Genomic DNA, 112,461 nt, shown 5'->3' on the forward strand with positions numbered 1-112,461 from the left:
CAATGGTTTAGAGTGCAACGCGCTAACCACTGTGCCGCCGCTCATCCCAAAGCTGTTAAACCCACTCAAACAATACATCGCCACAGCAAATGGCAGGCTTGGGCAAAAAGATCCTGCTGCTATTAAACTGTCTATCAGCGAAAAATATAACAAAGAAAATAAATTAAACGTAATTCTATGTGCAGACGGCACTAAAATGTAAAAGGCAGCGGTGGAAATGTATTGAATAACCAAAGTTATTTGAAAGGACAAGAATTAAACAATTAGTTTTTAAAAAATTCAAGGTGTTGTAATAAAGCACACAGATGAAACTGAGAAAGGTATAAAAAGGAAAGCTTGAAACACATGGACCGTGGTCTGCGGTTCTTCAACGTAGACGCAGCGAAACGACACAAACTCTCTCTCTCTCTCCTGAAAGCCCTCTCGCCGTGGCTGGTAGACGACATTGGGGGCAATATAGCTCTTGAACATACTGATGCCATCGTACACAATGAACAATATGAAACACAACAAAGGAACCGAAACACACAAAAACTGGATGCATAATCAGAGGGTCGAATGTCTCGATTGATCATGCTGCCAAGGGCCGGTGGTGATTGAGCTATCTGTCAATACGTGCCTCTGGCAATTGGAGACTCAGAGGCTGACAGCTTCTCACCCAGGGAAGACGGGAAATGTATTGAGACTGATTAACACCGCTTAAAGAAACATTTTCTCGGGTTTATGAGTTTCCGATTATTTTTTTGTTTGAGTGAGGTCTGCATAGAATTACTCCACGAGTTTTGCCATTCTGCCCCTATCAAGGTCAGTGGATCCATCTTGCTTAGGGCTGCATTTGTGATTCGTTCGTCGACTTCCGTTCTGCCGTTTCCATGGCCCCCACTGCTTGTTATGAAATCGCCTATGACTTTTGTTGGACTGTTGAAGTGGATTGTCCATAGCTACTGCCAGGTAACGATACATATGCCAACTGTAAAAAAAAAACTCATCAGAAAACATTTAGCATCCGACTCCTCCGTGTAAAGTGTAGTCCCCAGCTCTTAGTTGCCACTATCTGACATGTTCCATGAAGGACCATTGCCCTAAACATAAAATACATTTATTTTACTCGAACGCGGTTGGGTTTTTTTTTCTGGTTGTGCACCACTGCCAACGCAGCATCACCAAATGTTTAAAAAAAATTGTGCTGTTCTCCGATGGTTTTTGTCAATTTTTTTATCCGGAGTTTTACAGTTCTGTACATTATTTTTCATATGTCGAGAATGCTTTTTAAATCACTGCGGTGGCATACGGATCATAAACAAGACACTAAGAAAATGAAACACAAGCTAAACAAAAATGCAGCCGCATGGAGAGACGCATGCTTGGCATTACGTTGCCGAGTCGGCGAAGCCGGCATTGACTGTCCTGATCAATGACCGATTTGGTCCATTGACAGACCTCTATTTTTTTAGGGTGGAATTTAAACACCATATTGACTTAAAGGGGGAGCAGGGTCAACGTGATGAAAGAGGCGAAAGAGAATAGGTTGGAGTGCTTTCTAAAAATTTGATTTTGATCATGGAAAGCAACATACTTATGTGCCTACAGAGGAAAGATTTCAATCGGCGCAAACTATGACGTATGGATGAGAAACATGGGCTCTGGCAAATGATTGTTACGCTCGTTTACCCAGGAAAGCCTTAGTTTCAAGGCTATTTTCACGAGGGTCTTTCCAAGTATTTGCATTGTGTAACCTCAATGCAGTACTTTTCAGATAATTCGGCATTGGGATGTTTTGGCCAATGCCAGTTGCATTGTTTTTTTTTTAAGCTCCGGAAGGAAACAAAAAAAATCCGGAAGCCCTCCATGCAGAACAAGGGGAGAACATACAACTCCACACAGAAAGAACAATGGGAGAACACAACTCCACACAGAGAAAGAACAAGAGAACATACAACCCCACACAGAGAAAGAACAAGAGAACATACAACTCCACACAGAGAAAGAACAAGAGAACATACAACTCCACACAGAAAGAACAATGGGAGAACACAACTCCACACAGAGAAAGAACAAGAGAACATACAACTCCACACAGAAAGAACAATGGGAGAACACAACTCCGCACAGAGAAAGAACAAGAGAACATACAACTCCACACAGAGAAAGAACAAGAGAACATACAACTCCACACAGAAAGAACAAGGGGAGAACATACAACTCCACACAGAAAGAATAGAACACACAACTCCACACAGAAAGAACAATAGAACACAACTCCACACAGAGAGAACAAGAGAACATACAACTCCACGCAGAAAGAACAATGGGAGAACATACAACTCTACACAGAAAGAACAAGACAGCATACAACTCCACACAGAGAGAACAAGAGAACACACAACTCTACACAGAACAAGAGAACATACAACTCCACACAGAACAAGAGAACATACAACTCCACACAGAGAGAACAAGAGAACATACAACTCCACACAGAGAGAACGAGAACATACAACTCCACACAGAACGAGAACATACAACTCCACACAGAGAGAACAAGAGAACATACAACTCCACACAGAGAGAACAAGAGAACATACAACTCCACACAGAGAGAACAAGAGACCATACAACTCCACACAGAGAGAACAATACACAACTCCACACAGAGAGAACAAGAGAATACACAACTCCACACAGAGAGAACAAGGGAAGAACATACAACTCCACACGAAAGAATGGGAGAACACAACTCCACACAGAGAGAACAAGAGAGCATACAACTCCACACAGAGAGAACAAGAGAACACACAACTCTACACAGAACAAGAGAACATACAACTCCACACAGAGAGAACAAGAGAACATACAACTCTACACAGAGAACAAGAGACCATACAACTCCACACAGAGAGAACAAGAGAACATACAACTCCACACAGAGAGAACAAGAGAACATACAACTCTACACAGAGAACAAGAGACCATACAACTCCACACAGAGAGAACAAGAGAACATAACTCCACACAGAGAGAACAAGGGGAGAACATACAACTCCACACCGAGAGAACAAGAGAATACACAACTCTACACAGAGAACAAGAGACCATACAACTCCACACAGAGAGAACAAGAGAATACACAACTCCACACAGAGAGAACAAGAGAACATACAACTCTACACAGAGAGAACAAGAGAACATACAACTCCACACAGAGAGAACAAGAGAACAAGCTCTACACAGAAAGGCGTCCGGGTTGGGAATGGAATCCACGAGCTTCTTTTTGAGGCACACGTGTTAGCACTGTACCACCATGTCACCCACATATGGGGGAACAAGGAAAAACTGAAAACACGCAACCGAGCATTGATGTGCATGTTGGGAATTAAACTCGGGACAGATTGAAGCACACTCAGTTCAAAGACAGATAAATCATGTTCTGTGTTGGTAACAAGGTTCTTGGACAAGACACACATTGCTATAAGAGATGACATCCGGTGCTTGAAACCAACGACAGTGGCAGGCGATGGAGACATTCCCGATAGGGTGCCCACTGTGAAGACGAAGCAATCAGATCCGCTCATTTGTTGAAATTCTTTCACACCGTACATAGCCAACCATGCTAATCGGAGGTGTGGGGATGGATAACGAACGGAATTCTTTCACACCGTACATAGCCAACCGTGCTAATCGGAGGTGTGGGGATGGATAACGAACTAAACAACGAAATTCTTTCACACCGTACATAGCCAAGTGCTAATCGGAGGTGTGGGGAAGGATAACGACATCGCAAGAGCACGAACTATGGCATTGACATTGGAAGGCCCATCCAGCAGTGGATATATCCTATCCGTTAATTATTAACTCACAATAAGAGACTTACAAATGATCCTCTCGTGGGTATGATTTGTTTGACTATAATCGAAATGTATTTTTTTCTGTACTTTCTGTCCTGGGAATGCTTCCAGACTGCACTCGCACACATTCTACTCCATGGCATCCCACAGCAACGACTCATAACATTCTTGTTCAGATGAAAATAAACACAGAAATGTATAAAAAAACAGGCATTCCATCATCTCAGGCCTATACCTGTAAGATGGAATTTAAACATCGTGAAGTGTGGATGGATTGCAAGGCACGGAAGGCGATAGAGATCAGAAGCATCTTCTCAAATGTTAAGTTTCACCTGAAACCTCGATGTACGACTTGCCAATACTCGCTATACTCATGTAACATATCGTTTTGCTATGTATAGAGGAATGCCATGGATCCCACTTTCGACAATTTTGCAGATCAAGTGCAAAGCTAAACCTTGAGTAAAAATGTCGTTTCTTTTTTTAATTCTCTGGCAAGGGCAGGTCCACGAATCTATCTCCATTACATCCAAACGCACTCCTATTCACCTCAACACCTTGACTCATAGTTGGTGTGGGTCTCCCATTAGCTTCTTCACCTCGGCCGTGCGTTCAGGTAACAACCCACACCCATGGCTTAATTCCAGCCGGGTCCATCCAGGTTAACACGAAGAAAGTATTTCCACCTAATTTAGGCCTAGTCCAACCCCTTAGGCCTTCTCCAGACTTGCCAGCGAACTGTAAAACATTCAGTGAGAAATTAAGCCCTCCCCTCACCAGATCCAGTTTTACATTTAAAGATGCCATTTACATTGTACTGGCGCACCCCTGGGGTATTATATGTTCATCTACATCAACAATTTTATGTTACCATAAAAGATTTTTAAAAAAACACAATGTAACCATTCAAATTGGTTGACGTTTTATACCTGTTAAAAGTAATTTTTTCACCACTAACAGGAAATACAGAGAACACCGGGGCAGCGGCTGTTTTTATTTCTCATGGTAGACGAAGGAGAAGTCATAGAAGGCGGTGTCATCGTCGTCGCCACCGCCGTTGGCCACAGCGGCGCTGCCCACGCTGCGGTGGTTGACGTGCTTCACGAACTTGAGGGTGTCACGGTCCCGGTACACCAGCGCCAGGCAGTTGTTCTCCGGGAACACAGCCAGGAGCTGCTCACACAAGACACACGCACGCGCGGTGAACACATGCCACGCCAACACTCATACGGTAACACTGTACCCCAGCACACACACACGCTACCCACACTAACCACGCACTATCCCAACACGCACACAATAACACACTCCACCCTAACACACGCACGCTCAGTGACACACACTACCAAAACGCACACCACCCCAACACGCATATACACAATACCACACTATATCCCAGGACACACACAACCCAAGTAACAGAGTACCTCAACACACATTATCCCAACATGCACTACCCCAACAAACACGTACTTACAATAACACTAGCCCAAAACACATATATGCTCACAGTAACACAAAGTAGCTAACACACTTCACCAACGCAAGTGTGCTCCCAGTAACACACACTAACCCAACACGCACACAAAGGAAACATTGATCCTTCATACCTGTGGAGTGCGGACAATTTTGTTATTTTATCTTTTTTCTGCTGAATTCATTTTAATGTTAGCTTTTCCATGTATGTTCACGTTTCATTTGCTCTGTACATTGTGCTCGTGTATTTTTGTATTCACATTCTACATGTGTAACTTAGTATCACGCCTGAAGGCAGTGTTTGGAAATAAGCAGCCCAAGCAGTGAACATTACTTCACTATTAACAGTGAAACACTGGTCAGGTTTTCATGAAGCCCGGGTAACCTGCGTTCATTCTGACACCAAAACATTCCGCGTGCAACTCACTTCCTCGTCCTCGTCTTTCGCTACGTACGACGTGAAACCTCCCCAGTCCGAATCCCAGTCTGTGAACACAGCAACACACTTTTTTGTACAGTCACCACTCAACAAGCAAAGAAACGCGCACACGCACACGCCTACGAAAAACCAACACGGTAAAGCACAAGCGACTGAGGCGCACGACCTGCAGTTGCCGCGAAGTCGATTTTCACAGCTCTACTTCACAATTGTATTTCATTGTTTTTCAAGATCACTTGACAGTTGTTCCTCAAATGCACTTCACTGCAGTTCACTCGACATGGTTGGACAGAGGCTGCAGCAGGGAGATTTCAGGAACTCGCCCATTGTTTCAAGTGCCACGGTTAGTTAATCGAAGCCGCGACCCTCTGGATGGCAAGTCCAGCGTGATAACCATCACACCACGGCAGCGTCCCCACGGACCCTTATATATAATGTACGATGTGCCGCTGCGCAGCGTCGTCATGTCACGGCAACACACTCGCGATTAGCCACGTTCAGCGTCGTGGGTCAAGCGTCGTACCGCTACAGCCGCAGTAGAGCAGCAGGTCAAGGGCGTAGCGAGCGTGCCGGGCGTCGCGGTCGTGGATGAGAGTGTAGGAGCCGTGGCGCCAGCGTCTCAGCTCCCCGTAGCACCGGGGCACTGCGTCATTGCCCCCTGCAGAGCAGAAGGAGAAGGGTAACTTCACCGCACCTAAGCCTCTGCAATCCAGTGTTTTGAAGGCACGATTATAAAACCCGCGACTTTTAAGGATTTACTGTATGTGCGCAAGTTTTCTCCAGGTACTCCCAGTTTCTCCCTGTTTATTCCCACATTATTATTAAATTCAATCGCTACATCCAAACAGACAAGGCAACATGCACAGCCTGTAAGAAATGGCACGGGGGTAGGAGAGTTCACACACTTGTGACTACATCGACCTGTGATGATAACATCTACCCAACAAGGAAGCTATCTAGACGACAGAGTAGGTAAGATTGTGTATATGCAATCCACCACCTGACTGAACATTTATAGATTTAACAAATTCCTCCGCCGATGACCAGGAGTTAGCCAAATGGAATGTGAGCGATTCTCTAAGGTCAGGGCCAAATTGCGTGCAACATTTGATCGTGGTGGAATGTCCAAAACAACTGACTCTTTGTAAAGACATTCACAGAACCAGGTTTGAGCGACTTAAGTTGCCAGGTTACGAGTTAAACTTTATGTTCAAGCAAGTACTGTTTATTTAATAATTAAATCAGATTTATTGGTAAAAATCGCCAGATCGATAAACATAGCTTATCTCCGCCATATTTTGTGAAATAAATGCATGAAGAACAGAGAGAAGACGATGTCAGTCTGGCTGTTAAAGAGAAACAACGCCACATTGCTAAATTCTAGGCGATTCAACGTGTCTCTTTGATGCGTTTTCGACTTGTACCACCCTCTGCGATGTTTGATGTCCGACATTTCGCCCCCACATTCCGGGAGTTTGTTATGATCCAGAAATCGTGTCAAACAAAACACGAGAGACAACGTGAAAACAGATCTAGTACAGCGATACAGAGCAACCGCAAAAAAAACCTGAAGCAGCAGCGATTCAACTTGTACAGTAGAAGTCCTCTTAATGACAGAAATTGGTTCCATGAAACCGGTTGTTAAGCGAGTATAGGAAATACACGTTAAAGGCTTAATTCGTTCCGATAGCATCGAAAGTTACCATTTTTCACCAAAAAAACGTACTTTATAATATTTAAACAATGGATATGAAGACATAAAGATACCAACAACATTATAAACACAATATTAAAAGAAACATGGTTAATGAATGCATTCATTCATTCATATTTACTGTACCTACAACAGCCCGTTGTTAACAGGGGAATGGTAAGTAAGCGAACACATTGGGATGTATGGAGGCCCGTCGCTAAGCGATTCATCCTTAACAGTGGTGGTCGTTGAGAGGGCTTCTACCGTATCAAACACCACACTTTGGATTCCAGTAAGTTACTTCTCCTGCTCGTCCAACGGAAACCCCGAATGCATGGCAACCGCAGTTACGCCAGCGAGATGCTCGCGACGTCTCTTCACCTTTGTCCGCTGAACACAACGAGGGCCTCACAGCGGGCCCCACCGAGGACCCCACTGAGGGCCCTGCCGAGGGCTCCACCCCGGCACCTCCCTCCCGTGACGCCGTCGCTCCACTGGAGGCCGGGGACCCGCCCGCCGTCCTCTCTGCATCACCACCGTCATCTCCAGCGACACCGAGCTCATCTTCGCTCCCTCCCTCGCTCTCGTCGCCGTCTCCCTTGGCAGAGCTCTTCTTCACCCTCTTCGAGCCCCCCTCTCTTTGCCTGTTTTGGTGCTCATTGTTGCCTGGCGAGGGACAAAGGAGCGATGATGACTGCAGGCAAGGGCATTAGAGGGGAATTTCAGCGAGAGAGTACGTAGAGTTGTACGACCATACCCTGGATGCACTGTAACATGGCAAAGAAACTTGATAGACCACTGGAATTGATGTTTTTCGGAATCACTTGAAGTGTCTCAGTTAGTTGCGCAGTTAATTCCTAGAATTGTTCTGCTTGGCCTGAATTCTGGGGGGGGGGGGGTGGGGCGGAGGGCAACTCGAGTACATAATCAAGTTCTGTAGTTCATGGGAATTGGATAATTAAAATACAATGCAGTGACTACACTACGACACCACCCTGCGTTTAAACTCTCCAGTCCCTCCGTCTCGGTCTCCCCCCCCGAGGCCACACCACGCCTCATCATCCTTCATTTCACCTTCTCCCCCCGACTCGCCATCCTCCTGGAACTCCGAGTCATCGCTCTCGGAGCCAGAGGCCCCCAACGCCAGGAAGTGCAGTTTAAGCCCCGTGAAGTTCGCGAGCAGCATGAAGAGCACCTCGGAGCGCAGCAGCTTCAGACACTCGCACACCGGCGACGGCAGCAAGCGTTCGGCCGCTGCGTCGTAGCTCCTGCGTCACATAGCCCCCACAAACGAATAACAAACGAGTCAACTCCCTGGGGCTTTAGGGCGATGGTTCAAAGTATCCCCCGAATTAAATTTGGTTGCGATAGCGGTGAAGGGAACAAGTTCACTTTGGTGGTTTTATGAAATGGCCCCACTGGCTTGTAGAGCGTTGGGCGTGCGGACTGCGCGGACCTGTAGTGCGGTGGCCCTCGCCTCTCCCACTCGATCGTAGACTCTCTCACCGCATCACACAAAGCCTGGAACTTCTCTTCCTAAGCAACAGGGAAACACCAAGAACTTTTAACCCCCGTTGCTGTCCTCCCCAAAAAATTTTTTGCTGTTAACGCTAATACCTAATTTAAAAAACGATTTTCACACACTGTCTCGCAATTTACACAACTAGAGCCTTTCAAATTATCATGAATTATTTTTCAGAAGAGCGTTGTAAAGCCACAGGTCAGAAGTCTAAAATATTTGGAAATCCTTCCTGTACGCATGATAGGTGCAACCGTTCACTCGCTTTAAGTTTTAATGAATTGTCTTGCTATTCAGTGTCGACATTTGATTTTGAGACTATTAAGTTTTGCATGGAGATGACTTCAGCAGCTTCTGGTGGGCGGAGCGCTCACATCAATCCGTTTTATATAAGAACACGGACATGAACTCCGACTCAAGCGATGCAATGCATGCATTGTGAACCAGAAAAATGGCTATTATTCGACACATCATGACTCACCACTGCGCCGCCACGTCATCCCCTTCAACGTACCCTTCAATTTCACTTCGACAGTAAAGAACGTTTAAGCGTAATGAATCGTGTTCGACTGTTGAAACGAGGTCAACTGGCTCCGAACCCCACACTGTCATCTAAGCACACCAGTTTGCATCACTCAGCACTTGGGGAGTTGGCGCGTTTGACCCCTCGAGCTGCCGTGCGTGGACGCGCCGTGAACCGACTCTGGGGCGGTTACCCGCAGGAAGCCCTTGAGCTGGATCTCGGACTCGCGCTGGAACTGGTCCTGGATGGAGATCTGCGTCTCCTTGGTTAGGTACAGCGGGTTCACCCACTCCAGCAGCACCTCCTCCTGTAACAAGCACCGGCCCACCACCAAAGCACTGGCCGTCAGCACATATCCACCTTCAGTGATCCAGCAGAAGAACGAGCATGTTTGTTACATCAGTAACAATAAAATGTGGTTAATAAAAAGTGTAAATGCGACCGCATCTTTAATTGCCGTACATAGCAGGGGGAATACACACTTGAGCGAGAGATGATCACCAGGATGAGGGGAGGACAACAGGCCTGACCATGTCATTTCTGTCCCTCATGGTCTTGAAATGCCCCCACATCCATTCTTGCACATGACCCAAGCTCAACGCTCCATCGAAATGTTGTTCTGAGGCCAGTACCACCCTGATTATTGCTATGGGTGTCTTGACCCTAAAATACCAGCCATCTTCTGCACAATGAAACTTAAGATCCTGTTATGTCATTCGAAAAGGAGAAGGCCATGTATGAGTGTCATGGTCCAAATTTGCCAAGTTTGAAAATTTCGTCCAATATATTTTATTGGGCGAAACCCACATTGCAGCACTGCCCCCTTCTCCTGGCAGACTATACCCATCTGTGAAAAATAGCACCCATGTGTGATAGTTGTTGCGCTATAACATTGCAAAAATGCCGCAAATACCAAATGTGTGAAATTTATTTATTTAAACATCAGGGTATTTTCTTTATAATAACTTCACTTTCTTTATTAATGAGCAACCCGCACGTCCTTTGGACGTGTAGTGTCCGTCTGTCCCTCTCTCTGGCCGTGAAAGCCAGCCAGCCAGCAAAACTTGTTTCTAACCAAGAATAATCATTCCACCGCCGCCGTCATGTGCAGCGGCAAGCCGCCCTTACGTCGCAAGGGTGGTGCGGCGTGAGAGCGAGCGGAATGTGCAGCGAGCGCTTGAGGCGAGGCAAGCCTGGGCCGTGGAACCACCCGCCCACTGACAGACGGCGCTTGCTCTGTGAGAGCACCTCAGACACCTGCAGGCGGCAGCGAGGGAAAAGGGAGAGTGCGGCACGGTGACTTTGATAGGAGGGTGGCGGTGGGCGCAGTGGGAAACGCAGGCTGGCATGTCGAGTACGGTCAAACAGCACCCCCCCCCACCCACAATCCGCATGGCGTGGGCAGATTCTCATCCAGCAGCGGATTGACAAATGTGGCTGTACATGCTCGCGTACAAGCGGTTCACATGTGTATACAACTTTAGATCAGTCTTCATTTTGAACGAAATTAGTTACATTTAGTCAACAACAATCTTTTGCCAATACAAAAAACATGCCTTTATCTTATTAAGACTTATTTAGCAATGCAGTTCCTAAAAAAGTTCAACTCAATTGTCAAACTAATTAGAAGTTCAGCACCACTGGGTATGAGTGGGAGTGTTTGTGGTTATGGTTGCAAAGGCCCGCCATCCCAACCTCACCTGGTGGTAAGACATGGGCGACACTTCAAAGAAAACCAGCGTGTTCCAAGCTGGTACCAGTGACTTGACCACACTGAGCGGATTAATGTTTTCTGTCGCACAAGACAGTCAAGGCAGCAGCACTCAGTCATGACGTCCGAGTACCAGTTGCTTGTTTACCATTTAGGAAGGATCCAGGACCCTATATATCCCCTAGCACAGTCACAGGTAGAGGCCGACCGAAACTGAATTTCTGGTTTCGGCCAAAACCGAAAGTTAAAAATTTACTTTCGGCCGAAATCGAAAGTAAACCGAAAGTTAACTTTTTGGCTTCGGCAGAAACAGAAACTATGCCGAAAGAGGCCAATTGCCAACTTTCGGCGCCGAAACCGAAACCGACTTTCGGTCGGCCTCTAGACGCGTCACAGACTCTCGCACACCCAAGCCCCCTCCTGCTGTGTGGAACCCATGTGGAGGAGGAGGAGGTGGGGTGGGATGGGGTGGTGGGAGGGTTGAGTCGGATCATTGGAGGGGTGGGTGGGTTGGTGTGTGTGTGTGTGACTGGTGGGCGGATGAGCAAGTGAGTGAGTGTGCGCGTGCGTGTATGCACACTGTTGGCATCAGCACGCTACTATAATCTGCTCAGTGTGCTGTGCGTGCGCGCGTCTGTGTGCTGTGCGTGCGCCCGGAGTCGCATACGCGTGCGTGTAGTTTTGAGGCCGACTGAAACTGAATTTCTGGTTTCGGCCGAAAACGAAACCAGGCCGAAAGTAAAAAATTTACTTTCGGCCGAAACCGAAACGATGCCGAAAGAGGCCATTTGACAACTTTCGGCACCGATACCGAAACCGAATTTCGGTCGGCCTCGAGTCACAGGTTCATCAGTTTCAGATTTACAGCCACGAATTGATTTTCTTATAATTTATCATCAGGCGATACTTGATCCACACAGTAGGGGGCAGCATTTTACCAAACACCCACAGTCACCGAGAGCAGTGTTTGTTGCTTGACAGTCAAACCCAAAATGTTTAATCACTGCTCAAAATGATTCACATTAGGTGCAGAACCAAATAAAATGTAACCGGTTTTATAATGCATGGTAGAGGGCTGACTGGACTGAGAGCATCATCTGACAACAACGCAAAACACTCTTTAGTGGAATTTACCAACATCCTAACACAGAATTCCCCTGAAAAAAGCCGTGAGACTCGGCAAGACTTTCCTGGGTAAATAATGGCATTGCTATTGCGTTAGAAAAATTAATAAATCGTTTCCCTCAAAAAATATTTGCGAAATCTTACACAGGTTAATACAATGTTACATCAGCCATCGCTGAGAATTTGTGAAGCATTCATTACATTTACTGTATATATTTTTTTGGCGGGGGCCCCAATGGGCCATGTGGCACAGGGGCACTTGGGACGGGCCTCACCATCTACACCGAAGAGCTGCAGGGCACCACCGTCCTCCTCGCTCCAGTCCGGCACCAGGTAGAGGATGTAGGCAACACGTCGGCCCTCCAGCTCGTCGTCGTGACACAGCAGCACGTCTACGGAACGCGGCCACACGGCGGTAGCGGACGTTACAACATGCCAGAAAATCGTGCACTTCCCACAAAAGACTTTATACCATCAGGATTTTATTATTTGTATGGATGGGGTGCTTAAATGCCACAGCAACTCAAAGCACCTTACATCACATCTCATTTCAACCATTAAACTTCACTGCTGCAGCCTAGCCAAGTGGGAGACTATGTTCCTATGTAGAATCCTAATGATGCCATTTTCAGGAATACATGTTCGCATTGCGATGTTTGGCCATTACTAGTTACGTTTTATGCTTTTTTTATTGATGAGAGGAAACCAGAGAAGTTAGAAGAAGCCCATCCAGAATAGGTGGAGATCTCCACACAGAAAGGCGTCCGAGTCGGGAATCAAACCAAGACCTTTCTTGCTGCTAAGCACAAGTGTGCAATATCTACAAAGACTGTGTTCTTCTTCTGCGTGCTCTCTCTCAGTCTCTTGTTGTCCTTCCCCCGCACCTCCAATTAGTACTGTTGGCTACGTACGTGCAAAAGAAGTTCAACATACATACACACTGTCTCGCCGCTCACCTGTGTAGTCATACTTGGCACAAAACATGTCCACAGTGTCCTCAAGCTCCACAGCGAGAACTTCCGACAGCCATGCGCGGAAATCCTGGTAGAGCACCGTCCTGGGGTTGCCGCACCACCAGCAGGAGCAACATTACAAACCCAAAGCACCCGGTCAATCAGCTGATCGCCGTGTTACCACTAAAAAGTTTCCCAAGGTATTTAATCGCTGAGCGAGAATGGTAACTGCGCAGTGATTTTGTTGTCCGCTGGCATTTTCAATGCTTAAGGGGCTACATTGTCGGTAGCAGAGGGCAGTGCACGTGTACTTCTAAGCTACCCGCCTTCACCCACCTGCACTATCTTAAAGTATGATCTAACTAGCTTAAATACCCGGCTTCGCCCGGGACTTGGGGATTCACCACGCCCGGCCGTCTTTGTCTCCCCAATGGCGATGTTCACACACCACACCAGTTACGCGTTTGAGGCTAAGTCGACCTAGGGGAGGTCCAGGACCAGTTCAAATAATCGTCACCGGTGGTGGCCATGAGTGGGAATCGAACTCGGGTGGCCGGGTTCATAGCGCAGCGCGTGAATCACGATGCAGTCGCTGCCCCCTCCACACACACAGGATAGAGACAAAGATCCCCCGTGTAGCCTGTGAGACTGTAGGGGGCAAGTGCTGTTAGCGAGCACCTATGAAGGCCGGCACGGCACACGAGGGGGTGGGTGGCCAGCACCACGCCCGGCCGCCTTTGTCCCCCCAGTGGCGATGTTCACACAGCAGAGCAGTTACTCGTTTAATGCTTAGTCGACCTAGGGGAGGCCCAGGACCGGTAAAAATAATCGTCACCGGTGGTGGCCGTGAGCGGGAATCGAACTCGGGTCGCCGGGTTCGTAGCGTGGCGCGCTAACCACTACACTACAATGCGTTACGCTTCCACATGTGCAGGTCACGTGACAGATTTGACGTCACAGCTCACTTACCATGCAAAAAAAAGCAAAAGTGTATTTTTATCATTTTTGCATAGTGTACAGTCTGGAAAGTACCCACATGGCAAATTTCAAGTTTGTTGCATGTCGGGAAGTACGCTAAACATTTTGAACAGACACACATAATCACAACTTTGCATTTTATATATATGGAGATAACCCCATGACCCACGTAGCATGAGAACACTTTCCTCCAGCAGTGGATTGATGCCTCAAGATCTACTGCATGCGAGGCACAGAATAAATTATAACTGATGATGACTGTTTGACAAAGGAATGTATTACTGCTCGAAGTGTATAATTTGAGTTGTGCATATATTTAAGGGATTGCCGTGATTTGCTGAGCTGTTAATTATGGATCCAACACTATTCCCCTGAATGAGTAATGCAAAGACACAAACCTTAGTGCAGAGATGCATGGCTCTTGCCTCTCCTTCAAGTCATCCGACTGTGTGAAAGAAACACACAGCAAGGTCATCGTCATCAATGCTAGAGATATAAAGATTAATTATCAGCTATGATCAATTAGCTGCTGGATGAAGGGCTCCCCATACCGTCACACCTTTCACTTTTTTGCTCGCCTTTAACGAATGTTTATAGATGTTCAAGAGGTGAGCGAGTTTGCCGTGGGAAAAGCAGCGTTCAGCAAGAGAAGAATGCAGCAAACAAGATGAATGGGCAGAGAGTTCACGAAGAAACTCGTGAAGAACCTACAAAGAACTGTAATGTTGCGTGCGGAATTTTTTTGTTATATATATAAATACAAATATTTAAAAATCTTCACATGTGAGCAATCACATCATATTGGAAAATATCAGATGGAGAGAAAGCAAAATGTGGAAGTTCCGGAGCAGGTTCAGAAGGAGAGAAGAGAAATTAGAACAATCCAGAAAAGACAAACGATGTGGATTGGGCACATTGTCAAAAGTAATAGACCGATGAGGTTCTGGAAAGAAAGAGGCCAAGAGGCAGATACATATGCTGCTGTATGACTTGAAGGAAGCGGGCATGGCACACAGATATTAAGTAAGCTCCAAGATTAGACAGGATGGAGGGGATTTCAAGCAAAAGATGTGCTATCGGGGCACGGAACAAAGCATAGTAAAACCTTGGATTGCGAGGAGCATAATTCGTTCCGGAAACGTGTTTGTAATCCAAAGCACTCGTATATCAGTTGTGATCACGTGACACTCGGCAGACAAAGCGTATATACGTACTACTCGTATTGCAAGACCGCGCTCATTTATCAAATTAATATTTATTCAAAAATTTTGCTCGTCTTGCAAAACACTCGCAGACCATGTTACTCGCAATCCAAGGTTTTACTGTACAAGTAGCCAAATCCCTTGAGCCGACAACATTGCGGTGATTGAGGACCACCTGCTGGAACTTGTAGAGGTCGTTGGACTTATGATGGAAGTCGAGGGCGAGAAGCTCTCGCTGGAGTCGCCCCAGGAAGCCGCCCTCGTCTTGCAAGAAGTTGGGGATCACGGTGTGCGGGAACGGGCCGGGGCACACCTCCAGCCCCATCTCTGGGGTAACACACACACACACAAAGATCCCCACACCCGTACAGGCTGGCTGTTGGAGCAAGTTGCTGTTCGCATACCGTGTCAACACATACGGTTTACCCGTATTCTTGTACAGTTTCAGTACGGGCAAAAAAAAAACATATTTTTGTATCTATTTGTTTGTGTGTATCCCTCGTGATAGGACTTTGTTGGATGAACGTTGGGATTTATAAGTGCACAGGATGACCAATAAGGTGGTCGGAATTGGTCTGAAATAAGGTAGGCACTGATAAGGGGTTGACTGGAGCAGCATCTAATGAAGGCCGGCCTGGGGTCGCCTTTGTCTCCCTCGTGGCGATGTTTACACATCATCAACGCTGAGTACACACGGCACCAGGTACTCGTTTGAGGCCGAGTCGACCTAGGGGAGGCCCAGGACCGGTTTAGATAATCGTCAGATAACAAAACAGGTGCACACGTTGTCTCAAGCTCAATCAACACCAGAATTGTGGACGACTATAACATTCAACCCTGCTGTCTTCTCTATTTATGTTAAAACTGATTTCGCACCGTACGTAGAAACACCGTGATAATGATATATAATCGGACATGCGGATGAAAGAACAAACTGGAACACAACAAGCAGTTATTTAATGAAGGAACAAGCGGCTTGGTACTGGACATCTGTAAAACAAAAAAACGCTTTATAGCTCATCGGATTCCTCCAGTACAGGTTCCCCTTGAGCCGGCAACTTCTCTCGTGCTGAACGAGGCCCCCACAGCGTCCTCAATCCTCCACCTGAGCGACTCTTTAGAACTTGGAATGCACTGGACGTGTTTAAACTACGGTACTCGTGAAACCAAAATGCCTTCTTCACCACAGGCCACCCTCAGCGATGTGTTATTGGGGTGGTGGGTGGTGCAGGGGGGGGACGGGAGGTGTGAGGAGAATAACCACGTCCAGTTTGCCCTGTGTATCGTGGCACCCCCAACAGATGGGGGGAGTACGATGGGAGCACCGAGCTCCCCCTCTCTCGCTCGCTCACCTTCGGCAAGAGGCGCCCCATCTCTCCACGCCGCGCTCGCCCGGCTCCGCACCGCGGAGCTCAGTATCCTCTCGCTCAGCGAGGCCATCTCGCTTCTCGCCTCCTCCCTCTCATCGTCTCCCGCCTCCTTCTCCTTCCTCCTCTTGGCGTTGTCATTGTTGTTCGCGGCGGCGGTGGTGGTGGTCGCCTCTGGCTCTCGTAAGTCGCCGCCCGCCGGCCGCTTGGCACTCATCGCCGAGTTCTCGCGCCGCGCCGCACGTGCGTGGCGGGTGATGACCACCACGGAGGGGCAAGAGGAAGGCGACGTTCCTCGTGGAGGCGCCGCGCCGCCATCTTGCTCAGGGAAGGCGCCCCGTGTGTGGACACTGAACCCCCTCGCCATCTTGCTCAGGGAAGGCGCCCCGTGTGTGTATGTGTGGACACTGAACCCCCTCGCCATTTTGCTCAGGGAAGTCGCCACGTGTGTTTGTGTGGACACGGAACCCCCTCGCCATCTTGCTCAGGGAAGGCGCCCCGTGTTGACTGGCTGCAATCTCTACCTCGGCCTCGTAAGCTCGCTCTAACTCGAATGAATGGTCGACTTAATGGGTTTGCTGAGCGTGCCGATCCGTGACAATCGACTTGTTCCCCCCCCCATCACCGTTATCGGCGACGCACCGCGCGGCTCTCGGCTTGTCAGTGATAACGTCGCCGCTTCAGAGGTAGACGGAGCAGGAGGTTCTATCACGCCGAGGCTAAGACGGCAGCGGCTGCCGGGGTGGTTCCAGTTCGCGCCCCCCACTTAACGACGACCGAATGGCTTCACGAGTGTGCCGCGCCGCCCCCCGCGGTCGCGACGGACATTGTCGAGTGTTTGAGAGCGGCCGTAGCAGGCGGGGGTTGGGGTGGGAGGACGACGACGAAGACGACGACGACTCCATGCAATTGCCATGAAGTTGAAGTGAGAACATCGCCCGGGCGCGCGTCTCCCATGGCGGTCAAACTGCGGGGGGTGCGGCTCTCTTACTAAGGCGAGGGCCGCCGCCTTATCGTGCACAACAAACACAATCTAATTTAAACCAAATGTTTGTTTTTGTAACAGGGAGGGAGCGCCTTTGCCTCGGCGTCCCGACGCGGCGAAGCACATCCTGGCGTCGTTCGCTGCCGATGGCCGCAGCCGCGCGGCTCCCCGCGTCTGACGGCGACGGGGCCGGCCGGCACCCCCGAGGCACAACGAAGGCCCTCCGCCTTGGAGGCGTCGCCTCCACCCCTTGGGTAACCGCTTATGTTGTTGTTATGATTATTAATCCATGTAGTCGCCCCGTGACACGCTCCCCTTGCCTTGATGCCATCATCTTTGGTTCTTTCGGTAAAGTCACGTAGAATGAGAAGCGCTGTCCTACCAGACAGTCTCGTCCCTTCACCTGATGAAGGCCGCTTGTGTTGTGGCCGAAATGTCGTGAGAATATTATTGTGTTATTTTATTTTATTCTCATTCTACGTGACTTTACCGAAAGAACCAAAGAAGATGAATCATTGCAGTCACGAAAGCTTTAAATCGAAATTTGATGCCATCATTGCGGCAGTAGCCGTTGATTGTGTGCAGTATTTGGGTTATATATATTTTTTTAAATCGAATTAATTCCGTTATCCGCCATTCACTCGTGGTTCGATGGGTTGGTATGTCCGTGCATGATTCGTAACCTCCGTTAATTCTGTGATATATAATTATATTACGGCATTTTTTATCATATCCCGTTGCTGAATCGGGTTCATTCATACTACCAGTCATTCACTATATCATCCATCAGTTCGCACGAGTAATTCATTCCTTCATCCATTCCTTTAACCGATCTTCAAATTAGTCCTCCAATCCTATATTAATTCTTCCTCCAGTGTGTGTTATCTTGCGTATATCATTAATATGTTCAGGAGCTCAATATCGAGCCCTCCCAGCTACGAGAGGGCTTCATGAGAGAGAGTTTGTGTAGTTTTGCGATTCCTGCATTGAAGGAGCGCAGACTACAGTTGCTTACGATATGGTCTATAGTTTGGGTTGTATGGCCACAATCCCACTGTAGTTTTTCGTCAATTTACCGTTAAGGAAGAAGATGTGAGCATCAGGCCTGTTGATGTTCTGATGTGGTTCATAGTTACACCACCAGTATTTTCAAGGAATGTCAAAGCCAGGAGGTGCGATGTTTGGGTCTCGAATGAGAGGTGTTTATCACTGGAGGTCCACGTTGTCCCACTACAGTATTTGGATCTGCGTGAGATTCTAGGCAGATGCCAGAAGGGGGGATCCGGTCCATTGGGGTTATTTAACCATACTTAACATTGGTCAATACTAGTCGGTGAAGACGGGAAAAAACGTTGCAGGGCAACAGTACAGTGAAACAACTGGTTTTGCTGGACTGACCTCTGCATGCCCACAGCATAGCCTAGCAGCAGTCACTTACACCAGTTATGTAAGCATGATGCAGGCCCAAACATGCTTGGCTTCTGAGATCTGGCGAGATCGGGTGCATCCTGGGTAATTTAATCAAAGGTCTGCTTTTTCTGATGTTGTTGAAATCTGTTCCTGTGTTTGTGCTGAAACCTGCCGTCTTTAACGCATGTTGGAATCAAAGGAGGCCCAGAAATAAGGAGCGGCGCCGTCCGCCAAGAAACTCTCCCCCATCCTCCCTCGCGCTGCAGCCGCTCGGATGGCCTCAAGAGAGGACGGCATCGTGCCGTCCGCCAAGCGAAAAGCGCCGGCGGCGATTGACAGCGGTGTCTCCAAGAAGCCCCGAACTAGTCGCACCTCTCAGGCTGAATTGACCGTGGTGCAACGCACGGACAATGACATGCTCGTGATCGAGACGAGCTGGAGCGGATCGGTGCTAAGCGGCAGGAGGAGGGTGAGCGCCGGTGCCAAGAAGGGTGCGAAGCGTAAGAACAGCGGCGGCAAAGGGAAGAAGTTGAAGACGCTTGCCAAGAGAAAGCACGTCAAGAGCACGGCCTCCAAAAGAGCAGAGACGAGCGATAATTCGAGCAAGTTTGTGTTGGAGGTCGACAAGGCCGGAGGCTCGGGTTCCAAAAGAGAACCTATGGGGGTAAGTGATATGTTTGTGAGCAGGCAAAATTCCACTGAGGCATTGAGACTGGTCTCGTTCACAAGTGCACGGATGAGTCATGGGAACACCGTCTACTCGTAAGCATCTAAAAATGACTTAAATAATAACTTTCCCAGTTGTGTTTATCACACGCTTCAAGATGTATTGCATGGGCAGTGTGGTATCAGGCCTGGCGCCAGGGGAGTGCTGGGGTTGGCCCTGCTCGACCTATTGACCCTATGCCCTTTAACAGTATAGATCACTGTTACAATGGCCCCCCACACAGCAGCTCCACTGCACCCCCTCCCCATCCAAGAGGGGCTGGAGCTGAGCCTGTGTGGTATAAATAGTAAATGATGATAACACAAATTATGGTCACGTTTTCTTTGCACAACTCTGAGGTCACTAACCTGCATGGTCTTACAATGTCTGGGGAAAAGGCAACCTTAACATCGCTATGCTTGGCTGGGAAAACTTTTCCTTACTGTCACCTTAGTAGGACTTTCAAAATACCTTTGACAGGTTGCACATTAACTCGCCTCAGTGTTATCCAATAATAGGAAGAATAATCAGCGGGTCACCTTTACCGCACTCATGCACAAATGAGATGCTTGCACCTGCTGTCCTGCTCTCACTGACATGCTGATGTCGGGTCACAGTTCCGAAATATTCGCGTGACTCGAGAGCAGTTGAGGATAAATAACATTGTGTTCCACTTCAAAGTGTGGTTGTGAAATTAAGTCGGTGGACCCTTATCTGGCCCAGGGGCTGCAGGTTTCTCATCCCTGTTCTTTAACCTCGTGTCTCCTCTTGTGCCCCCCCATGCCTGTTGACCGGGACGGTGCTCGCGGAGAAGGAAGACGTCGGCTGGGGGACGCGTCTACCCGAGGCGGTGCTCGTCATGATTTTCCAGTGCGTCGTGGACGAGGATGGTCCCGTCCCGTTCCTCTGCAGGTTAGAGGCGCGTCGTGCGAGCGCACTCGGGACACGCCAGAGAAATCGGCGGTCTCGCCACACCCTTGTGCGCGCTTGTGTGCAATGGCGTAGCTTTCTTGTGTGCAGGCGGTGCAGCTGCACTGGGGCCCAAAGGCCGGAGGGGCCAAACCACCGGACTATGAGGACCGAGAGGGGCGGTGTGGACAGCGTGCCCCATTTCATTCTTTACTCGAGGGCCCGTGCCAAACAAGTTACGCCACTGCTTGTATCTATTCCAATACCATGATACATGGGACCCACGTAAGACGTTCCATGGTCTTAATTTGTCTTTGAGTTAGTTTAATAATACATTTCCACCAAGGTTATCTGATTTACCCCCAGATCTAATGAAATTGTACACATTTTTGTTGATTTAGTCAACGCTAATTTTGAATGGAGAAATCACAAATGTGTGAATGAGCGCAGCTGCAGACAACCACGACGACGATGATGACGATGGACAGTGATGACCGGCTGCAGGGCGGCGCGCGTTTGCTGGCTGTGGCGTGGCGCCGCGGCGAGCCCTGTGCTATGGCGCCGGGTGCAGATCTCGCGCTGCTGTGTGGAGCCGCAGCTGATGGGTCGCTCCTCCTCCAAGAGCCAGATTAAAAGCACCCTCTCCTGGCTCGTCTCAAATAGGTGATGTCCCATTCTACTCCTTTTTCCACGGGCTCGTCTGAGCCCCCGCCGTGGCTGTGTCGAAGCTAGGCCGGCGTGGCTCAGGAAGGTACCGGGTTGTTTTTGCCAATGGAAAAATGGTAATCGCGTACACCCAATAGTTGTCAGCGGTGGTTGTACTGATGGTGGAATGGCTTTGTGTCTCCCCAGGCTGCCTCTGATGCAGGAGTTTCATCTGAGTGGCTGGAATGACCAGGAGATGGTGGACTACGCCGTACGGGTAAAGGGCATCACTTAATGGAAATAAATATAACCTACAGTCTTTTGTCAATCTACTGGTCAATGGTAGAACAAACATTTCTGCTGCACTGTTTACACGCGATTGCTCTCAATTTTTTAAAATATGTAATGTGTTAGCGTGAACCATTGCCCCTAAGCGAAAAGGAAGTGACGTAATAAAACGTACGTTTAAATAATAGCATAGAATATTTATTCATTGGTATTTGCACTTTTAAATATGTTTATGTTCATCATTTTTAAAGTTAAGTTGAATAACACATAACGATACAATGTGTTAATATATATACGTGAAGTGTATATGTTTATATTTAAACAATATATGTTTATAACCCCAAACCCTATTTTCATTATGAGCTTTGAGTATTAATATTCCTGGATTTAATATTTGCGGCATTCTCCATTAACATATACCCCGTGAATATTAATGGATTACTGTACATGGTAAAGGATCAATCCTTGAACCACAGTCACAGAGATGCTATGTGGCTCAGGGCTCAAAGAGTTGGAATACTGTTTTGGTATCATTGAGATCCTCGGTTGAAGGCTGGGCAACCATCTATGATTAAATTATTTTATCTCTTTGATGTGTGTGCCGCTTTTCGCATGTTATTCGGCATCATGTACTGTGAAAGCCTATGTAGCAGTATTCAGTAATATTCTCAAGTATAGAGAGTTGGTGAACTGGGTCACCCATCGGCTGCATGAAATAACCGTGAACTGTTGGGGAATTTTTGTTCCCCACTTAATTCAGTACACGTCAACTCTCATGGAAAATCATAATTGAGTGACTACCATGCAGCGAATATCTCCATAGCATGGTGTATGATATGACAGACAACTGACGTGGGTAAAAAACAAATGAAGACCTCAGAAGTAGGTCAGCGATGTCGGTTTCCAGTGGCTGTTCTCTAGCAAGGGTGATGACGCACACCGTGTTCTGCAAGAGCGCCAAATGTAGATTTGACCCCGCAACGTGAAAGACGATGGCACAAGTGGAATTCGATTGCAAAACCAAAACATTAAATAATAAATACAACACAAATCGCTCCGCCTCCAACCTTGCCCCTGGTTTTTAACGCACAGGTTGTGAGCTCGGAGTGCCACCAGCTGTCGTGCGTGCGCCTCAATCGCTGCGCCAAGCCGGGCAACGAGACGCTGCTGCTGCTCGGCCAATCCTGTGCCGGACTGCACAGCCTGGACCTCAAGGACACCAGCGTAAGGAGCCGTCCGCTTTGCCCTGACCCACGCGCGACTCTCTGCCTCTCTCCTTTCCGTAAACAACTCCTCCCCGTGGGCAGGCAGCGTGCACACCCCCACATCAACCTCTCATCTGCCCTTGCTGTTGCTGCCAGCGGATGAAATCTCGGTGACAGGTGTGGAGTCTGTCTCAGCGCACGTGCAATAGTTTTTCTTTCGCAGCGCGTGACTTAAGTCTGCACGGCTTTTAAATAAATGACCGTTGTACAGACTGCTCTCTTGCTGTGTGAAATTGAACGCACTGTATAGGCTTTTACATGCATTCAAAGAGAAAGATGACAACGAAAATAAGTCCAGTTTTCATTGTGAGCTGTGTTTTGTGCTTCAACTGACTTGCCATGGGCTACAGTTGCTTCGACTTTAATACACGCGAATGTCATAGTGTGAACATGTGTTATCATGCACTCTTTTGAGTACGGTCCATCACAAACACGCATTGATCACGCAGTAAACTTTTTGGAACAACTCTGTTTTAAGTCTATTCTAAAGTCTTGGCTCACGTTTTTTGGTGGACCCTGGAGGATGTGACACTTGCGTCGTCGATTAAATATTGAAACACATGGCCACGCTGCAAACGCAGGACCAGTGAACTCACCCAGTGGAACACTTAAGTGGCGGGAGTGGTGAGGATGTTGTGTATAGTGGTGGTGGGTGAACACCGGTGTCCTGTAGGCTCCACACCGGTCACAGACGGTGCCAGCGTCTCACGTCCTGTTGTCTCGTGCCCCGTCGTGCAGGTGGAGATATCTTCTGCCGTCGCGTTTCTGGAGGCTGCTGGCGATCGCCTACAGAGGCTGTGGCTCACAGCATCGAACAACCTGAACGGCATCCTCACAGCAATTTCCGTACGTCACCGAGAGGGCTGCGGGGCCACAGGGCCACAGGGCCAAGGAGCCGTGAGAAAGGGGAGGGCGGGGAGGAGGTGGCCTGAAATGAGTGGTGTAAAGCAGTGCCCCATTCCTCACGCACACACTTTGGAGTAAACAAGTACGGCTTAGAATATGAGCTGTAATTAGTACACAGACCTGGTGTGAGCTCCGGTTTCTTCGATTTGAATACTTGCAGCTCACGGGATAAGCTTGTTTTGGGATGACTACTGAAGCATGTGACACTGGGGTCCGTAAAACACGGCCCAACTGTACGTGTTCAACCAGCACCCCCCCCCCAATCTACTGCTGGATGAGGGCCACCGCTCATCATGCGATTTGTGGGGATCATTTGACTGTACTGCACCATGCTGGTCAGTGTGGGTTGGTGAAGGTGGGGAACAAAGATGTGCGACCTTAGTACAGTACAACTATATGTTGCTGTACTGATAAAATAACCCACGAAACAGCCGACGACACCTATTTTTTTGCTTGGTGGACATGCATCCGAGCACTCTGCTCAACCTCCCATATCTGACGAGAGCATGCTACCCCAAGTCATAGTAATGCTGTTGTGTTACCGAGTGTCCTTGCGAGTTGTGGAGCAGTGAGTGAGGTGAGGTGTGGTTTACGATTGGCAGAGCAACTGCCCGGCACTGCGTGTGCTGGAGGTGGACACGCGGATGCCTATGAGCCCCGAGATGTCGGCCCACAAGCTGCCCACGCTCAGCTTCCCCTTCACGCGACTCCAGAATGGCTGCCCGCACCTGCAGGTGCCGCACTTGCAACCACGTCCCATGTCATTACCACATGCCGCACCGGGCCTTCACAGGTCACAATGTTACATGCGCCTCAATGGGCCTGTATTTAGCCACTCCAGGTTACATAAAGGATAGATCATGCTTTGATCTTGTTGGTTGTTCTTCACCACGCTGGTCAATGTCCGTTAGTGCAGGGGTCTATGAGTAAATATTCTGTATAAACGTTTGGTAAATAGTTCCACCAAATTTCACCCAATACTAGATTTGAAGCTTTCGTGACTGCAAGGATCCATACTCTTTGGTTCTATTCGGTAAAGTCATGTAGGTGACTTTATTTTTTACCTACGTGACTTTACCGAATAGAACCAAAGAGTATTCACCCAATAGCTGGTTTCCCACTTCTTTGCCGATTTTACCGTTATTCCATCTCGTCCGGCACCCTCTTCTGTTAACACTGTGCCTCTGCCCTCTCCCCGGCGTAGGTTCTGCGGCTGATGAACATGTGCATAACGCCATCGGGCCGCGTGCAACTGGACCAGGACACGGGCGGCTTCCCTGAGCTGCAGGAGCTCAGCCTGGCCACCATGGACCGCTCCTCTATGGCGGACACCACCCTGTGGCAGCTGCTGCACCGCTCACCCCGGCTGCGGCTGCTGGACCTGCGCGGCTGCCCCTCCATCACGCCCAAGTGCCTGCTGCAGCTGCCCTGCTACGGTGACGATAACAAACGCGGTGACCATGTGCCTTGTGGGAGGGGGGGCGCTGGTATAAAAAGACACAACACATGTTCTTGTAAAATCGAGCGCCAAGGCAGGGTTCACAGACAGTGAGACGGAGGTGTTTTCGGAGACAACATGATTAAAACTGACAGTGATCTTACAGTTACAACTCTGTTGAGCAGGACACGTGATTCGGATGGACAGCTCCAGGTTTCTCAAAGCGGTCTGCTACAGCCAGATAAAGAATGACGCGCATACAAGAAGCAGGCCACTCCACCATAACCCACCACCTTTGTTGTCACCAGCAAAACCATCACAAAGTAGTGTAACCATCAAGTGTATAATAATAAGAAACACCATTGTTCGATCAAGAACTCGGGAGGCGTGGTGCAACTGTTCTGGGACCCAGGTACCGGGGCCACGAACAGGTGAGGGGGAAATTGCCCGATTTAATTCCCTGCACCAACGCCGGTGCCACGCCAACCACGCTGTGCCACTGAACCCCGCACTGTCGATCGTGCGGTGGCCCGCAGACCTCGAGGAGTTGTACCTGGGCCTGTACCTCGGCACGGCATGCGAGGCGCGGCTCAAACGCGACGTGCAGCTCGTGCTCGCTCGCTGGGCCCACAGCCTCTCGGCGCTCGACGTCAACTCCCAGCCCTGCCGAGAGGCCGAGCTGGAGGAGGGCCTCCTCAGCCTGGCGGCGCCGCGCGCGGCCAGTCGCCTCGAGGCGCTCAACCTCGCGGGCACCGTGGCCACCGTCGCCGGGGTCAGGTAGGGGCCTGCGCTGTGCTCTTCGCAACACAACACAAGGGGGGCGGGGATGGCCCCCCGACCGATCCACTGCTGGATGAAGATCTCGCCAAACCGTTACCATCTCACTGTGTTCCTACGTTAGCCAAATCGAACCATTGCTATTCGACAGGGTCCTTCAACTCGTGGCCCCGTAGGCCAAACGTGGCCAGCAAAGCCTCTTGGAGAGACCCGCCAAGCTATATGGCTAGTCGAGGCCATGAGATCCAATGTAAAATGAAAGGGATGTAAACAAGGGACGGAGATGAGACAGCTGTCGACAAGAGGTATAGATTAGTGATGACGTGCACACCCATTATGACGTGGTGTGCCACACCAGTATTCTACACGTCTCACCAGAAAATATTATTGCAAGAGCCCTGGTGTAGGACTTGAATATTGCCACACCAGATCCACACTGCTGTTCTTGCCACATCTATACCGCCGGTAAACACTGTCCCCATCCCTGTTTCTCTGCCAGTGCCGTGCTCCGGCACTGTCCTCGGCTGTCATCTGTGAACCTCACGTCATGCCGGAATCTACCGCGGGGGCTCAAGAGGCTGCACCGCACCCCGGCCGAGCTGCAGGAGCTGCGGGAGAGGCTCTTGCCAGGCCCCGCAGAGTGACGCAGTGCTGTGAGCTCCACGCCGAGGGCTCCCCCATTCATTATCCGCCCATCACCCATCCAACGTCTCATCAGACTTTCCCTTGCTGCCTGCCCACACGCATATGCACTCAGGATGAGGTTTCGATAACATTTTGGATTGTTAGGGGCAATTTTGGATCATGTGTTATGGAATTTTCGGATCATGCAGTTTTTTTAATAGTTAACGCGTCTTTGTCCTAACAGGTGTCACACGATGCCACGTGGTTTGGTTCTGGATCGAGTGGGCCGGTTCAAAGCCACGCTCAACTTGAGGTAGCTTTGAGCATGGTTCGAGCTGTGCTCAGGATTCCCACGAGTTGAGACTCAGCCAAGCCATGGCCGAGCCACCCGTGTCTTTGGAATACAGAAACTATCGCTTGCCTCGATGCAGTTCGATTACACTTCATCTGTGGTGCTCATGAGAACTAAAATGAGGTTTTGTACCTTTGTAAAACTTTTTTTTTTCAGTAAATTCCACCATTCACCGGTGTTATTATTTACATTTAGCAATATCCCGCAGGACTACAGAACATATGTAGAGAAGGCTCTTTGGAATACAGAAACTATCGCTTGCCTCGATGCAGTTCGATTACACTTCATCTGTGGTGCTCATGAGAACTAAAATGAGGTTTTGTACCTTTGTAAAACTTTTTTTTTTCAGTAAATTCCACCATTCACCGGTGTTATTATTTACATTTAGCAATATCCCGCAGGACTACAGAACATATGTAGAGAAGGCTCTTTGGAGGCGGGCCTCATGTGCCTACCTCCGGCACCTGATTTAATGCACCCACAATGCCGCACTCTTTTTAGCGGAGCACAAAAGTCCAGGATAGAGGGAGGGACAATGGCTCCCCCACCAAGCCCCAGTATTGGAGCCTGGTCCTTGGTAGAGGGCCAACACCTCGCTCCAGGTCACTACTTCTCCTGGCTGCCTCGTACCCTGGCACGCTGCTGATTTACTGTGCTGCCGAGCTCTGGATGCTGCCACTTGGCGTCCAAGGTTCCCATTGTCAGGTGTGGATATTTTATAGATCTGCTGTGGGATAGTGTTAATTAACTCCACGACAAGAGGAAAGGGATAAATACACTGGCACTTGTTCTACCTTCGCTGTAATTCGACTTTCTTAGTTAATGGTGGCACTAGCCTATGCTGCTTCCGATCATACAGTGCAGAGACGGAAGTGAGGGGTTGTGGGTAGAGTGTGGATTAAGTCAGGTGGTGAGGGTAGGACACATGAAGCCTGCATCCAAAGAGCCTTCCCTGCAAACGGATATTGCTAAATGTACAGAATAAGAAGACCGGTGTACGGCGGAATTGTAATGGGATCGCAGTCCGGGCACTGGGGAGTTTGGTGTCCTACCGCGTTTAGAGGTGGCGGAGGAGGCGGTGGTCTCCCAGGTACCTCGCTTTGTGTATCTACGTGGTGCCCACTGGTGCTATAGGAGCCACGTTACCCGTGGGGGTGTTCTCTCATCAAGGTTTGAGCCTTGTGGAAGGGGCCCAGCTTTGAAAGGACCAGGATCCATCCTCCATGGTGCTATGACCCCCATCGTCAGAAGACCTGCCTATTTTTCTGCGCACGTATATTTAACAACACGAAGGCGTGCTCCTCACAAACAGCAGAGAAGGCACGACTCCCATCGTGGCTTGAATGCTTTGTCATGTGACCACCACATTGTAAAACGCACTCGGCCCTTGCGGTTTGTGAGCAGCAACACTTTTGGATTTTAATTCTCCGGCAAACTGCTCCCTGGATTCACCTTTTGCAGGAAATCAGTGTCGCGTGTTGCTTCCTGTCTGAGGCCACAAACACGAAGACGAGTGTAAAAGTGTAAAGTTCGTCCTCGCAGATATTTCCTGTCGATGGATTTGTGTTTCCCCGTGACCTCTTTGTTGGCAGAGTGACTATGTTGGTCCCAAGGTGACCCCCGTGGAGCAGTTGTGAAGTGCTGTCCAGTAGTGACGGCACCCCGGTGGCAAGGTGTAAACTACCTCGCCTGGTATACAGGTCGCGGATTCGATCCCGACCATGACGCCAGTATATTTGGAGTTTGCATGTCTCCCCGTGGTCGAATGAATTTTTCTCCGGGTCCTCTGGTTTTCCCCTCCACATTTAGACTCAACATGCATTTAGAGTATTTGGCTGCTATAGTTTTCCACACGATAAACCACTTTGTCTATCATTTGTGGGAAGGTCGCTTCTGAAAAAGAGCTACATAGCTCAGTGGGCCTTGCCTGGTAAAATAAAAATAGTTTAGTTTTTTTACAATGTCAGGCTGTTCCCTAAACCTCATTAAGGCTCCATCGTCTTCGCTTTTATGCTTTTACATGTAAGAATTGGGTCCTGTGGGATTATGGTGCTCAATATTGTGTGTAATGGATACATTTGAATTTTTTAAATGGTTACTGTTTTGATCGATGGGCTAGAACATAAATTTGTACGAAGCCAACTAAAAAAATTTGTGTAATGTGTGTCATGTTTGATGTAAAACAAAAAAACTTTGATACATGTTTGCTGTTACTTTTCATCGCAATAAAATATTCAACGATGTTATTGACCCCCGCTCCCTTTCGTGCGCTCGGAAGCAAGTTACCGATACACTGTTGCCAGCTGCAATCCCCGCAGATGTGCAGATATTCATCGTCCACTGGTAGGTTAACCTTGGAGCACGCCAACACCGGATCGTCTGTCCACAGACACCCCGCGCTCCCACTGGCCCCTCGTCCCGTGGCCAATGTGAAGTTGCCGTGTAAACACTCGACAGCTGCAGACAGCGGCAGCGCTCTCGATCACGCGCCCCGCTATAAATACTTGCCGCTAACTTTAGCCGCATCTGTGCAGACGGCCACCTGACCATCGCGCGAGTGCGTTAAGACCGGCTTGCATCTGCGAGGGCAACAGAGTCTCCAGTATGACCGCCCAGGGTGCGGGCGCGATGAAGTCGCTGCGGTTCGCGAGCGCTCGGGTGCTGCTGCGACACGAAACGGACGCTCGTCTCGTACTGCCGCAGGTGTCGCACGATCTCTACCCTCTCCTCTTCAAGGTGTCCTTCCTGGAGGAGCAACCGGAAGCATTGCGCCTCATCGTGCGCCACTGGCCGCTGCCGATACTGAGCGTGGGCCAGCTGCTGGGCCGCACGCCCGACTGGGAACAGGACCTGCGCCGGCGCACGTGCCGCCTGTGCCTGCAGGCGCTGCTGGCCGGCCTCTGCGACCACGTGCGGGACGACCGGAGCGGCCCCGCGGCGACTCCGGTGCGCTACGGGAGACCGTTGCGCCTCGTCGACCTCACGGGGCTGCGCGACTCGGAGACGCAGGAGTGCGAGTGCGGCGCCGGCATGGGCCGCTGGGCTCGCACGGAGGCCCTGGCGCGGGCGTGCGTGGAGGCTCGACAGGAGGAGCTGGAGGCGGGCGCCGTGGCTCGGCGCGTCGACGTGCTGGCCAGCGCGTTCGTGACGCAGCGCAACTACGGCGTCGTGATGGACGCCCTGCGAGCGCGCGGCACGGGGCCGCTGGCGCTCCGGTGCATGGAGCTCCGAGCCGACAGCCTGCCGTGCGACAAGATTTTCGATCTGCTTGGCGCGGTCGACCTGCCCGTGCTGCGTCGTCTGGACTTGGTCCACAACGTGCGGATGAGCCCGGGCCAGCTCGAGGATCTGCTCATGGACTTCCCGATGCCGGCCCTGCGCGCCATCACCTTCCCGACGCGCGTCGTCGACGTGAACCTCCACGAGGCGGACGACCCTCACCTTGACGCGCTGGCGCTCGGCCTGGCTGGCCTGCCGCTCCTGCAGGAGCTCAACCTGCCCTTCTCCATTCTCACGGGACACCTGCGCCAGCTGCTCAGGTAGGGGCTCGCCCCAGCGTGAGCTCGGGATTCGGGGTTGTACGTATGTACGTGCGTTGGACTTCTCTCGCACCGTGCGTAGCCAACCGTGCTAATCGGAGGTGCGGGTGAAGGACTACAAACACAAAAAGCAGTTGGAAAGGAATTCATTTTTCAATCTAGGTGATTTAACAAGTGCAGAGCTCACCGTGCAATGCTTGTGGGATTCATTCACGAGATTTAAAAACGTACATTTTAATTTTGTTAGTGTACAAATACAGACGTGTATCATGAGGGCCCCCTCATACTGCTTGGGTGCTGGGAGTTATTTGACCTTACTTCACCGTGGTGAAGGCGGGGGAGCAGAGATGTGGAGCGTATTGAAGTACAGTACAAGTAGTTATTCGGTTAACAGTGACATGAGTTTACGGTTTTTCAGTTAACGTTTCGCCTCCCATAGGACCCCCATGGTTTCGACGATCGTTAAAATGTTAACGGTATCTACATCATGAGGCCTCCTTTGCCAGTACCAAAATATACTAATAGGGTTTTTCCACTTTTTTTTCTGGCAACAAAACTGACACCTTTTGCAAGGAATCATGTTTACATTAACCACAATACTTGCAGATGACGCCTTTAGGCGTCATCTGGTCGACCACCATATGAGACTAAGCTCTAAGAAAAGCTGTCTCTGGTGTGGACCAATCAATTTCAAGGACAATGCATAAATTACCAGAGTGTTGTTTTATTTTGCATTTGACTGTGGTTAATGTAAACATGTTTCCTTGCAAAAGGTGTCAGTTTTGTTGCCAGAAAAAAGGGGAAAAACCCTATTAGTATGTTAACGGTATGTTTACGTTATGCACGCGGGTGCCAATTTCGGCCAATCTGAGCGCTCGTAAATTGTCCGAGCATGCCCTCAGCCAATCAGCGACGCCCATTTATGGGCATTTTGACTTCGTCTAACTTTGTTTACATTACGCTTTCTGTTTTGGCAGTGAAAACAGCTCTCTTCCAGACGCAATGATTGTTACCCACAACATAGCCCACGATCAAGATACAAAACAAATGTGACATTGCATCTCAATCACAAACCACTGCACCGACACCACCGCGCTATTAAAGCGCAGCTCAACTAAACGCAAACGATCATTGGGCTGTTTCTATTTTAAATTGACGAGCTGCATCATCATGTGCGAACCCCAGGGTTATTCGAAGCGCGTTATTCGAAGTGCAATAGCTCATTCTGGGTGATATGGTGTAATTTTTCAGTCACATTGCATGCGTGTTATTTAGCTGTGCAATGTTGCGTCGCGTCACGTCCCGTCATCGCAACCTCCAATTAGCGCGGTTGACCGTACGGTGCGAAAGAAGTTCAACGTATGTACGTACATCGTGCATCATCAACCGTGTCTTGTCGCCGCGTCTCACTTTCACGTCTCGTTGTCTCGGCCGCGTGGCACCAGCGCAGCGCCCTGCAGGCCCCGCTGCGCGTGCTCGACCTGTCGGGGTGCGAGCTCAACCACGTCGACCTGGCGTATCTGGCCAACAGCGAGCACGCCGTGGCTCTCGAGGACCTCGACCTGAGCGGCCACAGCCTCCCGGCCCTCTACCCGGCCACCTTCTTCAAGCTGCTGCACCGCGCGGCGCTCACGCTGCGCTCGCTGCGCCTCGAGGAGTGCGACGTGCGCGACCGGCACGTCGCTCTCGTCCTCGTCGCGCTCGGCCCCTGCCAGCGCCTGCAGCGCCTCGCCCTCATGGGCAACCCCATCTCGCGCCTGGGCCTCAGGCGGCTGTTCGCGTGGCTCGCCGGCTACCCGACGCTCCGCGTCATCGAGTACCCGGTGCCCACCGACTGCTTCCCGGCGGGCACCGAGTTCCCGCCGTCGGACGAGGCCCTCGAGGCGCACGACCAGCAGAAGCTGCGCGAGGTGCAGGGGGAGCTGGAGGCCATCCTGGTCGAGGCCAAGCGCGGGGACATCGCCACGTCGGCGCCGCTCTACGGCAGCTTCGACTCGGACGTCCGCGAGACGGGCGCGGAGGTGGGCGCCTTCATGATCAGCGCCTTCCAGAGCTCCCTGCAGGGCTTCCTTGACTCGCTCAAGAGATAGGGTGGGGGCGCGGCGATGGGAGATGCGGATCGGGGGCCCACGGAGCTGGCGGGCCGAGTTTGGAGGGTGCCCATGAGCCTGGATAGTTGCTCGGACGTGCGGCCATCACGCACCACCGACAGGGAGCTGCAGGCTGCTGCGGAGGCTACGTCGTGGGCAGCTAGAGGGGGCGGTGCAGCAGAATCCGTCGTTGTACTGCACTTCTGTGTGCCTGCATCTCTGCTCCCCGCCTTGGCCAACCCGCGCTGACCAGCGTATGGTCAAGTGATGCCCATGAGCCGTACGGTGCGGGGAAGCCCTCATCCAGCAGTGGATTGGCAGAAAGGCTTTGCATGCGGAGTCCATGCAAACGGCGGCAACAGCAGAAGCAGCAGCAGCAGCCGTGGGTTTTCTGCCTGCAGCTGTGCTTGTGCGGAAATGAGATGTAATGCAAATGAAATCTGCGAGTGCTGTAAATGTTCACTTGACTTGTCGTGGTGTTGATGGTGAAGGTGTTCATTTTAAAAAAAAAACTGTATATTTGATGGATTAGGATTCTGATGGATGGGTATTAGTGCTGATCTACCCGTGATATACTTGGGTTAGAGTTAAGGGTTTTTGTTGACCAAGGTTACAAGAATACACATTTATAATATAAGTTTTTGGAGATGATTACACATGTGGTTGGTTACCAACGAGAATCTTGATGCAAGGAGATTGATGATGATGATTTCTACCAGGTGCACTTTATATTTGTTAATACTTTTGTAGGATGTAAATAGGTTTCAACGTAATGTTTTTGCATTGTAGTCACTGCGATTTGGTTGCTGCCCGTGGCATCATGGTTTGCAACACTGGACTTGCGATCCAGGGTGCACCGGTTAGACTCCCATCTCCCGGCACAGAAGCTATAACAATGGTGCAAGTATCTTAAATCCCCCCCGTCTCGATCCATCCGACAGTATAAATGGACGCACCACAGAGAAACGATCGGTAGGTCGTGTGTGGTACGGTAAAGTGTGGGTACTCCCAACTCTTACAAAACGCCTGGCCAGGATGGAAGAGTAGGCCAAATACCCTCTGGAGGGGCACTCTATTGCTCCTTCTAGTGGAGGCCTTGCCACCAGCGCTGGCACGAAAATGAAATTGCAGGGGTGCATCTTTACCTTTTTACTTATCGGCGTTGGGATTGCCCTGTAGATGTGAAACTCGGACAACCCAGGTGTGCGTTCCTCACACGAGGCCAATGGTGAAGGGCCATGCCTCGCCACGCACGCTACGATGGCTACAATGCGACCCTGTGACCCAGGTTGCTTCACATCACTTTCGTTTTATTTCATTAACACCTGCGATCGGCAATTGTGCCGACGCTGATATACGAACACCGAGTGAAAATTAGAAAACCAACACGGCAAGGTGAAGCTAATTCGCTGTGCCGTAAGAGACGGAGATGGGTATCGCTGTAAAATAAACATTTACAGATGGCAAATGTCTCGATTGCGAGGTCTTACATCGGTTCACTCGCCTTGGTGGCACTTATTCAGATCAAAGAGTTTTGCAAGAGAGTCTCAAAACGACTGGGACTGGTCTACGGGGTAATAGATTTCGTTTGTTCAGTGTTTGGCAAGATGGTTTTCCCAGTAGGAGGACAAAGTTCCGATGTTTTCAAGGTTCTTGTCCTTCCCCGCTCAAGAGGATCACTGGGGGCATGACTGAACTCCTTTGTAAACAACACAATAATAATTTCAACTTTATAATACGCCCCACAGTATTCAGTCAGTAAAGTAGACGTGTAATAACTCAGAGGCACGAAGAACCACAGCAAGAAGGGAGTGACGTGATGGACCAGTTCCAATAATTTCCCAAGCTTTCAGTCCTCTGTATATGAAGGAGTGTATTGGCCAATTAATGAGCATTAACAGGTGTCTTCTCTAATCTTCCTCCAAAATGAAGCCAAGCTCTAGTTGATGGAATTTACTAAATATCCCAATGTACCAGGGCCCTCTTGATAATAAGTCCTGAGGCTCGGTGAGATGTCCTGGGTAAACAGTTGGCATTATCATATTCGCGACTAAATCACATGCTCATTTAGGATGAAACCATTTATTTTTGCAAACCATAAAACATTACAGAATGTAAACTTAACAAAAAGAATATAAGCGTTGCCTAAATACCATGCCCCTTTAATTTTACACTTTCATCCCAAAAGTATTTGCTCGTAGCTTCTTACACCTCGACCGTAATAGCGAGTTCAGTCCCCGGTTCGGCCCAAAAGTCCCCATAACACAAAGCGAGCCCCGAGCGCCCCTGGGCCTCGCTGCACACGGCCCAGCCCAGTCCACTATGGCACCTCGGTTAGCAGCTCCCCAAACAACGGGACGCGTTTTTTTTTTTTTTGGCAATGAGAGGTTCACAACGGCCAGCAGCCGCCACTCGCAACATGAACCACCCTCAACCCCTCCCCGTGCCGGTGAAACGGAGCCACGCGGCAGCACTTGCTTCGGCTCGTGACACTTGGGCACACGGCCACACGCGGAGGGCGCTGACGCGTTTCGGTGCTTTGGTTTGGACGTTGGCTGATCAACACCTCCAGTTTGTTTTTGCAAACTCTTAGATCCTCTGTGAACCGTCTGTGATCTCTAGATCCTCTACCTTATACACCTTCACCACGAGCACACACGAGCCCCGCCATCACGGGGCCTTCACTGTGCACGTGGTGTTCCACTGGCTATTTGCAGAGCCAAGACGAACCCAAATCTGTGATATGCCAGCATCGCGAAGACCTCCGAATCTAACTTGGGGGGGGGGGGTCACGGCAAGGCCATGGGCAGAGCTTACTACACGTTTGTTGTATGTGATGTCAGTCGGTACACTGTGAGGAAACGGCGTCGCCACGGCATTTGCGTGCAACTCTCGACTCGCTCGTCGTGTGCGACGTCAGCGGCTCGGCTCTGCAGTGGAAAAAAAAAAACCAGGGCTTTCTGTGGCGTGCTGGGTTGGCTCGGCACAGCTCGGATGTACCGATTGGAAAGGGATATGAGTGAAAGTGACCGGTTAGCTCGGTCCGTCAAATTTAATAAAATCAATTTAAACAACGAGGGGTCCGCGTCCATGCCACCATAAAATAACGATCCTCGGCACGGATTCTCGAGGCCAGAAAAACAACCCTCCCGAGGATTTCACGGCAACTTCAAACGAAAAAATCACAACACATTAAAAGATAAAACTAAAAAATGTTAACTCCTTAAAATTGCGGCAGGCAAGACTCGGTTCCAATCAGAATCCACTTCTTAATATAAGTGCAAGAACGGCATTCAAGGCGGTTCCACGCCATGCAGGACCACCAGGTGGCTCTACTGGCTGGTTCACACCGAGTAGCAGCGCAAACAGCACCAACCAACACGGGGGCTTACCGCGGGCCACAGTCACTCCTCCTACATCGCTGGCACAGACTGGCCCACCATCACACCTCCATCACGGCTCCCTCCAGGCTCACGAGCCTTCCCTTACGACTGTAAACTGTTAAACCCGACCGCTCAGCTGCTCACGCAAATGCGCGGAACTTGCCCGACCCCGTGATGGTGATTTCTGTTTGTATGTTGACACATGGCCCTGTAGAAGCATAGGGAAGCAGGGATGCCTCGACAGCCATGCGATCTCATCCACCCTCTCGGGCATCATCCAGTAACTCCCATGCACGCGCAGGCACTCTCGCTCCGTCCGTTTTAGGGCCACAGACGATTTCGCGAGACCGCCGCTTCTCAACGTGACCGCGCCCCGAGCGTACTGCCCACTCGCCATCCGTGCACCCAAACGCCGCCGCAGCAGCCCTCCACCCCCGCGAAAGTGGAATGTAAATTGCACTCGCGCGGGATTGCATTAAGGTTATTGGGGCTGGCGGGAAGAGACGTATAAGTGTGTACGCATAAAATGAAATATCCCACAACGATACCAAACTCTGCAAGAAAGGAGCGGCTTTAAAGAGACGCCGTAGCCACGGGGGAGGGGGGGGTCCCTCGTCCCTTTCCGCCAAACCGCCCACCGCCAGCACCACCAGACGCGGGGGGAGCGCTTAATCCGCCGTAATCCCGGACACGGGTTTTGGCGCGTCGCCTCGGAGTGACCCCAAACACGAGCTGCCCCGGTGGAAGTCCTCGCGGCTCGAACAGCTGTCGCCGGGGGCTGCGAGCCTTGGAGCCGCGCGACGCGGTTCCCACTCTCGACACCAACCTTGAGGTCTGAGAAATGTTGCGACCGCAGGCGTGACCGTACGTGTGTGCACGCGCGCCTCGTCGCCGTCAAAAAATATTGGCTTTGTCCGTCTCATCCTAAGCTATGACGACGGGAAGAAACTACGGCGTTCAATCTTCTGAGCCGAGCGTCCACGACGACGGACTGCCAGCGGTTAGTTGCAGCCGAAAACAACAACAAAAAAGTTCCAATTTCCGTGTCCGTATCAAACTGCATCGACTCGGGTGTCAGTCCTTAAGAAAGGGAAACTCGCGTGCAAACGCAGGCAGCCGACGTCGCCACCATCCAGGAAACGGCTCCACGGGGGGGGGGGGGGGGACGGCGCTCGGGGTAGAAAACGATCCGACGTCGCCCGCAGCCTCCTTTGGCGCCCAGAATTTTCATTTACTGGCCACATCGAAAACTCTCCCGGCAATGAGCACGACGCTAATTGGATTCGAGCACGATTTTGCAGTACTCCCCACCACAGTTTACAAATAAACTCGAGGCACTTCCCCGCCACAACAGCCAAGAGCGCTACTGCCACCGTGATTAATTTTTTTAGCTGTAGATTGAAACCGATTCATGGACTCGAGGTTATAAGAGACACTTTTATCGTGACGGGTCTTTTTTTACATTCGTGCCGTTCCATTCCCCCTGTACCGTTCCCCATTCTGCTGTAACATGCACCCATGCCTACTTTATCGAGGGCAATATTAGCACGTAAAATAAAGACCGATTGATTTGAGCATTTACTCGCGCTCCTTTAAACATGGTGGCCGCTCCCGATCCCGCTTCAAAATACCCCACGAGCCACGCAAGCAGCGCGAACCCCACCGCCGAAGATGCCTCACCCATCACCTCCCGTCCAGCGGCACACGTGGTGCACGGAGGCGAGACCTTTTTTTGTTCCTAGCTATTTCCATCCCACGCGATCTGCCGAGAAATCGATCACGGCGGCGTACTCAGATAGGCCAGCCAAAGTTCATCTGCGAGAGCGTTTCCCAGGACGACGGGGAAGGTGCAGCCGTCGATAGCGAGACGTACGCAGGTCGGTCGGTCAGACTGGGGCCACAGGCCTCGGCCTAGGCCAGCTCAGGGGGCGCACCGCGGCTCGGGATTCCTCCTCGGTTTGTGCCGCACGGCGACGCGGGATCCGACGCAGCCCCGAGGATGCTCTAGGGCTCCTGGCGGGCGGAGACGCGGATCTTCATCGAGATGGGGATGTGGTCGGAGAGGCCGGCGAGCTGCGTGATGAAGGTGAATTCCTCCACCTCCTGCATGGAGCACCAGGCAGCGTGGTCAGAAGCAGCGAGCACCTCGGTAACGGTGTCCCCCATACCACCCCCACCCACCCACCCATAGCCTTGCTGCCCCTATGCCTAAGGTTGAAGATGTCAGCCAGACACAGGCAACCCCACGCCTTCCGCTGCACATGAATAACTCTCTGTGTCGTTAAACCTCTGTCCAGCGGCAGGTCCTCAGCTCAAACTCCCTCCCTTCCCGTCCTATTTGAGCTTTCTTCTTCCTCACTCCACTGAACAGTCTCCCCACCCTCCTTCCTCCAACTCGCCAAGCAGAATCGTTCTCTCTCACCAACCCCCCCCCCCCCCTCCATTTAAGAATCACTGACGGGCCCGGCTCTCACCAGCGTGCTGAGCGGGGTGGTGTGCTCCTGGCAGTGGAGCAGGTAGTCGATGCGGCGCCCGTTGGCCGGCACCGACTCCGGAGGATCTTTCGAGTTGAACGGCAGCAGAACGATGTACTCCCGCCGGCACTCCTCGCTCTCCAGCACCCTGGGCACGGATGCACAGGATTGTGGGTAGGCACGGCACAAATAACTCTGGGTACAGTGCGCACTGCATTGTGGGTCGTGGCGGATATTTGAGCCCGCTTCACCGTGCCGGTCGGTGCCAGTCGGTGAAGGCGGGCAGCGTAGACACAGCAGGTAAAGTATAAGAGATTGTACTGCCCACCATATCACACCGCAGCCTAACAACCTGGCATGCACGGTGGTCACCCATCCGAGCAAATGCTATCCAGGCTCAACCTGGCATAGACCGGGCACATTCCTGGGTCCTTGGTGACTTGGTCATCAGCGCACAGCACACGACGATACTCTGCAGGGTACGGGCACACGAAACTCTCTGCCCCGACACGTGCACTCACTTCTGCAGGCTCTCGGGGTGCGACACCTTCTCCTTGTGAAGCTTTAGCCAGTGCAGCAGCGTTCCTGCGGCAGATGCACGAACGCACAATCACACGGAGACACAAGGAAGCGTAAGACTCTCGGGAAGAATGATAGCCTCACGCACCAAAGCTCGGGCAAGTCTCTGGCTCTCCGAGCCCGGCCCTGGTGCTCCTCGCGCCTCCCTCTCGGAGATCGGAAGCTCGGCCGTAAGGGGGAGTGCGCCACTTTGTCAAGAAGCAGCGAGAGGGAGCGACGGTAGCGCGTCGCGGAGACGTGGAGGTGTGGGGGATGGGCACGGCCACCTCCTCCGCACCAAACGCACGTCATCGTTTAAAGCAGCCCCGCCGACACTCTCACAGGCTCCAAGTGTGTAGGCGGTGTAACTGCACAGGGGCCCACGGGCTGGAGGGGCACGGGCACCAGGCTATGGATAAAAGGGGGGAAATTGTAAAGAGGGCCCTATTTTGAGTTTTTTGCGCCAGGGCTGATGCCAACCACGTGGCACCACTTGCTCTAAGTGGTGCCCTTTATTTATTTTTTTGTTTTATTCCAATCCAGCTGTTTATACCGAGGCCGGGAAACAAAATAATGCCACGACACGCCGGGGCCTGTTTTCCACACGTACATCACCTGGCTTGCCACGTGCATCCACGCGGATTGGTAAAGATTTCCTCCACACGGAGTTAATTACATCCGTCACACATTAACGAGGCCGATCCGGCAGAACGCGGCCATCTTCCATTACAAGGGCAATCGGCGCATTGGGGGATTCGCAAGCGGAAAAACTCAAACCGTTCGTGAAACAAAGTCGACATTTCAAGCGATGGTCGTACTTTGTCACACATAAATAGAGAGGTCAGGGAGATCGAATAGATAAGAGTCGGATAATGTGCTGTATACTGTTTTGGCAAGATGACTGTCACCTATATTACATATTTATCCTTTCAAAGCAGCGTTTTTGGTGAAAGCGCTGAGATATTTGTGCAATCCAGAGGCCGTTCTATTTCGCCCGCCTCGACAGTCGACGGCCATGTTTACACACCCCCCCCCCCCCCCCCCCCCGAGGCGGCCACTGCAGCTTCATCTCTCGTGATTCCTGGACAAAAGCGGGCGAGGGACCGCGGGTGGTGCCAATGGATATGGGGCCGAAGCCGGCCGAGACGTCGCGGGGCTGAAAGGCCTCCAAATCACAAAATTGCACATCCCTGGGGAAGCCTCAAACGGAGCGCTTTGGCTGAATGCATTCCCGTTTTGAATACCCCTGGGAGAAAGAACCCCTTTACAATCCCAATAATGCAGCGGCGGCAGCAGCAGCAGCGGCGGCGGCAGCGGGGAGGGCGTCTGCCTAGGGCACATTGGCGGGGCGGCGGCGGCTCTCGTTGCCGGGAGAGGAACAAATGCCTCCCCCTTGCGCCCATCGCGCGATTACTCAACACGATCCGGAGCTAGCGCGGGAACCTCCCCGCGCGTCCGTAATAACAACTGCAGTTGCGACCGAGCACGTTTGGGAACCCGCTCCCATTCGGAACCCGCGAGCCTGTCACGAAGGTGCTCTGCCGTTGCCTTGTGTACTGGCAAGGCAACGGCAGAGCGGAGGGTGCAGTCTGCCAGTAAAGGGTGCTGCGTGGTTTTACCCCATTAATTGACTCTGCAGGGGGGGGGGGCACATTTTGTTCATGTGGCAAAATCATACCGCGACGTCGGCACACTGGCCCACTTTTTGTTTTGACGTGAACGGGATGTTTTAACGTCAACCGGCAGATATTTATCGTCGATACACTCGGTAGTTATCGATGCACCCGTGTGGACGAGGGGCGGCCGCCGGGCCTCGAACCACGAACGTTCCGCAAGCGAGCAAGTGAGCCCGTGACTCGCTCGGCAAGAGGAATCGTCGGCGGACCGCGCGGCGTCTTTAATGAATCCGTTTCTCCCGCGCGTGAGTGGCCTTTTCCCTAACTGCGCGTTGCGGGTCTCTCCCGCTTCAACCGCGGTCTCAATCGCGGGGGAGGGCATTTCCTTCGTCGGCTCTCCATCAGGGAAATGAAGACGGGCGACGCTAACGGACGCCGACGGTGGCCCACGCCGCGGGTCACAGGCACTGTGCCGCGTTCATCTTGCAAAATGGGCGAGTGGTGCCATTACCGGCCCCGGGTCTCGGGAGAGGCAGACCAATTACCGCGCCAACTCACCCGCCTCCCTAACGGGAGAGCGGGCGTCACACGTCACCCACAACATGTGCAGCAGCACCACCACCACCACCACCGCACACTGACATGACACACACACACCGGCACCATCACACATACATATAAACACACCGTCACGACACGTGCACAGGCAAAGATAAAGATCCCCCGTATAGCCTGAACAGACTGTTGGGGCAAGTGCTGTTAGCGAGTAGCACCTATGAAGGCCGGCACGGCACACGAGGGGGTGGGTGGCCAGCACCACGCCCGGCCGCCTTTGTCTCCCTAGTGGGGATGTTTACATGCCACACCAGGTACACATTTGAGGCTGAGTCAACCTAAGGGAGGACCAGGACTGGTTCAGATAATCGTCAATGTGGGACTCAAACTCGGGTCGTCGGGGTTGTAGCGCAGCACGCTAACCACTGCGCTACTGCTCCCCAGGCACACACCACACACACACAGAACACACACACACATCAGACACACACACCACACACACACAGAACACACACACACATCAGACACACACACACCACACACACAGAACACACACACACCAGACACACAGAGCACACCAGACACCAGACACATACCAGACGCACAACACACACCAGACGCACAACACAAACCAGACGCACAACACACACACACCAGACACACAACACACACACACCAGACACACACAACACACACACACCAGACACACACCACACACACACACCAGACACACACCACACACACACACCAGACACACACCACACACACAACACACACACACACCAGACACACACCACACACACAACACACACACCAGACACACACACCAGACACACCACACACACAACACACACACACCAGACACACACCACACACACACACCAGACGCACACCAGACACCAGACACACACCAGACGCACAACACACACACCAGACGCACACACACACACCAGACGCACACACACACACACACCAGACACACACACCAGACGCACACACACCAGACACACACACACACCAGACACACACACACACACCAGACACACACACACACCAGACACACACACACACACCAGACACACAACACACACACCACACACACCAGACACACACACCAGACACACACACACACCAGACACACACACCAGACACACACACACACCAGACACACACACACACCAGACACACACACACACACCAGACACACACCAGACACACAACACACACACCACACACACCAGACACACACCACACACCAGACACACACACACACACCAGACACACACACACACACCAGACACACACACACAAGACACACACAACACACACACCAGACACACACACCAGACGCACAACACACACCAGACACACACCAGACACACACACACACCAGACACACACAGACACACACACACAGACACACACACCAGACACACACACACCAGACACACACAACACACACACCAGACACACACAACACACACACACCAGACACACACAACACACACACACCAGACACACACAACACACACACACCAGACACACACCACACACACCACACACACACACACACCACACACACCAGACACACACCACACACACACCAGACACACACCACACACACAACACACACACCAGACGCACAGAACATACCAGACACACAGACACACACCAGACGCACAACACACACCAGACGCACAACACACACACACACACCAGACACACACACACACCAGACACACACACACCAGACACACAACACACACCACACATACACACCAGACACACACACACACACCAGACACACACAACACACACACCAGACACACACAACACACACACCAGACACACACAACACACACACCAGACACACACAACACACACACCAGACACACACCACACCAGACACACACAACACACACACACCAGACACACACCACACACACACCAGACACACACCACACACACACCAGACACACACAACACACACACCAGACACACACAACATACACACACCAGACACACAACACACACACACAGCAGACACACACCACACACACACAGCAGACACACACCACACACACACCAGACGCACACCAGACACACACCACACACAACATACACACACCAGACACACAACACACACACACACACCAGACATACACCACACACACACCAGACGCACACCAGACACACACACCAGACGCACAGAACACACCAGACGCACAACACACACACACACCAGATGCACAGAACACACCAGACGCACAACACACACACCAGACACACAACACACACCAGACACACACACACACCAGACACACACACACCAGACACACACACACACCAGACACACACAACACACACCAGACACACACACCACACACACACCGGACACACACCAGACACACACACCAGACACACACACCGGACACACACACCGGACACACACAACACACACCAGACACACACAACACACACACATCACACCAGACACACACAACACACACACATCACACCAGACACACACAACACACAACAGACACACACCAGACACAACACACACACACCACACACACACACACCGCCACTGCACCCCAAGCTCATCCTCTGTTGATCATTGTCCGGCAGCGATTTGCGCTCGCGCATCCTGCCCACACCCACCAACCTCGACTCCCGCATCGAGCGCAACCTTCATGCGAAAATCAACGCAGCACCTTGCCCCAAAACCAAAATCATTCCCGCGCACACGTACACGCGCGCTCGCGCACACACAGACTGCCTGCTCAATAATCATGCTAGATTGCATTTGATAAGGGGATTAGCTCCGTCGCAATTTTCACCGAGACCAAATATTAGACGTTCATTTTCCCCGCGTGGGTCCGCGCATCTCGAGCGCTCCCAAAGAGCGACTGTTCGAGCCACCGCGTCCGCGGCGCCAGTTCCGACGTTCGCCACCACCAGGTCACCATCAGACCACCACCAGGTCACCATCAGACCACCACCAGGCCATCACCAGGCCATCACCAGGCCACCACCAGGCCATCACCAGGCCACCACCAGGCCACCATCAGGCCACCACCAGGCCACCATCAGGCCACCACCAGGCCATCACCAGGCCACCACCAGGCCACCACCAGGCCAACACCAGGCCATCACCAGGCCATCACCAGGCCATCACCAGGCCACCACCAGGCCATCACCAGACCACCACCAGACCACCACCAGGCCATCACCAGACCACCACCAGACCACCACCAAGCCATCACCAGGCCACCACCAGGCCACCACCAGACCACCACCAGGTCATCACCAGGCCACCACCAGGCCACCACCAGACCGTCACCAGACCGTCACCAGGCCACCACCAGGCCACCACCAGGCCACCACCAGGCCATCACCAGGCCACCACCAGGCCACCACCAGGCCATCACCAGACCACCATCAGGCCATCACCAGGCCATCACCAGGCCACCACCAGGCGTTTCTAATGACCGCCGTGACGCCAGCACGAACCCCAGGGGCGCCGGTGCTCTGGGTCGCGCCGCCGAGCGTCCGCTCTCCTTCATCGGGAGACTGGCGCCAGCGCGCACGCACAAAACAAAGACAAAGATCCCCCGTGTAGCCTTAACAGACTGTAGGGGCAAATGCTGTTAGCGAGTAGCACCTATGAAGGTCGGCACAGCACACGAGGGGGTGGGTGGGTGGCCAGCACCACGCCCGGCCGCCTTTGTCTCCCCAGTGGTGATGTTGACACACCGCACCAGGTACTCACGTGAGGCAGAGTCAACCTAGGGGAGGACGAGGACCGGTTCAGATAATCGTCACCGGTGTTGAACATGAGCAGGCTCCGCACCCGGGTCGCCAGGTTTCATAGCGGCAGCGTAGCGCTAACCGCTAACCGCTACCGCTGCCCGCACGCGTGCGTGCGCCAGGACCGGCTGAGCGCACTCCGCCGCTCGATCGCCGCTGCAGTCGTCTGCGCGCAGACGCTGAGAACAGCCTTCGGGTTAAATACGCGCTCAATCAATCTCGCCCTTCCGTGGCGGCTCCGGCAGAAGCGCGGGAGCCTCACGAGGACCAAACAACAGCTCGGCATCTCGTCAACCGACAGGGGCTTAACGGCGGCTCGCAGCGCCGGCGAAAGTTACAAAACGCCGTCGGCGGAGTTTTACCGCCGTTACCATTCGCCGCGCGCGCGCGCGTGCCGGACAAAAACGGGGATGTTTTTTTTTTGTGCTCGGAAACTAATCAGGGGCCGATTTCTTTGTGTTGTTTCTCCGCGTCCCTCGGGGAAGGAGGAACAGAGGCGCCCGCAACCGCCGCCCCCAAGTCGGCAGCGGCAGGGGTTCGAGCAAATGAGTGCTTTTCAAATGAAAAGAAGTGCAAATTAATTTTATAGCAAAAATTTAAAAAAGCCATGCGCAACAAAACTAATCAGAAAAACAACAACAACAACAACAACCACCACCCACGCTCACCGGCAACGTGGGCGGAGCGGCGACGCAGCTGCGCCAAGAACCCAGCCACCCCAGTTCAATTCCCGGCTAACATCACTGGTGAGTGCGAGGTCGATCTGAGCCAGCTCGGTCTCCCCCCCCCCCCACCCCCATCCTTTACCAAGCTGCACTGACCAGTGTGGAGAAGTATGGCGCAACAACCCCCACGACCACGACCGGCACACAAACATCAGGAGGTCATAGGTCGCACATAGATCACCATCAACCCTATGGATCCCTGGTTCCTTCTGGTCAGAATGACCCCTGACTCTTCTCTCTCTGCAAGCCACCTCCACCGATCTCCACCCCCCCCCCCCACCCCCGTGCTCTCCCCCTCCAACCGCTTTGCTCTCCCCGGACGACAAGTGCGGCCTCATCATTCTCCGTTCCCTCTTCACCTCTGGTTGCCACACGGCACCCCGCCCGCCAAGAGAGCGGCACGCACGGCTCGCGCTGCGGGTGCCCGCGGGTGCCCGCGGCCGGTTTGCGTTTTCATCTAAAGATTCGCGTGCACCTTCGCCGCTCGTTAATAAGGCCCCCCACCCCCCACCCTCTTCTCCCCGTAACCTCCGGCTTACCCCGCTACTTCTCTTCTCTCCCCCTCCCCTCTTCCTCCATACAAGCCTGAGACCCCCCACCCACCCCCCACAATATTGAACATCTCCCCACCCCTTTGTTTCCGCATCCCCTCCCCCCACGTTACATCTAAAAAACGATTGCTCTACGGACTCGACTATTGTTTTCTTACGTGAATGAGCCAATAGATTCTCTCCCCCCCCCCCCCCCCGGGGGTTGACTGTTCCCCCGCTTAAACAGACCGAACGCGTTGGGCGCATAGCCCTGGCGGGGATTGGCGTACGGTGGGTTTGTTTGGTCACCCGGCGCTTTGCCACGGGCCTCCGTTCTTGTGTTCAACAAAAACCGCTCAGTTCACGGCGCCGATAGCGGACACCGTGCTGCACTTGACGTCCCCTTTAAATGACGGCGCCGCGACCGCTGCCTGCGTCCCCGCTGGGGGCCGCCCCAATTACAAACCCCACGTAGCTGTACCACGGCGCGCCCGCTGCGTGACGCGTACATCCGACTCGCACGCCACATGACCAGGGATGCTGCTGCTGCTGCTGCTGCGGTGTACTGGTTAGTGGCACGCCAGGCTTGCGAGCCAGAGGTCGCCGGTTCAATTCCATCTCCACGGCGCGACAGCTGCAACGATTGGGCCAAGTTTTTCCCGAATTCCACCCGGCCACTGTCCACTTCAGCGGTATCAATTGGTGCAGCACATTGAGTCGGTCAGCAGGTCACGTGTGGTGGGGTAAAATGTGGGTAAAAGCCACCACGTCTCCCAAAACGTCCATCCAGCGTGGAAGGGTAGACCAAAAGTACCCTCCAGAGGGACGCCCCGGAGCTCTCTCTAGCGGCGGCTCCTTCCGCCAGCGTTGGCGGAAGGAGCGGGCGACTGCGGGGGCTGCGCCTTCGCCGGTCGTTAAAGCCGCCAAACGATCGCGCACGCCGGAGCCGAATTCACGGCGCGGCGAGACGCGGCCGCCGGCGAACTGCTCGCGCCGAGGCCCAGAGAGAAGCCCGGGAGGCGGGCGGCTGTGGAAATCCTGAGCAGACCATTAGCAAACGCCCCCCCCCCCCAACCCCACCCCCCCCACGTGGTGAACCGTTGCGAGCCTCGGTGAAACTCCGCGGAGACGCTTACGAGACAATCGCTCAGCTTCCCCCCCGAAGCTGCACTAGAATTATATCACGGTATCGCAGAACGCTATGGGTTCATTGCTCGAGTAATTTATCGTTTGAATGGTGAACTTAAAACGTAAGGTCACGTTGAAGGTAAACAATAAAATAATAAAATATATATAAAACAATAATAAATAAATACACCGTTTACAAATAAATAAGTAAATGCGAACCGCCACTTCTTTCAAATGTTTCTTGCCGTTGGTTTTTCACACCTGATGACGACCGCTTGTGTTATGGTCGAAACGTCGTGATAATTTTTTATTGTTTCATATATATTTTATTATTTTATTGTTTACCTTCAACGTGACTTTACCGAAAGCGCTAAGAATATGAATTACTGCAGTCACGAAAGCTTTAAATCAAAATTTAAAACGTAAGGTTTCTTGGCCAACGCTCGCACAAACCGTGTAAACACACAAAGCGCCGCTTTGTTCCACCACCAAACATTGCTCACGCAATAACGGGCAATCCCGCGATCACGTGACGTCAGTTCGGGGGCGAAAACAAGGAGACGGATAATCATTTCATGAAAACGGGAATGACCATCCCACAGGTATGGTGGCAGTTAACAAGAGCTATGTGAGTATTGCGACAATAAAAAGCCGTCGAGTTATTTTATCCTATAACGAGCGCGGGTCTTTTTTCTAACACAACCTCACGTTCGTGTCCATTGGCCTGCGTGCCATTCCGAGCAAATGCCTCTTTATCCCAGCGGGCATTTATTTGAACGATAAAACTAGGCCTCAGTCTCATCAACAGGGGCGGTTGGCTGTTAACCAAAATGACGCTGGGCTGGTAAGCGAAAGCCCTCCATGAACACTCTGGCGTGCGTTCATCGCAGTAACGCAAACCAAATAGGATTTGTTTAATATATACGAGTTATCTTGGGGAGAGTGTTGGCACAGTGGTTAGAGCACTGCGTTGTAGCATCAGCCCCGACCACTGGAGGAGCCAGTTGGGGGGGGGGGGGGGTGAGGTGGCACATGCCCCCCCCAATGATCAGATCAAAATCCCTAATTTCGATCGGATCATTGGGGTTTATTAGTAATTAATCGGCATTTTGTGACCCCCACTGCCACTGTGTAGCATATTATTACGTGCCAGGGACTTTGTGAGATGATAGGGCAATAGTCCGAGTCCATAATTGGCAATAAGTAACGGCAAAGCAGTTATAAGTGACTCACAGAGTTGTGCGCAGTTGCGTATACAGCACACGACTTCCCTGAAGGCAAACACCTTCAGCGAGCGCGATGCCGATCACACACGGTTCGAATTAAGACTTGCTTACTAACAACTCCTATAATGTTTCATTGCTGGAGGGGTTGCCCCCCCTACCTGAAAATCCTGGCTCCGCCATTGCCCCCGACTATCCTCAGTGGCGAGTGATAACCTAACCTGCCCTGAGGACTGCCTTTCACCAAATGACCAGCGTGGTGAAGCATGATGTCGGGTGGCATTTATCCAGCAGCGTATTGACAAAAGACACTCAATCATCATTCATAATGTTGCCATCGTTAACGACAGCGGCACGCGTCAGTGTTATGTTTAATTATTGAGATTCGCACTCACGCAAAACAAAGATCCCCCGTAGAGCCTTTAACAGACTGTTGGGGCAAGTGCATCTATGAAGGCCAGAATGGCACGCGAGGGAGCGGGTGGCCAGCACCACGCCCAACCGCCTTTGTCTCTCCAGTGCCAATGTTCGCACATCGCACCAGGTACCTCGTTTCAGGTCGAGTTGACCTAGGGGAGGCCAAGAATCGGTTCAGATAATCGTGACCGGTGTTGGCCGTGATGACGCCGGGTTCGCAGCACGGCGCGCTAACCGCTGCACCACCGCTCTCCCCGCGCACGTACGGTGCAAAGCGACACAGAATCGGAGCGGCAGGCGGCCGTCACGTGGTGTTTGGCAGCCGCTACGCACGCACCGGCGACTGTAGGTCATCTCGGCGCCGCTCGGCGCCGCTCGGCACCGCTGTCGAAACGTACAGAGGAGGCCACACAACGCGAGCTCATTCCGCACGACTCCCTGCAGCGTGGAAACACGGAGGTCGTAACGCACGAGTTGGGGGACGGGCGGGCGGGCGGGCGGGCGGGGCACATCGATGGCCACGCACGACCCTCGTTACGGTTTCCCCGTGCCGCGGCAGCGCCCGCGGAGACCGCCGCCGTCGCGCGAGTGGCACGTGGCAGCGAAAACCCCCCGCGGGAGGGAGCAGGGAAGGGGTAAATTAATGCCGAGTCGCCTCGACGGTCCCCAAAGCACAATTACGGCGAGTCATCACGTGAGCTGGAACGATGCGCCGAGTCGTCAAAATCGCTTCACCGAGCGGAATCACGACGGAGCCATTGAGTCGCTCGACAGAGCTGAAATTACGATGGCCCGTTTAGTTGTCCCACCGGGCGCAATGATGCCGAGCCGTCAAGTAAACCCGCCGCGTCTCGCGATCTTGCACCGTCGTCTCCGTCCGCGGCGGCGGATCTCACGCCGAGACGTCGAAGTCGGCCGACGAGCAGCGGATACGCGGGCGGCACCCGAACCCCGGAGCCGATCGAGCAGGACCGGAGGGGAGACGCGCGGATTCGCCTGGCTCCGTGCGCAGTAACACGGGCCGTGCGTTTGTGATGGCACGCGGGACGCGGGCAGACCGCATTGGCCGACCGCCGCCGGGCTTAAACGCCGGGCTTAAACGCCGGGCTTCATCAATTGGCAGCCCACGGGACAGGTGTGGCTCACGAAGGGCCCTTGGAGTGGCTCGTCGAGAGATACGAGCCGCCGGGATATAACGAGAGAGAGAGAGATTCGTGAAATGAGAGAGAGAGAGAGAGACATGCACGAGGGACGGAGACGAGAGAGCTGCAGACGAGAGACACGGATCGGTGGTCGCGTGCGGAGATGGAAACGACGCCAAGCGGCATCAAAACATTCACACGCGTAAAGCATACGACGTCACGTGGCACGACATTGTATTGTGCGGCCTACGGGTGAAAATATCGTTGAATGATCCGACTTCAGAGGACGCCGCCGTGTTTTGTTTGCAATGCGAGACACGCACGTTTGGGTTTTACCCCCGGCGAGTAGGATTTCGCGGTTGGGCTGTATGGCTCTCCGATGTTTTTGGTTTCTACCGTGTGCTGTTTGGCACGATGCCGGATGTTTCACTCCACGTGCTGGCACGAAACGTCGGACAACGTGCCCCCATATAGCCTCAACAGAACGTTGGGGCACGTGCTGTGAGCCAGCGCCCCTGAAGACCGGCACGGCAAGATGTTTACACACCGTACCAAGTGCTTATTTGAGACTGAGTCGACCTAGGGGAGGTCCAGGTCAGGTTCAGACAATCATCACCGGTGTTGGCCATGAGCGGGTATCGAACTCGGATCGCCGGGTTCAGAGTGCAGAGCGCCCACCTCTACACCACCACTCCGCATTATGGTGCAACACCGCGCGGCATTATGGTGCAACACCACGCGGCACAACCCGCCCACGCATCGGAGCACCACGCTTGGGTCCTCATGTCCTTACGGTGGTTTGGTGTTGAGTTGTAATAGAGGTGTTTTGGGTTAGATCGCGTAAACATATAAAGGTGTCGTTAAAACCCGCCACCACCCGACATAGCCAACTAGTAAGGGTTGTCACGTAAACAGAACGTGCCAATTCGTCACTAGTACAGCACGCCGGTGTGTTGGAGAACCAAGCCAGTAATTACAACTAGCTTCGTCAGGCGACCCAGGTTTGTGTCGAGTTGTGTTGAGCTCCCCCCCTTTGGGGAGCGCGGCACGCACCGACCGTCCACGGCTTGTCCCGCCCGGGAGCCAGGCGGCACGGGTCCGTGTAGTGCGAGAAGAGACGGTGCTGCTGTTCCTTGCGGTCATCTGGAGCCACATGCACACACACACACGCATTACACATACAACAACAACCGCCATTCGCCACTAAATGGCGGTGACGTCACCACGACGCTTGTGCCAGGCCATGTGCACATTGAGGCCACGTGAAGTGTCGAACGCCCGCTGGCAGGAGGTCACGGGGCAGACCCAGGTGCCACGGGTCGACTGACTGAGATGACTGGCTGGTGCACCACCTGTGCCCCCGACTGTGCCAACCTGCTGTGCTTTAGCCACCCGGCACTCCACTCGTTGTTGTGAGCGTCGCTCCTCCGCCCTCCGTTGTTGTTGGAGGGCGACTGCCTCCAACTGCCCAGTAGCGTCCTTCACGAGCCTCCTCCACAGAGGCCGGTCTTGACACGGCTGGTACCAGTCATCGGCAAGTCCACTCACCTCCACGTCCTCCTGTACCACATCACTCCATCTCTTCTCTAGCCCGTGCCGCGCCCATTTAGCCCCCTCGATCCGGCCAAACAAAAGCTGTTTCGGCATGCGGTGGCTGGGCATGCGGCTACATGACCCAGCCAACGCAGCCTTGCCTGCCAGAGGAGCTCACAGATGGGACCTTGCCCAGATCTTTCAAAGATTTGTGAGCACCTCACACAATCCAGCCTGGTTAAACCCAGGATGGATCGTAGGCAGGCTAGCCTAAATGTTTCTAACCGGCGAAGATGTTCCATTAAGGGGGTCCACGTTTCGCAAGCATAGAGAAGGGAGGGAATGACCGTGGCCGAGAAGACCTGAAGCTTAGTGTGGAGCGACAGACCAGGTAGTTTCCACACAGTGTTACGCAACCGATGAATTGATTCGGAGTGAGACCTCTGCTGTTAAACTGGAGCCGGTCATAAGCACACTGCCCAGGTATAGGAAACTTTCCACTCTCTCCACAACTGCCCCATCACCGATTTGAAGTTGTGGGGGTGGAGTGTCCGATGGTACAAAATATTCAGGCAGGTGCTTAGTTTTGGTGGGGCTGACGGTATGGCCCCATCTCTTAGTGGCACGCTCCAGTCTCAGCAGCAGCGTCTCCAACTCCTCCTCTGAATAAGCAGCTGTTACCAAATCATCGGCATACATAACGTGGTTGAGCAATAAGGAGCCATCCCTTGACCGCACCCGGGCATCGATCAGCCTCCCATCATATCTGTACCAAATGGAGATTCCCCCGGTACAGATATTGAAGGCTTCACGAACTACGTGGTCAAAATAGATGTTAAATTATGTGGGAGCCCGAGGACATCCCTGTCACACCCCAAAGTGTACAGGGAATGGCTCTGACTCCCGGCCACATAGTTTTACCCGAGCCCGCTCACCATCATAAAGGTCCTTAATGATCGTGAGCAGGGGGTAAGGGACTCCAAAAGCATGAAGAACAACCCAGAGCCCAGGCCTATTGATGGTATCATAGGCCTTGACCAGGTCAATAAAGCAGAGATGTAGGTCTTGTTGGAATTACCTGCACCTCTGCTGTAGCAGACGGACAGAAAATATGGCATCTGTGCAGGACCGCCCTTTCCTGAAACCGCATTGGGCCTCCGTAAGCCTCTCCTCAGCGTGCCTGGCAAGGCGATGTTGAATAATCCTTGCCAGGACCTTTCCCGGCACACTGAGGAGTGAGATGCCCCTGTAGTTGTTACAGTCTGTGCGGTCCCTCTTCTTAAAGAGGGGGACCACCAGGGCATCCTTCCAATCCTGCAGAACCCGTCCAGTGGTCCAGACTGTTGTTATGATGTCATATAGGGCAGTCTGTGCACAGACGCCACCCTCCCTCAGCATTTCGCTTGGGAGATCATCTCTGCCCGGTGTCTTTCCTGTTCTCAGACACCGGATCGCCTTCAGTACTTCCTCAACGGATGACACCTCAGCCAGCCACTCACAGGGGGTGACTTCTTCCAATATTTGAGGCACCGTAGCCTCAGCAGGGTCATCCCCACTTTGTGCCACGATGTTTTCCTGGCTGAGTGGTTTCCCCTCCCCCAGGACCTCACAGAAATGCTCAGCAAATCTGCAAACCTGTTCCTGGGGGTCGGAGATTGGAACACTGTTTTTTCCCCTCATGATGGTAATAGGTGTGGCGCTGCAGGTTACTTTTTTGATGGAGTTAAATAGAGATTTGTGATCGCGGGCCACTGAGGCAGACTCCATCTCCTCAGCAACCTGCGACCACCACCCATCCTTGCAGCGCCTCACGGCTCTCCGAACCTCCGAGCGAAGGCTGCAGTAAGCCTCCTCATTCTCTAACGTGGGATTTTGTAGCCGATGACAGTGGGCTTGTCGCTTTTTCTCAACTATCCTGAACACCTCCTGTCAGCCAGGGTCTCTGGGGAGGTCTGGACCGCGTACCAGAAGCAGCCATTGCAGCTGCATGAGTCACAGTCCTAAACCTCGCCCATTTACCCTCAACATCAGGAGGAGTGGGGGACGATGCCAACCCCAGCCGCAAGCGATGATGAAATTCTCGCTTGCAACTTTCATCAGCTAACTGAGACCAGGCCACTTTAGGTTGGAATGGGGTTCTGGGTGTACACCCACCACCGGAGTGGAAAAATGGCAGGCGCATCTTACAGATGACTAGTCGATGGTCAGAGGGCAGATCAGCTCCACGGTAGGTCCTGGTGTCAAGGACATGGGCTCGCATCCGCTGGTCCATCACTATGTAGTCCAGCAGATGTTCTTGCTTGGACCCAGCATTCATCCATGATGTTGTGTGGATGCGCCGATGCCGGAACAGCGTGTTGGTAATTACAAGCCCATGGGCTGCACAAAAATCTAGCTGCCTCCTACCATTGTTATTGAACTGATCTGGCCCATGCCCTCCAAACACTCAAGACCAGGTGCCAGCATCATGACCAACTCGGGCATTGAAGTCACCCAACAAGATGACTCTATCCCGAGGGGCCACTTTAGCCAGCACCTGTGACAGAAGGTCATAGAAGGCATCTGACTCATCGGCTTTGCCTGCATCCCTCCACGGATGTTCGTCTTCGGTGGGGGCATAAGTAACCACGACCACCACTCCTTGCCTCCGGTTGATGGGAAGGCGAGCCCAAAGTAGCCTGGGACTTACAGCTTCCCACACCTCACCGCCACGCTCCCACGCACCCTTCATTATTTTGTTCAAAAGAAGAGCCACACCCTGTTGTTTGGCAGTCTGCTGCCCCAAGTAGAGGACTGTCCACCCATAATGGTGAAGGAGTCAGAACCGGTCCACCGGACCTCCTGAATGCCACAGAGATCCAGGCGGTACCGGTCCAGCTCCCGACAGAGGAGTGGCAGCCTCTCCTCCGCAGTGAGCGTTCGAACATTCCACGTGGCCACACGAAGTGGCTTTTCGTTGTTTCTGGAGGAGCCCCGAGGGTAGAGATTCAATTTCCTGGCTCCGCACATTGAAGTTTGGCCAGGAGACGTCATAGACGCCTGAAGGTGGAGGGGTTACCAGCCCCTCGCACCCGTCCAGAGCCCCCGTTTAGCCACTGTGGTGGTCACAGACGACATGAGGGGAGAGGCCAATCGGAATTGCCCCCCCCACAGCACTGTTCACCACAGAGTTGCCCGTCCGGCACCGCGAGGAGGTAGGGGGTTGTTTTGCCAGACTACACATACACACGAGCATTACACACACACACATTACACACACATACACGAGCATTACACACACACACCCGCATTACAAAGACTTGACACCGAGATGTGCACGATGAGACGAGGCGCTTGGGGCTGCCTCCAGCGGGCTCCTCCACCCCCTCCACCTCCCCCCCAACGGCATCACCAAGCCACCGACCTTCGGAGGAGTTGTCGAAGTTGAAGTCCCCGCACAGGATGTCGAAGACGACCAGGTCCTGCGGGCGCGCTGGGTCCGACGTCGCCTCCACAAACTCCTCCTTCCACTCCAGCAGCCGGTCCAGCTGCTCGCAGCGGATGTCGGCATCCTCTGCGCACGCGGCCCACGCTCGTGAGAAACCCACGCACGCCCACGCACGCCCACGCACGCCCACGCGTGCCCACCTATGCCCACGCACGCCCACGCACGCCCACGCGTGCCCACCCATGCCCACACCCACGCACGCCCACGCGTGCCCACCCATGCCCACACCCACGCACGCCCACGCGTGCCCACCCATACCCACGCACGCCCACGCCCACCCACGCCCATGCGTGCCCACCCATGCCCACGCCCACCCACGCCCACGCGTGCCCACCCATGCCCACGCACGCCCACGCGTGCCCACCCACGCCCACGCACGCCCACGCGTGCCCACCCATGCCCACACCCACGCCCACGCGTGCCCACCCATGCCCACACCCACGCACGCCCACGTGTGCCCACCCATACCCACGCACGCCCACGCCCACCCACGCCCATGCGTGCCCACCCATGCCCATGCCCACCCACGCCCACGCGTGCCCACCCATGCCCACGCCCACCCACGCCCACGCGTGCCCACCCATGCCCACGCCCACCCACGCGTGCTTACCCATGCCCACGCCCACGCACGCCCACGCGTGCCCACCCATGCTCACGCCCACGCGTGCCCACCCATGCCCACGCCCACCCACGCCCACGCGTGCCCACCCACGCCCGCCCCCGAACACTTGACAGGACTCTCCAGAAAACGAGTCTTCAGACTCAAGCAAGGCATTGCTGAGTAAACAAGTGCAGGAGAAATAATACAACTATAATATAATACAAACGACCCTCGCGATTTCGGCTAGGTTACCTTCCAGGGCTTGCAGATGCGTAGAGGCGATGTATCCCACAATCCTCTGGTCCTGTGCAGTGCTTCCCACGTGCACCTGAGGGTGACACCACAAGAAGCACGCGCTTGGTTATGTGTTTTGTACATTTTTTGGGGACATTATACAAGGCCTCACCCATTACGCAATGGGAATGTGGAATTTCCACCGCTGGCTCGGAATTTAAACAAGAGATGACCGCCAAAAGCCTCAACGCTCGTGTTGAGCCCAATGAGCTGTTATCTCCTTTATCAGAGGCAACCTCGCCACGCATGATAGCTCACAGAAGTGGCTTATGTCATCACAAGTGATCGAAACGCATGTTCCATAAATATGGATGGCAAACACCAGAGGACCCAGGGGACAAAACCGACAGGACCACAGAGAGAGAACATTCGAATTTCAAACGTACGTGCATCAGGGGTCGGGATCGAAACCAACGACCTCCCGCATAGCAGGTGACAGATATGATAATCTCACCACCACGGTGCCCATTTCTTCAGATCTTGGAAACTAAGCAGGTACAGGTGTTCCAGGCTGTTGCTGTTGCTGGGCTACACTTCGAGCAGAGGGTCCGGCCAAGTTTTCGCAGTCGATGTGGTTGATGTTGCGACGTGTGATCCTAATTGAGTACTTTGCAGAAAAGAAAGCGATGTTTTGGCCAATACCAGTTCTAAATGCATTGTATGGGTTTCATTAGTTACAGGAGGAGACCAGAGAACCCGGAGAAAATCCATGCAGAACAGAGGGAGAACATACAAACTCCCCTCGCAGACAGCCACTCGAGTTGGGAATCAAACCCCGGCCCTTCTTCCTGCGAGACACAAGTGTCACCACTTTGCCACGGGACCGCAGGGATATCTCAGAGATGGAAATGAGCAAACCTAAGTACGGTGCAGTCAAAACCTAGAATTTCAGGGGGGGGGGGGGGAGCCACCCAACCAACCCAACATTGCTTGCGTGGCTCTGCCCGGAATGGACTCCCCCCCCAGGTTCACCCCTCCCCCCCCCCGGGGCAGTGTGGGGCCTCCCTCGTGTGCCAGCAGCGTGCTGTTTAATCATAAATTCATGAGCAGTGACCCAGGAGCCTGGCTGGAGGCACTCAATCCCATCAGCGCTGCACGGGCAACGCAGCAAAGTAATAAACCAACATGACTAGGATTGATCACAAGGCTGGGGGTGAAAAAATGACGTGGCCCCAAACACACCATAGTAATTAAACAGCAGTGAGAGTCCATAATGGAGGTGGGTTTTTGTTTGGCCTTTTGGGATAAAATGTCCAGTGATGTCAGAATGGATGGGGAGTTAAGCCGCCAACCATCTCGGTTTGGCCAGGGCAGTCTCAATGGTTTCAAAAAGTGTGACCCAATCTCAAACCCCTCAATCCCCCCACACCCCTGCCACCACACCTCTCCAAATTGGGATTTTATCCCCGGTTTGAAATGTTCTGGCTACCTGAGTAGTGGGCGGGGCTAACGGAGCAGTGGGCAGGGCTAATAAAATAGTGGGCGGGGCTACCAGAGCAGTGGGTGTACCTGGCAGATTTGGACGGTGACTATCCACAGTAGGCAGAGCCAACAACAAGAGTGATGAGCGAATCCCCTTGTTGTGTGGGGCGGGCCAAGCGAGTTCGAGTGGGCGTGGCTATGAAAAAGTGGGCAGAGCCAACGGGAACGGGCTCCCGCTTAGCACGCGTCCACGTCGAGCCCACCAGAAATGCCGGTAACTTTAATGAGATGGCAGTGGCGAGGGGGCATCGATCAACGCGTGGTGAGCCACGTGGACACTACCGCGGCGGCAAACTCTCCCGCCACAATTTGCGAGCGACGGCGAATCCGATGCCAGGCCCGCAAACCCCCCACCACCGATGCTCGCCGCCACCCCTCCTCCCTCACCTTGGCGAAGAGGACGCCCTTGGCGGCAAGGATGTCCTCCTTCCGCCCGTTGGGATAGCAGTGGTAGGTGGCGTCCAGGATGGGGAAGCGGCTGGCGAGGAAGAGGCCGCTGTTGAAAAACTTGAACTGGCAGCCGTGGAAGGCGTAGACGCCCACGTCCGACAGGATGTAGGGGAAGCAGGGGTGCAGCTGCCCGCACAGGTTGGCCGCCGCCCGCTTGTCGAACACCTCCTGCAGGCACAGGAAGTCGAGGTCCGCGGGGAAGAACGGCGCCACCTCGCTGTAGATGTCCTCGCCGGTCTTGCTCGCCCGCTTGCGCGAGGCCTTCGCCATCCTCTCCGACAGGAGGTTGGCACAGGCGGCGGAGCGGTCGTTGTTCGCCTGCGCTTCCCTGCGCCCGTCCCCCGGCGGCGCCGCCTCCGTCCCGTTGGTCATCGCGTCGCGGTCCCCGTCCCCAAACTCGATTTTGACGCTGCAGGAATCCTCCTTGCTCTTCTCCCCACCGCCGCCACCGGTCCTGTCGTCTTCGGGCGTCTCCCTGTCGATGTACTGGATGTCTTCCCGGCTGCCCTGCTGCGGTCCGCCGCGCTTCTGCCCGCCCTGCTGCGCCGACGTGTGCGACTGCAGGGACGTCGTGCGTCTCAGCGCCCCGTACATGGAGCCGCCGCCGCCGCCGCCGCCGCCGTGCTGCTCCGAATCCAGGAGGCTCGTGTTGCTCTCCGACGTGTCGGTGGGCGAGTCCACCAGGATGCGGATGGGCGGGCGGCCCACCCCGTTGCGGATGCGAAGCCCCATCTCGCGGGACCGCCGCTGGGTGTGCGACAGGTTGCTGAAGCGCGCAAGCGAGTCGGGCAGCAGGCACACGTTGGCCGACGCGAACGAGAAGCTGCGTCCGCCCTGCCGCAGCAGGTCGGTCAGCGGCGGCCGCTGCCTGCTGGCCTGCCGATCCTTGCCGCCGTGGAAGGAGGAGTACGCGTACGGCCGCCGTGCCGACTGCAGGGGCAGCCACACGAGGAAGCCAAGCAGCGCGAAGGGCAGAGAGAGCAGGAACGCGAGGACGACCGCGGGCACCAGCACGCACAGGTAGAGCGGGCGCAGGTAGCAGGCGTCCTGGGCGCGCTCCTCGCGCTCTTTGCTGGTGGAGACGCAGACGGCGATGAGCCGGTCGGCGAGCCAGTATGTGGGGAACACGAGGGCCCAGGCGGCCGCGTGCAGGCCGCGGCAGCACGCGTTGGGGAACGGCGAGCGGTGCAGCACCATGGTGGCGTCGCCGGTTCCGGCGGCCCTCCTCCTCCGCCCACTAGACACCGCGGGGGTGGGAGGGCCATGCGGCGAGTGTGGCACTACCAGGCATCATGATGCCAAGCAGAGCTCGCCTGTACACGCACGCACGCACACGCACACCACACGCCTATAACAGAATAATAGCACAGGCTGGAAAACCGTACGTGCCACGCAACACACATGTAAGAAGCACACATCTATGGCAGTATTTTCGCTAGGTATGGGACTAGGTGTTTTAGCATCCTACCGCCTGTATTAACATCCTAAAACCTGTATTAACATTTTAACACCTGTATTATTGGCAGAAAGGGTCAAGAATTTATTTTTTATCATGAAGCACAGAGCCTCCGCCTGCATTCTGCAAAAAACCATCGGTATTTCCTGCAGAGGTGCATTGTGGTCCTCTTGTCACCGTTAAAACAAACTTGAGCAGATGTGACCGGCGTCAGATGCGTGGCCACGGCAGACGCGGCTCGCAAAGTCCGCCCCTGCACCCCCGGCGCAAAACAGAAGCGGCGGATCCCCCCCCCCCACCCGACCTCCCCAGCGTGGGGGGTGGGGGTGTCCAATTAACGGGTGACGTGGCTTGTGACAGTCTGTCGTGGCTGGGGACATCGGGAGGCTGCGGCGACTCACGGGCGTCTGTTGCCCACGTGAGGGTTTCTGCAGTTGTGCTGCCGCGTGCCGCTCTCTATCCCCCGCCCCCCCGCCGCCGCCCCCGCGTGTTTTTGACTGTCTTTTTGCCGCTTCGTGTCGTTTTGGCACGATGTTTCCGACGCTTCGCCCCGCGATGCTGGAGGCTTCTTCAGGAAGGGAATGTTGGGCACCTTGCCGAACAGCGCGCGGTGCATCCGAAGGGCACGCTACTGGGGAGCGAACGTCTAGCCCAAACATTTACGGACTCGGAACGCAAATTTAGAAAATAACATTCGTGCAAAACTGAGCACAATTTGTTCAAAATTAGGAAACATTCCCAGGGCCATCCACATTTCTCAAAGTCTTTGAATGTAATGAGTGTGCTCGGGGGGGGGGGGGGGGGGAAAGTCGTGAATAAGTAAAAGAAAAAGCAATTACGCTGAAAGAGCGCAGCTTTGCCAAACACACTTTAATTGCGTGAGTGCCGGCCGTCAGGCAACCCGGGGAAAATAAATTGCTCTTACGATGAGATTAACGGCACGGCCAGCACGAGCGCCACCTCCCCGGCCCGAACGTGAAGGCAGGAGGCCGCCGGCTGAGGCAACGCCCAAGCCCGGTCCGTACGCGGACCGGAACGGTCCGAGCGGCCGTGAAGTTGGTGCATCGTCGTCCTCTGGGCGGACTTTGGCGGCCGCGCCTGGGCGGTTTGTCGGCGAGCTGCGTGCACGGCGAGCGGGCGCGAGGCTGCCTGCTGATCGCGCGACGCTCGCGACTCAATCGTCCCGCGACTGCTGTGGCTGCAGAGAGGGCCGTCATTCCCCGTCGTCGTCAGTCGCTAGAAGAGGGTTGTTTGACCGTACTTCATCAAGTCGCTCAGTGCGGGCGGTCACCTGGTTCAAATTAAACTTGACGAACGAACGATTTTTCACCACCGGCGATGCAATTGCGATGTTGGTATCACACCACCAAGCACTACGCTGCCACTCGTCACACCTCCAAAGCCAGCACTAATGCCACATCGTACAACGCAATAACCGCATCTTGGGGCACTGCTATCTGCTGTGCCGCATTCTCAGCGTGGGTTTGACGGAGAGGTACCCGGCATTTCACCCCCACTGCATCCCCCCCCTCCCCCCCAGCAGTTACCACACACGTTGAGACAAAATCTCTCATTTACTATTGTCCAGGTCCGTCACAGACTAAAGTAGGTGGCATGCAACTTGGAGGCACGGCCATAGCAAGACTGGGTACGCTGGACGTGGTGTGCCGCCGTGTTGTGGCGATGTTTTCCGGCTGAAATTAAACCCCCCAATGCCGCTGGTCACAATCGACAAACGGAACGATCGCGGTGGCGGCTCTTCCAGTAAAACATTACAGAACCGCACGCGCACGCACGCACCCAACAAGCATGTCAAATTCATTAAATAAGGCAGCTCCATAGCACGGAGAGATACGCACGCTTGGAATTACATCGACGGACAGAAAAAGGAACGTGTGGATCAGAGAGCATACGGACGTTTAAGACATCGCACAGACTGGCAACAAAAAGTAAGTGAGCATGGGCAGGATGCGTTGCTCGAAGGCATGAGAGCCGGCGGTCGAGACTAACAACCGGGGCGGTAGGCAAAAGAGGGAGCGTGCCCACGAGGCTCGTCCACCACGGAGATGGAGCCACGAAATCAGTTCGCGCGCGGGCGCTAGGCGGTCTGCGAGAGATGAGGAATGCTTTGGGAGGCCGTCGTCCAGCGGCAGTGGACAGATCGCGGCTGATGGCGACCGAGTTGGGGGCAGCCCGTAGCGGTTCAGGCCATGGGCTCAGCTGCGCGGGCCTGCAGGGAGCGCCGTGGGCCCCCCGTGCTGGCCGGGGTCGCCCCGCGTGCGGAACGGCCGGCCCCATTATCTACGGGCCACGCGCGGCCCACTACCTCACGTCGTATGGCCCGTGGCCACGAGTGGCACCAAAACGATAATCATCCATCGCTCTAGCACTAATCAGGTACTAGAATGGGGGGGGGGGGGCGTATGTTGACGAGGCGACAGCAGTGCGAGACTAATTTTACAGTGCTCGGTCACTCCTGCCATTGCAAGGGCTTCATCGTATGGCGCGGCTTTACACACAAAAGACGCTGCGATTGGGCCGTTAGCAGATTAAACGCCGCACGATTGAGTGTGCGCAAGTCCCCATGGGGAAGATCATCTAAAGAGCATTCATCACTGCCGCGTCAGGGCTCTCTTCAATCCCGCCGGTGAAAAAGCGGCAGACAATCGATGAACCCTCCCCTCCTCCTCCCCTCCTACAATTTTGTAGATAATTCACTTCCACGCCCATCCATAAAGCCCAGCCCTCAGTAAACACACACATTTCTGTCACGCACGCTTGGAGTTACATTGAGAAACGAAAGAGGAACACGTGGATTTGTATAATGCACGTTATATGATAATAATAATAATAATATTTTCAGCTTGCAACGTGCCGCCGTAACGCAGCGTTCGCTCGCTCTAGAAGAGAGAGAACGACTCGGAGGCTGGACCACAGACAAGCGACAAGGCAGGCGCCCAGCGAGTCAGCACTCCCAACAATTGCCCAAGCTCTGCGGTCCTTTATATGTGTAGAGGTGTGATCAGCATCATTAACGAGTGCTTACATGTGGGAGGAAGCCGATAGACCCGGTGAAAACTCATGCGTGCAAGGGAGAAACGCTGTATTCCGTGCAGCCGGAATAGGCGGAGCCCGCTTTTTTGCTGTACCAACTCCTCGACGGCCACGGGAAGGGAGTTTCGCAACATTTGTACGAACCACCAACCCTCGCCGTTCCCAAAATGCACCAGCGCAGCTCACTCGTACAAAGTTGCTGTACTGCACTGAACGGGCTACACTGCGTCAATGGAGGACCTCTCATCAGGCAAAACACCGGTGTTTGGTTTAACGGGCCGCACCCTTGCCGATGAGAATCAGAAAGATGAAACCACACTGGCTCGGGGAAATGCATCATCATTTGAAAATTATCTAATGGAACCAAATGTTACTTTTTGTTTTTAAACGGACGAATAGACAAATTGCTGGCGCGATGCGACGACGTTCAATCAATTGGCTTGTGAGAGCGATCAATTGGGCTGCCAGTTAGCGCCGGGGGTTCGCATGGCTACGCGAGATCGCGCGATGACTCAGGATCACGTGGCTAAGTGGGATCACGCGACGACTCGGGATCACGCGATGACTCAGGATCGCGCGACTGCACGGGATCGCGCGACTGCACGGAATCGCGCCACGACTCGGGATGGCGTGACTGTGCGCGATCGAGCACGCGCACTTTCCCCATGCCATTACCGGGCCTCTCCGCCAGCAAATGCCACACTCACATCCGTGCAGAGAGCCAACAGAAGCTTTTAACAACACCGAAAATCATTAATGACCGGCATTGAAAAATAATATTCCGCTTGCGTGATTTGAAACTAGCAATAATTTGGCACAAAAGCAACGCACCTAACGCGTGGTCCCCGCATCACCATGATGCAGTGATTTGGTCGCGGTTACGGTTCAACTCAAAGAATCGATCGTTTTTTGGGGGGGGGCAAATTTTTAGCATCTCATTTATGTTTTGTTTGTGCATTTCTGTCCGTTCCGTCAGCCTGAAATGTGATGCTGGAATATAACGCATATAATATTTGCATGAACATCAAATAGCCGATTCTTACACGGAGGATCCGATGTATATCTTGTGAGCAGAAGAATCGATAATATGGTCACGAGTCGCTGACTAATTACACCAATAGAAAATGGTACTTTCAGGGAAAGAACCATCAAAACGCTTCATCTAGGATAATTCATATAAACTCTCCGACGTGTTTTCCGATCGTACCACGCGTTGTTCAGCGCGACGTCCAACGTTTCGCTCCCAATTCCGGGAGATTTTGCAGGGGCCGCGACGTCAGACACCGCGGCCGAACGGCACAAACAAATCGGAGAGCTGTGCAAGCAAAACGGCCGCGACAAACCTACTTGGCGGCAACTCAAATCACCCGCCACGAGTACCATGGAATAACATTCAGCGAAAAAAAAACACACACACACAGAGGATCGCATTAAGATTAAGTAGTTACGAGGCGATTACGCAATACAAACACAGCAATAATGGAGTGCTTCTAGATTTGAAGTTTTCGCGACTGCAAGAATCCATACTCGTACATAAAAAAATATAATAAAAAAAATGAAAAAACAACTCTATTAAATCACGACGTTTCGGAAGCAACACAAGCTTCCGTCATCAGAAGAAAAAAAATTGCTGTGATTTAATTTAGTTGTTTTTTCATTTTATTTTTTTACACCTACGTGACTTTACCGAATAAAACCGAAGAGTAATGGAGTGCTCTTGCCAATTATTTAAAGCAATTGAACTGCTGACAAAAGCCCAAGGCGGCGTTAACTAGTTTGGAGAATTAAGTGCAGAGAGCGCTTCTTCAGAAGACCCATAATTCTGATGGACTAAAACGACTGTTATTTCATGTTGGCAGGCAGAACCTGTTTCACTTTCCTTACGAATGGGGAAATATTACCCTTAAAATAACCGTTTTTTTTTGCTTATAACATATTGGGTGCGGAAATCTCTCATTTAAAATTGGGTGGCGTATCTTGCAGGGCTTCGTATTGGGGTGGGGTGGGGGTGTCTGTCGAGGTGCGGCGGCCAGGGACATACCTCCGCACCCGACACAACGCATCCAGCACAGTGCCGGACTAAGCTCGTGCGGGGCCTGGAGCATATGTTATAAAGTGGCCCTAAATAAAGAAATAAACACACAAATATTAAAACACGTACATTTTTTACTTGCACAGTAAAGTCATTGTATTTTTTCATTTGCTATACAGCCAGATAATATGACAAATCGCTAACCTTAAACACCCAGTCGTTCATAAAAGTTTAAGGCAGTACAGTACTATAGTAATAGAGCAAGTGCAGAATCGCTGAAACGGAATTTATAGCTTGAAAGCATCTAGCGCGGGCCCTTGAAAGTACGGGGCCCGTAGCTACTACACACGTAGCTACTACACATGCAGCTACTTTTGCTACGAGGATCATCCGGCACTGATCCAGTATCTCTCACTCTCTGAGGCCGCTGCTGCCTCCTCCGACCATGTTCCAGAAACGGAGCTCCCCGCTCACAATTCCCCGTGGGCCACCGGCCGATGTTCCTCGGCGAAGGCCACCCCGGCGGCTCGTGTTCCACGCGAGCGAGCGCTTGGTACGGAATATTTTGCAGACAAAACAGTTTGGTTTGAGTTAACAATGACTCACGAGCGGACGAAACGTCATCCAGCGTGTTCCTGACCGCGACAACCATCGCCGCTTGCTGCTCGACGCCGCACCTCACACGGTTGTAAAAACACGTCCGCAAAGCGGAGACGAAATTCAGAAGCGCAGCTGCACGTAGGCAGTAGCTAAGACTAAACTAAAAAAAAACTAATATTTTTTTTTATTTTACTAGATAAGGCCCACTGAGCTATATAGCTATTCTTCAGAAGTGTCCTGGCCACAAATGATATTATCAACAAAGTAGCGTATTGTGTGTAAATTTGCAGCAGCCAAATAATCTAAACACATGTTGATTCTAAATGCGGAGGGAAAAACCAGAGGACCCGGAAAAAAAATCCACATAACCACAGGGAGAGAGAGAGAGACGCAAACTCCAAATATACAGCATGCGTGATGGTCATGATGGAACCCACGACCTCCTGCATACCAGGCGAGGTCGTTACCATATTGCCACTGTGTGTTGCAGGGCAACTCTTTTTCAGAACCGACTACAATGTAACCAATACAAATCGATATGCGCACACTAAGATAATTTAATGTCATTATCAGGGAATGCAGTGTACGGTAATTGGCTATATATATATCTGATTGGCTGAATTGATATTGGGAGAGTGGCAGCTGAAGGGTTGCGGGCTGGGTGGGGGGGTCTACGTGGCCAGACTCAATCCATCTCCTTGTGTATGGCCAATGGCCAATTCAAAGCAACGATTAGAGATTTGCGTTGTCAGTGTCTGCGGCCATTCAGTCGCAAACGCCCGAAGCGAACGATGCAACTCCTGCTGCTGCCAGTGTCGGGCTAAGCCCGCAGTCGCTCAGTCTGAAAAGCAACTACCAGTCAGAAGAGCAGCTTATTTAAAGACTGAGAGATTAATTTCAGACAAAGATTTCACGAAAGACTGCACAGGTTGTCGTCAACTAGACAGAGAATGACAAACACAAACAAGCAATGCTAAGCGAACAACACTGCAAATGCCACTTAAGATATTGGACTTCGTGAATTCCACAGACGAAGATGCGACTAAGGATAGGGCCCGAAGTAAATTACCGTTGCCCAACTCACATTGGTTTGGACGAGGTGAGCAGTGGGGACTGCAAAGCATTCATCAGCCGCGGGCGGGTGGGCGGGCAGGCGGGAGGCAGCGATGGCCGCGTGCGTCACAACCCGTCGCCACGGCACGCCGCCCAATCCCTCGGACAACATCTTAGCACCGGCACTCGACTCCCGCAGGAACGCAGCGCCCGCCGGCCGGGGGCCCTCCGCCGGCAAGGACCAGCTCGAAAATCACAACTCCTGATTATCCATAACTCTGGGCACACACGGCTCATTTCGCCTCACAATGGGCCCTCTGCATCACCGTGGCACCTCCCGTAATGCCGTTTTGCGGCAACGTGCCGTTAATTTACTGCCGGCACCTCGCCGCGTGCGTTTTCTGGCCGTGACGCGTGCCGCTCGGGCACGGCGTCCGACGTTCCGCGCCCGGAAGCCCAGGAGCTTCCTCATGAAGTGAATCCAGAGAGAGAGAGAGAAAGTGAGTCGCTCGAATCAGCTTTAAAAGAAAGCTCCCAGCAACGTGGAGCGAAACGTCGGACATCGTGACCGATTGACACGCGGAGAGATACGCGTCGTGATTTGACTTGTGAACACGTTAACACGTTTGGTGTTAGACTGTTTAGGGGCTTCTCTTATATTCTGTTTCTATGCATGGGTAGTCCGCTCAGATGCCAATTTCAGAACCGGTCGCCTGTCAACTTTATCCAGACGTTATCCATTTGATAAGGGCACTAAAATGTAAAGTGAAATCTTCCGTGACAAGTCAGCCAATATATCTGCTCTCTCCCTGAAGAAGAAGGAAGAGGGCCATTGCCTAAAACGTGAATCAACCGTTGTAAGGCCGGGCTATAGATACACGTGTTTATTATTATTATACTGTACATATTAACCGATTAAACGCTTTAGAAACCAGAGAATCGTTTTCACGCAGCGAGATTGAGCCACGGGTGCCTCGCCTACTGTGTGAGGCATGTTTTACGGGAAGGATAATACCCAGTCTCTCGTGACACGCACGCAAACTAAATTAAATATGCATTCACGAACCGTGTTGAAAAAGGTCAATGACAGAACGCATTTTAAAAGCACAGTGACAAAGTTAAAGCACGGCGGAATAAGAATCCGTCGTCGAGGTCACTCGCCTGACGAACCGTCGACCCACGACAACCACGATCCTTCTCCGAGGTGCTGCCGGGCGCTGACCACCGGTGGCGACCGACACGTTGCACAAAACGTCCTCATGCATTTTTTACAGCGATGCTCGCGACAATGAACGCTCACAACGCGCACGAGTAGAGGCGGCGTTTACACGCAGACGGAGCCTCGCGGACACTGCTCATGGACACGGGACACGGCTCACGGACACGGCTTGTGGACACTGCTCATGGACACGGACACTGCTCATGGACACGGGACACGGCTCACGGACACGGCTTGTGGACACTGCTCATGGACACGGACACTGCTCATGGACACGGGACACGAACACGGCTCACGGACACGGCTTGTGGACACGGAGACTGCTCACGGACACGGGACACGGACACGGGACACGGCTCACTGCTCACGGACACGGGACACGGACACGGCTCACTACTCACGGACACGGGACACGGACACGGGACACGAACACGGCTCACGGACACGGCTTGTGGACACGGCTTGTGGACACGGAGACTGCTCGCGGACACGGGACACGGACACGGGACACGGCTCACTGCTCACGGACACGGGACACGGACACGGGACACTGCTCACGGACACTGCTCACGGACACAGGACACGGCTCACGGACACTGCTCACGGACACGGGACACGCCTCACAGACACAGGACATGGACACGGCTCACGGACACGACTCACGGACATGGCTCACGGACACTGCTCACGGACACTGCTCACGGACACAGGACACGGCTCACGGCTCGTGGACACTGCTCCACAGCTGCCATGCCCTGAAGGATCAACACCTGCGAGGGGACAATAATACCCCTTTTTCCACTGCAGAATCGAGCTGCGCTGGGGCCTTGGTTAAATAATTGGGCATACAAAAACTTGGGAGGAGGGGAAGGCAGGACACAATCAATATTATACAAATGTTAAACATAATTGATTTTTTTTTTGGGGGGGGGGGGGGTTAGGCCACGTAATGATCAATTATGAATCATTCTATCAGCTGGAAAAAAAAACACGTGTTGTGTTAAATGTTAAACAAACGTGAACCGCTAAACAGATGCGAGCAACGATACGATCCGCAAGTGGGCATCGTGCGTCCTGCACTCGTGCTCACCCCCCCCCCCCCCCCCCGCACCGCTAACAGAGAAGCGACGGCTGGAACGCCATTCACTGCTGTTAAATATTGTACCAACACTTGTTTTCTTGGTCCGTAAGAATTTAGAATTGGCGGAGGGGGGTGGATGGGGAGCTCAGCCCCTTCCACCCCCCCCCACCTAACAATTTGGGGGTCGAAGACGATGCTCTGGAGAGCATCATCCAGCAGTGGATAGACGAAGGACTGTATTGTACCTGTAAATTAACGTACAGCGCACCTGCTGCTGCTGCTGCAGCAGACACTGAGCGTGTTTTGTCGATGTTCTCGGTGCCAATTGCTACGTGACACACCGTGAGCAGACTACCGTTTAGGAATAATGCTTTTGCACAATGGAAATTAATTATACGTCAATGACTAATGCCTCCGCCATGAAAGCTCCGATTAGGCTGGCACGGTGTCTCGGGTGGAACAGAGCACAAGTGCTGTGGAACCGGCAGAATTAAACCTCGCTGAAGCTGCCACAGAGGTGCGATGGTAAGCACATTGAACTCGCGATCCAGAGGCCGTCGGTTTGACTCCCCCTCCCGGCATGGTGGTTGAAACAGTGGAGCAAATTTCTTAAATCCTCCGCCACCCCCCCCCCCCCCAAGCCCGACCGCCTCTCTCCACCCAGCGGTATCAATGGGGACGACCACAGGCAGTCTGTCGGCAAGTGGCGTGTGGTGGGGAAGAGTGTGGGCACTCCCGCCTCTTGAAAGATGTCTCGCCAGTGTGTAAATGTGTGCCGAATGCTAGACGGGGCTATCCAGAGCGCGCTCTCGTAGAGGCGCTTCTGCCAATCAAGCGAATGCAAGAGTGCACCTTTGGACTTTACCTCCAGCGGAAAACGAGTTAGTAACAGATTGTAAATGTCGGGAGGGCAGGAGGTGCGGGGGGGGATGAGAGACATTTCTCTAAGCAGCGTATTAATTTGGCTTTGCGTGAGATGAATGCAAATCTACGCGAGACGCCGTGGAATGGGAGTTCTTTGCCGACTCCATCGTTCACAGGGATTTCTGTTCGGCACCGACGTCGCAGACAATGAGCCGGCTTGGCTGTGGCACCGATTGAGCGACAACGGCAGAGACACAACTTCTCAGCATAAGCGCAGCGCCTCGCCCGGTTCAGCAAAAACTGCGGAGGGCTAATGTTAAACACAAGCGGATGGGGAAGGTGCAGTTGGAAAAAAAATAAAACATTTTGCGGAACAAGCTACGTGGTGGCTTTATTTTCCATCCTCCAATCGTGAAATCTGAATTCACCTCTTATCTAAAGCCTCCATGTGCAGTCCAGTTCTCTAGAAACCCAACTCCGCAGGAAGAAAACAGCAGCTTGTTTGTAAGCGGTCACTGAGCTCACAGTCCATCAGCTTCGAGCCGCACACACAGATTCAACCACCCCAAGCTGTGCAGTGCAGCTGCTGTTTAGTCACAATGCTGCCTGCAGTTGAAATAAGGATCTAGTGGATTTGCCACGTAAAAAAAAAAATGCAACTTGCGTTGGAAAATGGCACACCCACACACCTTGCGGAAGGAAAAAAAAATATCTAATTTATATATAACAAAAATAATCCCAGCCACAGGCGGTTCTCGTTAGCCCACAGCCTCACCACCTGACCAAAGGCAGGGTCATGCGGTGTGGTCGATGTGAAGGCTTCTCAAAAATACCGCAGAAAATAATTATTATTTGGTATTTCCCACCACTTCCAATGCAAGGCGATCATGAAGGCTCCATTTTTCACGGACAAATGTGGGCCGATGTTGCCACGTGGTTTTAGCCATTCTGATCATTTGTGGGACATTCTCCATCTTTGGCGAATTAGGGACCGTGATGCCAGCACTAATGGCCTACCCTTTCAATAAAACAGTTATGGGATCTGCTACATGCACTGTGATGCAGATGCCGTGTATTATATGGCTAAAAGTTAATACAACAGCAGTATTAACCAGGACGGCCTGCTCCGCTCGAACCTCGAACCTCTGCAGCGAGCGGCAGACGCACCACCGCCACGTCTCCCTCCCCGCTAACGTGAGAAGCGATGTTTCTAATCATGGATTCACTCGAGCTGTTACCTAGGTACATTGCTGCTGATTGTGAGGTTTAGCCCGATGTGTCCCCACCGCCGCCGCCGCCACCGCCGCCAACGTCGGCGTCAATGTGCCGAGACATCATCTGCACCGATGTGCTTGCTGGTCCCACATTATGTGAAATCGATGCGCAGATATGTGAGCCTCCAAAAGCAGCGTGCAAACGTTCCTGCTCGGGCGCACCAGCCAGCCACGTGGTACCAGCTAGCAGCCTCTCGTGTAACCCAGTTCAACCTGGCAGCAGTGTTGATATTGTAGATATTCGTCATCAACGCAGTGATTTATATTTGATGTCAACGACGACCGTAGGGCGATGACAATCATTAAGGCCTATGACGACTGCGGGCAAAGAGCAAAGTGGGACTGACTGCTACGAGATTAAAGTAACGGGTCCGAATAAAGATGCAGATTGGGATAATTTAGTAAAGTTACTCGAGACTGCAGTGCACCGAGGAGGCCCAAACATGGTAAATGGCGAGATGTGTCTATAAATGTTTTTGCTGAGCTCACCGATTGGCTGAGCAGATTAATATTGGCGGGGCGTGGGGGGGGAGATTTCGTGCCCTTCACACCAACATTTCATAACTAAGAGTGGGGGATAAAACTTTGAATGCTTTAGTCGGCCAGACGAAGAGAATGACGAAATTTAAGCCACAGATTAAGCCTCGACTAATACCCCAACGGCTTTGTCGTTATGGTGAGACCCAGACTGTGACTCGTATAATAATTCCATCGTAGCCTTTGCGGACCATCCGTAGATATACACACTCAAGGAAAAGGATGGAGACCTTAAAAGCACACGGGACCCATTCGTGAAAATCCTATTTAACCCCCCCCCTCCCCCCTGCGTCCCCCGGGGCCCAGTGCTAACCAAGGACGCGCACCTTGTTCAATGCACGAAGCCTCCCCCTGCAGCCAACATGTACAACTCCTTGCCCTCCTCCCACAGGCCAGCCACTGCCCCTCCCAACCCCCCTCTCGGCACCACAATTGACGAGATGTTAACTACATCGCCTGGTATATAGGATGTCATGGGTTCGATCCCGACCCTCACGTGATCCCGACCCGAAGGACGACTCTGCGTGGTCGCGTGGATTTTCTCCGGGTCCTCCGGTTTTCCCCTCCACATTTGGAAACGTGTGTTTCGAGTATTTGGCTGCTCTAAATTTCCACGTGGTAAGCCACTTTGTTGAGCCACCATTTGTGGCCAGGTCGCTGCTAAAAAAGAGCTACACAGCTCAGTGGGCCTTACCTGGTAAAATAAAATAAAATGTTTTTAGATTAGTTTCAATTCCCCCCCCCCCCCAACGACATCTTTATAAAAAAAAGAGAATGGCCAACCCCGTAAAATCCCAACGATGAACTCTGCAAATAAAGATGGCGCAAGACCTGGAACGCAGGGCGGTGTTCATAGATCATAGTTCCATTTATTTGGTATAGCCCTGTGAGCCATTCGGCTCTTGAATTGGGTGCAACCGCAACAAACAAAAAACAAAAACATGAACAAGAAAACATCTTAAAGTGACTATGTGACTGTGCAAACAGAAAATCCAGGAAAAAAACATCAACATATTCCTGAAATAGCACCGTACACCAACGTTGTGTGCAAAAATCCCAGTGGGATGCAAGTCAAACAACAACAACCACAAGACAACTTAGATTAAGGCCATCAGTCTAACTCCGTACTACAATAAACAAAAACATGGCCAAACCAAAAAACGTTTTCGAAATCACCAAAATAAAGCCATAAATGCAATGTAACAGTGATTATAGGGACTGTGACCGAATTTTGAACAATAAACTACATAAATAACATGTAACACCAAACCCTAGAGCCATAGCTGGCTGCATGAGTCACCCCACAACAACACGAGCACCAGTCGGAGTATCACATTTTTCAATGCACCTTTAAATCAAAATACAGTTAATACTTTGCAGCGGTCATCCGGAGCGAAACATTTTGTGCTTATCGTCCGAGTGTACCACGCGGCGTAAAACGTGAATAGGGATTTTTTGTGTCTATGAATGCCGACTCCATTACCACCGGCTGAGAGAGACGGCCGGTCGATGCACTGCAAGCGGTGGCACGGCGCGGCGAAGCACAGGCCCTGGCACGGGGCAAGAAACGACGACGCCAGCCACAACCCTGGTGCAGTTGCACCGCCTGCACACCCGGTAGTCCTGCACCCACACAATCGCCCAGGATCTCCTGCCAAACCCAACGGATGAGATTGGGGCTCGGTACGCCTTCACTTCCACCCACATCCCTCTGCCTAGTGTTATTGTACGATTATTATTTGGTGTGCTGCTTATTTACCCAGGAAAGCCTCACTTTTTCAGGATGGTCCGGCCAAATTTCCTCGCAGTAGGGGGACAACGTTGCCATGTGCACTCACAATTGAGCAATTTGGAGGTAATCTTTTAGCATGGGGGTGTTTGGCCAATACCAGTGCGACACTGTATGTTGCTTTTTTAGCTATGTGAAAAAAACAAAGAACCCGGAGGAAAGCCAAGCAGAACAGGGTGAGGGGAACATACACACTTCACACGGAAAGGCACCCAGCTGAGGAATCGAACCCAGGATCCTTCTGGCTGTGGGACGTCCTGCCCACCATAACCAATGCATAACCCTGCCCCCTGCCTCAGAAGCAAGGAGCTGAAAAATGGTCAAGTTGTGTTTTGGGGCTGACTGAGAGGTGCCTTTTTACCACCACGGAAATCTGTGCGGGGAGATTAAGAAATGTTTTTGAGATCAGCCCCATCGCTCCACAACCATCAATCAGAGGATTGTCAGCTGTTTAGCAGTTGGAACCATTCCCCATAAAAAAACACAACCAGCTGAAGATGTCAACTAAAGATTCAGTATCAAATTGTAAATGTTTTGCTTGCGTTTTAACATCTTTTGATATTTTTGTTCACAAAAAAATCAATTGCCATATGTGCTCACGTGACAACTCGTTAGAAGGTTATAGTTAAAGCATTTACATTATGCACCCCGAAACAATCTAACCTGAAATAAATTAATTACGAATCACAATACTGGCCGTGAAACGCTGCTAATAAAATGAAGATTCAGTCCGTGTCTGTACAGAGTTACTCAGAGATAAACACAGACTCATAGAGGCCACGTCTCCCAAAAGTACAGAAAATTGGTCTTGTCCATCCCATGCAAAACCCATTCATTTTCCTGACGGACTAAAGTACCATGTGCATTTAACTGTGGAGTTGCAGAACGGAGTTTCTTTTATCCATAATGCTCCACAGAAACGCACAATGAGTTTGCGTTGCGGTATTGCTTTTTGCGCCAAGTGCAGTTCCATAGTTTAAATGGAGTGCTCTTGACGATAACATCTGGTGATCCAGCAGAATGTATGTAGCAGGCCTGACTGCTGATTAGACCGAGAATGTCAAAACCAGTCGTGAGATTCTTTGCTCTGCTTTGGTGATGTCGGTCCGAAAAGCCAAATATTTGTTCTCGCTTGTTTACCCAGAAAAGCCTCAATGAGTCTCAAGACTCCTTTGAAGGAGGCTCCCTGCCAAGATTTTCGCAGGAGGGGTGATGTTGCCATCTGCAACCCCAACTGAGTAATTTGTGAGCAATTGTTCAGCATTGCAATGTACGATCAATACCAGTTACATCGTGTGTGCTTTTCTAGTTTATGGGAGGAAATCAGAGAGCCAAGAGAGGCCCGATGCAAAACAGGGAGAGAACTTCTCAGACAAAGCTGCCCGAGCTAAAAATTTCACCCAGACATTTGTTGCCACGAGGCACGAGGGTTACCACTCTGTGCTACCCCGCCGCTTATATTTGTTTGTACTTCTTAACTTTAAATTCCATCTTCTCCGACCCACCCGGCAGTCATTATCGCTTCTATGCGACAGCCATCACCCACTGGTGATTTAACCTGAAAAAAAACTGGGATCTGTCCCTGCTGACTGCCGCTCAGCGTTGGGAATTCTCTCTCCTCGTCTCCTGTGAGGGTAGCGAGCACTGCGGCGGACAGCTGCTTTTCCCCGGGCCATTGTCTCGTGCATCCACCTTGAAAGTGCCAACAGAGCGGCGGCGTCGAATACTAAACAAGCGACGACACGGGTCCGGACGCGCACAAGGACCACTGACAACAACAACAATAACGACAACGGAATGATTCTCTAATCGCATCGCTGGTACGGGTCGACGGCTCTCATGCACCACGTTCCGCTAATTGATCGCCAAGTCCGATCGCCCGCCTACTCGGCGAGGCGTCAAAGGGACCGTGGGGGAAGCGGACGCAGCGGGGTGGAGGCAGACGCTCGTGGGGATGAGATCGGTGTGAGCTCACAGGTCATGCGTCTCCATGTGTTTGACAACGATGTGGGTTACGTAGGCCGTGTTCGTGACAGGCTCCCTTCTCAGCATACGGCTCCTATAATATAATCAAAGACATTGCCGGAACAACCACTAGGCACAGGGGAAGATGTGGCTCAGCGGTGTTGTACTGATGATCCCAAATAAAGGTGAATGCAGTTGGCGGTGGCTGCCCAGCTCCAACCTGCCATCTGAACCAATGTTTACAAGTCACAGTTGACCACTGTACAGCTCGCGTTGTAAAAGCATCGATGGCGACAATGCCAACTGTGTACCCATTCAGCAAACATACACAGTGAGCAGAACACGTGTGTGTAGCGTACATACAACAATGAGCGTTGTACATCGGCCTCACAGGGCCACTGTACAATGGTCAAAAGGAGGCATCACGGGGTATGGTCACTATGAGGTCACCCAGACCTGGACTGCACTTCAGAGAGGCCAGGAGACTACCAAAGTGCAGGTTCTAAACCTGGCACAAGTGGCTGACACGGCTCCTGGTGCAAGGAATGAGCCTCACCCTTCTTTAATTCTCCAGTGCAGCTGCACCTCCTCCCTTCTCCTTTCTCCGCTGCACAGTCGCCCTGCACCACCCCCCAACCACCGGCGGGGTGCGACAAGGCCAGGTCGTCACGACACCGATTGTGTCTCTGTAATAAATAGCAAAGGCTAACATTCACGCAGTTAGCGATTGCAATATCTATTACAATGATCCAAACTACCGAGGGAATCACACACGGCCACTTTTCGGTCACGGTTGGATTTCAGTCGACTCGAATGACACTCATCTCCACTGGCAGCCTGAGTCAGTGGTGGACATTCCACATTCTCATGGCAGGGGCAGTGTGATCAATGTTAACTTCCTACAAGGTGATACTAATTCTAAATGTTATCAAAACTCTACCTGCCATATGAAACTGTGGGCCACAACGAGGGGAGGGAGACCATTAACGAAGCGAGTGCCAAAGAGGACTTTTACACACCTTGAGCAAGCGTCACATTGACGCACGCGCTCCTCCATCACTGCTGTCACCGCAAGTGGCCACTGCAGTGACACAAGTCACCCGACAGAGATACAATTAGAAACACAATCCTCTTGCCAGATCAAATATACTCGACCGTAGATCCTCGGCGATGACGGATGAATATAATCGGCTGGTCATTTCAGAACGGTCGGCCCTGCGTGGCCGTGCGCCGCATGAAATTGCATCGCTGGCCGTATGTGGGCTATGGCCTGGATCTGGGATTTGGGCGGTATCGGAGCCGTGGGCCGTAGCTTCCTCACCCCTGCTCTAACCGCCCTGAGCACCGCCGCCCCATAGACAAGCTCTGGATTGTGCGCGATGTGTGTGCACAGGTACGCGTTGGCGGACAGCTGATACACGGCAGCCACTCGACAATTGCTTTCCAGGTAAGCCCAGGTGAGGGCACGCCCACACCACTGCAGTGTCAGTTGCCCTTCATCTCACTGCCCCGTTCACTACGTTTTTACTGTCACTGCAGACATTACCCCACTGGCAGATGTGAGCCACACCAGAATGGGGCCATCATGGCACGAGTGGGTTTTCCACTGGTTATTTGCCAAGCTACTTTTGAAACAACTTTTTTGAATTGTATTTTAACAGGTAAAGCCCATGTAGCAACCTGGCGACACATGGTAGCTCATAGGAGTGGCTCATCGCATGTGGGAATATATTGCAGTCAAATAATCAAAATGCATGTTTCTAAATGTGGAGGGGGAACAACCGAAGGACCCGGAGAAAAATGCACGTGACCATGGGAAGTAAAAAGACTTCAAATATACAACAGGCATCGTCACAGTTGGGATGGGATTCACAACCTCCTGCATAGTAGGCGAGGGAGATAACATCTCACCACCACGGTACCCAGCTGAGCTGGAACCAGAACGCGATGCGCGAGCCGTCAAGACATCTTAATGTGGCTTAGGGCCAAGCAGGGCTAGGGGCGGGGCGAATGACAGGTGAATTGAATGCGAGGGCATCAACAAGTCATCTATATGGTTTTGAAACTTGTTGAATGCATGTAACATAATAAATAAATACATTTATTTTACCAGGTAAGGCACATTGAACTACATAGCTATTTTTCAGAAGCGACCTGGTTACAAATGATAGCTCAACGAAGCGGCTCATGACGAAGACATTTACAGCAGTCGAATACTCTAAATGCACCTTTCTAAATGCGAAGGGAAAAACCAGAGGACCCCAAGAAAATCCCACGAGAACACGCAAACTCCAAATATACAGCAGCAGCAGCAGGTGTCTGGGTGACGATCGAACCCACGACCTCCTGTACACCAAGCGAGGTAGTTAACATCTCGCCTGTGCAGTGGCAAAAACAAACCTGGAGCCTCCCGAGCTGTACCTGCGGGCAGGCGGGCTGGGAACAGCCCCTGGTGCGGCTCGGTTGTACAGTGGAAAAACGGGACCGTGAGAGCAGGGGGCGTGTCACTCGAAGCTATTACAGTGAGGGAAAAACGTATTTTATCCCCTGCTGATTTTGTACGTTTGCCCACTGACAAAGAAATGACCAGTCTATAATTTTAATGGTAGGTTTATTTGAACAGTGAGAGACAGAATAACAACAACAAAATCCAGAAAAACGTATGTCAAAAATGTTATATAAGTTCATAATAAAGGTTTTTGGGTTAGATCGCGTTTATTTATAAATGTGTCGTAACTCTCCACCACCCGACATGGCCAATCAGCAAAAAAAAGTGTCACGTTGACAAAAGACAAATAATTCACTACTTTAGCCCACCGGTGTGTTGAAGAGTGAATCCACATTTACAGTTTGAGTACGACGTTTTGCTGGTAAATACATCCAGCATCATCGGGCAATTCGCCAGAATGGTAAAGCCCTCGCTTGCTCCCGGTTTTATATAGAGCAGCAGGGTGACATCATCACTTAACTCATATCAGGTGCAGTGATTAGAGGCGGAGGGGGGGGTATTGTAATTATATAATCGATTAGTAATCAGTCATTGGTTATGATTAGTAATGAGTTGTAGATTAGTAATTCTTTAAATCAAAATGTAATGTGTATTATTTAATAATACACTCTTAAAGGGAGTGCTCCTAATCTCAGCTTGTTACCTGTATAAAAGACACCTGTCCACAGAAGCAATCAATCAATCAGATTCCAAACTCTCCACCATGGCCAAGACCAAAGAGCTCTCCAAGGATGTCAGGGACAAGATTGTAGACCTACACAAGGCTGGAATGGGCTACAAGACAATTGCCAAGCAGCTTGGTGAGAAGGTGACAACAGTTGGTGCGATTAGTCTCAAATGGAAGAAACACAAAACAACTGTCAATCTCCCTCGGCCTGGGGCTCCATGCAAGATCTCACCTCGTGGAGTTGCAATGATCATGAGAACGGTGAGGAATCAGCCCAGAACTACACGGGAGGATCTTGTCATTGATCTCAAGGCAGCTGGGACCATAGTCACCAAGAAAACAATTGGTAACACACTACGCCGTGAAGGACTGAAATCCTGCAACGCCCGCAAGGTCCCCCTGCTCAAGAAAGCACATACACATGCCCGTCTGAAGTTTGCCAATGAACATTTGAATGATTCAGAGGACAGCTGAGTGAAAGTGTTGTGGTCAGATGAGACCAAAATGGAGCTCTTTGGCATCAACTCAACTCGCCGTGTTTGGAGGAGGAGGAATGCTACCTATGACCCCAAGAACACCATCCCCACCGTCAAACATGGAGGTGGAAACATTATGCTTTGAGGGTGTTTTTCTACTAAGGGGACAGGACAACTTCACCGCATCAAAGGGACGATGGACAGGGCCATGTACCGTTAAATCTTGGGTGAGAACCTCCTTCCCTCAGCCAGGGCATTGAAAATGGGTCGTGGATGGGTATTCCAGCATGACAATGACCCAAAATGCACGGCCAAGGCAACAAAGGAGTGGCTCAAGAAGAAGCACATTAAGGTCCTGGAGTGGCCTAGCCAGTCTCCAGACCTTAATCCCATAGAAAATTTGTGGAGGGAGCTGAAGGTTCGAGGAGCCAAACGTCAGCCTCGAAACCTTAATGACTTGGAGAAGATCTGCAAAGAGGTGTGGGACAAAATCCCTCCTGAGATGTGTGCAAACCTGGTGGCCAACTACAAGAAACGTCTGACCTCTGTGATTGCCAACAAGGGTTTTGCCACCAAGTACTAAGTCATGTTTTGCAGAGGGGTCAAATACTTATTTCCCTCATTAAAATGCAAATCAATTTATAACATTTTTGACATGCGTTTTTCTGGATTTTTTTGTTGTTATTCTGCCTCTCACTGTTCAAATAAACCTACCATTAAAATTATAGACTGATCATTTCTTTGTCAGTGGGCAAACGTACAAAATCAGCAGGGGATCAAATACTTTTTCCCTCACTGTATGAGCTCGTGAAGTGGTACACTGAACTGGAGATTACCACCGTACATTGAGGGCACGCAGAGGCAATCCCCTCAAGATTAACACCTCTCACATCCCCTCCCCATACGAAACGTTGAGTCGCTGAGAAAACAAGGCGTGTTTGTTGAGGCTTTTTGAGGAGGCCCACAAAGATGACCTTTCTGGAGCTAACCTGACACTACCAAAGCTCACAACCTACCATTTACATAACCTCCACCATGTCCTATCCCCATCATATATCCCATCCTTATGACATCCCATCCACACCCCAATCGCATCATATCTCAACGCCATCACATCCTAGCCCCATCACCCCTCATCCCCATCACCTCTCATCTCCATTAAGTCCCATCCCCATCACATCCCACCCCCATCAGCTCGTACCCATCACCTCTTATGCCCATGACATATCAACCCCATCCCACACCCCATCAGATGAGCCCTATCACATCCCCATCACATCCCAGCCCCATCACCTCTCATCCCCATCAAGTCCCGTCCCCATCACATTTCAGACCCATCAAGTCGCATCCCCATCACATCCCACCCTCATCAGCTCCAGTCCCCATCCATCACCTCTTATGCCCATCACGTCTCAGCCCCATCGTATGCCCATTAGATCTCAGCCCCATCACATCCCATTCCCATCACCATTCATCTCCATCACATCTCAGCATTATCACATCTCCATCCCCATTACATCTGAGCCCCATCACAGTCCATCCCTGATTCCCCGTCACATCTCAGCCCCATCACATTCCATCACCGCTCATATCCATAACATCTCAGCCCCGTCATATCCCCATCACATCTCAGTCCCATCACATATCCATCCCCATAACATCTCAGCCCCATCACATCTCAGTCCCATCACATCTCCATCCCCATCCCCATAACATCTCAGCCCCATCAAATTCCATCACCGCTCATATCCATAACATCTCAGTCCCGTCATATCCCCATTACATCTCAGTCCCATCACATATCCATCCCCATAACATCTCAGCCCCATCACATCTCAGCCCCATCACATCCCCAAAACATCTCAGCCACATCACATCCCCATCACATCTCAGCCCCATCACATCCCCAAAACATCTCAGCCACATCACATCCCCATCACATCACATCCCCATCACATCTCAGCCCCATCACATCCCCATCACATCTCAGCCACATCACATCCCCATCACATCTCAGCCCCATCACATCCCCATCACATCTCAGCCACATCACATCCCCATCACATCTCAGCACCATCACATCTCAGCCCCATCACATCCCCATCACATCTCAGCCCCATCACATCCCATCACATCTCAGCCACATTACATCCCCATCACATCTCAGCCACATCACATCTCAGTCCCATCACATCCCCATCACATCACATCCCCATCACATCTCAGTCCCATCACATCCCCAGTACATCTCAGCCCCATCACGTCCGCGTCGCTCTCACTCACCGGGCGCCTCCCGCGGTTCCGCATGCGACGACAGCTCCCGACTCTCCACCCTCTCGCCTGCCTCTCTGCTGCTGCTGCTGATGCTGCTGCTACAACTACTGCTGGCCTTCCTGCCGCTGCTGCTGCTGTTACTGCCACAGCTTCTGCTGCTGCTTCTGCTCATGCGACGCTCCGCTCGCGCTTCCTGCTTCCGCGATCAGCGGAGGAGAGGGAGTGGAGGACGAGCGGCGGCGGTTGGGGGGGGTGGCAGGAGGAGGAGTTAATTTTATCCGGAGCTGCCCGAGGCTGCGCTCCGGAATGTGTTACTCCGCGCTCTGTGACTGGGTCGGGGTCCGGGAGCTTTGGGGGTGGGTAGGTTAGGAGACAAGGCCCCGCTGAACAACATTCCATGGACAATGAAGTCCCTAGTGGGGAGTGGGAGAGCGTAGGTGTTGGGTGTCTGCTGGCCAAAATCTTCACTCGCGATCCAGTGTCCCTGCAACAGTTATACCCCTCTCGTGTCCGCGTCTCCGTCCAGCCGAGCTCTTTATTGAACTCGCTTGGGAGCAGTTCATCACTGAGCCGGGGTCTTCGCTGACGGTCAGAGAGATACGACGCAAAGGGACACGTGAATGACAACAAAGACAAAGGTTCCCGTATAGCATTTGACAGGCTGGTGGGGAAAGTGCTCTTAGCGAGCACCTATGCGGGTGTATGGCCAGCACCACGCCCGGCCGCCTTTGTCCCCCCCCCAATGGTGATGCTTACACACCAGCTACTCGTTTAAGGCTGAGTCGACCTAAGGGAAGGCTAAGGTCCGGTTCAAATATTCGTCACTGTTATTGTTCGTGAGCGGGAATCGAACTCAGGCGTCGCCACGTGTTCGCTACGCAGTGCTCTAACAACTCCGCCACCACTCCCCCCCACTCCATTGGCTGCCTCTCGACGCGGACACCGAGGCACAGACGCTGCGAGAGACAGAAGCATTGACGCGCTAATTGAGTGGGGTTGTACGTTCACGTGGGGTCAAGCCTGTGTAAATAATCTTGTCCTCGAGAATGTTCCCAGATAATGCGTCGGTCAGGTCACCAATTGCAAGCTCCCATTACTGAACAAACACCACGCACGGATTTTGCTTAAGTCAAAGAGCCAGCCAGAACCTTGCCTGCAGCCTGATATACCAACCCTCCTCTGCCGTCTCACGCCGTCACAAGGCATTATCAGGGTTCCCCATGGTAGTACAACATGCCTCTCTCTCTCTATTGCACCAGGACTTTCTGCTCACCCCTCTCTCTGTGTGACCAAATCACCCGCAATGCGCCCAGTCTCATCATCAGTGCCGGATGAAGCTCGTGCGGGGCCTATAGCATTTGTTATAAAGGGGCCCTAAAGTAAATAAATAAACACAAATATTAAAACACATTTTTTTTTACTTGCATAGTAAAGTAATTGTATTTTTTCATTTGATATACAGCCAGAATACGACAAATCGCTAACCTTAAACACCCAGTCGTTCATAAAATTTGAAGACGGTATAGTACTATAGTAATAGAGCAAGTGCAGAATCACTGCACCGGAATTGACAGCTTGAAAGCATTTAGCGCGGGGCCCTTGGAAGTGCGGGGCCCGTAGCTACTACACACGTAGCTACTACACATGTAGCTACTACACATGAAGCTACTACACACGTAGCTACTACATACTGTACGTGGCTACTTTTGCTACGAGGATAATGCGGCACTGCTCATCATAATACCGGAAGCTCCGCGATAATCTGAGCCTCGATATTGCTTCGATGGGCGCCCAGCCACGCGTACTAGGTGTTATCGGCTGCTGAACGTCTAATTCTTGAGACAGCGGAGGGCAGTATTGCAAATTCCATTGTTGTACCGTACGATATGCTCCGTCTGACCGGTGGGCAAGACTAATGGGCGGAATGGCAGCCAAAGGATGGAACGCGCCAGAGAGGACATCGGCTGCAGATCGAGATGGAGTGATGCAATCAGCTCTTGTCGCAGGATCGTGTGAGTATATCGGCAAGTTGAGGCGGGCCCCGTGAAATCCTCCAGCAGTGGATGACGTTGATGAGAGACCGTGAGGTTATGAGATGACTGTATAGTGGTTGTTTGAGTACTGCGGTGTGTACGTGGGCGTCACGAACCACTTCCTAAATAGAACACAACGGCAAATGAATTATTGCCCGTCAAGCCACCACCACGTCTAGGGGGACGCGTTGCCCGAGCACTGTTTGACTGCTACAGGTGGAGAGGCGGCCAACGAACGACGTGACGGCCTCAAGAGAGAGAAAGAGAAATACGTCCGGCCCGGAGATGGAGCGATGAAATTGAGCCTCGTTGGCACACGTGCGAAGTGGATTGTGAGTCTCAACGCGGAACCGTGAGAGGCGGCGACCGCCTTGGAGAGAGATGCCTTCATCCAGCAGCAGATAGATCTCGGCTACTGATGAAAATAAAAAAAAGTAATACAGGCACTGGCAGGCTTCCATGAGCTGCTGTTAAACCGGTAACCGTTTTCAGAATCGATTGCCGGTTTCAAATGTCGGGAACCGGTCATCATTTCCAGTGTAATGTTCATACTGAATGCACCGATTAACATGCCCAAACGTACAAACGTCACTACGGCCTCCGCCACAGCGTGGTACATTTGCCCTCGTGTATCAATTGAACGGTAAAGGTGCAACTGTGCAATTGCTTGCTCACATCACTGGAAGGGCTTTCACTCTAGAGGGTTCTGGAGGGTATTTGGCCTACTCTTCCACGCTCATCAGACGTCCTGGATGAGGTGTTATGTTACATGATGGCTTAACATTAAGTATACCTGTGAAGTCTCAGCGGAGCGGGAGACAAGGTTTTTCAGGAGCACCTTCTTCATTAACACCTTCAGGTTCACAAGTTCGCCCTCGCGCTCCCCGTAGTCGTCTAGCCTAGCCCTGAACACGACCCTGACCGTGTAACACCGACGGCGCCGACCGAGAGAGCCAACAACTCTCCGGCCGCGCGACATCTAGCGAAGACGGCAGTGACCAAGGCGGCGAATCGCTAACCTTAAACACCCAGTCGTTCATACAACGGCAGTGACGACGAAACGAGTCCACTTCCCAGAACCGGCAGCCACGAGCTCCCACTCTCAACTGCTACCCCGCGCCTGGCCTGGCTCCGCCCTGGCCGCACCTCCCTTCTCGAACCCACTAGCAGGTTCCAGGGGCTTCCAGATGGGGTCTTCCATGACCCTTGCCCCAGTTCATTCGCCCTGCCGACACACAGCCATGTGGACGCTCAGCGGCGTGTGTACTGCTCCTCCACCGCAGTTGCCTTTGCTGGACAACAGTCGGCGCTATAACACTACACCAATGTAGACCGTATCTTTGTCTCTAGGTGGTATGTACTGTGTCTATAGGTCTCGTGAATTTAAATGGCTCCTCGGTATTTGTATGGGTGTGAGTGGATGGATGTTGTGTGAGTCTATGGCTGGTGTATGAGTCTATGGATGGTGTGCGATTATGGCTTCTGGTGTGTGAGCATGGCTGAGGTCATGTATCTCGCATGCCCAAGCCACCGCATGCCCAAGCAGCTTCTGTTTGGCCGGATAGAGGGGGCTAAACAGGCGCGGCACGGGCTAGAGAAGAGATGGGGATAATGTGGTACGGGAGGATGTGGATCTGAGTGGAATTTCCGATGACCGGTACCAGCGCCCGCTCTCCGGATGACGTGATTGCTAAGCTCCAGAGTGATTTCAACAAACTACAACATCAGCTAGTTGCTCTTAAACTAGTCCTGAATACCTCCAAAACCAAGGTGCTATGCTTCTCACCAGGACTAAAGCAGGAAGTTATTTTTCCCCAATTACATTCCTTAAATAATGATCAAATAGAGAAAGTCAAGATCTATACGTATCTTGGGGTCATCCTGGATTCAAAACTTAATTTTGAAGATCACATTGATTATATTGGTAAAAAGACAAAATAAAAAAATGGTTTTCTGTATCGACACAAATACTGCTTCCCCCCTATGTTTCGTTTGGAATTGATAAAAGCTACCATACTGCCTCTATTCATAATAAAGGTTTTTGGGTTATAATACTTGATTACTGTGACATCATGTATAAATCAGCCCCAAGTACTGTACTGAAGAAGCTTGATTCCATCTATCACTCGGCCTTAAGATTTGCATTGAACTGCCCATATAGGACTCACCACTGTGATCTCTACATTGGGTCAAACTTAACATCTCTTAATGTTCGACGGCTTGTGCACCAGATCTTATTTATTCACGATGTACTTACAAAAAAAATCCGCAGACTACCTGCTGGATCTCCTCTCTGTTTTAAAGAACAAATTTGACCTCAGGTCTTCGCTCATTTACCAGCTTCACATTCCCTATTGCCGTACAAAGACTGGAGGAAGGGCCTTTGCTATTGATGCCCCCAGGGTCTGGAATGCTATTGCCAATAAACTGCAACTTGAATCACTACCTATGAGATCTTCACTCAAAACTGCTCTAGAGGAGTTGTACACCCCTAGCTGCCACTGCTATTCGGTGGCCTAAAATAAAATAAAATGTTTCGCTCCGAATGACCGCTGCAAAGTATTATCTGTATTTTGATTTAGTGTGCTGATCTTAAAGGTGCATTGATAAATGTTGATACTCCGACTGAAGCTTCTGTTGTTGTGGAGTGACTCATGCAGCCAGCTATGGCTCTAGGGTTTGGTGTTACATGTTGTTAATGTCGTTTATTGTGAAAATTCAGTCACAGTTCCTATGATCACTGTTACATTGCTTTTGTGGCTTTATTTGAGTGATTTCGAAAAGTTTTTGGGTTTGCCCATGTTTGTTTGTTGTAGTACGGAGTTAGACTGATGGCCTTAATCAGGTGCTTTTTCAGGAATATGATGCTGTTTTTTTCCTGGATTTCATGTTTGCACAGTCACGTAGTCACTTTTAGATGTTTTCTTGTTCATGTTTTTGTTTGTTGCGCTTGAACCCGATTCAAGAGCCGAATGGCTCACAGGGCTATACCAAATAAATGAAACTCAAAACTGAAACTGAAGCGGTGTCAATATCGGCCTCTATGGAGGAGGCTCGTGAAGGACGCTCCTGGGCAGTTTGAGACAGTCGCCTTCCAGCAACAACGGAGGGTGGAGGGGCGACGCTCACAACAACGAGCGGAGCGCCATGCGGTTAAAACGCAGCAAGTTGACACAGTGGAAAGCACAGGTGGTGCATCTTCCAGTCATCTCACTCAGTCAACTCATGGCACCTGGGCCTGTTCCGTTACCTGCCAGCAGGCATTCGACGCTTCACCTGGCCTCGGAGTGCAACTAGCCTGGCACAAGCGCTGTGGTGGTGTCACCGCCACTTCGTGGCAAGCGGCGGTGGTTGTTGTGTTGTGAGCCTATGAGTGGCCGTGTGAGTCGATGGGTCCTGTATTAGTCCATGGGTGCGTGATGTGTGACTATGGCAGCCGTGTGAGTCTGTGGGTCCTGTATGAAGGCCGCTTGTGATTTTTGTTGTTTTATTTTTTACCTACGTGACTTTACGGAATAGAACCAAAGAGTATGGATCCTTGCAGTCACGAAAGCTTCAAATCTAGAAAAGAAGGTCCTGTATGAGTCTGAATGCCGTGTGGTTCTATGCTGCCTCCTGGCGGTCAGATGACGCGAGGCTATGGGTGTTGCGTCATTATGGCACCTAAATGTGAGTGTTGTACGAGTCTCTATGGGGTTGTTGCTGTGTTAGTCTGGGGAGCGGAAGTGCAGCGGTTAGCGCTGAAAACCCAGCGACCCGAGTCCGATTGTCTGAACCGGTTCTGGGCCTCCCCTAGGTCGACTCAGCCTCAAATGAGTACCTGGTGCGGTGTAAACATCGCCACTAGGGAGACAAAGGCGGCCGGGCGTGGTGCCGTGCCGGCCTTTATAGGTGCTCGGGAACAGCACTTGCCCCAACAGTCTGTTCAGGCTACACGGGGGAGATCTTTGTTCTAGATTTGAAGTTTTCGTGACTGCAAGGATCCATACTCTGTGGTTTTGTCGGTAAAGTGACGTAGGTGAAAAAAAAAAATTGACGAGAAAATAAAAAAACAACTCAATTAAATATTTTCTTTTCAATTTATTTTATTTAATCTTTTACCTACGTGACTTTACCGAAAAAAAAGAGCATGGAGCTCTTTGTGTTAGTTATGAGTGCGATGTGAGTCTACACTGCCCCATGTGGGTGCTGAGTATGGGTTGTTGTTAGTTTATGGATGCTGTGTTGTCTCGTGCAGCGATGGAGTCAATGCAATAACAACAAAAAACTTCCCCAGGTTATGACGCTCCGGACAGTAAGACGCACCCCCAAAGTTTGCTTTCGAATACAGAGAATCTGGTAACGTCATCCCCACTCGGCAACATCCTGCTACTATCTCCACAATCCACAAGGTGGAAGGAGGGTGGGATGTCTCTGGAACGAGAAAAGAAAGCAAATTACTACTTGAAGTAAAATTTTGATTTAAAGCTTTCGTGACTGCAGTAATTCATATTCTTTAGCGCTTTCGGTAAAGTCACGTTAAAGGGAAACAATAAAATATATATATAAAACAATACAGAATTTTTTTCAAATGTTTCTTGCCGTTGCTTTTCACACCTGATGATGACCGTTTGTATTATGGTCGAAACGTCGTGAGAATTTTTTTTATTGTTTCATATATATTTTATTATTTAATTGTTTCCCTTTAATGTGACTTTACCGAAAGAGCTAAGAATACTTGAAGTTACTCAACTCGTACAAACATTTCAAAATACTAAACTGGTTTCACTTAAAGAACTGCTTAGTCATGTTGACGCTGCATTCCTGTTACAAGCCCTTATCAGTGCCTCCTATCTGATTACAGATCGATTCAGACCTGATTGGTCACCCCCGTGCCCTTATAAATCTCAACCTTCATCCTACAAAGTCCCATCACAATGGAGAAACACAAACAGACACAAACACACAGTATTTATTTTGCCCGTATTGAAACGTCCGTACGCCGTACACGAACACAGGGTGAAGCCGCATGGGTTGACAGCAGAACGACGCTGCAAAGTCCGCAAGCTGCTGCTGCTGCTGCTGCTGCGACACGTGCAGGCTGAGCGGGGTGACCTCTGCACCCCACGGGGGGTCGGGGCACGGGTGGTGCTGCTGCGACACGTGCAGGCTGAGCGGGGTGACCTCTGCACCCCACGGGTGGGTCGGGGCACGGGTGGTGGTGCTGCTGCTGCTGCGACACGTGCAGGCTGAGCGGGGTGACCTCTGCACCCCACGGGTGGGTCGGGGCACGGGTGGTGGTGCTGCTGCTGCTGCTGCGACACGTGCAGGCTGAGCGGGGTGACCTCTGCACCCCACGGGGGGTGCTGCTGGTGGTGGTGGTGGGCGGCGGCGGCTCTGGGTGTGAGCACTGAGCAGGGACCGCCTCCGCGTGTAAACTCTCTCTCTCTCGCACGGGCAAAGTCGCTCGCACATCTCTTTCTCACCCTCCTCTCGCTCTCTCCTCGCTCCCCAGACACCCGGAGGGCCCCGGCTGCTGCTGCTGCTGTTGGACAAACCCGCGACTGACTCTGCGTTCATCCCCCCCGCCCCCGTGGTCCTGCCTTGGGCTGCGAGGTGAGAGTGAACGAGGCGCCGTGGGGGTTTTAAACGCGAGGTCTCATTGAGCTGTGGAACACGCACCTCTAGCCAACCTTCAGTTTGTGTAGAATCTCAAACGAAGTTGAGTTAATGTGTACGCATGGGCCGAATAGATGGGTGACCGGGGCATTCCAAGTATGCATACCTGTCAAACCATTTGGTTTACCCCGTATTCTTGTACAGGGACATTGAGTTTTCAGGTACGTACGGCGTACAGCTGTTTCAATGCGGGCAAACACAATTATAATAGTTTGTCTATTTGTTTGTGTTTCTCCCTTGTGATGGGACTTTGTAGGGTGAACGTTGAGATTTGTAAGGGGCACTGGGTGACCAATCAGGTCTGAATTGGTGTGTAATAAGGTAGGCAGCACTGATAAGGGGTTGACAGGTATGAGTACAGCAATGGATGTGTTTTCTTTAATCTATCTGTGTGGCGCGCTTTGGACGTCAGCTCGCATTGCGTGGGGTTTCTCTGGGTTACTACACACGTGAAGCCAAACTCGCGTTCATTGTTAATCGGACAAACACACCCCCCCCCCCCATGTAAACAGCAGCAGCATCCTGAAACAAAAGTCTCGAGACTCAGGACAGGCTTCCCTTGACAAAGCTAATTGTGAAGTCTCAACTTGCACGTGATACATTTTCACGCGGATTTGTATTAAGGGTTTAGAGACAAGGGGCTAGATGGAGGGAATCCACTGCTGAATGAGAGCCTCCGAATGCCGCGTGAGTCATAGGGGATTGTTCGACCATACTTCACCACGCTGGTGCTGGTTGGTGTAAGTTGGGAGCGTCGACGTTGAGGTCATAGTACAGTACAACGATTGATATTTTTTTTACGCACTGCTGTCTGTTGGCAACGTATTTTAAGTGTTTTGGGGGCCGACGAAAGCCCCACCGCTCTCTCCTCAACCGCGTCGGTCGGCTCCCGCCGGGCCCCCGCCGACCGAGTGATCGCCCCCCCCCCACGCTAGCGCCCTCTCTGAGGGACATGGCTAAACTGCTGGCTCACCGCCGCACGGAATTAACCCACACACTCGCCCGTGTACACCACCACTCACGCCAACGCGGCGCACAGCTGCACGACCGCACCCACACCTGTGGGCGATTATGTCCGAACACGCGCGGACACGCTGCGGCTCCGCGTTCACTCCTCTCGCAACGCGTCGCTCCGCACGCGGCCGCTCTACACACAAATCACTGACACCACACCGATGCTCTGTGCTAACTTTTATTCGCGGTGAAAATACTACCTGGGGGAATATTTTGCGAGAAGAGCCAAGCCTAACTCTGCCTACGTACCCAGTCACTCAAACATCCTACCACGCACCTCGAAGCTGTACTCACGGAGTCGCACGGACGCTGTGAGAGTCGGAGGGAGGACGAGAGAAAACTTCACCTATCGCTGCCTCGTAGCAGCACTCGCTGGCATCACACGGATGCTGCGAGCGGCTCGAGGAGGCAGGACGGCAAAGAGTGGGGCTTGACGGCCCAGAGGTTGAAGACAAGAGAGCGAAAATCGTCCTGGGCCACTCTTTTTATTCCCTAAACTTCAAGGCCCAGGGTGACGTCGCACCGCCCAGCCAATCGTGCGCGCTTACCTGCGCCGTCGCTCGTTTTCCATCCCTTGCGTGGCCTAATCCCCCCATTCCAAGGGCCGCGATGGCGTTTGTACCGCGTGACCAACCGTGCGCCTACCTGTGGTTACCGCCCCCCTGTTACCGTGTCCTCCGTCGAGTGCCGCGGGGACGGCGCCAGGCACCTATTGTCCCTCGTTGCTGGGTATCTGGAAAGGGCGCCCGGCTGGCGAACACGCAGCCTGCCAGTATTCGGTATGAGGGCCGAGATGGGGGGAGCGGCAGTGGCGCTGCGATTCTCCTGACCTCATGCTCTTCTTGCTTAATATTCCACCCTCAGTCCCCCCCCCCCATGTCGTGAATAACTTATTGCGGTTGGCACAGTGAACCATTTCTTTCTGTGCCCATACAATGTTAAGCCAATTTAGGGGCACCGCAATGTAACCTTTCCTGCGAGGGTCGGCCAATCTCCTGGCACCGGGAAACCGTGGGACTTTCCCTCTAGGGGCCCTTCGGATTAAAACCCGACGTGCCAGGCAATCCCTCGCCAGCACACTCCGTGTGTGCGCTGCGTGCGCGTGTCCTCAGTGTCGGGGACAGGGGGGAGTAGCGACACTTGCCGAGTTGCACCACGGTGTCTATTGGATGGATGTGGAAGTTGTTTCCCCTCATTCATTCCCCAAGTGCTGGAGTTCGCGCCCATAGCAAAGCGGTGCACGCTACGTTATAAACAGCCGCCGTGTCGGTGGTGGTAGTCAGTTGCCGACTTTTATCGATTTTTTTTTAAATTATTGAACTACCAAATTAGCAGTTTCCTGTCCACCAACAATCTACTACATCTAAAACAATCTGGGTTCCGAAAAAGATACAGCACCACATCTGCTGCATTAGACTCTCTGAATCAAATTTACAGTAGCCTTGATAATAAGCAGTACTGTGCCTGTCTTTTTCTTGACCTGTCCAAAGCTTTTGATACTGTAGACCACAACACCCTGCTTAGTAAACTAAGTTGCCTTGGTTTTTCCGAAAACACAGCAAAATGGTTTAAAAAATTACCTCTTTTCTCACACCCAAACTGTATTCACAGATGGTTGGAGGTCAAACAGTGTTAAGATAACAAAAGGGGTTCCACAGGGTTCCATCCTCGGCCCCCTTTGTTCTCTCTTTATATCAATGACTTGGGCACTGACCTGGATCATTCCAGGGTAAATCTTTTTGCAGATGACACGATATTGATTCCTGCTGGCCGCTCTCCGGATGACGTGATTGCTAAGCTCCAGGGTGATTTCAACAAACTACATCAGCTAGTTGCTATTAAACTAGTCCTGAATACCTCCAAAACCAAGGTGCTATGCTTCTCACCGGGACTAAAGTAGGAAGTTTTTTCCCCCAATTACATTCCTTAAATAATTATCAAATAGAGCAAGTCAAGATCTATACGTATCTTGGGGTCATCCTGGATTCAAAACTGAATTTTGAAGATCACATTGATTATATTGGTAAAAAGACAAAAATAAAAATTGGTTTTCTGTATCGACACAAGCACTGCTTCCCCCTATTTTCCGATTGGAATTGATAAAAGCTACCATACTGCCTCTACTTGACTACTGTGACATCGTGTATAAATCAGCCCCAAGTACTATACTGAAAAAGCTTAATTCCATCTATCACTCGGCCTTAAGATTTGCATTGAACTGCCCATATAGGACTCACCACTGTGATCTCTACATTGGGTCAAACTTAACATCTCTTAATGTTCGACGGCTTGTGCACCAGATCTTATTTATTCACGATGTGCTTACAAAAAAATCCGCAGACTACCTTCTGGATCTCCTCTCTGTTTCAAAGAACAAATTTGACTTCAGGTCTTCGCTCATCTACCAGCTTCACATTCCCTATTGCCGTACAAAAACCGGAGGAAGGGCCTTTGCTATTGATGCCCCCAGGGTCTGGAATGCTATTGCCAATAAACTGCAACTTGAATCACTACCTATGAGATCTTCACTCAAAACTGCTCTAGAGGAGTTGTACACCCCTAGCTGCCACTGCTATTCAGTGGCCTAAATACTTGCTCTAGATTTTGGTGTTATAATTTATTTATGTAGTTTCTTTTAAAAAATTCGGTCACAGTCCCTATGATCACTGTTACATTGCATTTATGGCTTTTATTTTGGTGATTTCGAAAACAAAAATTTTGGTTTTGGCCATGTTTTTGTTTGTTATATACGGAGTTAGATTGATGTCCTTAATCTTAGTTGTCTTGTGGTTGTTGTTGTTATTTTGACTTGCATCCCACTGGGATTTTTTGCACACAGCGTTGGTGTACGGTGCTATTTCAGGAATATTTTTGATGTTTTTTTTCCTGGATTTTCTGTTTGCACAGTCACATAGTCACTTTAAGATGCTTTCTTGTTCATGTTTTTTTGTTTGTTGCGCTTGCACCCGATTCAAGAGCCGAATGCTCACAGGGCTATACCCAATAAATGGAACTGAACAGTGAGGGGCTGAGGGAGGGAGGGAGGGGAGGGGCGAGAGAAGGGGGATTGGAAGCGGCTGGGAGGGAAATTAGCCAATCACGAACTCGCAGAGATTAGAGTCACGTGGGGCGGTGCAGCCAATCGGGATCGGGGGTGGAATTCCAAAGTCACGTGGAGATGGGAGGAGCGGAGAAACGTGTACCGGTAAAATCATCACTAGCACGTAGTTTACACTACATCATCCTGCTCTATATACATCATCACTAGCTCCTAGTACACACAGCATCATCTTGCTGTATATACATCATCACTAGCTCCTAGTACACACAGTATCATCCTGCTGTATATACATCATCACTAGCTCCTGGTACACACAGCATCATCCTGCTCTATATACATCATCACTAGCTCCTAGTACACACAGCATCATCTTGCTGTATATACATCATCACTAGCTCCTAGTACACACAGCATCATCCTGCTGTATATACATCATCACTAGCTCCTGGTACACACAGCATCATCCTGCTGTATATACATCATCACTAGCTCCTAGTTTACACTACATCATCCTGCTGTATATACATCATCACTAGCTCCTAGTACACACAGCATCATCTTGCTGTATATACATCATCACCAGCTCCTAGTTTACACTACATCATCCTGCTGTATATACATCATCACTAGCTCCTAGTACACACAGCATCATCCTGCTGTATATACATCATCACTAGCTCCTAGTACACACAGCATCATCCTGCTGTATATACATCATCACTAGCTCCTAGTACACACATCATCCTGCTGTATATACATCATCACTAGCTCCTAGTTTACACTACATCATCCTGCTGTATATACATCATCACTAGCTCCTAGTACACACAGCATCATCCTGCTGTATATACATCATCACTAGCTCCTAGTACACACAGCATCATCCTGCTGTATATACATCATCACTAGCTCCTAGTACACACATCATCCTGCTGTATATACATCATCACTAGCTCCTAGTGCACACAGCATCATCCTGCTGTATATACATCATCACTAGCTCCTAGTACACACAGCATCATCCTGCTGTATATACATCATCACTAGCTCCTAGTACACACTGCATCATGCTGTATGTACATCATCACTAGCCCATGCATTACACTACTAGCCCATAGACTACAACACTGATCCTCATACCCTTCCTCTTCTCCCTATCATCAGCCTCGTCTTGTATCTGGCACCTCGTCCCTGTTCCCCGTCGCCACTCGCCTCATCGCTGTGTTCATTCTCACGCTGTCCTCGCAGCTCCGTGCAATGTGCTACAGGAACGTCAATGCCCGTGTGTTGGAGGAGCGGTGGCCCACTGGTTAGCGCACTGCCCTGAATAACCTGCCACCCGTAGTTAAATTCCCGGCCACGGCTAATTATAGTGGCTAGTTATAATCTTAACCAATTTGGAGCCTCTCCTAGGTCACCTCGGCCTTAAAATGTGTAACTGGTGCGGTGCGTCAAAATCATCTGCGGGGAGGCGATGGTGGCCAGACTTCGTGTTTAATGGCAGGGTTCGTGGGTGCTATGCTCGCAGCACTTGCCCCAACAGTTGTATCGTTTGTTTTCGGGATGTGTTGTTCTGAATGATGTCTGACAACTCGCTCCAGCCTTTTGTAGGAACTGACAGTCACTGAAGAAAAAGAAGAAGAAGGAGGAGGAGAACCTTCCAGCACGTGGAGCGAAACATCTGAACGTCGTGACAAACGACAGGCGGTGTACAACCCGAAAAAAAAATCGTCGGATAATTCAGACGTTGCGAGCGTGAAAACCTCCGCAGAGGTAATTGGGAATGACGCTCGCCCGTGTGCGTTGTGTCAGCAGCGTGCGGCTCGAGCGATGGAGGCGCTGTGCTCGGTGCCTGTCCACGTGATGCGGGACATCGCTCTGCTCAACTGCCTGGCCGAGGCGGCCAAGGACTTCGCCTTTCACAGGGGCATCGCCATGAGAACGCCCGAAAACCCCAACGAGTCGGAGGTGATTAGCAGCAGTTTAACACGTAGGCTTCCGCGACCAATATTATTCATAATAAAGGTTTTTGGGTTAGATCGCGTTATTTATAAATGTGTCGTAACCCTCCACCATTGCTGCTCCTTCATTTAAACAAAGGGAAGGAGCAGCAATGGGCTCTCCTTTATCTCCTGCTATAGCAAATCTGTACATGGAAAACTTTTAAATAAGAGCACTTGCCTCGAACACATTAAAACCATCTTTTTGGTTTACATATGTGGATGACACTTTGGTTGTCTGGTCACATGGTAAAGATACACTTAATGATTTTCTAAATCATCTCAATGCACAAAACCCCGCCATCCAGTTCACCATGGAAATGGAGGTGAACAACACTTGCTTGGACATGGCCTAAACGGTAAAATAACACAGCGTTTACTGAAAGCAAATGCACACTGATGCCTATCTGAATGCAGATTCGCATCATCATCCAGCTCAGAAATCCTCTCTTATCAAGACATACATCGGGCTAAAACAGTGTCAGATAGTGAAAGTCTAGTGAGACAGATCAAACATGTTAAAGAAGCACTACGACAGAATGGCTACAATAATGCTCAAATTAACAGAGCACTGAATGCCAAATCACGATCGCAAAGCAACACTGCTGAAAGCGATCAGATTGTTAAAACAATACAAATTCCATATATCTCAGGAGTAACTGACAACTTAACCCGTGTTTTGCAAAAGCAAAACATTACAGTAAGATTTGGTACAGTACAAAAACTAGTATCTTGCACTAAAGACGAATTACCTAAATTATCAACGGAAGGTGTATATCGGATTACTTGTTTATGTGGCAGATGATATATTGGACAAACGGGACGTAACATCAGCATAAGACTAAAATAACACCAAATATGAAATTATTTCAAACACAACTGTCGGCAGTGGCAGAACATGCTTGTCAACAAGGACACTCAATTGATTTTGATAACGTTGAAGTGTTGTGTAAAACTAATGATTACTGGCAAAGACTAATTAGAGAATCCATTGAAATTGAGAGATATAGAAATAACTTTAATCGCTCTGACAGCTATAGGCTTAGTGCGGCTTGGAAGCGTATTATTAAATAATTCATATTACAATTCCTTATAGGGGAAACACATACTAATTAACGGATTATTAACGTAGCATATAATCACAACATATTAGAACTAATTACTAATCTACAACTCATTACTAATCATAACCATTGACTGATTACCAATCGATTATATAATTACAATACCCCCCCCCTCCGCCTCAAATCACTGCACCTGAATGAGTTAAATGATGACGTCACCCTGCTGCTCTATTTAAGACCGGGAGCAAGTGGAGAGGGCTTTACCATTCTGGCGAATTGCCCGATGATGCTGGATGTAATTACCAGCGAAACGTCGTACTACTCAAACTGTAAATGTTGTGGATTCAATCTTCAACACACCGGTGGGCTATTTGTCTTTTGTCAACGTGACACTTTTTTTGCTGATAGGCCGTGTCGGGTGGTGGAGGGTTACGGCACATTTATAAATAACGCGATTTAACCAAAAAACTTTTATCATGAGTGATTAGCAGCGCGTGAACGGCATTCCAGAGGAGGTGAAGCTCGTGCGTCCGAATGGGGCTTGGCGCAACGTGACTGCAACACTGATCCTTAACCCTTCCACACGAGGTTGGGGGGGGGGGGGGTCCCCAGTCCACACTTGCCCAATCCGTTACCCGCCAGAATGCCCCGAGCCCCCCGATGCCCCCCTCCGGTATCTCCTCGCGATTGCTGCTCACCCCTTCCACTGTTTCCGCTTCACTGCCTCCCCCCCCCACTTTTTTTGGCGGGAATCATCTCCATGCCCCTTAACCCACTGTCCATCTCCATTCCTACTCCCTGACATCCCTTACAAGAGCAAGCAATTGCAGGGCCGCACCATTCCTGTTGCATACAGTGAGGGAAAAAAGTATTTGATCCCCTGCTGATTTTGTACGTTTGCCCACTGACAAAGAAATGATCAGTCTATAATTTTAATGGTAGGTTTATTTGAACAGTTAGAGACAGAATAACAACAACAAAATCCAGAAAAACGCATGTCAAAAATGTTATAAATTGATTTGCATTTTAATCAGGGAAATAAGTATTTGACCCCTCTGCAATACATGACTTAGTACTTGGTGGCAAAACTCTTGTTGGCAATCACAGAGGTCAGACGTTTCTTGTAGTTGGCCACCAGGTTTGCACATATCTCAGGAGGGATTCTGTCCCACTCCTCTTTGCAGATCTTCTCCAAGTCATGAAGGTTTCGAGGCTGACGTTTGGCAACTCGAACCTTCACCTCCCTCCACAGATTTTCTATGGGATTAAGGTCTGGAGACTGGCTAGGCCACTCCAGGACCTTAATGTGCTTCTTCTTGAGCCACTCCTTTGTTGCCTTGGCCGTGTGTTTTGGGTCATTGTCATGCTGGAATACCCATCCACGACCCATTTTCAATGCCCTGGCTGAGGGAAGGAGGTTCTCACCCAAGATTTGACGGTACATGACCCCGTCCATCGTCCCTTTGATGCGGGGAAGTTGTCCTGTCCCCTTAGCAGAAAAACACCCCCAAAGCATAATGTTTCCACCTCCATGTTTGACGGTGGAGATGGTGTTCTTGGGGTCATAGGCAGCATTCCTCCTCCAAACACGGCAAGTTGAGTTGATGCCAAAGAGCTCCACTTTGGTCTCATCTGACCACAACACTTTCACCCAGTTGTCCTCTGAATTATTCAGATGTTCATTGGCAAACGTCAGACGGGCATGTATATGTGCTTTCTTGAGCAGGGGGACTTTGCGGGCGCTGCAGGATTTCAGTCCTTCACGGCGTAGTGTGTTACCAATTGTTTTCTTGGTGACTATGGTCCCAGCTACCTTGAGATCATTTACAAGATCCTCCCGTGTAGTTCTGGGCTAATTCCTCACCGTTCTCATGATCATTGCAACTCCACGAGGTGAGATCTTGCATGGAGCCCCAGGCCGAGGGAGCTTGACAGTTCTTTTGTGTTTCTTCCATTTGCGACTAATCGCACCAACTGTTGTCACCTTCTCACCAAGCTGCTTGGCAATGGTCTTGTAGTCCATTCCAGCTTTGTGTAGGTCTACAATCTTGTCCCTGACATCCTTGGAGAGCTCTTTGTTCGTGGCCATGGTGGAGAGTTTGGAATCTGATTGATTGCGTCTGTGGACAGGTGCCTTTTATACAGGAAACAAGCTGAGATTAGGAGCACTCCCTTTAAGAGTGTGCTCCTAATCTCAGCTCATTACCTGTATAAAAGACACCTGGGAGCCAGAAAGCTTTCTGATTGAGAGGGGGTCAAATACTTATTTCCCTCATTAAAATGCAAATCAATTTATAACATTTTTGACATGCGTTTTTTTGGATTGTGTTGTTGTTATTCTGTCTCTCACTGTTCAAATAAACCTACCATTAAAATTATAGACTGATCATTTCTTTGTCAGTGGGCAAACGTACAAAATCAGCAGGGGATCAAATACTTTTTTCCCTAACTGTATATATTACATTGCCAAGTGTGCATTGTGGCAAAGGTCCAAATTCGACGTTGTATAACCAGTCAAGCCATCCCATGCAGAGTTTGTGATCGTGCCCATCGGACACTGTGTGGTTAACACTCGCTGTGTGCTCTACAATGACTTGCTCGCATGTGTGTGTCTTTTTCTGCCCACGCTCCTCCCTGGCCTGCAGCGTGTGCTGTTCGTGCCCTTCACCCTGTTCCCATCGGTCGTCCCCACGGTGCTCTTCGAGCAGGCCATGGAGGTGCAGCGCGACTTTAACCTGCTCATAGACCGCGTGAGTCAGGACCACGCGTTTCTTCAGGAGACGTTGAAGAGGTAAGCATGCTGGTTGGATTGCAAGTCCAGCGCCCTACTAACCATTACACCATGGCGGCATCCCCTAATGTAAAATGTTACACTGATTTAATTTCAACAATTCAGATGATCTCATGCATACCACAGCTGTCCAGGCACGTGCCATGTCAGACGGGGATTACAAGTGAAATCTCTGCGAGTGCGGTCAAATGTTCAGCACAAAGGCGTGACTGCCTGCGTCTCACAGGCCACGCGTGTCTGGTGTGAGCATTAACTTTGGATGTGCTGTGCGTTTCCATGCATTGGACAATAACTGCTGCTGCTGTGGTATAATGGGTAACAAACTGGACTTGCAATCCAGAGATTTCGAGTTTAATTTGATCTCGTGGCACAGATGGACATGTTTTATAAACCATGGACACTTATGTTTTGTAAACCCCCCTCCAACGCCTCTGTCGACCCAGCGGTTATAAATATTTATAGGTACACCACATTTCGTCAATCGGAAGGGCACGTGTGATAGTGCGGTAAAGTGTGGCTACTCCCACCTTTGCTCTTCCAAGACGTCTTGGCCAGTGTGAAGAGTAGGCCAAAATATGCTTTAGAGGGGCCTTCCTCCAGAGCCTCCTCCTAGCAGAGGCCCTTCCATTGGCAGGGCTGCACCTTTTCCTTCCACTTTAAGTAATCAATGGGCACCCGTCGTGGATATTCCTGGACGCCGTAAGTGTGGGCCGTCGTTAAATACGAATTACATTCGTGTGCTCCGTGGGCTGCAACTCGAGCCCTCGGGTGCCCGCCGGCTGCGAGATGTCCCGTTGAGGTTTTCTGAGGCCACAGTTTGGGGGTTGAATGCACTGATCCTTGGTGGGGGCTTTTTTTTTCTCCCACATTATTTTTAGAGTGAATAAGGGTGTCGACGATATATGTTCTCCTCGAACACATGGTCGCATTAGCATCATGAAAATGCGATATAGCCAAAAATATACCCGCGAAGGCTGCTGTAATTTAAACACTTGTTTACCAAACGGAGAATTTGTTTTTGTAGCGAGACTGCTGTTTTTGTTCGGCCAACATAACAGCAGTTTATAAGTCTTGTGTCCAGATGAACTATAAAGGAAATTACTTCAAATTGTGTGCAATTAATTTGTTCATTGGCTTCACTGAATGTTAAGACTTCGCAGTGATGGTTTACTATTAGCTCTTTTCCACTGGCACAACTGAGCTGTGCCGTGATCGATGCCAAGCCAAACCAGCATGACTTGGGAGGTGCCAGGTTGGTTTTCTACTGCAGAAACCGAGCCATGCGACTTACGTGACATGCAATAGACGATTTGAGATGTGTGCAGACAGCAGGGTGATGCTATTAACCTCATGATGCACTGATGTCACACAAGGGGACGCGTGGCCCCGGGCCATATTCAAATGTCGTGCGAGGCGAGCCGTATATGGTTTGGTTCCAGCTTGGCACTGCATATAGCCAGGTGGTAAAGCCACCCGTGTCATGAGGGCCTTGTGCTGGCTCATCTTGAATGTGGCCGATGGTCGGGTCGGCGTTTCCAGATCTGTCATGGGACACACGTATTCTCTTTAATTTGGACTTATGGTAATGGCCTAAAGTAATGTGTGGCCAGTCTTCCCCCATTCAGACGGGGGTTTTGGTGCAGTTGTGTGAGAATTCCACCTGTGATGCGTGCTGTGATGCGTGCTTGCTGCTGACGCGCACACACTGTGTTTTGATTTCAGCACGGTGGACTCGGATGAATTCTCGGCGAATGTCTTCAGAATTTTCCAGCGATTGCTGGATGAAAACATCACAAAAGTTGGTGTTTATTTTATATATTTCATTTTACATCTGGCAGGGCATGCAAAAGTGAACCACAACTGATTAAGAGTAAAGCATCCCGGGTTGCTGTTGCTTCCATGCACAATGAAAAGCGAAATAGTTACCAATTATGCTGTGTTGGCGATTTAGGCTACAAACATGTGTAGAGACTGACTCAGAGACACTAAGAGTAGGAGTCTCTCTATTTATTAACAGCCTTCACACAGTCCGCACAGAGTAACTACAGCTCCCAGTCATCAGGGCAGCTGGCAGACTGCCCGACCGACGACGCCGAGCAGGTGAAGACGGTGACGGCGGCGAAGGCTCCAGCAGCACGACGAGGGGATCCCACTCCAGGCGACAGCCCCGAGCTCCCGCTCAGGGTCCCCCCTTTTATCCTCCCGGCGTGGCCTCGCTCCGCCCCAGCCACGCCCCCTTGCTAGAACCTACTAGCAGGTTCCCGGGCTTCCCTCGCGTGCCCCTTCTGTAACATTTCCCCTACATCCCTCTCTCTGGCTTGTCACGTGACCTGCTGACAGACTGCTGCACCTGCAGATCCCCTTCTCTGCCAGCAAACAGCGCTATGCTACGTAGTGAGCAGTTCTATGTCACTACACACGTGTACTATTTTAAAGCCCTGCATTTCTCAGGTAATGATAGTGAAATTCAATGTCACTCAATTATGATGTCAAACTATGTCTCAGTGTGTCTCCCACCTTGTAATTGTCCAAATTCCTTGTGATTGTCCACACGGGCACTCCTTGACATACGCGATAGATGCGTTCCTGGAAAAGCGCACGTATTCAAAATCGCGTATCTCAAAAGCAATTTTCCCATAATAAATATTCGTAAAGGAGGGGGTTAGAGGATTTCACTCACATGCGCAGACAATCGCCTATATTATCCTGGCCTATATCAATACAATACATGTACACACATTCTAATACGTTGAATGAAAAAGAAAATCATGGAAACTCTAATACCATTCCTCTAAAATAAAAATGAAAATAAAGAAATACAGTATTACTTACTTGTAACTACCCCGGCGTTGCATTATGGAGACGAAGGGAAGAGTGATGGTGTACACACGGCGAGATGCTGTACACTGTAGCGCACTACTTATCGTACTGCACTGGCTGCTGGCAACGCCGTTAGGTCTCGGTGCCAGGCTAGTGTGGCGTACGTCACGTTGCGGATGACGTCTAAATACACAGCGTGCATTATTCCTAAATGGTGTACCACAAAAGCACGTTGACTGCGGATTGCCTGTATGTCATAACAAGTAACGTTAATGTATTAATGACTCGAAAAAGATGCATGCTTGGAATTGCAATGAATGACAGAAAGGGGGAACGTGCGGGATTAGAGAACATTCACAAGTTCGTGACTTGGGCTGTTAATAAAAGTGTGGGCTTGGGCAGGACATGTCACTGGAAGGGTTGATGGTGGTGGTCTAGACAAATGCTGACGTGGCGACCAGAGAAGAGGGGAACGCACTCGACTGGGCGTGCACCGCAGAGATGGAGCTATGAAAGCAGCTCTTGCGCATTTTGCCGGCTGGATCGTTGTACCGCGCGATCTTGACAGAAGGCGGCAGCTTGGGGGGAGGCCTTCATCCAGCAGTGGATTGATCGTTGCTAATAACAAGACAACACCGGACGCGGCGTTTGGGTTAGTTGGCGAACAGTGGTGAAAGAAAAAGCCACCCATGGCACAGCGCTGCTTCGTCGAGTTGCCACGCGGTTACCCCTCGATGTTGTTGGACACTCCAGGCAGTTTACCCTTACGCAGTAGTCCTGATTGTTTTCACTGTGCGCTTCGTTCACAGCCGGTCGTGCTGGGCCTCAACCGGTCGGACTACATGTTCGACTTGCATGCCGATGGCGCGTCGTCGTCGCTGAAGCAGATCGAGACGAACACGTTCGCCGCCAGTTTCGGAGGCTTGTCGTGCAGCACGCCGGACCTGCACAGGTGAGCCAACGCCGGCGCAACGTTTGGCCGGGGCAGTGATTGGCCAGTGGACGAGCAGTGGTAGGTTCGCTTGAAGATGGCCACATTGCCTGGGTCACAGTTGAAAAAGGGCTTCTTAGCTCAATGGGCCTTTCCCAAAATAAAGCGGCCGAATTCGTGTGTGCTGACTGCGCGTTAGGTTTGTTATGGCGTACGTATTGGCGAAGAGACGGACAGCATCTTTGATGCGTTCCGCGACCCTTTCCTCCGGTGACATACGTGGCACGCACAGCCCTTTGTCATTCCACTGCTGGATGAGGGTCTCCGCATAGTTTACGGCTCAGTGGTTATTTGGCCACCCTTCGCCACGCTGGTCAGCACGGGTTGGTGAAGGTGGGAGCATACGCGTGGGAGCATACTATAGTACACCGGTTACGTTTGCTGCATTTCCCTCTTCTGAATATCTTCCAATATGCTCCTAGATCGGGCGCATGCCGAATTATTTGCTCATAGCCTCATGACTCCTTGTGACGGGTTGCTGCGGCACCTCTCTCTCTCTCTCTTTCGGGTGCCACTCGCCCGCACAAAAATCCGAGCTGTGTGTCCGTGGTGTCCCTGTGTTACGCAGGCATGTGCTGAGGCTGCTGGGGAAACCCGGGGAAGGCGTGGAGGTCCCCAGCAATAGCCCGGCCGAGGAGCTTGGCAGGGGCATCGCGGTGGCCTGGGAGCTGTACGGCGAGCCCAAGTAAATCCTGCCGTACCCTCACCCGCTCACTTGCCAGCCCTGCCGAATTTAAAGTGGTTATGGTAAAGGAGCAGCCCTGCAATTGCCCACGTGGGCCACTGCTGGCGGAAGGGCCGCAACTTAAAAAAAGGGAGCGCTATGAGAGCCCCCTCCAGAGGATCTTTGGGCTACTCTTCCACGCTGTGATCAGACGTGCGAGAAAAGATGGGGAGTGCCCTACCCCTTACCCCACCACATGCGACCTGGACTCATTCACATTCCTGGGTGGGCAGAGGCAAGAGGTGGTTTAAAAAACTTGCACCATCGTTTCTACTGGCATATCGAGAGAGATCGAACCGGTGACCTGGATCACAGGTCCAGTGTGCGCTGATCTTTACACGCTTGCAGCATTTCCATTTTACGCGGTATCCTGCTGGCAATGTTGCTTTGTGTAATCCCAACTGAGTAATTTGCATCGTCTTTTTCAAATTTTGTCCATGATACTGCCATGCAAAGGCCGAATGGTCCTGAATGACATCGCGGGATCTTGAAGTCCGTGGCACCTACATGGTGTATTACGGTTAATGCACCCACAGTAGTCAGCGGAGCTGCCTGCCTAATTCGAACGGCGAACATCCGCAACAAGCGGCGAACACGCTGCCGCTGGGCCGCGTCACCGCCCCCCTCCCCCCCCGACGCGCGACACCCACGTCACGCAGGGTGACGCGGCCACGGCCGGAGGCTTGGCTCTCGTGGAATCTGTCTCCGGAGGGGACACGCGGTGAGCCAGGTTCACGCTGTGGCCACGCGCCCTCGCCATGACCCACGTGGCGTCCCGCTCTTGTGCTGCCCTGCAGGGCCGCGGTGATGTTCCTCGTGGAGACCGACTGCAGGAATATATTTGACCAGCGTTGTGTGGAGTACGCCCTGTGGAAACGGTACGGCACCTCCATAATGGAGGTTTTTTTGGGTGAGATCGCGTAAATATATAAATGTGTTGTTAAACCCGCCACCACCCGAAACAACCAATTACTAAGGTTTGTCACGTAAACAGAACATGCCAATTCGTTGCTAGTACAGCACACTGGTGTGTTGGAGAGCAAAGCCACAACATTTACAATCTTAGTATGATGTTTCGCCAGTAATTACAATGCGCTTCATCAGGCGACAGCCAGATTTGTGGAGAAATCCTCCTGTTTCGTTCCTTGAATAGAGGGGTTGATGTGATGACATCACTTGTGAGCCCTTCTTGAGCAAGAGTGGGGGGGGGGATTAATGAATGCATATAAATGACTATGGGTATCCATTGCCGGTTGGGCTATTTATATGGTAATCAATGTACATGTCTCATACACCCACGCGCAGTGCGCCTCCACACACTCACTGCAAACTCTGTGACTTATTATATGCTGCTGGCAACAGGGCCTCCACGAGAGGGAGCTCTTTCTAGCCCCTCTAGAAGTTTTTATACTTTCCTTATATGCCCCCCTTCATCTATGCTCACCACGTTCTCCAACTCGGTGCTATGAAATGCGGTCAGATAACTCCCACGACCCACCATGATGCGGCGATGCCCTCATCCAGCGTACGATTGACAAATTAATTGTGGGCGCGTACTGTCCGTGTTGTGTGCGGTGCCGTGCCTGGTGTCGCCCATCGCCCTGCGGCTTCGGTGTGACAACCAGAGGCATCAAGGTGCTGCGCAAGACATTCGGGGACGTGACGAAGCAGGCGTCGCTTCTTCCCGATCGCACCCTGCATGTGTAAGCAAAACATTGCACAAAGAATTGCTATGCGGCCTGCCCAGGGCTAAATTCACCGCACGCACCCTCTCCGACTCCTTCAGCTCGAGTTCACTTGTGTGTTCCGTGTGAGTTTGCGTGTGTGTTCTGTATATGTTCCGTGTGTGTTCCGTGTGTTTTCCGAGTGTGTCTGTGTGTGTTCCATGTGAGTTCACGTGTGAGTTCACATGTGTGTTCCGTGTGATTTGACGTGTCAGTTCACGTGTAGTGTTCACGTGTGTTTCGTGTGTTCCGTGTTAATTCACACGTGTGTTCCGTGTGAGTTCACGTGTGTGTATGTTCCGTGTGAGTTCACGTATGAGTTGATGTGTGTCCTCACATGTATGTTCTGTGTGTGTTCTGTCTGTCCTGTGTGTGTTCCGTGTGAGTTCACGTGTGTGTATGTTCCGTGTGAGTTTACGTGTGTGTTCCGTGTGAGTTCACGTGTGTGTATGTTCCGTGTGAGTTCACGTATGAGTTGACGTGTGTCCTCACATGTATGTTCTGTGTGTGTTCTGTCTGTCCTGTGTGTGTTCCGTGTGAGTTCACGTGTGTGTATGTTCCGTGTGAGTTTACGTGTGTGTTCCGTGTGAGTTCACGTGTGTGTATGTTCCGTGTGAGTTCACGTATGAGTTGACGTGTGTCCTCACATGTATGTTCTGTGTGTGTTCCGTGTGTTCCGTGTTCTGTGTAAGGAACGGGACGGAGATCGCGGTGGTCTACTACCGATCTGGTTACACGCCCAACAATTACTCGGGACCTAAGGTCAGGGGTTCCTATGATTTGCAAACGCATGCACACGTGTCCCAATGATAAACTTCACATGGGGGTGCTAAATGCGTGGTTATCGGGTGCGACAACGACACTTTTTAATTCATCTACAATCTCAATGCAAAAAAGACAGAACACTACATGAGGGTAGAAGGGAGGTTTGTCATGTCAGGGAAACACGGCAAAGAGGAGAGAGAGCAACCCTGCGGCACAGCCCGGGACCAAACAAACTGAGTCCGGCACCAAGAACAATGACGAGCCCCAAGGACGCAATCCACGTGTTCCTAAATGTTCCTCTTTGTCTGATTTTTGACAAAAAAACGTGCCGATGTCTCACTTACCAGCAATCACGAAAGTTCACGATGGGGCATTGCGTGTCGGTCATTTGGTCCAGACGTCAGTCTGGCTCGTGCGAGCCGTCGCGAGCTGCATAATCATCGTCGGTCGGTGACCCATCGTCGAGCATTGCTCATTCGAACCAAGCGGAGGACGCGGATGCCGCGTCGATCCCACCGCCTGAGTTGTCGACCGTCGGTGCCGCAGGACTGGGAGGCGCGCGAGCTGCTGGACCGGTCGCGCGCCATCACGTGCCCCGACATCGCCACACACCTGGCCGGCACCAAGAAGGTGCAGCAGGTGCTGGCGCAGCCCGGCGTCGTAGAGCGCTTTGTGACGGACCCCGCGGCTGTGGCACGAATCCGCAGCACCTTCGCCGGTCTCTACTCCCTCGACATGGTACGATGGCGTACGCGGCGACGCCTGCCAATGGCGCCGCTCGCTGTCTTTCCGGCCGCGTCTTGGCACCGTGCCCGTCACTCCCCGCCGGTGGATTGTTTGTCATAAAGCGAGCGTGTGTCAGGTAGCACACGAGCGATGGCTAACTCGCGATAATAAATGGCAGCGTGATTAAAGTTGGATCGACTTGGAGGGGTGCTCGAGTCTGTGTGCACCGGGGCGCAATTTACACGAAGGCCAGGGCCGATGATAATTGTCGTTGCAACATGACGAGGTCGCGGGTGAAGAGAGGGGAATTATTACTTGGCTGGATGGTGAGAGATGGCCATAAACTTAAGCGAAGGCCTTCACCCAGCAGTGGCTTGACCCTGACTAATGATCGTGGTGTTGACGAATTCACCCATGAAATGAAATGGAAGTCTTTTGGCTGCTGCGGTGACGTTTGCTGACATACAGGGAAACGTACCCTGGGGCACACGGCCTTGCCGACAAGCGTGCAGACCTTGATGTTGATAACGACTCAAGATTAAAATCGTGTGGTTGTGGCGGTTTCCTTGACGATGCATGTAGGCAGCGTGCGTATTTTATTTTCAACTTCTAAAAAGCACTCGGAAGTATTGAGCAACAGGGAATACGGAGAGTATGGCATGTCCTCGATATTTCGGGCTAACTCAGGCCACAGCGCGCCGCTGTGTATCCATTTTCCTAACAAAACCACCTAGTTTCCACGAAGACTAAATTTAGTCGATTTACAGCTTGTCATTTTAATTTTTGACTGCTCATAAATTATCCCGGTGTCCATACGCAGTCATCGCCCCCTACTGACAAAACTTGGCAGGACCCTCCTGACGAAGCTTTCACGAGTAAACAAACGTAACAATACTACTAATAAGAAGAATGTCACGTTAAAACACATGTTGCTTTAAAGGTATAAGTTAACTTTGTATAAATGCACGCATTTGATTGACTCGATCGGTGTGGAGTTTGCGACGTTTCCGTGCAGCGTGGAGACGCGGCGAGCGTAGAAGAAGCTTCGTCACTTTGTGCGCCGTTCAGATTTTAACTTTTTCGCGGCGCCATTTTTCTGTTTGCTTTTTCAGTTTCTCTTAGGGGTCCGCAAGAAAAATAACTTCACACAGTATGTGCGGGCACGTTTTGTTGTGTATATATTTAACACGTAGGTTTTCGCGAACCGACATGATTCAGAATATATTTTTAGGTCAGATATCACATGGTTGAAGTCTCTGTCGTACGCACTCCTCCACCAGACAGAGCCAATTATGAAAGTTGTCAGGTAGTGGGGTGGTGGTCCGCAGCAGAACCATTACCCTGTTCACCTGTGGCTGCACGGGTTTTGTTCCAGAACGAGGAGGGCGACCGAACGGTGGCTTTGGCGATGGCGGATCCTCACCGCTTTGTGCTGAAGCCAGAACGTGAAGGTGGAGGTCAGTAACTGTGCCACTCTTGTGCATCCCGGACTCCCCTCCGTCTTCCCCGTCTCCCTCCCGTCTCCCTCCTGTCTCCCCCCATTGTCCCTTCTCCACCCCATCGTCCCTCATCTCCCCCCTGTCTCCCCCCCACGTATCCCCCCATTGTCCACTGTCTCCCCCCTGTCCCCTTCCCCCTGTCTTCCCCCCTGTCTCCCCCCCCCTTATCCGCCCCTATTGTTCCGTCTCCCCCCCTGTCTTCCCCCCTGTCTCCCCGCCCTCATCCGCCCCTATTGTCCCCTGTCTCCCCCCCCCTCGTCTTACCCCCTGTGTGCCCCCCACATCTCCTCCAACCATTTTCCTCTTGTCTCCCCCCATCTCCCCCCCCCCCCGTCTCCCCCCCCATCTCCCCTCATCTCCCCCCCATCGTCCCCCGTCTTGAATCACCCTCTGCTTGTAACGCACGGCAAGTAGGCTCGCCGCGACGTGGCGATGCGACGATTTATCGAGCGATATAAAATCCACGTTCATAGTATCGTCCATTTTGCTAATATCATCGGTTGTTTTACGTCTGTTTCGAATTAAAGTTTGTAAATAAATAGCTATTAAATGAGTGCTTTGTGAAATGTTTTTCAGAGTAATTGATGGCATTGCAATTATACGACATCATGATTTTCGCAGGTCATTGAATCGTTTCAATATATTGGTGTAACGGATGGCATGTGCATTTCCAATGGTAAAGTTGCAAGACTTATAACAGGCTTATGTTGATTGAACTTCAGTTGAAGAATGTTCATTTCCGATTAGCACGGTTGGCTACGTAGGGTGCGAAAGAAGTGTAACATGCATACATCTTTATTCTTACTTAGAAGTAAAGTAACCCACGATAAAAACGAAACAAGTACACATTTTTGGAAGACTGATATCGCGATAATCGTGGTGGTATCACGATGGTAAATATCTAAACATTTGTGCCAGGCGTCATTTTCTGTACCTCTGTTGTGATAACTTGTTCGTTGTTTGTTTATGCCTTTTGTTTTCATACCATTTCTTCATGTATGCATTCATTTATATTTTCTGAAGGTTATTTACTTTGATAATTGCAATGGATAGGATTTGGCCCTGAATATAATTATGCATATAATTATTGTACAGCGTTGTGAGATTCATTTGCCATGAATTATGCAATATAAAGCTTAGTTATTATTATTGCATCATATCGTGAAAAACGATTAATCTCCTTGCCGGATCTCGCAGGGAATAACATTTTTGGAGACGACATCACAGAGCTGCTGGGCAGGATCGGGCACAGCCCGGAGCGCAAGGCGTACATTCTCATGGACAAGGTGCGCCCGCTGGCCGTGAGGAACGTGCTGGTGCGCTCAGGCTTCCCGCTGGCACCGCTCGACTGCGTGAGCGAGCTCGGCATGTTCGGCATCTACGTCAGGTATGGGCCACGGTGGCGGGGCCGCGCGGCATCGTGCTTTGGCGTGCGTCACTCCCTCCAAAAGCGGTTGGAGCTGTGATGCGCCGACGCAGTTTTAAAGCGGCTGTCGCCGGCAATAGATCCAGCATAATTTTATATTGTAAACAAAAATTAAGTTGTCCAAATCCGAACACGTAGATAGAAAAAATGATAATGAAAACAAAGTGAATAAAAATATCACGACGTTTCGGATTTAACACAAGCGGTCGTTTGCCTCTAAAGGCAAACTGTTTATAAAGGTTTGGAGATGGGCGTAGCCCAAATGTATCAGCAGCACCAGGAGCATGGGCAGGGCAGCAATGCCAATGCAGCAGCAATGCCAATGCAGCGGCAATGCCAATGCAGCGGCAATGCCAATGCAGCGGCAATGGCAATGCAGCGGCAGTGCCAATGCAGCGGCAATGCCAATGCAGCAGCAATGCCAATGCAGCAGCAATGCCAATGTAGCAGCAATGCCAATGCAGCAGCAATGCCAATGTAGCAGCAATGCCAATGCAGCAGCAATGCCAATGCAGCAACAATGCCAATGCAGCAAAGGGCCGCCAAGAAATCACTGCACCCCGCTCCACACACCACACTGCTGACGGTGGAGGTTGATTGACAAGAAAACACAAGTCAATTCATGACCCAAAGTCGTTGGTGACATCTTTCTAATGATTGCTGAGTCTATAACGATCCTCTCGGTTGAAATTGTGTCTGTGTCTGCATATATGGATGGCTTCATGAACGAATCTTTGTTGATAGCCAGTCAGCTTGCAAAGTCACCATTGTCTTAGAGAAATAAATTTCGTGTGATCCAGCCGCATTCAAATAATGATCAGCCACGGCAGAAGTCATTGGTCCTACCGTGTTTCAAATCTGCCTTGTGTTCACGAACATAAGGCAGATTTGAAAATACAGTTGAAGAACCCTGCAGGAGACCGATCAATGCTTCATTAAATATAATTATGTGTCTTCATTGGCTTGGACGGAAGTCCGTCGGTCTAGGCCACTCGCGATTGCCATGGACCATCACGACGCATTTGCCCTCGTGCATCACTGGCTCTGGCCCTTGGCGAGCTGAGCGGGGGCGACGAGTGACGACATTGCCCACGCTGCAACCGCTTGTGTCAACTAAAACTAAACTTTTTTTTTTATTTTACCAGGTAAGGCCCCCACTGAGATGGATAGCTCTTTTTCAGAAGTGTCCTGGCCACAAATGATAGCTCAACAAAGTGGCTTACGTGGAAAATGACAGCAGCCAAATAATCTGAACGCTTGTTGTTGGTTCTAAATGTGGAGGTAAAAAAACCTGAGGACCCGGAGATGAATCCACGCGACGACATTGAGAGAGAGAGACGGAAACTCCAAATACATAGCAGCAGGCGTCAGGGTCGGGATCGAACCCACGACCTCCTGTATACCGGGCAAAGGAATTAACATCTTCTTGCCACCATGATGATGAGGGAGAGACGCAAACTCCAAATATACAGCGGGCGTCAGGGTCGGGATCGAACCCACGACCTCCTGTGTACCAGGCGAGGTAGTCAACATCTCGCCACCGTGTGTTGCAGGCAGGGCGGTGCGATGGTGCTCAATGACTGCGGAGGCCACCTGCTGCGCACCAAGAGCCTGGAGCATGCGGACGGCGGCGTGGCGGCCGGCGTGGCCGTGCTGGACAACCCGCGGCTCGTGTGAGCGTCCCGCGGACTCGCGCTGTGCTGTCTATCGATATTGGTGCGTACAGCGCTTGCCATGTGCGCCTAACTAGTGGTGTGTATCCAACTAGCTGTGCGTACTACGCTAACAATGTGCACTTAACTCGTGGTGTGTACTTAATTAGCCGTGCATTCCACACTTACCATGTGCGCTTAACTCGTGGTGTGTACCTAATTAGCTATGCGTACTACACTACCCATGTGCACTACACTACCCATGTGCACTTAACTCGTGGTGTGTACCCAAATTCTGTGGATACTACACTCAATTTAGAGGGCTTGAGCTCATGTAATTTTAAGTGGTTCACTTGGAAGTCCATTAATGAACCATTCTCCATTCATTGACCGTTTTGTCAATCCACTGCTAGATGAGGTCGTGGGGGCTGTTTGATTATGCTTCGCCACTCTTCAACTATGTTTACTTCACTCATAACTTGACGATCTTAATAAATTCACAAGTTGCAGTGTCGTAGCCAATGTTGATTCCGGTCTTGGGGCTGAAATAAAGGACTTGCGCAAGCGTGTCTCAAAGTTTAGGCTCTTGCCGCGGCGTCATAACTGCGGGTTAACGCCAGGTTATGACGTCATGTACGTAGCTCACTTTCCCCTCCTCCACAGTCTGGGAACACTGGGAATGGCGCTTGTATGTACGCATGTTGAACTTCTTTCTCCACCGTACGTGGCCAACCATGCTAATCGCAGGTGTTGGGGAAGGACAAAATTAGGCCTCCCACGGTTAGGATGGAAGTCATCATCAGGTGGGAAAACCACAGCAATATTTTTTTTGCTGAAGTGGTTTTCCCACCTGATGATGATTGCTCGTGTTGCAATCGAAACGTCGTGATTTGTTTTATTTTAATTTATTTATACCCCACGTGATTTTACCGAAAGAACCAAAGTCTGGTTTCCTGCAGTCACGACAGCTTCAAATCAAGATGGAAGTCTCCTGTTTGATTGGATACAACTCGGTGGTCGGATGACATTGACAGAATCGGAGTCTTTTCCCCGCATCTGCAAGGGCTGGAATGCGATACCCGCCAACCTAGTTCCTGCGTGTGTACTTGGAAGCTCGTGGCCAGTACTTGGATAGGACACCAAACATCGCGACGTCAATGACATTTATAAATGCGATGGTCTCCCGGTGCGGCATTTGAAAAAAATATCCGCGTTTTAATAACCGCCCCCGCCAATCCCCACCACCGCCACCTGCAAAATCACTCAATCGTGGGATTGCACATCGCTCTATCGCCCACAGAATGCCACTGAGAATGGGGAAGCTGCAGCCATCGCGTATTGGTTCGCACACGCTGGACTTGTGATCCAGAGGTCGGCCAGCTCGATCTCTCGTCGTGGCAGTAGAAACTACGGTGCGAGTTTCATAAATTCCCCCAGGCTCTCCGGCCAGAAGTGTAAATGGATTCACCACAGGCGATTTGGTGGTT

At 51.4% G+C, this 112,461-nt stretch overlaps 5 protein-coding genes across 16 annotated transcripts; 3 read left to right on the plus strand and 2 right to left on the minus strand.

The window, feature by feature from the left end:
• Positions 1–3,404: 3,404 nt before the first annotated feature.
• Positions 3,405–17,255, minus strand: OGFOD1 (2-oxoglutarate and iron dependent oxygenase domain containing 1). The gene is made up of 14 exons (XM_032971193.2): positions 16,817–17,255; positions 15,640–15,791; positions 14,661–14,707; positions 13,288–13,388; positions 12,607–12,723; positions 11,196–11,287; positions 10,624–10,752; positions 9,689–9,802; positions 8,910–8,989; positions 8,528–8,721; positions 7,835–8,119; positions 6,284–6,418; positions 5,749–5,807; positions 3,405–5,018 (listed from the first exon to the last, which is right to left on the minus strand). Exons 1-14 carry the CDS (start codon positions 17,253–17,255, stop codon positions 4,839–4,841), a joined length of 2,124 nt encoding a protein of 707 aa, XP_032827084.2. The 3' UTR covers positions 3,405–4,838.
• A 24-nt stretch (positions 17,256–17,279) lies between these two features.
• On the plus strand, positions 17,280–29,379 carry FBXL6 (F-box and leucine rich repeat protein 6). 4 transcript variants are annotated; one of them, XM_076074085.1, is made up of 12 exons: positions 17,280–17,364; positions 17,898–18,070; positions 19,426–19,890; positions 20,744–20,844; positions 21,346–21,504; positions 21,694–21,763; positions 22,867–22,998; positions 23,778–23,885; positions 24,548–24,679; positions 25,150–25,381; positions 25,920–26,160; positions 26,660–29,379. In XM_076074085.1, the coding sequence occupies exons 3-12, from the start codon at positions 19,501–19,503 to the stop codon at positions 26,802–26,804; spliced, it is 1,710 nt and encodes a 569-aa protein (XP_075930200.1). In that variant the 5' UTR covers positions 17,280–17,364; positions 17,898–18,070; positions 19,426–19,500; the 3' UTR covers positions 26,805–29,379. The 4 variants fall into 4 exon arrangements, with proteins under 4 accessions (XP_075930200.1, XP_075930199.1, XP_075930201.1 ...); XM_076074084.1 differs by having other exon boundaries at positions 17,362–17,756; XM_076074086.1 differs by lacking the exon at positions 17,280–17,364 and adding an exon at positions 17,619–17,756 and having other exon boundaries at positions 20,747–20,844.
• A 319-nt stretch (positions 29,380–29,698) lies between these two features.
• Positions 29,699–34,233, plus strand: LRRC14B (leucine rich repeat containing 14B). Its single transcript, XM_032971200.2, has 2 exons — positions 29,699–30,675; positions 32,126–34,233. Exons 1-2 carry the CDS (start codon positions 29,741–29,743, stop codon positions 32,763–32,765), a joined length of 1,575 nt encoding a protein of 524 aa, XP_032827091.2. The 5' UTR covers positions 29,699–29,740; the 3' UTR covers positions 32,766–34,233.
• Positions 34,234–34,831: 598 nt separating this feature from the next.
• On the minus strand, positions 34,832–81,470 carry LOC116952131 (sphingomyelin phosphodiesterase 3-like). 2 transcript variants are annotated; one of them, XM_032971194.2, is made up of 8 exons: positions 81,036–81,470; positions 58,114–59,489; positions 56,203–56,278; positions 55,266–55,415; positions 51,383–51,472; positions 39,144–39,207; positions 38,623–38,770; positions 34,832–38,251 (listed from the first exon to the last, which is right to left on the minus strand). In XM_032971194.2, exons 2-8 carry the CDS (start codon positions 59,371–59,373, stop codon positions 38,153–38,155), a joined length of 1,887 nt encoding a protein of 628 aa, XP_032827085.2. In that variant the 5' UTR covers positions 59,374–59,489; positions 81,036–81,470; the 3' UTR covers positions 34,832–38,152. The 2 variants fall into 2 exon arrangements, with proteins under 2 accessions (XP_032827085.2, XP_075930198.1); XM_076074083.1 differs by lacking the exon at positions 81,036–81,470 and adding an exon at positions 60,558–60,961.
• Positions 81,471–88,482: 7,012 nt separating this feature from the next.
• On the plus strand, positions 88,483–111,483 carry GSS (glutathione synthetase). Of its 8 annotated transcripts, none has more exons than XM_032971218.2 (13): positions 88,483–88,654; positions 94,605–94,760; positions 98,502–98,647; positions 100,370–100,445; positions 102,277–102,419; positions 103,027–103,143; positions 103,980–104,060; positions 104,808–104,885; positions 105,599–105,668; positions 106,218–106,409; positions 107,773–107,854; positions 109,094–109,283; positions 110,876–111,483. In XM_032971218.2, exons 2-13 carry the CDS (start codon positions 94,623–94,625, stop codon positions 110,997–110,999), a joined length of 1,437 nt encoding a protein of 478 aa, XP_032827109.1. In that variant the 5' UTR covers positions 88,483–88,654; positions 94,605–94,622; the 3' UTR covers positions 111,000–111,483. The 8 variants fall into 8 exon arrangements, with proteins under 8 accessions (XP_032827109.1, XP_032827106.1, XP_032827105.1 ...); XM_032971215.2 differs by having other exon boundaries at positions 94,608–94,760; XM_032971214.2 differs by lacking the exon at positions 88,483–88,654 and adding an exon at positions 92,835–92,936 and having other exon boundaries at positions 94,608–94,760.
• Positions 111,484–112,461: the final 978 nt, after the last annotated feature.

This window comes from Petromyzon marinus, chromosome 45 (assembly GCF_048934315.1).
Source record: "Petromyzon marinus isolate PM22_M1 ecotype Great Lakes invasive population chromosome 45, UKy_Petmar_22M1.pri1.0, whole genome shotgun sequence".
NCBI classification, from domain to species: domain Eukaryota; kingdom Metazoa; phylum Chordata; class Hyperoartia; order Petromyzontiformes; family Petromyzontidae; genus Petromyzon; species Petromyzon marinus.

Coding starts and splice junctions, on each gene's coding strand:
- OGFOD1 (XM_032971193.2), bottom strand. CDS start 17,255: ATGGCGAGGGGGTTCAGTGTCCACACATACACACACGGGGCGCCTTCC. Junction 9,803..10,623: donor CGCCGCACCACCCTTGCGAC/GTAAGGGCGGCT, acceptor TGCTTGTTACAG/GAGGAGGTGCTGCTGGAGTG. Junction 8,120..8,527: donor TGGCGAGTCGGGGGGAGAAG/GTGAAATGAAGG, acceptor GTCCCTCGCCAG/GCAACAATGAGCACCAAAAC.
- FBXL6 (XM_076074085.1), top strand. CDS start 19,501: ATGGCCTCAAGAGAGGACGGCATCGTGCCGTCCGCCAAGCGAAAAGCG. Junction 21,505..21,693: donor TCCTGGCTCGTCTCAAATAG/GTGATGTCCCAT, acceptor GTGTCTCCCCAG/GCTGCCTCTGATGCAGGAGT. Junction 21,764..22,866: donor TGGTGGACTACGCCGTACGG/GTAAAGGGCATC, acceptor TTTAACGCACAG/GTTGTGAGCTCGGAGTGCCA.
- LRRC14B (XM_032971200.2), top strand. CDS start 29,741: ATGACCGCCCAGGGTGCGGGCGCGATGAAGTCGCTGCGGTTCGCGAGC. Junction 30,676..32,125: donor CACCTGCGCCAGCTGCTCAG/GTAGGGGCTCGC, acceptor GCACCAGCGCAG/CGCCCTGCAGGCCCCGCTGC.
- LOC116952131 (XM_032971194.2), bottom strand. CDS start 59,373: ATGGTGCTGCACCGCTCGCCGTTCCCCAACGCGTGCTGCCGCGGCCTG. Junction 39,208..51,382: donor GGACAAGCCGTGGACGGTCG/GTGCGTGCCGCG, acceptor CATCTGCCGCAG/GAACGCTGCTGCACTGGCTA. Junction 38,771..39,143: donor CACCCCGAGAGCCTGCAGAA/GTGAGTGCACGT, acceptor ATCCGTGCCCAG/GGTGCTGGAGAGCGAGGAGT.
- GSS (XM_032971210.2), top strand. CDS start 94,069: ATGCCCGTGTGTTGGAGGAGCGGTGGCCCACTG. Junction 103,144..103,979: donor GAGCTGTACGGCGAGCCCAA/GTAAATCCTGCC, acceptor GCTGCCCTGCAG/GGCCGCGGTGATGTTCCTCG. Junction 104,061..104,807: donor GAGTACGCCCTGTGGAAACG/GTACGGCACCTC, acceptor TGTGACAACCAG/AGGCATCAAGGTGCTGCGCA.